The sequence below is a fragment of the Halichoerus grypus genome, chromosome 4 (assembly GCF_964656455.1).
Source record: "Halichoerus grypus chromosome 4, mHalGry1.hap1.1, whole genome shotgun sequence".
NCBI lineage: Eukaryota > Metazoa > Chordata > Mammalia > Carnivora > Phocidae > Halichoerus > Halichoerus grypus.
In genome coordinates, this window is record NC_135715.1 from 190,476,890 (window position 1) to 190,596,607 (window position 119,718).

The 119,718-nt window shown below is 47.9% G+C and overlaps 1 protein-coding gene across 28 annotated transcripts; it reads left to right on the forward strand.

Moving 5' to 3' along the window:
* The first annotated feature begins 21,019 nt into the window (after positions 1–21,019).
* Positions 21,020–103,883, forward strand: LRRFIP1 (LRR binding FLII interacting protein 1). Of its 28 annotated transcripts, XM_078071528.1 has the most exons (25): positions 21,983–22,383; positions 38,631–38,717; positions 45,763–45,780; positions 49,016–49,063; positions 50,342–50,386; positions 50,929–50,979; positions 53,552–53,590; positions 57,539–57,598; positions 59,830–59,892; positions 62,439–62,516; positions 65,441–65,509; positions 70,046–70,123; positions 77,672–77,707; positions 78,109–78,231; positions 79,687–79,758; positions 81,529–81,699; positions 83,596–83,688; positions 84,666–84,758; positions 85,849–85,941; positions 87,406–87,547; positions 97,679–97,728; positions 99,274–99,391; positions 100,089–100,168; positions 101,253–101,357; positions 103,032–103,883. In XM_078071528.1, the coding sequence occupies exons 1-25, from the start codon at positions 22,318–22,320 to the stop codon at positions 103,140–103,142; spliced, it is 1,989 nt and encodes a 662-aa protein (XP_077927654.1). In that variant the 5' UTR covers positions 21,983–22,317; the 3' UTR covers positions 103,143–103,883. The 28 variants fall into 28 exon arrangements, with proteins under 28 accessions (XP_077927636.1, XP_077927655.1, XP_077927654.1 ...); XM_078071529.1 differs by lacking the exons at positions 99,274–99,391; positions 100,089–100,168 and having other exon boundaries at positions 21,978–22,383; XM_078071530.1 differs by lacking the exons at positions 79,687–79,758; positions 84,666–84,758; positions 85,849–85,941 and having other exon boundaries at positions 21,991–22,383.
* The last annotated feature ends 15,835 nt before the right edge of the window (positions 103,884–119,718 follow it).

A 119,718-nucleotide genomic window follows, 5' to 3' on the forward strand; every position in this document is an offset into this window, starting at 1 on the left:
TCCAACTTTTGATTTCAGCTTAGGTCGTAATCTCAGGGTTGTGGGATCGAGCCCCTCAGTGGGCTCTAAGCTGAACATGGAGCCTGCTTGGGATTCTCTCTCTCTCTCTCTCCCTCCCTCTGCACTCACCCCTGCTCGCACACTCTCTCAAAAAAATAAAATAAAATCTTTAAAAATCTTAGCCTCCCCTCTCTCCTCATTTCCATCTCCCTCCCACGGCATCTTGCATGCCAAACATACTGAGCTATGGAACAACAGTGTCTCCCATCACTCTCCTTCCAGACTCAGTTCCTCCTTCCTCCAGAAAGCCCTCTCTGGTTTCACAGGGGTGGCATAGGAGCATATTATCCTCACAGCATTTGTCCTGAGGTTTGGCTAAAACAAGGTTTTTTGTTGAATAAATGAAGCAATTACTGAAAAAGATAAATATTGTTGATGAAAAGAAATGTTTGATTTATTATATTAACTGTAATACATGTTTATTGTAGGAAATAATAAGGAAAATTCAGACAATAGAAAATAAATATTATGCCCTGTACTGTGACCAAGCATAAAACCTGTTAACGTTTTGTTTTATTCTCCTCTGATCTTTTACCTATGGACGTTTTTGAACATAGTCTCAATTGCATATTTGGAAATACTGCATTTTTATTCTCTTTTTTTTTTTAAAGATTTTTTATTTATTTATTTGACAGAGAGAGACACAGTGAGAGAGGGGAACACAAGCAGGGGGAGCGGGAGAGGGAGAAGCCGGCTTCCCGTGGAGCAGGGAGCCCAATGCGGGGCTCGATCCCAGGACCCTGGGATCATGACCTGAGCCGAAGGCAGACGCTTAACGACTGAGCCACCCAGGCACCCCTATTCTCTTTTTTAAGGAAAGAAAGAAGCTCAACTTTTGTATCCAATGCTCTGAAAAACACTGTAATGGTCACAGAATGTGGCACAAAGGACATCGCATCAGATCCTTGTTTTCCTGTTGCTGGACACAAAGAGGTTGTGTTTTGTGTTTGTTTGCTTACAGTTGTGAATAACATTGCCGCAAATGTCTTTATGAGTAAATACTTTCTTGTACTTCAACTTACTTCCTCAAATCAGAATATTACATGAGCAAATACAGATGTGAGAAGCGTAAACCTGTGTGAGGATCCTGAGACTTGTTCCCAAAATGCTTTCCTGAAAGGCTGTATCCGTTTACACTCGCCCCGCTGTGGTCTGGAAGTGGCTTCTCCTCCCCAGGGTCAAGAGCTGTGATTATTCTTAGCCTTTGTGAGTTTGGCAGCTATAAACCGGTAGCTCTTTGATGCTTTGGTTTTGGAAGCTCTTTTGCTAATTGTCAAAGCATGTCTTAGAGTGTTAGGTTTTTTTGCTTTTGTTTTGGTGATTTGCAGATTATTTATTTACCTTTCCGTAGCCCTGGCAAATGTTTTTCTCCATTGAGACTGCCCAGGCAGATGCTTGACAGCCCTGAGGGTGATTCTCAGCTGGGCTTCCTCCTGTAAGATGTTCAAGTCCTCAGGGCAAGCTGAGCAGATGAAAGAGAGCCGAAGGGTGGGGCTAGGTAGGATCCAGACGAGGGCTCCACCTTGGGTAGACGCTTACACACGCCTCTCTTTCAAAATCACAGTGTCTTGCTGGCTGTCCCAGCACACTGTTCCCTAGGAAACAGCTGTTGAGCAGAGGCCCACCAGGACTCCTTCATTCCCACCCCCATGTCAGGCGCCTTCACCTGGCCCCGTGTCCCCCATCGCTGCCTCCAGAGTCAGCCTGAGTCGGTTTCGGGCAGGAGACCAGGGGCGTCGGGATGAGAGAGAGCACCAAGCCCTTCATCACAACCCAGCTGGGAGGGGCAGGTTTTCTGTGCTTTTGGACATCTGACAAAGGGTGGTGGATGGCTACAATTCTAAAAGGGAAAAAGTAATGCATACTCTAAGGATGATTTGTCAACTGTTTTTTTTTCACAGAGAGGAAAAAGTCTGAACTGTCCCAAATAAAGCTATTTGCTGTTGCTATAAGCACAGCTGGGGGCCAAAAGCAGTATTGTTCAAATGGCGGTCACTCTGTTCTAGGACGTGTGCGCCCTGACACGTTGGTGTGTCGGCTTGGCCGTGAGGCCTTAAGTCACTTGTCAAGACTGGAATAATGATCTCCTGTAGGAGCAGCCACCAGGCCGGAGCGGGTTTGGAGGCCCCTCCCAGCTGTGGTCTTAAGAGAGGGAGTAAACATTTGTCCGACGGTAGCCAGGGACGGGGTGGGAAAGAGTCAGGACCATGGATAGTCGTGCACAGCTTGAGTACGTTACTCAACCCCAAGCCTCAGTTTCCACCATGATGCCGCGGGAACAATTACGCTGACCTTTCAGGGCCGCCGGGACTTCAGTGAGCTCGAACAGCACCTTCGTGAGCCAGGCTCAGGTGCCCGGGAGGCTTGTGCAGCAGTGATCACATGGACTCTCCCCTCTCCTCTCTCTCTCTCTCCCCCCCTTTCTCTCTCTCTCAAATACATAAATAAGTATGTATTTGCCAGAGAGAGAGCGAGAGAGAGAGAGCACAAGCAGAGGGAGAGGGAGAAGTAGGCTTCCCGCAGAGCGGGGAGCCCGATGCGGATCTCGATCCCAGGACCCTGGGATCATGACCCGAGCTGCAGGCAGACGCTTAACTGACTGAGCCACCCAGGCGCCCTAAATAAAATCTTAAAAAAAAAAAAAAAGGAAAGAAAAAGAAACCCAGAATGGCACAGAAGAGGTTCTCGCTGGCTTACAGGTGCGGTTGGTTGGACACTTAAGTCGGACAATTTCCAATCAGAAGTGAACCATTACAATGACAAAATGTGTGTAGTCTTTTATATTCTAGCAACGACTAAAGAGAAATGTAGTAGGAAGAGCTGGGAGCGCACAGGGAGCGAGGGCTTCTCTGGGGTGGAGGGGCTTCTCTGAGCGGTGCACCAGCTGCACGCTCCCCCTGCTCCCAGTTCCCGCGGCCCCCGGGGGAGAAGCCGGCCAGGGGCTGGGGCCCACCACCAGCGCCTTGGTCTAGTCCTTACCGTACCGGCTTTGTGTGCCTGCGCGCGCGTGCCTGTGCCTGTGTGCGCGCGCCTGTGCCTGTGCGCGTGCCTGTGCCTGTGTGCGCGCGTGCCTGTGCCTGTGCGCGCGTGCCTGTGCCTGTGCGCGTGCCTGTGCCTGTGTGCGCGTGCCTGTGTGCGCGTGTCTGTGCCTGTGCGCGTGCCTGTGTGCGCGTGCCTGTGCCTGTGCGCGCGTGCCTGTGCCTGTGTGCGCGCGCGTGTCACTGGTTTTCTTTTGAAATATCTTCAACCACCTAAGTAAATTATATTTCAGTGATGTAACTGACCAGTCTGACAACTATTTCTTACCGCTTTTTCACTGTTCAGCAGGTGGGAAAGAAAACTCTTTCCCTCGCTTTGATATCTGCATCTTTTACTAAGTGATAGAAGCGAAATGGTAGTAAGTCCTCACCGTTTCTAGATTCTGTGGATGCACACAGCCGGCCGTCTCAGCCTCGGGACCCTCAGTCGCTGAGGGACCCGCTTTACAGAGGAAGGGCCAACACCGTCGATTTCTTGTTAGAAACTTGTTAGTGACTTTTTAAATATAGTAGACCACAAAATAGAGCTTCTTAAAACAAAAATGGAACATGCAGTTTTTGTGCAAGAGAGTTAGACTTCTGTGTTTAATGAAAACTGAATATTTGAAAAATAAAATATTGGGTAAAATAAAAGATTAAAAATTCTTAGGTATCTGATGTCATATTAGTTGTTCAAAATGGAAAGCAGAGAACTTTCTGCACCCCTGAAATACTAATTTTATCTTGACCTTAAAGAAAAAATTGACTGGAGCACCTGGCAGGTGTGGGACACTTGATCTCGGCGTTTTGAGTTCAAGTCCCACATTGGGGGTAGAGTTTACTTGAAAAAAAATATTGACTTAAGTTTAATTGTTCTAAATTTGGTTTATTATTCTGATTATTCTTTTTTTTAAAAAAGATTTTATTTATTTATTTGACAGAAAGAGAGCGAACACAAGCAGGGGGAGTGGGAAAGGGAGAAGCAGGCTTCCCACCAAGCAGAGAGCCTGATGCGGGGCTCGATCCCAGGACTCTGGGATCATGACCTGAGCCGAAGGCAGATGCTTAATGACTGAGCCACCCAGGTGCCCCTATTCTGATTATTCTAAGAGAGTAACTATCATATATTGAAATAAAATCTTATAAATATCTAAAAATGGGTGATATGTAATTTTAAAATATTTCCCTTAGCTTGAAGGTCTAAACAAAGCCCTTCTGTATTTTCAATGTGATTCGTCTTGTCTTTTCAAGTATTGCTACACGTAACCCGCAAAGTACTGACTTTCATTCTCTTTAATAGGTAGTTCCTGTGTTTTCTTAGAGCTTGATGGAATTCTGTTACAATATGGGCAATAGAAGGGTTCAAACTTTTTAGATTAAAAATTGGGACGCCAGGGGCGCCTGGGTGGCTCAGTTGGTTAAGCGACTGCCTTCGGCTCAGGTCATGATCCTGGAGTCCTGGGATCGAGTCCCGCATCAGGCTCCCTGCTCAGCAGGGAGTCTGCTTCTCCCTCTGATCCTCCCCCATCTCATGCTCTCTCTCTCTGTCTCATTCTCTCTCTCAAATAAATAAATAAAATCTTAAAAAAAAAAAAATTGGGGCGCCTGGGTGGCTCAGTCGTTAAGCGTCTGCCTTCGGCTCAGGTCATGATCCCAGGGTCCTGGGATCGAGCCCCGCATCGGGCTCCCGGCTCTGTGGGAAGCCTGCTTCTCCTTCTCCCACTCCCCCTGCTTGTGTTCCCTCTCTCGCTGTGTCTCTCTCTGTCAAATAAATAAATAAAATCTTTAAAAATAAATAAATAAAATAAAATAAAAATAGACTTATCAATGCATGTATGTTCATTGTACAAGACGTAAAAAAGTGAGCTTGTTTTTATATTAAATAAAACTCTGCTATGGATTAGGTTGCTAACTAAATTCTTCAGCCGAGGGTTGGGCCCTCCTTTATTAAAAATACTTAAATTTGGGGCGCCTGGGTGGCTCAGTCGTTAAGCGTCTGCCTTCAGCTCAGGTCATGATCCCAGGGTCCTGGGATCGAGCCCCACATCGGGCTCCCTGCTCCACAGGAGGCCTGCTTCTCCTTCTCCCACTCCCCCTGCTTGTGTTCCCTCTCTCACGCTCTCTCTCTCTCTGTCAAATAAATAAATAAAATCTTTAAGAAAAAAAAAATACTTAAATTTTTGTAAGTTGCTTTAGTAAAAAAAAAGAGAGAAATTTGGGGGTTCTCTCTCTAAGGCTGGAGTCACCACCAGGAGGCAGAGCGGATTCACCTGTCACTGGTCAGTGAGCTGAGAGGGACCGTGTGGGCGTGGCCCATGGCAGGGTGCCACATCAAGGAGAGCTGGACGGACATCTAGGAGGCCTTTGGGCTTCACCCCATTCTCCAAGGGAAGGCCGTCAGAGGTTTCACAAGAGGGCTTACTTTCTCCCCCAGCCATGCTACTCACTTCTCACTTCCTCAGAAGGCCCCAAGCAGTGTGTCCCCATCAGCATTCCCCAAGCCCGGCACCCTGTGGGCACATTTCTGTTTAATGTCATGGCACTTATCACAATTATAATTAATTACTTGTGATTTTTTTTTTTAAAGATTTTATTTATTTGACAGAGAGAAAGAAAGCCAGAGAGGGAACACAAGCAGGGGGAGTGGGAGAGGGAGAAGCAGGCTTCCCGCGGAGCAGGTAGCCCGATGCGGGGCTCGATCCCAGGACCCTGGGATCATGACCTGAGCCGAAGGCAGACACCTAACGACTGAGCCACCCAGGCGCCCCCTACTTGCGATTATTTAACACCCGTCTTCCCCCTGGGAGGTGTGATGGCCTGTTGTCATTGTTAATCCAGAGTTGGCTTGGTACGTGACAAGTGATAGGCCCTTGATCCGTGTTTGTTGACTGAATGAATGAGTGAATGAGGGGATGGAAGGGATGGCACTGGCAGCAATGTTTGGGGGGCTGTTGGGGGTAACTGAAATCACTGTGAGGAGACCCGCTGAGGCCTGACTGGCATGAGGCGGTGGCTGAAGCAGAAGCTGGCTGGCTGGGGAACTCAAGGGGGAAGCGGGGGCACATGGTCCTTGAGAAGAGGGCGTGTGTGGGCGTTGAGGATGTCAAAGCTCTGTGAGCGCACCCTGCACGTGTGGTCTTCTTGAGTCCCTACAACAACCCTGTAAGGTGGGTGCCATTATTGTGACACCTTTACTGACGGGGGAACTGAGGCACAAAGATGTTAGATAAAGCTTGCTTAGGGAGCGCTGGTTGGTCGTGCCCCCACGGGAGAGGAAATGCAGGAGAAAGAGTCTCAGGGACAACAGGAGCTCTGCTTTGGACGTGTCGAGTTTGAGATGCCTTTGGGACAGGCAAGGAGCAGGTGGACTGAAGCTTTGGAGAAGTCAGGAGTAGAAATACTGACCTGCTGCTCAGGACACCGAGGTCATGATCAACTTGGTGGGGCCAGGGGAGCCCCACCAAGAGGCAAGAGGCATTACAGGAAACACTCTGAAGACCACCCAGGAATCTGAAAATACCCACCTCCACCATGAGTGCGGGACAAGGATGTAAGTGCAGTGTGTGTTCTTTTTACTTTCTGTGGCATTCAGAAATAGGTAATTAGTCAATAAAATGCAAAGATCACTATTCACTACTTGCAGGAGTGGTTGATAGTATCAGTGAAATGAGAGGTATGCACAAAGGCATGAATTTGCATTATTATTATTTTCTCTTTCAAAGCATAAAAGAGATGTGGTATCAATGATCAAGCATGTGATTTTTAAAAAATATTTATTTATCCATTTCAGAGAGAGAGCACAAGTGGGAGGGGCAGAGAGAGATGGAGAGAAAATCTCAAGCAGACTCCGCACTGAGCCCAGTAGCTCAGGACCTGAGCTGAAACCAAGAGTCAGACACTCAACAGACTGAGCCACCCCAGGGGCCCCAAGTGTGTGATTTTTAAAAGCAAAATTAAACAAGACAAAGAACTGTATTTGACCTCTTAAAAGACCCAGAAAGATTCTTAACCTTGGATCCACGAATCCCCCAAGGGCCTTCGGTTAGATTTCAAGAGATCCCTGAAATTGCATAGGGAAAACGAACAGCATTACCTCCAATTTGAATATAGGCCAAACACTTCAGTCGTATTCGAAGTGTGTGTGACTTGGCCACCAGTTGAGATCCCGGGTGTTGCTTGACACTTCTCAGTGGTTGCAGGCAGCTGGGGAGAGTGCACACACCACCGTGTCAACACTATGGCAGATACGAAGTCTTGTTATTGAATGCACTAGTACAGAAGCCCGCCTCTGTGCTAGCTGTTAAGCTCCAGCCCCCCCTTCTTCCCCCTGCTGGGAGGCTGGGGCTGGGGCTCAGCCAGCAGGGCACGCAGCAGAAAGAACCACTCCTCCTGCCTGCTTCCTGTTTCTCTGCGCGTCTCTGGGCAACGGCCGCAGGGTTCCGTTCTGCTTCCAGTGTTTGTCCCACTCTCAGAAACTCCCGTCGTCGTCAGGGAACCCTGTCAGATTCTAAAACACCCTGCTCAGAGCTCTGGGTACCCCCGGCCTTTGGAGCACGGTAACCCAGCCCCGGCTGTCCCCAGGGTCATTGCCTCCGTGAGACCTGAGCCCCTTTACCTTCTCGGGCATCCAGCACCTGCTCAATGGGTCTCCTGTATGCAACCCTTCTGTTACCAGGACTGGTGTAGACTTCCTGATTGGACTCTGATTGATACACTGTAGCACGATTTAAAAATACATTTTAATAATATATTTCAGAATAATCCATTTACTTTGTAACCCAATATACTTTGCTTTAAGCATTTAAAAATATTATTCTGAGATTGGCCACAGGTCCCCACCGGCATGCCAGAGGCGTGCGTGATAGAAAAGCAGGGATGAAGTAGAAGTGGTCGCCCACCTCATTCATTACAGTTTCTTTCATTAGGTTTAAAAGCCTCTAGGGGGCGCCTGGGTGGCTCAGTCGTTAGGCGTCTGCCTTCGGCTCAGGTCATGATCCCAGGGTCCTGGGATCGAGTCCCACATCGGGCTCCCTGCTCTGCGGGAAGCCTGCTTCTCCCTCTCCTACTCCCCCTGCTTGTGTTCCTGCTCTCGCTATGTCTCTCTCTGTCAAATAAATAAATAAAATCTTTAAAAATAAATAAATAAATAAAAGCCTCTAGGAACACAAAACATAAAGGTTTTTCTTTCCATTCTTCCTTCCTTTCTTTTCCAATGAAGTTATGGAAGACAATGAACTTTGTGTTATTTTTCCCCCTTTAAAAACAGTACATGCTCATCAAAAAAACAAAACATTTACCATGCAGCCGTTCTAGGTGAGTGGCATCTTGGGTATATTCACATTGTTTTGCAACCATCACCCCTGTTCATCCACAGAACGTTTTCACCTTCCCAAACTGAAACTCTGTCCCAATTAAACAATTCCCTGTCTCCTTCCATGAGCTCCTGGAACCCACCTTTCTTCTTTCTGTTTTTGTGAATCTGATTAACATAATTTTTACTATTGCGTGTTGCTTTCCCACGGTAAAATGGCTAAAATGTAAAATGTGATACTTAAAGCAAACAGTATTTGCCTCATGCCTGCCCCCCTCCCTTTTCTTAGTTAAATTAGCAGCTGTCCGCATAGAATGCCATCCTGCCAGTCCTAATTGTTCTTATTTTGCTGATGGTATCTGAAAATTCATGTAGGGTCATGATGACTTAAATCTTTCGACTTCCGTGAACTGCAGCTTTAGAGAGGTCATGGCAGGGAGATGGCTTTAAAACATGTGCACTGGTCACATACTTGGAAGATTTCTTCCACACGGATTTCCAGATCTTCCGTGTGGCCAATTTCACGTGGAGTGCAGACTCTTGGAACTCACACCATATAACTTCAGTTTTCTGGGGAGAAGTCCACACTGACGTTCCTCTTCCTTCTTTTGTGATACTGCGTAAACAGAGTAAATTGGAGTTTTTTTACCACTATTTTTTAAATTGTGCTAAATATACATAACAAAGTTTAGCATCTTTACTGTTTTAAAGTGCATTCAGACTGTTGTGCAGCCATCACCACCATCCCTCTCCAGAACTTTCTCATCTTCCCCAAACTAAAACTCTGTCCCCATGACACACGGACTCCCTGCCCTCCTCCCCCAGCGCCTAGTGCCCACCCTTCTGCTTCCTGTCTCTGTGAATTTCACAATTCTGGGGATCTCGTATAAGCGGAATCAGACAATATTTGTCCTTCTGTGTCTGGCTTCCTTCACTTTGCATAATGTCTTCAAGTCTCATCCACATGGTAGCAGGTGTCAAAATCTTGCTCCTTTTTAAGGCCCAGGAATATTTCCATCATGTGGATGGGCCACACTGTGTTTATTTACTCATCTGCTGATGGACACTCGGGGTTACTTCCACTTATGAAGGAATAAATTGGTTTTTGTATTTAATATGAATCAATTAGAAATTTTTATGTGGATTGACATAAAGAGAACATGGGTGCTAAGGCCCCCTTTTATCATTATATTATCTGATATTATTAAGCAAATTTGGAACATTTATCACAGGGTCCCTGGAAATGCTCCCCTGTGGCCACCAGGAGGCAGGCCTTAGGGTTGGACCCCCCCTCCCCTGCCTTTTCTCCCAGACTGCTGTTCTTCACTGCCTACTCGCCTTTGCCTTCTTCCAGAGATAAACATAGTTTTATTATGTTTTAGTCTAAATGTAGGGCATACAAGTTAGGTAATCATAGAATATTAGGGCTGAAATCTCTGAATATTTCTATCTTTTTAATATTCTTGGTTGCAGGGGGCGCCTGGGTGGCTCAGTCGGTTGGGCGACTGCCCTCGGCTCAGGTCATGGTCCTGGGGTCCTGGGATCGAGCCCCACATCGGGCTCCCTGCTCCACGGGAGGCCTGCTTCTCCCTCTCCCACTCCCCCCTGCTTGTGTTCCCTCTCTCACTGTCTCTCTCTCTGTGTCAAAAAATGGATGGAATCTTAAAAAAAAAAGAAAAAGATTTGATATTCTTAGTTGCAGATAATTTCTTCTTTTTCAAAAACCCATACCTACTGTAGGAGCGCCTCTTCACCCGAAAAGAGAAGTTCATGAGCTTCTCTTGCCTAATACCATTCTTTGGAGACACAATCATACCTCCTTATCTGGCCTGTGAAGTTCAAGTCCAGCATCTAGATTAGAATTGCAACTAGGAAGTGACCATGCACCTCAAAGAAAGTAACGGCGGCCAAGTTCAGGCCTCTTGTTCTAGGAAGGTAACATGGTCACTCCTGCAAGAGCCCCCTGACGTGGAATTCCAGTTAGTACTGGGGTTCTAAGGGTTGAACCAGCACCAGGGGGTACCTGCATGCTGTGCATTCTGAGCAGGAGACGGGGCAGGCAGAGCTGTGTTGGGCGGGGCGGGAAGGCTCATAGGGAGGGGCGGTTGGTCTGGGACAAAAGTTAACTCCCACACCCTTTGGTAAATGGTGACTGGATATGTAAGATTTAGATTGCATGCTCCTGAAATTATTTTGTAACATTGTGCATTATAGAGACCAAGAATCTGCCCTGCATTTACAGTTGGCTTTTTATTTAGTTAAATACTGATTACGAACAATTACCCATTTGCTGCTTATAAGGCCATACGAAGTAGCTAACATCATTACTCCTATCTTACAGATGAGAACACTGAGGCCTAGAACACTGGCCAGAGGCCAGCAGCGAGTTTATTTATTTATTATTTTTTTTTAAGATTTATTTTATTTATTTGACAAAGAGAAAGCGTGCACAAGCACGGGGAGCAGCAGAGGGAGAGGGAGAAGTAGGCTCCTGGCTGAGCAAGGAGCCCGACGCGGGGCTCGATCCCAGGACCCCGGGATCATGACCTGACCCGAAGGCAGACGCTTCACCGACTGAGCCCCCCAGGCGTCCCCAGCAGCAAGTTTAGACAGACTCGAAGCTTTCCGCCCAGGCAGGGCTGGCCCTACAGACCTGAGCCCGGTGTGTTCCTCCACCAGGGCCTCGTCCTGCAAAAAGCAATTGTATTCAAACACCAACAATAATAATTAACTTTCCACCCACTTCAGTGCTAGTCCTTCTGCAAGTTGCTTTGCCTGTGTATCTTTTATTGATCAAAATTAGATTCTAGCCTTTAGCCAAGAGCGTCTTATTCTGAGACTTGTCATTTGCTTCCTTTCGGGTCCCTCGGCAGGTGACTGACAACAGATCCTGTGCTTACCTTATTGGTAACTTTAATGCTATTTAAATTCTAACAAGCTCTGGGGGCGCCTGGGTGGCTCAGTCGTTAAGCATCTGCCTTCGGCTCAGGTCATGATCCCAGGGTCCTGGGATCGAGCCCCGCATTGGGCTCCCTGCTCAGCGGGGAGTCTGCTTCTCCCTCTCCCTCTCCCCCTGCTTGTGTTCCCTCTCTCGCTGTGTCTTTCTCTGTCAAATAAATAAATAAAAAATAAAAATCTTTTAAATAAATAGATAAATAAATAAATAAATAAATAAATAAATTCTAACAAGCTCTGAGTCCTGCCCTGTGTGATTACAGCACAAGCGCTAACTTCCGAAGCTGCTTCGTCCTTACTGTTTTGCTGGGTGTGGAGGACCCATGTTAAGATGAGACCAGTAGACCAGGCCCGCTGGAATGTTACTCTGACAGCCCTTCTGATGTGCAGACAGGACAAAGAAATCCGCAGTGTAACTCTGGAGAGGAGGTAGAATGTGTAACCATCTGCAGATTGTGTGTATGCCTAATGCAAAAAATCAGTCTAAAGCTGGGAGCTCAGTTTGCAATCGTTTGTAATGACATAAAAAAAAAAAAAAACAAAAACCCATAGGGGCGCCTGGGTGGCTCAGTCAGTTAAGCATCTGCCTTCGGCTCAGGTCATGATCCCAGGGTCCTGGGATCGAGCCCCACATCGGGCTCCCTGCTCCGCGGGGAGTCTGCTTCTCCCTCTCTTGCTCCCCCTACTTGTGCTCTCTCTCTCTCTCTCTCTGGCAAATAAATAAATTAAAAAAGTCTTTAAAAAAAAAAAAACATAGCACTGCCATATCCCACAATAATGATTTTTTTTTTTACTTAAGGCAAAAAGGTAAGATCCCATTCAAAGTAGTATTTAGGACTAAAGAAATATGTAGGACCTATATGAAGAAAACTATTACAATATACTGAAGGACACATCAGATTTTAAAATGGAGAGAGACATGCCTTGTTTCTGAATGAGAAAACCCAATGTTGTAAAGATGTGAGTCCATCCCCAAATAATTTATAAATATAATGTAATTCAAATAAAATTCCAGTTTAGGGGACAGGACTGGTTCTATGTTTGACAAGTGGGCTCTAACGTTAATCTAGAAGAGTAAATAGTGAGACCATCAAGAAAATTTTGGAAAAGAATAATGAGGGCGATTTTCAACTTGTTTTGTAGCCTACAGGTTCTTTGTTCAAACAAAATCCTACCTCCCTATTCAAATACTTACAGTGGGTCCTTTACTGCTTCCTGAATAAAGTTCAAGTTCCTTAACCTATTACAAAAAAAGAACATTCTAACAATATCTAAAGTACCCTGAAAAGCAATAAAATTCCCATGATGCCATCGCTTGCATAGAACAGCTGTGTTGTTTATTGTGTTTCCTTCCAGTCTTTGTCTATATGCATCCATTTTTACCTAGTCATATTCAGAATGTACTTGTCTAAGGGCGAGAGCACCGGAAGCCTGGCTTCGGGAAGAGCAGTAGGCGGTGCAAAAATTCTGGGCTTGAGGGGGGGGCAGCTGCCGACAGAGGACAGAGCTCCCAGAGTGCTCCAGAAGTGCTGATTAAGGCTTTAAACCTAATCCAAACTAATTAAATGACCAAGACTACCTACGGCTTCTCTAAACCTGTATGTGAACTGTAATTCCAGAGTCCCTTATCTTGCAGGAAAAATAGTCTATGTGCTTTGGAAGAACAGACAGAATGTGCTGCAAGCTCTTCGAGCCAGTCTGGGGTCCCACTGTGACCTGCCGTCCTATATCGTGGCTGCGTCCCTCCCCTTTTACATAGGACACTGGAAGGGGTCACGGGAGTCCCTGAAACTACAAACGAATAAGCAGCAGAGCAGGGATTCCAGCCAGATTTCCCACCCCCACCCCCAATCTCCACTTTGGAGGTTTGAGGGCTTTCTGCAGGAATCACTGGGTCTCCAGGTCAGCTGTACAGGCTGCTGGGGATCCCCTCAACCCCGACTCCTTGGCGCTTACCCACCCAGATGGGCCAAGAAGCCAAACTCCATTCTTTGACCTTCTTGCTTGCAAGGCTCTTACTTCCACCATTACCCCCTTGGCCTTGGCCTTGGCCTTGGCGTGACTGCACCACATCTGAAATCTCAGCTTCCAACTTCGCACCCTGTGGCCCCCACCTCCTGTCTCGCAGTGCCCGGTGCTGACTTTCTTCCTGCTACAACTGACCTTGCTTTTGAGTTCTCACTTAAAGAAAAAAGAGAACCAGAGATATTAGGCGGTGGCTTGAAATAGTTCTTCTGGACCATGATTTCTGTGCATGGGTAGCTATGAATCTATTGGAGCATGACTTACTTGTATAAGTTGATAAGTCAGTGTTCTTGTACAGCGTGGACGCCTTTGATGAAGGTACAAGCCCCTCTAGACCAGGGCTTCTCCCCTGGGGGCATTTTGCCTCCCAGGGGACATTTCGCAATATCTGGAGACGTTCTGGGTTGTCACAAGTAGGGTGGAGAGGCCAAGGACGCTGCTAAACATCCGTGACAGATGCCACAGCAAAGAATGGTTTGGCCCACAATGTCCATATTGTTGAGGTTAAGAAACCCTGCTCTCTATTTATGTTAGAGTTCCCTCATAAAGTCTGATCCCACATTTGATACCGGATGCCTCCACGGAAGTGGGGATAAGAGGAGGGTGCTTCAATATAATCTGAGTAGCTAAAACCAAACCTCCTGGTCGGAAGAAGCATTTCGAGAGCCTCCAGTGGGCTCAGAGAACCACGCCCTCCCCTTGTTCAAAGGCGGGTCGAAGCCGCCCCACAAGATGTTGGGTATAAAGGTGCCTGTAATTGACCTCTTTGCTGGTACTGGGAGTGACGTGGTCAGGAGTGGCTATTTGATCTCCAGTTATTCCAGAATTTCCACTCTTGTGCCAAACATGCCTCTCCAGACTGCTGCTCTTTGCTCTTCCTCAAACTTCCCTTGAATTTCATCTAAAATACCCATTTTTCAAAGGTAAGACTTCTTGATTCTATGTTAAAGTCTTCTGTAAAGATACACAGTTCATACAAACTGATGATAAAGTAGTTGCTCATGATCTGGTACTTTTCCGGCGTCTACTAGCTGATGACTTATCTTGGCCCTGTATTTCAGGGCATCGGGTGCAGAGGGGAAATACCCTTACAGTAGGGTGTGGGCATGTGTTTCTAGTGCCATGCTGAAGTGTGTTAACTAGTCTTTATTTTCCTTAGAGAGATGATTTTAGGGATGCTGTTTCAGGAATTTCTGTACTTTGGGGTGGAAGGGGGCTCACTTCTGATGTTCTCATGTGTCCTTAAGTCAGGTCGTCTTTAAGTCAAACGGCTTATTAGTGGGAGTGCCTGATTTTTAAACCTTTGAATTCATGTCACCTGCCCTTAAATTTCCGTGTTGGCTGTGGGTACCACTTAAATTCACATCATAAAGTCCTATGTTCCCCACACTTCCTATCTGTGAATGACATTTGTCAATCACATCTGTAGCCTGATTGATTTCTGGAGGGTAAAAATTTGCTCCATGGCTCTGATTATAAGGAATGTTCTATCTTTTCTAGAATGTTAAACTCATAGGCAAGAGGACTAAGGCCCAAGCCAAATAAATGAGTGAGAACCTCAAAAAAATATTGCTTCCATTTATCTAATCACCATATTCTGTTCCTAAGTATATACTGAAGCATTTGGTTTATTTCTTATTGGTGGGGTGTTCAGTTAGCTAGGGAACACAGTTCTCTGGACTAAAGCTTATTTTTCCTTGTCACTATTTATTCTGAGCAAAAGCATTTTAAAATGACTATTCAGAGAACATATATAGATATATCTTTTTCTTTGCTTTGGAGTTAACTTAGGGGGATTTTTCACAATTTATTCCTACATGGCTGAGAAATACATAATGGATTTTAGTTGTTTTATTTTCAATATTTTTAGAGAATAATCGGTTGATGTTTGTGGTGTGTTGTGTTCATGAAAAACACAACTGGTTTTCGTAAGAAAATTCACATTCCGATGAATGTGGCTGTTTCCTTGGTCAGGATATATGGGAGATGTTTCTGTGATCTCTCAGGTCCTCGGTCTGGCCTCGGATCACCAGTTCTGAGGGATGGCATGGAAAAATGGATACATTTTTCCCCCAGGGTTGCTATGGACTTATGCCTGGATACTCTTAGAGATGAACTTGTTTCCAGAGTACAATAAATTAGAAATTATGTTAAGTGTGGATCAGATTTTACCCTGTGACAGCATTGTTGGGCTTTCTGGCGCTCCGTGGCAGGGCTCTGTGCTGGGGAACTGGAAACAGCATCACCCCGGTGGGGCCCCAGGCAGCTCCGTGGCGGGCCCAATTAGTTTCTCTTCTCCTGCCCTTCCTCCTCCCTCAGCTCTATGGTCCAAGGTCCTTGTTATCTGGCCTCTCCTGGCCACGTGATTTATTTCTCTCCATTCAGCTCAGAATCAGGGCCAAATCCCCAAGTCCATACATGCCCCACCCACACCCCTTGGGCACCAGAGTCTCAGACCCATCCCCACCCCTACCCCAATTTCCCCCACTCTCCTTTGGCTGCTAACTTTCAGCCTCCAAAGTCTCTCCCATCCTTACAAAGAGAGAGACAAATGAACACATCCCCTACCCGGACCCTCCCCCATCCCTTCTTCCTCCCATGCTGCGATCTGCCATTCCTTACACGTGCCCAAACCACTGAAAATGGTTGATTGTAGAATTTTAACAACAGCCTGCAGTAGCCCATGTTTTCCTAGTTGTAAATTAAAGGCTTCCTCAACCCTGTTCTCTCCCCCCCATCCGCCTTATGTAACACGGATATTCACACCAGCCTTCTGGGGAAGCGCGTGAACAGTGGCTTTTGGGAGACGCCTTTTTCTCTGTTTCTCTGCCCACCCCTTGTCTGTCTTGGCTTATTGCTGACACACCTCGGAGCCCCATGATTCCTCCCCTTGCCTCTTTCCTCTTCTGGGCATGCTCCCATGTTCCTCAGCACCTTAACCCCGTTCGCACATCCAACGGGGCAGCCGGGCCTGCTGGACACCTCCCCAGGGCTTCCTGCCACCACTTCCGGTGAAGTCCAACCAAAACTCAAACTCGCCACCTTCCTTAGAAAATCCAAACAGTTTGAAAGAAGTCTGGTGAATTGCTGAGTAGTAGGTAGTTATTAAAACAAACAAACAAAAAATTCCTGGGGCGCCTGGGTGGCTCAGTCGGTTAAGCGTCTGCCTTTGGCTCAGGTCATGATCTCAGGGTCCTGGGATCAAGTCCTGCATCGGGCTCCCTGCTCAGTGGGGAGCCTGCTTCTCCCTCTCTCTCTGCCCCTCCCTGCCCTCGTGCTCTCTTGCTCCCTCTCTCACTCCCTCTACCTCAAATAAATAAATCTTAAAAAAAAAAAAGTAGATCAGTGAGAGTTAATGATAACCTGCCAAAGTCCTCCATTTTATCAGGAGAATCATTCACGCACCCATCCATCATTTGTGAAGTGCTTCCCGTGTTCCAAGGTGAGAACACCCTCCCATCCTAGAAGGGCCCACTCCTAGTGGAGGGGAGGGTGAGTGCCAAGTCATAGATAGCTGAGAGAATGAAGGATGTGGTTGTATGACACCCAACACAGGTGAGTGCCCCATAAGCAGGAGCTATATGTGTGTGTGTGTATGTATGTATGTATTAAAGAGAGAGAGAGAAAGCGTGCGAGTAGGTAGGGGGAGTGGCAGGGGGAGAGGGAGAGCAGGAATTCCAAGCAGGTTCCATGCCCAGCACGGAGCCTGATTCAGGGCTCCATCTCACGACCCTGAGATCATGACCTGAGCTGAAACCAAGAATCAGAGGCTTAGGTGCCTGAGCCACCCAGGCGCCCGAGCAGGAAACTAGCTCAGTCTTCTTTTCAGCTACTCTTGCTCCAGATGCTTCTGTCCACTGGAGACAGCCCGGATTCTGGCCCACCAGCTATGTTCACTGCTGCATGGGGTGCAGCTTTCTCTGCAGATGCCAGGCAGTGTCTGCCCTCCATTAGATGCCCCCTACCAATGCCCGAAGTCTTTCTGGGGAGAGCTGGCTAGCACATTGATCTGGGTGTGTACACGGCTTTTTCAGCACCCCTGGAGTGGAAGAGGGGGTTACTGGTACGGGCAAGCCTGGGGGGACCACTGAGGACATTCACTTGGTCTGTCTGTTGACTGTCCGTTCCCAGTGAGGACCTCTGGGTGGTGGCTGGGAGGAGGGCAACTCTATTGTGCTATGCACGGGATGCTAAGGGCTCAGACTTTTGGTGGGGACTTGGGTTAGTGAGCCCAGCCTCATTCTTACAACGCGGGTCTGCGGACAAGTTACATGACCTTTGTGGGCCTTGGTGTGTGTATAAAGTGCTTTGTAAATGGAAAGGTGCTGCGCAGGCCTGGGTAATCTCTTCATGAACCAGCTTTTTAATATGACGTGTCCTGTGATATTAGTCAAAAGGATCCATATAAAGTAAAATAAATAAATAAATAAAGTAAAATAAGCTCATTGTTGTAAAAGTATTTAGAGTTGTTTATTTTGTTGTAATCAATATGAATAGTGATTCATGTTCACGAAAAACAGCAATTACGGGTGTGACTTAGAAAAATGGTTTCGGGTCAGTCATCTGATTAAGGGGAGGTTGAGAGCCCCTCCCCCACCTCCACCGTCTGTCCCCTGCTCTGTGCTAGGATCCCAGGAAGGGCTTGTCTCTGTGGTTCTAGCACTTAGAACCAAACCACAGGAGGAGGCGAAGCTCGTGAATCGAGCAACAGGCCAACACCGTGGAGATGAGTAAACCAAGTTTGGGTGTGGCCACGTTGGTTAAATGTTCTGGCATTTGCTGGTTAGCTATGATTCTGATGTTCCCAGAACGAAGTGAGACAGCTCTATTTACCTTTGGTTCTTTTCTTAGGGGCTCCTTAAGAAATTAAGTCCCTGCATATAATCCTATGGTACGTCGGAGAACTGCTTCTTTAGATGTTGGACATTTAACTTTTGTCGGGAGGGCACAGAGGATCCCACGCTTGGCGGCTTCTAGGAATGCCCAGGACAAGGCAGAGCTTTTACAACACCTACAACACCTCCCCATACAGAGCTCCCTGGCCTGAGCAGTGACTGCATGTCTGCAGGTCCTTAACCGCCTGGCACCTGGGAAGGGGCTGGAACCTCCTAGTCAACCTGTTTCAAGGGGCACCCTGACCAACAGAGGGTGGAACTGGGAAATTGGACCAGTGTCCTTAACCTCACAGCTCCTCATACAAGGACCTGGGGGAGAACTGGTCCCGGCTAGGCGGAGGGCCGCCCTGTTCCTGAGCACCCCACCCATGCCACTCAGCCCTCTCGAAGACACCCTGGGAACCCAAGGCTTCCTAAGTGCTCCTTCTCACCTGACACTCTCAGGCGGTTTCAATTCTGTTACTGTGCCAAGCTGCCTTTCAAGCCGTGAGCACGGGGAAATGTGTCTTGGAGTGTGTCCCATTCTACAGAACGTCACTTTTCACAGCCGCACCCGTCTTTGACGTCTTCGTGCACTTTCCAAAAACAAGTTTGTAGGTTCCAGTCACTCATTAATCATCCTCACAAGTGGCCTTGCTATGAGTTAAAAAAAAAAAAAAAAAGGCCTGTTTGGGAAGGGGGCTTCAATGAGGGGCCCTTTCCATTAGAGACCTACTTATAATCAAAATTAACAGAAGGCAACTAGATAGACCCTTTACATGTTACTCTTGGGCCCCGGGATCTATATAATAACACCAAGAAGCAGGATTCGGGGCTCGCTCTACTTACAGTATAGACTTTGCCACTTGCCCGTGGCTGGAATGGTTCTGAGGCTTGGCCATCTCACGGGGTCAGCTGGACTGAGACACACTCAGTCAGTGGTGTCCCATCTGGAAGGGTGTTAGAAGAGCAGGTTTCTCTAATGTGCTACCACTCTGTGCAATAAGAAATCTCCTGGGCACTATTATTCTTTTATTGCCAGTATCGTTAGTTTGTTCCTAGGACTAAAAGTAGTTGCTTCTTACTCCCTGACAGTGTCCTGCCACCCACAGCTTCTGCAGCCAGCCCTTCCCGAAGTTTCCCTGGTCATCCCATTTCTCGGCTGTTTGAACCTGTTGTTGCCCCACTTCCTTCCTGCTGTAGAGAAGGACAGGAAGGCCTGGGCGCCTTGGATGGGGACTCTGGTGACCAAGGGAAGAGAGTGGCTGACCAACAGTGTTGGTCTGCAGGGCTGCTGGGGGGGGGGGGGGGTTGGTTCTGCACGTGGGTGCCCTTGGTCCTCCCCTACACCGGGGGCGCTACACCGGGGGCATTATCCTTACCATTGGCATGTTTCAGATGAAGCTTGAGACACAGGGCTAAGCAACTTGCTCTAGGTCCCACAATAAGTGGCAGAGCCAGGAATTCAACCAAGTGCTTTTTTGTTTTTTAAGATTTTATTTATTGGGATGCCTGGGTGGCTCAGCTGGCCGAGCATCTGTCTTCAGCTCAGGTCATGATCCCAGTCTGGGATGGGGTTCCACATCGGGCTCCCTGCTCAGCGAGGAGCCTGCTTCTCCCTCTTCCTCTGCCTGCTCCCCCTGCTTTTGCTTTGTCAAATAAATAAAATCTTAAAAAATATATATTATTTATTTCTTTGAGGCAGGGGGGCGGGGCAGACCAATAGGGACAAGCGGACTCTGGGCTGAGAGTAGAACCTGCTGCTGGCCTAGATCCCAGGACCCTGAGATCAGGACCTGAGCTGAAATCAAGAGTCAGATGCTTAAGCTACTGAGCCACCCCAGGTGCCCCTGAACCAGATGCTTTAATTCCAGAGTCCATTTAACCCCTTCCCTGCATGGTTTCATGGAGCTGATACCTAGAGACTGGATGGCTGCCTGGGGGTTGGGGAGAATGCAGATGCCTTCCAGCAAATGACACCTGTTCCCTGTGCCCGGCTATGGGAGATGAGGTCACAGGGTTTAGGATGGCTAGTAGCTCTAGGATTCGCCTATCTAGATTGGAATATTCAAACTGAAGTCTCAAAGAAGGCTATTTTATTGTCTGTTATTCTCATCTGTGAAGTTACTACTAAAATTATAATTGCTTTCCATGATAAATTCTGTAAGTTCTGTACTTGTTTGTGCAGAACAGTGTAAAATTATTTTCTTCAGTGAATTTAACTCTCAAGAATTAAGAATTGTAACACACTAACATATTTAAAAAGAGGTATAGCAAGAAAACAGGTATTAAAATGTAGGCATTTCAATCTCTTGGAAAGTTATTTTGGCAAACCTAATGATGCTACCCGTCAAAGCTTGGAAAGCGTGGCGCTGTGTTCACCTTAATCAGAGTTGAAGCCTGGTGAATTCCTCCCACAGCGGTCACTCCAGACATCTACTCAGCCTCTCTTTTCTGTGGCCCCTACCCTCTCAACTAGGTCAGGTCCTCCTCGGGTACCTCCTCTGCCCGCCCACCCTCCGAGTTAACCCCTTCCTTTACGAGCCCCCTCCTGGGAAGCCTGGTGCTCAGGGGCGCCGGGTCCACAGTGGGAAGGTCCGTGCGCACAGGTCTTGCGCTAACATGCTGGCGAGAATTGGATTAGGGTGGCAGAGTAGGAAATTGGGGTATTGTCACATCGAAATGTTAATCTGTGGTCTCGCAAGACTTTCTGGAGCCGCCTTTGCAGAGAATTAGGCCAAGCGATTCTGTTCAAAGTTCGGGTTTGGAGGCGGGGAGGTGCTCTTTCTGAGAAGCAGCTCCTGGGTAGGAGGGCAGCGTCGAAGTAGGAGAGGAGGACGGCGCGCAGTCAGGTTCCAGGCACCGCGGGCACGGGGCCTGGCCAGGACAGGTTAGCGTTTCCATGAAAATCTGCCCCAGCCTGGCGAGGTCAGGAAACGTGGCGTTGCTCTGCCCCCTGGACTTTGAAACAAGGAGCCTCCTCCTGCGGCTGGAGGAGGCGCGTGCTGGGAAGGCCGGTGCCGTCCCTCCTCTCGGCTCGGCCCCTGCCTCGCACCATCCTCCCGGCCGCGCTGCAGCCCCCCGGAGCCGCGTCGAACCGCTGGCACCCCCGCTCTTTGCTGCGCGGGCTTGCTGAGCGGGAGGCGGGCGCGGGCGGCGCGGTTTTGGGGAACTGGAAGCCGGCCCTTCTCGGGGTGACGCGTTAACGGGGTACCCTCGCCGGCAGGTGCTGCTGTGCTCGGGCGGAGGTTGCGGCAACGTAGAAGCTCAGTTTGGCCCGAGTTCTGGGGATGTCGCGGGGCGGAAGCCGCGGGGAGCAGGGCGCCCACAGCTCCGGGGCGGGGGCGGGGTCAGGGCGGCAGTCCGCCCCGCCCCCGCGCAGGCCCCGCCCCGGAGGACCCCGCCCCGCGCTGGCTCCTCCCCTGAAGACCCCTCCCCCGCGCAGACCCGCACAGGCCCTCCGCTAGCAGACCCCTGCCCCGCGTGGTCTCTTCCGGCAAGCCCCGTCTTCCCACGGCCCTTCAATTTGCCCTTCCCCGACTTTGGGCGCGCAGCCGGGGCGGGGCTGTGGGCGGGGCCTGCTGGTTTTTTTTTTTTTCTCCCCCGCCCACCTCCGCCTTTCCGGTGTCTGCGGGAGGGGGTTGGGCGGTGATTGATAACCGCGCAGCTGGGGCGCGGGGCGGGTAGGACGGGGCGCACGGGCTGCACGGGATTGGGGGAGAGCGCGGGGTGGGGGAGGACCCGCGGGGGCGGGGCGGCTGGGCGGGGGACCCTCGAGGGCGGAACGCTCCCGACGCGGCCCTGGCTCCTCGGCCCCCGGGCGCCCCCGCCCCGGCCCGGCCAGCCCCGGCCACCTGCGCCCCGCCCCGGCCGCGCCCGAGCCCGGGAAAGGCGGAGACGCGCCTCTGCTCTGGGAAGGGCGAGTTCCCGTCGCGACGCGCGCTCTGTCTCCGGGACCAGTAATCCCGCCACTCCGGGGATGCGGCTGCGCTGAGAGCCTGCCCGCCGCGGATCCGAGGAGTTCACCGAGTCTCTTTCCCGGTTGTTCGAGAAGGCGGACTTAGAGCTGGGCAGCATGACCAACCCTGCGGCCACGCAGAACAAGGAAATAGACTGTCTGAGCCCAGAAGCTCAGAGACTGGTAAGAGGAAAGCACGTTTTCGAAACTTTCGCTCTGCTTCTGGTTGCCGTTCTAAGGCCCGGGGCAGCGGGCACCTTCCGCCGCAGTCCTCTGCCTGGGGAAGTGCGGGGTGGGCTCCGCGTGGCCGGCACTCCAGAGATGAACGTCCCCACGCGACGATGCGCGGGCGGGAGCGGGCTCTGCTGTCGCGGGCGTTCGCGGCCCCGTGTGCACTGTCCTCCTTGAGCGCTGGAAAACACATTTTCCTGGAGGAAGCCGCCCCTCGCCGGGACCAAAAGAAACTCGGTCGCTCCCCTGTTCCCGTAGTGGCGGCCTTGGACGGGCTCAACCCAGCTGGCGATGGCCGTGGGTCCAGCCCAGCTCTCAGACCTGCGCGTGGTCGAGAGTTTCAGTCGCAGCTGCTGGTCTGGTGTTTTACAAAATACAGCACCTGAGAACTGGTGCCCGAAGCCGGTGCCCTCACCCTGAGGCTGGCACCACCAGTGGCCGGGGTAGTTTGGGGTACTTATCTTGCTCTGGACCTTAGGACCAGTGGGGCTGAGCCCGATTGCTCCAAATACCTCCAGGGTCCCCGGTCACCAAATCCACCTTGGTTAGTCTCCTGGGGTCTCCAGGTCTGGGCAGGATCCTCCATGCATGGGATTTTGCAATTATCCAGCTCAATACCCACCCAAGACTGGGATCATGTATGTAGGGATAGTTGGGCCTTCAAATTACCCATTTTCTGGCAGCTTGTGGTTGACTGCGAATGGAAATATAAAGGCAAAAGGGTGCACTTTGGAAAAGAACCATGAGGTCAGTACTGCAGAGAGACCCTACCTAGATTTTCACTTTACCTGGCTTTTGTGGAAGCCTTGATAGAAGTGTGAGCAGGACACAATCACTCCTTCATCAGGCAGAAATTAATCATCTACTAGGTGTTTGTGGAGGATCCAAGATAAATAAGACCGCCCTGACCTTGGGCAGCTTCCTGATAAAGGCCAGGGAGAGGCATAGAAATAGACTTTGATGAATCCACACTTGAAGGTTGCTTTCCTTGCTGAGTAGTGTCAGGTGGATGTTTTTAAAGTTTGGGTTAGTGTGCTTCTTCTATGGCCTCATTTAAAGTCCCTGCCATGAGCCAGACCTTTGGAGCTGGTTCCTACCCCTTCACCTGGCTGGTGTCTGGGGGCCTGGGAGCCTACGGAGAGATCCTTGTGTCACCATCAGGGAAGGGCCCTCGGAAGAAGGAAGGACGAGAAGCTTGCTGGGAGATGCTGGGGTTCTGCAGAGCCGCCTAGACAAACCATAGATGGCAAGAGCAGGGCACTGTTAGCCCTGGGCAAGAGTTGAGCTCAGAGGGACAAAGCGCTGGGCAGGGAGCCGTTGATGGGGAAAAGAGTAAACATGGAGAATCAGGATGTGGGGACAGGAGGGACAGGCCATCGGAGGAATGAGAAGTAACACGGGCTGTCTGTGGCGCTGGCTGCCAGGTCCCATTAACCCTTACCCGTGGATTGGATCTGGTTGAGATGCACACTTCATAGAGGTGCTGTGGGAATAAGTCACAGGAGAGTGTGGAGTGGGCTTTGATTGAGGTGCTTCACTGTACCCCCAATTCGAGGATCCAGTAAGCTCTGACAACTGAAAATTGTTTTTGTTTTGTTGGTTTTTTTTTTAAGTCTGTGGCAGAACTCATTTGGCCGGGAGGCCTGCCCTGGCTGATGGGAGGCTATTTTCTGTCTTTATCCCCCTCATTGTGAATATTCATACATTTCTCTGCAGCCTGGGAATGTCCTTGGTTGAGGGCTGTTACTCTGGTGATTACAGACTATAGGGCCTATGGAACATATTACCCTTCTAAAATCCAAAAACATTGAATTCTGAAACCTATTTGGCCCCAGGGGTTTCCAGTAAGAAGTTGTGAACCTATTATAGGAGTTTTGTTTTGTATTGTTTTGTTTTTTAGTAAATAGTAGCAAAAAGTATTTTAGAGTGGGGCATGGGAAATAGAAGTAAAACTCAGTCCTTCTTTTATGAGGTTAATGGTCTGGTTAAAAGGAAGTGCTGAGGGGCACCTGAGTGGCTCAGTTAAGCGTCTGCCTTCAGCTCAGGTCATGATATCGGGGTCCTGGGATCGAGCCCCACATCGGGCTTCTTGCTCAGAGGGGAGCCTGCTTCTCCTTCTCCCTCTGCCTGCCACTCCCCATGCTTGTGTTCTCTTTGTCAAATAAATAAATAAAATCTTAAAAAAAATAAAATTATAAAAAAAATAAAAAAATAAATAAAAGGAAGTTCTGAATGGCCAGTTGGGGGGTGCCTTACACAACAGTGAGCTCTGGCCCTGGAGCTCTGTGAGTGTAGAAACCATACATTTCTTTAACTTTTGTAACTTCCTCATGCTTATGACGGGTTGTGTCACCTCTGGTCTCTTTCCACATACTGATTAGCACTAAGCCCTCACAACCACTGGTCCTGTCCTGAGGACAGCCTGTCTGGGCCGAACATGGACAGTCTCCCAAGCCCCATGTCATCATTATAGGTACCTGTGCCAAGGTCCCCAGGTCTTGGTGAGCAGGAGCATTGACCTGTGTTGGGGGGTGCAGTTAGTGCAAAGGTGGTAAACCCGGCCGTCGCTCAGTCTGAGATTTTGAGCCCTGGAAATCTGCCTTGTTTTAGATGGGTCACTTTCCCAAGCAGTTAAGACACAAAAATAGTGAAGTGTAAGGTCTTTTCTTATAGGATTAAGAGTGTTCCCCTAGGGCAGAGATGGAGACTAAATTTCCCTTTTGCTTTAAGAGTTAACTTTCTCTCCAGCCTGAGCTAATACAACATAGCGGAAGCCTCCTTAGCAAATTAAAAAAAACAAAAAACAAAAACCAGCCCTGCAGTCTAAACTGCCACTTAGAGTGAGCACAGGAAATCAAGTTATTTATAGTTGCAGAACTGTTCTCAAGTGAAGTTGATTGGAGTCTTACCTGATTAGAGGTCCTTATCTAAGTTTCTACAGAATTGTGAGGGCAAATGTTGGTGCAACAAGTTTGCTCCTCAAAAGGCAATGTTCAGGAGGAATTTGTTATCCCTGAAAAATCAGGCTATGTGACTCAGCAGAGGCATTGTTTATGACTAGTTGCTCAGTGTTTCCAAGTATCTGTTCATATTTAAAAGTATTAATCTTGGAACCTCAGAGGCCATAAGGTTCAAATCACTAACCTGTTATCGAAGTGAGCCTATTACACCCCCACTACAGGTTGGAACGGGGTAGGGAGCAGAGGAGTTTTTATTACCTACTGCTTTTACTTTGGGCCACCGAATTTTTTTTTTTTTAAATAAACTAATTTTCATGGAATGGATTTACTAAATTTTCATTATTTACTTTCTAGATAAAATTACATTGGCTTCTTTTTCCATGTTGTTAAACAACCATTTTTTACTACACCCATGATGTAATAATTCAGAATTGCCATGCATTTGATTTGATTGATTGAGACCACTACTAAAATCCCCTTCCCCTGGCCAAATTCCAGAATAAATAAACAACAAAACCAACAACAACAGAAATGTGTATTCTGAGACTCATCCATTCATTTGGGCGAGGGCCAGAGTTCAAGTGGTTTTCTCCTTAATACAGTAACTTGACAATTCTAAAGCCATGTAAGTGGTTTTGCCTTGAGTCGAAAAGCACAACTATTTTGTAGTAGAGAAGTAATTCATCTTAAATTACTGTAATGAGGACTTTTAATTATAACCAAAATGTTTCATTCGTATATTTGTGTAACCAAGCTTCTCGAGGCAACCTCATTTCTGATCCTCATGTCTTTTTTATTTTGTGGCAAATGGGTGTGTAATCTTCCAAGGGGAAGAGAAATAGAGTGGCCTTTTGGTGTGGGCTGGGAACCTCCCCTTCCTCCTCTGAAATTCCCCTGTGCCCATTCTCCTGGTGGGTGCCTCAGCTTGCTTGTCTTCTCCCGGTGCCTTTATTTTTATTTATTTATTTTTTTGAAGATTTTCTTTGTCAGAGAGAGAGAGAGAGCATAAGCAGGGGGAGAGGCAGGCTCCCCGCAGAGCAAGGAGCCTGATGTGGGGCTCGATTCCAGGACCCCGGGATCATGACCTGAGCTGAAGACAGACATTTAAGCGACTGAGCCAGCCAGGCGCCCCTCTCCTGGTGCCTTTAAACTCAGTCTGAGCTGAATTCGCCCTGCTGGATCCCTAGCTGCTATAGGGGATGCTGTGTAAGTATTAACAGCAGGCAACATCCCCAGACCCCTGCAGTGTCAGCCCTGCTGAATGTTTTCCGTAGACGGCTTCCCTAACCCTTGCCAGAACCTTGTTTGGTTATCTCCATGTACAGATAAAGGGGAAACTGAGGCTCAGAACGGTCAGGGGACTTTCCCAAGTGCCCCCAGCTAGCAGGCGTTAGAACCAGCTCAGGCCCAGGCCCGCTGACTCCGAGCTGGTGCTGATCCCTGTCACCACTGTATACGGTCCTTCACGGAGGGTCTGGCCAGCAGCTACTGCTGTGAGCTTCTCTCTGCGGCCCCTGGGGTTTCACATCCCCAGTGCGGGGCGGAAGCATTTCTTGTTAGAGGCAGCCTCTTAGGACACATGGCCTTGCCCCCGAATGTACAGTGAGACATCTTCATTTTATCAGACATTTCCTTTCTCTCTGGTAGTTTTTAGACAGAAGAACTTTACTTTTTTTTTTTTTTTTTTTTTGAAGATTTTTTACTGGGCCGCCTGGGTGGCTCAGTTGGTTAAGCGTCTGCCTTCCACTCAGGTCATAATGGGATCGAGCTCTGCATCGGGCTCCCTGCTCAGTGGGGAGTCTGCTTCTCCCTCTCCCTCTGCTCCTCCCCCCACTTGTGCTCTCTCTCTCTCTCTCTCTCTCTCACTCTCTCACTCTCTCAAATAAATAAGCCTTTTTAAAAAAGAAGATTTTTTATTTATTCATTTGAGGGAGAGCAAGCGAGCAAGCGAGAGCCCAAGCAGGGGGGAGGGGCAGAGGGAGAAGCAGACTCCCAGCACAGCAGGGAGCCCTATAGGGGCTCCATCCCAGGACCCCACCCTGGGAAGACAGACGTTTAACTGACTAAGCCACGCAGGCACCCCAGACAAAAGAACTTTCAGTGGACTTTATTTTTCTAAATAAGGAAAAGAAGAGTAAAAATGAAAGAGCCACAGAAATTTCTGTTTTTCTATTTTCACACTGCCCTAACTTTGTAACTGTTATGTGTGTCAGCATCCCCCAGGAGCCTCCTTACTGGGTGTTGTGTGGCTCCACCCCACCCCACCCAGATGGAGAAGCTCACTGAGAATTGAAATGATGGCCTCTGGGGGCGCCTGGGTGGCTCCGTCAGTTAAGTGTCTGCCTTCAGCTCCGGTCATGGTCCCAGGGTCCTGGGATCAAGCCCCGCATCCAGCTCCCTGCTCCGGGGAGCCTGCTTCTCCCTCTCCCACTCCCCCACTCATGCTCTCTCTCACTATCTCTGTCTTTCTCATAGATAAATAAAATCTTTAAAAAAAAAAAAAGAAAGAAAGAAAAAGAAGTGATGCAGCCTCTGTTTCCCTCCTGGCTGGTTCCAGAACTATCGCTCGAATAGAGGGAAGGTTATAAATAGTTGTGCGCTGCCCGATGGAGGAAAGCCCTGGTGCTACCAGAGAGTCCAGCCTTATTCTGAGAAGGAACAATGTCAGTGTTTTGTGACACCTTAAAATGTGGAGTTTGCAGGGAAGACCATCTGTAGAGCAGGTTGAGGTGAAAGGAGTGGAGCCCAGATGCGTTGGCTGGAGGGCACCTGTCACCTGGAGGGCCAGGCTGCTCTCACCTGTCAATCACGCATGGTTATTTGTGGCTGTCTTGCTTTCCTTTGTCTTTCCAGCACATTGAGGCTATTGAAGGAAATATGAACCTTCTCTCAGCTCAGAAAAAAATCTCTCTCCTCTTGTGTTAACAGCAAGCGAGAAATGTATCCCCATGGCGGATACTGTGCAACTGTTTATTCATCCGCATCAGTATGAGTAGTTGCTAAACTGAAGATTGTGTTGGGAAGTTTCACTGGGTAAATGTTACTTTGTAAAGTTTGGGTGAATGTTACTAGTCATTGCTTTCTATAAAGTAACATGAATAATATTGTTCCTGAATCATACCAGTTTGTTATTTTGGTATGTGGGGTGCTTTTAAGAAGTTCATTATTCAGAAGGCAAAGTCAGGAGATCTCTAGTAGCAAAATGGGGAAAGAGAACTGACAGTCTCACTGTAGAAACAGTTCACCCCTGGTGCACAGACATAGCATTTTAGAAGTAAAGGAAGCTCCCAGAGATCACATAGCCTGGTTCCCCCATTCCCTGTGATGAGGGCTAACGTCCAAAAGTGATGCAGTTTCCAAAAAACAGACTGTTAACAATAGAGAACACACTGATGGTCACCAGAGGGGAGGGGGCTGGAGGGGGGGAGTAAGTGATGGGGATGAAGGAGCTCACTTACCATGATGAGCACTGAGTAATGTATGGAGCTGTTGAATCTCTATATTGTATACCTGAAACTAATATAATATGGTACGTTAATTACCGTGGAAATAAGATTAAATGAAATAGGCTGTAAATAAATAAATACTGTATGATTAATACCACCACCACCAACAACAAAAAAGGTGATGTAGTTTGTCAGAGCCCATGTGACTGGTAAACAGTAGAGCAGAACCAGAGGCTGGGTGTTGAGGCCCCTCTCTGGGTGGTCTCCGCATGCAGAGACCCCGAGCCCTCTGGCCCAGCCTGCAGAGAGGCAGTGCTGGATGCTCTGGGCTTTTCTACCAGGTGCCCTGGTCTGGGCTCCTGGAGGCCCGTGGCCCAGGCTTTGCAAGGTAGAGGCCTCTCTGAAGGCTGGTGTTTTATCATAAAATTCTTTGGTAATTTTACAGTCTACTCCAGAACTCAGTAGAGTTGGTTTTGATGGAAACATGGTGTTTTAGATAACTAGTTAAACCTTAGTCTTTTAAAACAAAAAATATTTATTTATTTATTTATTTATTTATTTATTTGAGAGAGAGAGATTGAGAGTGAGCAGAGGGAGGGGCAGAGGGAAAGAATCCCAAGCAGACTCCACCCTCCCCCAACACAGAGCCAGACGCGGGGCTCGATCCCACAACCCTGAGATCATGACCTGAGCCGAAATCAAGAGTTGGACGCTCAGCCGACTGAGCCACCTAGGCGCCCCTAAACTTTAGTCTTTAACTTTCTGTTTTCCAAACCTTCAAGTAAAATGGACAGAGCGTGTCGTGTTTAGTTTGTGCTCATACAGCAGCCCCCAGCCCCGTGCCCTTAACCTGCGGCTGGGCTGTTTGGACCGCGGCCGAGCCGTGGAGAGGCTCAGCTCCCCCGTTCCACTCTGCACTTTTAAAGCTATGGTTCTCAACCCAGTCGGACCCAGTGCCCCCTTTTTATAACAAGTTTTTAACATCCTCGTTGCTAACCTGGAATGGAATTCATACGTGGTAAAATCTGCTGGTACACACAACGTCAAGTCAATGTAATATTTCAGCTGTTGCATTGCAAAGAAATAAAATAAAGGTAAATCTCAGTAACAGAAAGTGGATTTCGATAGAGAAACGCTCCAGCCCCGGTGTGCCAGAAGACCAGGGGAGCAGTCGTGGGTGTGCAAACGTGTGTCCCGAGCCGTAGCCGCAAACACGGATAGATGCAGGTGTGTGGTGCTGAGACTCAGACGCCACGCGTTCTGTTGCTGTTGGTGACTTGACATTCCTAAGTGGTCACTAACTCTTGAGAAAGTTCTGAACGGAGCCAAGTCATCTTCCCTCAATTTTAATGCTGATTGCATTCCTGGAACATCCAGTGTATGTTAAAACTGTGCAAATCGTATTTTGATTTTATGCGTAAGTCGGAATCAGTTTGTAGATCTGAAAATTATAAGGCGGTTTCTTCTCTCCGTCTGAATAGTCAGTGGGAAAGTTCTTCAATGTGCAGGCCTGTCTGAATACAGGATGCTTGGCCTGCTGTGTCCTGCCCCTTAAATGCTATCCATGCCTGCTTCCAGTCATCATGACAGCCTCACAATGCCCCCCACATTTCCAAAAAGCCCTCTAACGAGTTGGCCCTGCCCCCATCAACAAATGCAATCCCAAAGCATCTTCCCCTCCATGGTGATTATACTTACAGGCATGGCCATAAAGCGTACGGCCCCTCACTGCGGGAACGGACAGTAATCGTGTAAGCAAGGGTTTGGGGAAGATGAGCATGTCTTTTGAGACTGGCATGAAGTGCACATGGCGGCCGAGGGCCACGGGGTGGGGGGTGCAGGGTACAGAGGCGGCACCAGTCGCTGTGTGTGAGCTGCCTAGCGAGCACGCTCCCTTCCCTGTTCATGGCCCTGCGGGAGAACACGTCCCTCGTTCCACTCGGTTGCTTTGAAGAGCAACCCATCTTGAGAATCTACCGCACACAAGGGATTAGGGATTTACCCAGAAAACAAGCTGGCTGTTGCCACTTCCTGTAGCGAAGGCTACTCTGGGAAGGGACTCTGTCAGCCTCGTCGTTACTCTGCACAGCCGTCCACTGCAGGTGGGAAATGGGCAGCGCGTTATGAGGCGCTTTCACATGGGCCCGTGTATGCGGGCTTCAGCGATTCCGAGGCTTCCAGCCTGCCCTGGCAGGAGCCGTGAGCCTTTGTCGTCCCGGGGCAGAATCTCACATGGACAGAAGGCTCTGCTTGTTTCCAAACAAAATTGGTTCTTTGTCATAGCTTCAGGCTTCAGCCGCATGAGATTCCTATTACCTTCCCAGGAGCAAACCTTTCCCTGAGAGCTGATGAGCTCTGGTTAGAGTATGCGGCCTGGAGAGAAGTCCGGTTTCTCAGTTCTGCTTGATTCTAAAACCCGAAGGCCAAAATGAATGTGTACAATCAATACCAAAGCTTCCTCCTAATTCTAGAATGCTCTACAGCCAACAGATCGCATGTGACTCATTCCCATGTAACGTCTGAGCAAACAGAACAAAGAGGTGGCAGTCACTGGGGTCCCGGAGGTGTGGCCACGGCCCAGCCCTCTCTCCATGGACCCCAGTGGTGTTCTTAATGGGTGGGGACAGTCTCCTCCCGAACACCTGTTCTAGAACGGCAGCGCGCATGGTCACAGAGCGTTGCCCACCGTGGACGGCACGTCAGCAGTGTGCGTGAGCCTGCACAGGGCTCTGTATCGTAGTCGTGAGAGCTGGCTTCCGGAGCCCTCGTCGTGGTGCCTTTCCAGCCCCCAAGAGATGCAGACAGTCGGGGAGAGAAGCCTCTTAGCCCCCTGGAGGAAGGGACAAAAGCGCATCTCAGTCCCGTTTCTCAAGAATCACCCCCGAGTCGCAGCTCGTAAACCCAGACAGGATCCAGCTCCCACGTAGAGTTCTGGGACCCCTGGGAGCAGCTGCAGAGTTGCAGAGAGAGTGAGAACATTTTCTGTGGCCGCAGGATGCGCGGTCTCGGGATATAGAATTCCACACTCTGCTGGACTCCCAGGAAAGCGTCGAAGCTGAGGACACGTACGCATGGAGCCAGGCTGCCGTGAAGCAGCACGAGGCTCTCCAGGAAGTGACCGAGTCTTCCTCCCACAGCAGCAGATCCTGCTCCAGGACTCCCGTTCCGCCAGTGTTTATCACCTTGCTGCTCTTTGAACATCATCCCATAGGGTCCTCCAGGTAGTTAAACGGGTAGGAGCTATAAGAAGGATATAGACACCCTTAGAGCTCTTTGAGCCCCCAGAATGTCCTCAGGATTGGGGGACAAGGTATCGGGGCTGGTGTGTGGCTGCCCCAGGCTGGGCAGCGACCCGTCCCGCGGGCAGAATCTCCACCAGCCGGCGGGAGTGCAGGTAAGGTTGGCCGGGGCGGCAGGGCATGCAGAGGGCCTTCCTCCTCCTTGTAGTTCTCCTCAGCCTCAGTCCCCCGCCGAGCGGGGCAGTCCCTGAGCTCCAGCCAGCACCCTGGGACGACTGTCACACTGTGGACCGTCCGGGGCTCCGAGCAGGAGTCCTGGCCCGTTCTGGTTGTCCTCCCACTGCCGACTCCTGTGTCCTGCTCGTGTGGAACCCGCTCTGGAACCGGAGTTCATCGAGGCTGTGGGCAGAATGTAGTGACCCCACTAAAGGACTCCCGCTTGCCCCCCAGTTGGTTCATCTCATTCCCCGGCCCGGTCAGGCCTGTGCTGCGGGGACGGGGCTTGTGGGGGAGACATATGTCCCCCCCCCCCCGCCCCCGGCCACCTGTGCACCTCTGCGGCCAACCCCAGGCTGGGGGCCTCGGTGCCTCCGGAGACCCCGCTGGGAGAGCCGGGCTGTGTGAGCCGCTTGTGAGGAGGCCCCGGGGGTCAGGCCTGTGCTGCTGTGTGTGTCTGCAGCAGCTCCCGAAGCACACACGATGCCCCCGCGTCGGAGAGCTGTCCTGTCTGTCTGTCCTCGGTACAATAAATTATAACAAAGGCACTGGGGAGTCAAGGGGTCTGCTTTCTAGAATTATTCTAGGGCACCTGTGGTGATGATGAGTGGAGGCTTCTCTTCCCGACTGTTTCCATTGTCAGCGGGCACCTTGCTTTAAAGCCCAGCGTCTCTGAAGCTCCATTTGTGGGGTTCCAGGCCAGGGCAGGGGGTCCCTGGGGGAAGGGCGTGGCTGGCCCATCAGGGGAGAGGACACTGCATTCTGGCCAGGAGCCTGGCTGGATCAGCTCCTCCCTGGACCCTGGAGGGGCCTGCTGGGGGGTGGGGGCGGCAGGGGGAGTGGCAGGGGGAGCAGCAGGGGGGCTGGGGCAGCGGCAGCCCTGCAGGAGTTTCCAGCAACACCCCCGGCCACCTTCTAGCAGCCCTGAGCATGGTTTTGGTTTTGGGGCTCCTTCCTTTCCTTCCTTTCTCTCTCTTTGTCTCTCTGCCTGCCTCCCCCTTTCTCCCTTCCTTTTAAAATTTTGCTATTTATTATGAAAAATGTCAAACATATCCAAACATAGATGGGATAACAGAAGACAGAGGTCCCCACACTTGAGCAAGTGTTGCCCCCCCACACTAGGAGCATGTTGAAGCCCAGATGGCTGGGCCCCACCCCAGAGGTTCTGATGGGGGGGGGCTGGGGGCGATTCTGCATCTCTAACTCATCCCCAGGTGTGCAGATCCTCTGGGGGGGGGCACACTGTGACAGAAGGGCCCAGCAGTTGTCAGCTTACAGCCCTTTAGACCCCCCACCCCACTCCCCCTAGTTCTCAGAAGGCAAATCTGACGGAGATGATACTATTTCAGTCTTAAATATTTTAGTGTGTTCTCAACAAAAACGCGGTGGGGAGGAGGCTTGGGGCCCAGAGCTGTGCCTTCTCTGGAGCTGGTGAGGGCAGACGCTGAAGGCTTGGCGCCCCTCTCCTGTTGGCTCTTGTAGGAAGGGAAGAGGGCCGCCCAGGACCTGGGAGGAAGGGCCCAGCCAGCTTGCCCTGCTGCCGCCCCAGCAGGTGCCCTGAGGTCGCAGAACGAGCTTGGTCGCAGGTCGCTCAGGGGAGCAGCCAAGGAGCTCCATGGGGGCTGAAGAATGCTGGAGCAGACCACTCGCTGGCAGGGGTGCACCATCTTCTTTTCCAAGCTTGCTTTTCTGAACCCTTGTGCCATTTGTACTTTCTGTCCTAAATTCCACAAACCCATCCCTTTCCTTTTCTCCGTCCCTTCCATCCTTCCAGCTTCGATGGACCGTTGTCATCTCCCTTGAGTTTGGGAGTTTGGGGGTATCGAGGTAGCAGCACACCCCGACTCTGAGACCCACGCAGGCCCTGGAGGCGTGCTGGGGTCAGCAGGCTGGATGCTCGGCACGTCCAGGTTTGGGGCAGCACCGTGCGCGTCACAAGCGTCCGGATGTGGTGCGTGGGGATTCTTCACCAGGGTTCTCTGGCTGCTGAGCACACGGGCTCTCCTCAGGACCTTGGGCTCCCGGCACCCCTCCAGTGCCCTCTGGCTGCCCCACTTTGCTTCATCTCACCTGTTCACGTTCACGGGCTCGCTTCCTGGATTCCATACAGCCTCCCTCAGCCTCTTCTCGTTCCCCACATTTCAGCCAGAACGGTAGTTCTCAGAGGTCGACCCCACTGTGTCCCTTTGTAAAACCCTCCAGTGGCTTCACATTCCTTCAGGATAAGCTTCCAGATACAGGGGCTGAGAGCTAGGGTCTGCACCCCAGGCCCTCAGGCTTCTCCACCTTGTCCCACATCCCCCCCCATCACTATACTCCGCAGCCCTGGCTCTCTCCTCCGGAGACTGGGGACCCACACCGTGGTCTGCAGGTCCTTCCCTGGCCATGTCTGAAGGTGTGGCAAGGTTGGGTGGGCCTGGGCTGGTGATAACCAAGAGTTGCAGTCCCCACCAGCTAAGTACAGAAGTGAAAGTAAGCTTTTGGAAACTCTCCTACAAACTGACATGGCTGTGACCTCAAGAATGTGAGTTTGTATTTCACGAAAGTGGCGGGTGGTGATGGGTTTGTCCGGTACACAGAAGCATTGGCCTGAGGCACAGGGAGGCCAAGAGCCTTTACCTGGCCTGGGGCGATGGGAGGGCAGGGCTGGGCCTTCCACGAAATGCTGCAGGGGAATGAATTCGTGTTTGCTTCTCACTGTGGTGGACCAGAGCTGTTTTGTAGTTTTTGTTCATTTAATGACTTGATCATACAGATTTTTTTCTGGTGACTTTGCAAGGATCATTTGGGTGATCACTGTCTCTTAGGCTCTGGGTCAGGCTCCTTGGTGTTCTTGACAATGTCATTGTTTTAGGGTGAATTGTGTTGTCAAAACTCTCCAGCTTTTCATTCAGGCATCTCAGCCCAGGGCCAGGCTTATGATGCTGGTCTAGTCTTGGGCTCACAGAGTTGGGTGTGCAGAGGTTTTGGACCGGTTTAAATGTTGGTCCCTATGTCTGTTGGTTTTTAATTTGCCAGATTCCCAGAAGTGAGCATGATTGTTACCACTTCCTGTATCACGGGCATCTTGCTTCCTGCCTATGAGTCCCATGTGAATCCTGAAAGAGGAAGGTGTTTCGTAAGGCAGCGATTGCAAGGATTTGAAATTGTACTAAATTAGAAATTTCTCCCCTTTCTGAATTCTAATCTGAGGTCGGTTGACTACAGTCGATGTGTCTTTGAGGCTGGCTGATGGTCCTCGTAAGGAATTTACTCTGTGACTTGGTTCATTCACAGGGTTCCTTTTTATCATCCCGAGCCCGGGTCCCTCAAATTGGGAGCTGGTGGGGTTTAGTCCGTTGGCGCTGTTGTCCTCTCAGCCAGGACAGACTTCCTGGGTTGGACATGAGGACCGCAGGAATGGGCGGGCCATGACGGGAGCCTTTTCCTGAGTGCGGGGAGGCCCACAGGGTAGCTGGGATGTAGTCTGTGTGGTCTGATGGGATGTTATTTTGGAGGCCTGCCCATCTGGTGGGGAGGTTGAGCCCAGGGTCACGGACTGCATGTTCACGTAGGTGGTCTCTTGAGGGCTCTTTGGCCCAATCCCAAGCAGAGCTAGACGAAAGTAGGGTGGGACGGGATGGGTGTATACGTGCTCAGATTCTCCGCAGCTCAGAGACACTAGCCCTGTGAGAGCCGACCCCGCCTCCTTATCTTGTTATCTCTTGCTGTGTAACAAATATCCCAAATATCCAGAAACCTAAAACAGCACACATTTATCATATTAGGCTCTGTGGTCACAGTTCTGGGCACAGCTTACTGGCTCCTCTGCTCAGGGTTGCACAGGCTGTGGTCCTTTCTGGAGCCTGAGGTCCTCTAGAGCTCACAGGGTCATGGGCAGAATTCAGCTCCTTATTGTTGCAAAACCAAGGTCCCGTTTTCCCACTGGCTGTCTACCGGGGTCGCTCGCGGCTCTTACGGCCCACCGGCTGGTCCCTGTCATGTGGCGCCTCACGTGGCCCTCTCACACAGGCCACCCTGCTCTCTCCAGGCCAGCAGGAGAGTCTGTCTGACTTCCAGACCCTCTTTTAAAGGCCTCGCCTGATTAGGTGAGGCCCACCCAGGATAATCTATCTTTTGATTAAGTCAGCTAACGAGGGACCTTAATTATTTTTGCGTTTCTCTTTGCCATGCGACGTAACCCAGTCACAGGAGGGGCATCTCTCCTACTCACAGTGCTGCCCCACTCAAGGGGAGAGGATTATGTGGAGCAAGTGCATCAGGGCAGGAGTCTTGGGGACCGCCTGAGAATAGGGCCTGCCCCACTCCTCTCTGCCTGTGTCCCCTGGCAGCCCTCCCTTCTTCTCTTCCCTTTCCTGTTTCTCACATTCCCGCTCCGCCCCGGCCTTCGCCCTCCTCCATGCCCCCCCCCCCCCCCCCGCCCCCGCCCGTCCCAAGCTGGAGGCTATGGTGGCCCGGTCTGTACTGGCTTAGACACAGCCCCAGAGCCAGCAGGCAGGGAGCCCAGGCCTCCCCGCAGGAAGGCAGGGAGGCAGGCTGCACTCAGGGTGAACCTAGTCCTCTTGCTGGCCCGGCCGTGGGGCCGTAGCATCTCATCATGGCCAGATGTCAAACAAACCTTCCCTTCCTCTCCCCGTGAGCTTTGCTGGATCTTTTTATAGACCCCGAGTGGTCCTTCACACAGTGTAACATGGTTTAGAAAATTGAAAATGGCACCGAGGTATCACTGTTCTGAGGCAGTTGTGATATTTGACCCCCCCCCACCCCGCCCCTGACTTGAGGGACCTGGGCTTGGGTTGATAAAGGAACCACACAAATGAACCAAGTTACAGAAGAAATTCCTTATAAGGCCACACACCAGCCAACCTCTGACAGATCAGCTACGGTCAGTTTTCACCCTAGATTCGAATTTGGACAGAAGATAAATTTGTAAGTCAGTACAAGTATGGCGTGGGGGACATGGACGTCCTTGACCCCAGGCCCCGCCGCCCCGATGTGAGCCTGGTCCTGTGGGAGAAGCTGGACGATGGCACTTGGGCCACCTCCTGCTTGCTGGACCGCTGGCCACACCTCTCACGGCCCTGCTTTAACACCTGAAACCGTATCTACAGAACTGTCGGTGGAAGAATTACAAGTGTATTCATTCCCCCCAAAAAAAACAGTGGAAAGAAGGTGGCATTTGCTTGACTCCGGAAAACCCGAATCCGGGAACACCTACCTGCACCAGGTCCTCACTGAGCCGTGTGCTGTGTCGGCTGAAATAGCGCATAGACGGGATCTGCGAAGCGGGAAGCAGTGTTTGAGTGGCAGGTTGAAGGGCATGGGTCAGCCCTGGTCCAACAGTTTAAGTGGTCTTCGGTACAGTTTGGCTAAATAGCTTTCCAAGTTGATAAAGCGTTGCATGGAGATGGTTTGTTTTGTTTTGTTTTAATGTAATGCTTCTAAGAGCTAGGACTCACTGACCGTCCTGCTCTGGTCTTACTTGTCTCGAGGAAAGACGAGCTTCCTAGCACTGCAGGTGTTTGAGGGGGGAGCTGAGGGCAGCAGGGCGTCCTGAGCGGTGACTAGACAGGAGTTCTGGAAAACAGCGTCGGAGTCTCAGCCCTGTGCCCTGGGACGGGCCTTGGCTTCCTGCTCTGTAAAAGGGAGGGGTTGAGCCAGTGGCCTGTGGTCCTGCCCAGCTCTAATGCTTTGCCCCGTGCAGTAGTCTGTTTTAGCTCTGGAGGAAGGCACACTGCCCAGCCTTGCCACTTAGAGGCTGTGTGACCTTGGTCAAGTTACATACCCTCTCTGTGCCATAGTTCCTGCCTCTATAAACTGGGGATGGTAATAATATCTACCTATTAGGTAGATAGGGCTGTTGCAAGGGGTATATGGCACAATATATATAAAGTCCTTAGAACTGTGCCCACTTAGGGGCGCCTGCGTGGCTCAGTTGGTGAAGCGTCTGCCTTCTGCTCAGGTCATGGTCTCAGGGTCCGGGGATCACCCCATTCGGGCTCCCTGATCAGTGGGGAGTCTGCTTCTCCCTCTCCCTCTGCCCCTTCGCCCCGCTTGTACTCTGTCTTGCTCTCTCTCTCAAATAAATAAATAAAATCTTAAAAAAAAAAACAAACCTGTGCCTGCTTGGCATTTAGTAAGGGCTCCATAAACAGTAGCGGTCCTTATTACTGTCACCACTGCTGCTGTCATTCGTGATGACCTTTAACTCACATGAGTCTGTGATGTGTTAGTGTATATTTATTAAACCCCGAACAAAGTCTCTTACTAACAGCCTCACTGTTCACACGAAACAAGCCACTGGTCTGTCTTCTCATGAAATCTCCCATCTGTTTCAGGCGGAGGCGAGGCTCGCTGCGAAGCGGGCAGCCCGCGCCGAGGCTCGAGAGATCCGAATGAAGGAGCTGGAGCGGCAGCAGAAGGAGGTAACGCTTGAAGTTCTGCGTTGGTTCCTTTCACAGGCATTTTTATTTTAGGTAGAGCGTGCAAGTGCAGAGACACCTGTTGCTGTTGACGCACCTGTCCGCTTGACGTTGCTCATGATCGGAATGCACGGTGCCTGTGACTTTTGTTCAAGGTCAGGCCGGGGAGTGCACATAGCACGGATACCAGGCGTGCCTGTCCCAGTCCTCGACCTGCCAGATCCCGAGACAGCCTCCCGCACGGCCGCTTGCCTGCATACATCCAGCCCAGCCTTCTGGCTGAAAGGAGCCAAGAGGTGTTGGTTCTGAACCTCGAGGTCCAACTGTCCAGCTAGAATATTGAGCCTCTGAGTTAAAATGTGAAAGGACAGAATATTACTTTTTTAAACTCACCAAACTATTTTGTTTAAAAATATTTCCCCTGTGGCTTTTACCTGTTTTAATAAGTTTCATGATGCCTGAAACCTACGTGTGATGCAGAAAACAGAATATACACCATGGGTGGAATAGTTAGGGAAGAAACTGCCCCTCCCCCACCCCCGGGGAAAGTGGACAGGCATGGGCTTACACACCTGTTAACGCTGTTTGCGACTTATTTTCATAATCTTGAGCTCGAGCCGAGGTCATATGGACAGCACGAGGACTCTTGAACTTGTGGTTAGAGCAGTGAGCTTTTCTGTGACCTTGAAGTCGGGGTGGTAGAGGAAGCAAGTCCCCGTCTACCAGACCCGTGTTCTCTGTGGGCCACACCCTGCTGGAACATCCACACCAGACCCCACTTGAGGGCTTTTCTTGTTCAGAACATTTGGATTTATTGAGCTGGAGAGAGGCAGCCAGGTGCTTTTCCTAGGGCTGATTTCACATAGCCAGAATTTCAAAGCTGAGCCAGTGTTTTAAAGCATGTGAGATTTCTGATAAAAACCTACGTTTCCAGTTTCTCTTCAAATCCTTGCAGATCCCAGCACACGCCCTCACATTCCCCGTAGTGGGAGGCCCGGCCATCAGCCTGACGTGCTCATTGCCACTCCCTGCGTGTGGAGGGGCACCACGCCACATGGTGGGCAGGTTCACGCAGGGAATGGGCATGACCAGATTCAAATCTGGGGGAGAAACGTCTTCGATGGGGTTTGAAGAATGGATTGAAGATTGCTAGAAGCTCCAGGCCAGGATGTTAGTTAGGAGAGTCAAACCACAGGCCCGGTAGTGGGAGGGCAGGGGGCCCCCGAGGGAGCCCCCCAGTGATGGGGACACGGGGGGCGTGGTTTCCAAGAGAAGGGCCACACCATGCTCCAGCGGTGCCTGGGAAGCGACTCAAGCAGATGAGCACGCTGCTGCCCAGCAACAATGCTTTAGGTATTACTCATCCTGTGTTTACAACGTGGGTAAAGCCTGAACAAATATTTGAAGGTAATTCACCACGTCCTCCCCCCTTGTTAGAAATACAAACGCAGTCGGAACTAAGCCTAGTTTCTAAGATATTCTGCCTGTAGAATTACTTCTGCTTTGATTTCTTGTACTTTTTCTCTTAATTTATGCAAAGCACGGGTTTGGCATTTTCCCAGTGCCTTCCCCCCCAAGAATCACAGTTGTCATTTTAAAACTGGAAATAGGCACTCTGGAATTTTCACGTGGGTGATTTGGACTCGCCCGTTGCACTGATGACTACCGTGAAGCACCCCTTCCTGTCACCTCACTCAAGGGTGAGGTCTGGCCCCAGTCGGGATGGGGGCCTGATGGATACCCGTCCACCAACTTAGGGGACGCGTCTCACCAGGAGCGATGGTCGAAGATCATTCAGAGACGCATTTTCAGAACATCTCTGGAGAGAAGTATCTGAACGGGAGGTCCATTCAAAAAGTATGGATCTGGTTGCTTGTAGACTTTGTCACGTACCTGTCTGAGACCCTGTCACCATGCTGGAGGAGACCCCCGACACCAGGCAGCTTCTGCAAACTCAGACGCTGGTATTAATAGTAACCAGAGGCCACCCAACGGAAAAGTTCTTTTAGCCTGAACTGGTTTTTAAAAATAGATATTTTTCCTTTTTCAGATGCTTTTTTCAAACTGCCTGGTGTCCGTTTCCCGTTAGAATATTTCTGTTCGTTCAGCAGATACTTGCACACCCACTGTGTGCAGGACGCTGCTGCCCCCCGCCCCACTTTAGAAAGGAGCACGGCAGTGGGGCGGTAAGGTGTCCACGGCCTGGGCCACGAACTCTGCCTCGCAGGCTGCACCACCATCGGGGGCCCACGGCCGCCGCCCTCTCAGGGCTCATTCGGTTTTAATCCGCTCTCCTGGTTCTGCAACAGGCCCCTGGTTGCTTGGTATATTAAGGTCGTAAAAGCCTTGTAGGGAGAACTTCCCAACACGTGTTCCTGCTCTACCAGCTTCTCCCCAGTTGACCGAATCCCAGCAGCACTGGTGTCTCTGGTGGCCTGTCGCTGCGTCTGAGCCTGCAGCTGGAGCCGATGGGCCAGCCCCGGCGAGAGAGGGGACAGTGAGGCCAGGGGGCACTGCCTTGGGCGCTCAGGATGGTGTTAGTAATCTTAATTTTATCATCGTCCTCCAGTGTAAGAGAAACTTACATTCACCAAGAGTACGATGTGAAATTTCTACAAAACCAAGACAGGAATGAATTATGCGGTATGTATATACACATCTGTTTTCCAAATTATGCGTTTAGATTAACTATGGCCTGTCCTTAATGACAGGTGGAGCTGATTTAAATACATGCTTGATAACATAAGTGGCTTATCATTCACAAAGTCCTTTAGCGAAAGTTCTTGATTTAGAAAACGAAAGTGAAGAATTGAGCCACGAAAATGTTTGGGTGGCCTCCTTTAGAAGCAAAGGCCCCCCTGCTCCCTTCGGCTCCCACTGCCCCTCACAGCAGCCTCAGGAGGCCAGGAAGCCCCCACTGGGCACACAGGGCAGGGGAGCCCCTGGCCCCCGCCCCAGGGCATTTGAACCCGGGCCCGTGCGCTGGCAGAGCCCCGCTCCTGGGCAGCACAGCCCGTCCCCGGTGTTTGGTGCTGGCCGAGGAGCTCAGCTTTGCAGAGAAAAGCTGATTAAAACCAGGGATCTGATCAAAAACGCCACAGTTGGCCTCCTCGGTCCTACATATATTAGAATTGTGACATTCTCCATTTTAACCGCGTGTTTCACATCTGTTGTCAAGACGTTGAAGTGGTTCCTGGGAATCAGATGTTGTATCTTGAGTTGAATTCCAAGGAACGTCTCACACGAAAGCAGGTGGTCATTGGGGTCCCGTCAGTGTTCAGCTACACCACAGAGGGCCTTGCAGACGCGGGAGTGGGTTTCCACAATGGGTTTGAGTTCTGAGGGGCCAGCAGGAAAGCTTGGCTTTGCCTGTGAGAAGGTGCCTCCAGTGAACACCAGCTTCTTAATTTTTCTTCCCAATGTGATCTCACCCTGCTCCCTTTGTGATCTCACCCTGCTCCCTGTGTGATCCCACAGACCATTCACTTGTGCTCACCTTGCTCCCTGTGTGATCCCACCCTCCTCCCTGTGTGATCCCACCCTGCTCCCTGTGTGATCTCACCCTCCTCCCTGTGTGATCTCACCCTCCTCCCTGTGTGATCCCACAGACCATTCACCTGTGCTCACCTTGCTCCCTGTGTGATCTCACCCTGCTCCCTGTGTGATCCCACAGACCATTCACCTGTGCTCACCTTGCTCCCTGTGTGATCTCACCCTGCTCCCTGTGTGATCCCACAGACCATTCACCTGTGCTCACCTTGCTCCCTGTGTGATCTCACCCTGCTCCCTGTGTGATCCCACAGACCATTCACCTGTGCTCACCTTGCTCCCTGTGTGATCCCACCCTCCTCTCTCTGTGATCCCACAGACCATTCACCTGTGCTCACCCTCCTCCCTGGGTGATCTCACCCTCCTCCCTGTGTGATCTCACCCTGCTTCCTGTGTGATCTCACCCTTCTCCCTCTGTGATCCCACCCTGCTCCCTGTGTGATCTCACCCTCCTCCCTGTGTGATCCCACAGACCATTCACCTGTGCTCACCTTGCTCCCTGTGTGATCTCACCCTGCTCCCTGTGTGATCCCACAGACCATTCACCTGTGCTCACCTTGCTCCCTGTGTGATCCCACCCTCCTCCCTGTGTGATCCCACAGACCATTCACCTGTGCTCACCCTCCTCCCTGGGTGATCTCACCCTCCTCCTTGTGTGATCCCACAATTTACCTGTGCTCATCCTGCTCCCTGTGTAATCTCACCCTCCTCCCTGGGTGATCTCACCCTCCTCCCTGAGTGATCCCACAGACTGGCAGTGAGTTAGCGAAGGCGCCTCTACAGTTCTTTCTCTGCTGACCTCAGACTCTTATTTGGGGTCAGTCACATATCTGATGACCAGCTCCCGTGGCGTGATTTATTAGTGTGCACAGTGACAATCTGTATGTGTCAGGGAGTCAGCAGAGAAACCAACCCTGGTCCACACAGCCTGTTGGGACGCTGAGTGAAGGAGTGGCATGTGGGATAAGGCAGAACACAAGGACAGCCAGGTCAAGGAAGGGGTGAAGCGTGGAGGGAGCCCCCCCCCACACCCTGCCCCAGTCTGTCCTGCAGTTTATACTGATCTGGTTGGCTCAGCAGCAGCACTGAACCATCCAAATGATTTTACTAGCAGAAATTTAGGGTCTTGGAAATATGAAAGTATAAGCTATTTAAAGTTTATCTGCTGCTTCAAAAAAAAAGGGGGGGGATTTGAAAGATTTAAATTAAAATAGATGTATATTTTATTGCTAGTCGAAGAGAGCTGAGGTGGGGCAGAGGGGAACCGCAGGGTCATCCTAGAGCCCCTGGTCCGGGGCAGCACCACACCTGGGTGCTGTCACTTACAGTCTGTGGGGGACTCTGCCCGAGTTTTACTTACAGGTGAGGAAAGTGGTCAGTTATCCCCACAGCTGAGAAGATGGGCGAGCCAAGATTCACATGTAGGCCTGACAGCTGCAAAGTGTGGTCCTCCTAGTATGCCCTCTACCTCTAACTACAAATATGTAATTAACAAGGAAAACCCAGGGCAGAGTCTATGGGATCCTGGTTGTCTGGGAGCTGGCTGGCACCCACAGCAGAGGGGAAAAGAGAAGATGCACATAATCCCGGTCATTTTACAAGTAGAAGCATACCCCAGGAAACCAGTTTTTTCATTGGTGTGGACTTGGAAGCACAGTATCATAAACACAGAATAGGCAGCTTTGTTAGCAAGAACACAGAAGCTGTAGCTGTTCATCTAGCTCTTTCTTGATGTGAGCCAAGTCCGGAGGGGGGCACTGTACCTGTGTGCGGGCACGTGCACACGTGAGCGTTTGTGTGTACCTCTAGAGGGGGAAGCGAGACAAGCTAGCAGGGTCTAAGGATTTAGGAAGGTGTGCAGACACTTCTCTCAGCCCGCCCTTTGCATATCACATCTCTGGGCCTGGCTTTTATTAGAACTAGCTAACGCAATTTGAGGTTATACAATCTGATAGCCCCGGCCATTGGCATTTTAAGTTGTTGATTAAGTGGAAATGAATATGCTTTGGAAGGCCAGTGTTTAACTAGTAGGGTTGATATTTTGGTATGAAAAAATTGAGAAACACCATCTCTGTTTTCATCTGGTGGCAAGCCATCCACCTCTACACAGGTGTTTCTGAGCAGGGGCGAGGCTTTCCTGGAGAGGGAGCTCAGATCCGGGGGCGGTGGACAGAGCCTTGAATCCTTGGCAGAGGAGGGGTGGCTGTCCTTGGGGACCAGGAAGCAGGAAGCCGGTGACGAAGGTTGGGGGTTTTGGAGGTGGGTTGTGGTTGGGGCCACACTAGTGCCTGGAATACCCCACGTCGGGCATGGAGAGTACACAGAGAAGTGGGGTGAACAAGCAGATACCATGCTGGGGTGTGATCTGACCTCGAGGCCCACAGACCCTGAGGACGCGGGGCCTGTGAGCTGGCTGTGGATTTACCCGGACCACCCAGGCCCGCCCAGCCCTCCCATGGCGGCCCCTAGCTCTCTCCATCATGGTTCTTCTCTGTGCAGATTGAGACCCAACTATGACCTATGTTTGCTGTGCTGTGGGGCTGTTTAAAAGGATTATGAGCTCCTTTTGAATGGATTCATTAGGGAAGAAGAATATGTAGATATTCTTTGGGACCTCCAAGTGAACCTTTTACTTCACATGAGGACCTCCACTAACAGAAACAAAATGGTAATAGATGACCAGCCAATATGATGAACAGGATGCATCTCTTTCATTGCTATTGACTTGATAAACATTTTCATGGAGAGTGCTATGTGTCATGTGGTCATAATGTTGAATATGCTCACCCATGTAAGACTAGAAATGCCAGGCGTTCACAGTGCCTTTAATAAAGCCTGACTCAGCAAATGTTTTGTTCTATGAATGAGTCTGAAATCTCAGTCTTACCTAGTGATTACTACACAATTAGGAGAAACATCTGAAGCAAATGAATATGTCAGTGTGCGATAATCCGCTTTTTAAAAAACATATTTCAATTCTATTCTAGTGATCGTTTTCTTTACCTGTCATTTTCCTGGCATTGTTTGTACCTGCATGAATCAGAACAAGAAAGCCTCTTCCTTCCCTATTTGTGAACTTGACCAGTTGACTTTCCAATTCTGTTTCTTTACTTTCTAGTTGAACTTTTATCACTGTGCAAAGAAATTTCGAATTGAAGATGAAGTGCTTTTAATGGGTTACATGGACCACTGCTGGTAATGGGTCACATGGACCCGTGCACTGGAATCATACCAGGATTCTTGCAGGGACCCCATGTGTGTGCGCCCAGGTTTCACCATTGTATCTAAAATAGAATGTAAAATGAGTTAGGAAATTAATAATTCTTTCAATGAGACTTCAAACATTTTTCGTGTTCTACTAGTATTCAATGTTGGGCTTTTTTCCAGTATGGCTTTTCTTCACATTTCCAGGGACTTAGAGAACCTATCTTTCTGATGTAACTACTTCTGTAATTAGATTTCATATTTCTTTTCCTGTTTCTTTTGCCCTTCTCTGTAGATCTATCAGGTTCAAAAGGTAGGCTCTTTGTTCTTTGTTTTCTAATTTGCATGCACTCGTTGTTTTTTTTTCCTTGCCAAGGGCCTGGTCACCTTTCAGAAATAATGCCTTTCATTGAAAATACGTAGAATTTTTTACTGCTTTGTTTACAAATTGGTTTGATCAAGAATGCTGAAGTCATCTTTACTTCCACCCCAGAAAAAAGCAACCATCAGACGCACCTCTGTCGACAGAATGTTTTCCTCATCTCTGCTTTTCTCAAGGAATTAGAAAATTGTTTCTTTGGGGAAAAACAAATTCTAAGATAAAATAAAATCACACTTCAGAATTGGGGAAACCTTTGAAGTCAGATATTTAGAGAGAAAGATTATTCTTCCATATGATTTTATTAGAAAAATTTTAAAATCTCAGTGCAGATTGTGACACATTGAGAGATTATTATATACTGATTTAAAAATCTGATTAAAAAAGAAAATGACACAACAGTAAAATCCAATAGCTTAAAATAAACATGCCCTCTATCCCTAAACATTCATGGTGGTAACATGCATGTCTATTTCCTAGGCACTTAGAAGCAGCTGAGATTTAGAGAGAAATACACTAGCAGGCCAGGCACACAAATTAAGGTCAGAAACAACTAGATCAGTGGTTCCTGATTCGGTGACAATGATGGAGGGAGTGGTTGGTTCCCTGAGAATTTATAGAGTATGTCTACAGTGAATCTTTCCCAAACCTGAATCTAGTTTGTTACTTCTGACATCTATCATAGTTGCTTTTTATAAATCTATTTATAGATAAAGAAGAACTGTATTTTTTTTTCTTTTAGAGCAGCTAAGAAAATCAAAATAAGATGACCATTTCAGAGGTTAGAATAAGCACGTCCTTTTAAATACGCGGTCAGTAAATTTAAAATTCCGGCCGTGGATTCCTTCACTGGCTACAATACTGGATTGCCTTTGCTTCCTGTCCCCCACCCCCAGTCCGCATAACTACTGTCTAGAAGAGTGTGGAGAAATCAGATAAATGGGTGCCAGAATCTATTTGTACTTTATTAGTTTTTGTAGGGTCTGGTATTGGAATGCATATTGAAGCTAGATCCAAACATACTTACAGAGTGGCGGGAAGAATTTAACAAGAGTCAAAGCTGGCCAGGCTGGGGAACCCTCCCTGTAACGAACTGTCCAAAACCTAGGAAAGAGACCCGCCTAGTAATTAACACTTTGGCTCATTCCTTTCTGGTTCCAGAGCACTATTATTTTTCTGTTTAGTAACTCACCAGGGATACAATGTTAGACCTTCGTCAGAATGTTAACTGGTATACAAAGTAACTCTAGAACAGAGCTCAGGAAATCCACAGTAGAAAAGCAGATACACATTTTTATAACAAAGATGTGCCAAGGGAAGGGAAGGCATTCCTTATCATTAAGATTTGAGAAAAGAAAGAGGAGGCAGTAAACGTCTCTCTCTCGGTCCACTTGGCTGTTCTGTGTGATGGTTTCTCTTCTACTGAACCAAAGCTATTTCTGAAAGTCAAGCACCTTTTGTGTTGTAAGTCTGGTTCTTGCTTCCTCTGCATGACTCACTGGCTAATCATAGTCGTTTACATTTGAAACATTGTATGCTTTCCGCACTTGGCTGTGCTAGCCTGCTCACTAACATCAGAACTTCCAGTTAGTTGCACTTTCCGCTGGGGGGGGGGGTGCTCTCCCTCCCTGAAATGACGGGGAACCGTAGCTATAGGCATAGCAGTGATGTGTAAGGTCACCATGAACTAGATGGAAGATTTTGAATGCTGGTTCTTATTTTTATCACAAAAAGAGCAAGAGATGGTGTGCAGTATTTGATATAAGTATAGAATTGGCAGAAAAGGGAAATATGAAAATAGAAGAACAGATCATACAGACTTCTGTTGGAATTGAAATATTTTTTGTGCCTTTATATAGGCCCCCTTAAAAAAAAAAAAAAGAACTGTCGTCTTTCTATCTTTGTAATCAAGCCATGAGCTGAAGAGGGCTGATGGTGTCACATTTTACAGGTGAGAAACCTGGAATTTGGCTATGAGAGCAGGGCCAACATTAGCTGAATGCAAAATGGCTTTAAGCTGTTGCATTTCACTTCACTCGAAGTTAGGAGAGTGACTTACAGAAAAAGACTAGGCGCATGTAGTTTTGATATATTACATTTCTGTATTGGTTGAAATTTGAAAGCATGGTTAAATTCTCCCTTGTTTTTTTCTCTTCCACTTTCCTACTTAGCGCCCTCTCTAAGAGAAAGGGGCAAGACTGTCGGGGAGCCATTATATTTAAAATCTGGCCACCCTTCAAAATAAACTGAAACTAAGCCAAACATAGCAGCATGTTTTGGCAATTAGAAAACAATTTCAAAACGTGTCTTGGACTTCTAGCATCTAATATTTTTTCTGATTATGAAGTTTTAATGTATAAAGAGGAAAACCACATCTATGTTAGATGATATGGAGGTTTGGTTGATTATTCCTTGCTTTTTCTATTGGAATTGTGGGAAAAGTGAGGAGAAATGCAAAACCCCATTATTGGAGACTAGACTTGGGCTCCCGCCTATCTTGGGAATGACTATATTTAGTAAGGGCAGTAGCCATTCTGAATCTGCTTTTCTAATTTTAACTTGGACCACCGGGGCTGAGACAAGCAAGGTAAAAACATGGAGGCAGTCGCTAAAGAAAATGTCAAATATAACCTGCTACCATAAATTTTTTTTTTCTGTTCCAAGCCCCTTAGCCACTCAGTCATCGTTTCCATCAGTGACATGCCATGAAGACATCCAAAGAACATAAATTATCATGGGCCTAAGTTTAGTGTAGATATCAGATAGCTGGAGCAAGGGCACCAGAGACCTAGGGGTCATCATGCACTCTGTCCCTGTCCCCTGGGCTTTCTCACTGCTGTAGCAGCTTGAGTACCTTGGCTCTGCAGTCTTGAACAGCCTCACACAGGGGTTGCACCGGCAATTTTCAGCTCCGCTCCGCAGCGCTCCGCTCCACCCTGGCCCCGTGGGCTTGCCTGGGAGGGGGTGGGATGAGGAGGTCTCTCTGCATGGGCTCCCCTCACTGGAGGCACTTCCCTGCAGAGCCCTGAATGTGGTATTTACTGCTGTGCCTCGGCATGCTCCCTTCCCCGTGTGGCTTGGGCAGCAGTTTGGAAGTGCATGTCAGAACAGTTTCTTACGTGGTTACTGTTTCACGTCTTGCCTAATTTTCTTTCCCTTCTGTCTATAGAAATATTATGGGCTGGATACAAAATGGGGTGACATCGAGCAGTGGATGGTAGGCCTTGAATACAATTTTAAGAAACTGAAATGGTTTATAATTTGATTCTTAGGAAGTTTAATTATATTGATAGATTCCTACTGTACCATAATTTAATACTGAGAGATTTTCTTCCAGGGACTTCTGCATCTGGCCTGATTGTTTATATCTGTATGAAGCTGGGTTAGAACTGGTCCTGGCTGGCGTTTTTGTCTGGTCTGGTCAGTAGCTGCTGACTCCTGGAGTCTCCAGGCTAGCAGCTTGTGGCCTCCAGTGCCACCCCGCCCTGTCTCCTCAGGCCAAGGGCTCTCCATTAGCACACTCAGGAGGAGATGGTACCCCAGGCATGAGGCTCTAGAAGGGGGAGCATTCCCCTTGCTGTCCACTGGCCCCAAGAGAACGTGGACCCACTCCTCTCCTTAATTCGTCCACATGAGTTCCTCCCACCTCCTCCTGTCCTTGACACTTACTGAATGGCCTCATGAACATCATCACATACTTTTAGCAACTGAGAACCTGGCCAGTGTGGAAATGTCATATTCGATGTCTCTTACGCATAAATAATCCAAGGAAATGTAAAACTACCTCCTAATATCTTAGACACCTGTGTAGAACGGGAAAGAGAATAGTTCCTGAAATATGAACAGTATACACTTCCTCTATTGAAAGAAATGATTAACTTCAGCCTTCAGTATGTGTAAACCATTGTTTTAAGCTTCTATGACGGATGTATTTTTATCAAATCTTAAGACCCAGTTAAAAGATGCCTCATTGTTTTCTATACCACTGAGAAAGAAAAAAACGCTGCTAATTTTAATGTGAATGACTTTGATGATAAGATATACCCCCACTTCAGAGATATCCAAATATAAAAAAGTGTGTGCATCTCAGAATGCACAAAATATAGTAGATTGGGTGATTTCCTTATTGGAGCTTTTATGGAAATGATTTATCTTCTGATTCCCAAAGGAAAGAGAATAAGGTTCTGAATGTAGGTGGAAAGGTAGGTTGGTTAAAATGGACCACGTTGTAGAGGTTAGGAACAAACAAAGGCCCATCTTTTCCCCCAACACACTTTCAAAGCCAAAATGAAATATGCCAACTGCTTGTGTGCTTACATGCTCCCCAAAGAAAACATTCTTCCTCAGTGGTTTAATTGAAGCCTTTTTAATGGCATCAAAGAAAATATTTATTTGACATTTATATCAGAAATACCGTATTGTGTCACAACCAGACTAAGGCTTCTGTTTTGTCTGTACCTGACCTTTAATACTGTTTCTTCCATTGCTTTGGTAGGAAGACAGTGAGCGCTATTCGCGTAGATCCAGAAGAAACACATCGGTTAGTACTGTGTTCGCTTTGATTGAAGTCTAATTTATAGTTGTAGTAGCTGAAGTACATGAATCAGATATGTCTTAGCGATGCTTATGAAAGAAACTACTATTGATACTATTATCTGAACAAAGATTGTGGACTCGACTTCTAGCATTTTGACCTAACTTTGTGAGGGGAGAATGGGAAATTTCTGAGTATTAATATATATTCATGACAGTTTTAATGCTCTTTTGCTATCCAGTACCCACAAATAATTTGCAGAGTGATATGCATTGAGGCTCTGTGTTTGTAGATTACCCCCAAAGTAAGTAACACCACTTCAGTGAAATTAACTTAAAGCGGTAACATCCTAAAAACAGCCCTCTGTAAACAGAGGTGCACACACAAGGCCCATTTGGGGAAGACGTAGGCTCACGTCCACTGAGGTTTCCAGAGGTGCCTGATCTGCCCCACTGCTGTGGTGTCAGATCGGCCGCATCTCTCTGAAAGCTGGACATGGGTTTCTTTATATTATGCTTCATGGTTGTTTTCATCCTTTCTTTTACTAGGCTTCTGATGAAGATGAGCGCATGTCAGTGGGTAGTCGTGGAAGTCTGAGGGTCAGTAACCAGAATGATTGGGTTTGCATGGTTTACGGTTGGCCATCTTTGTGCTGTATCCCTGCGTTCAGATTTCCTATTCATTACCCCAGAGTCTAACGGAGAAGCGGCTCATTTGAAATCTAATCAAAGGTGGGGCGTTTCCTTGTGTTGCAGAGAGATTATTGATAAGCACAGCGCCCTCTGTTGTGTCTCTCTCCCAGGAGTGGACATCATAATGTTTGTATATTTCTCCACATCACGGCACTGCCACGCCTTAAGTTGTCTTGGCGATGCTGCTGTGATGAAGGGGGCTATTGGCATACGTGCTCCCAGTCAGATTTGCATCTCAGGTAAAGTAACTGTTCTTCAGTGCTATTTTTGTGTAGCTCCTTGAAAGCTGCTGTAGGCTGCCTGGTGGGAAATTGGCACAGGCTAGATCCATGAGCCCCGGGACTGCTCACCCTCAGGAGTCTTACCTTTGGTCAGCTGTGATGAAATCTCTTCATCACTGACAGCTTGATGGTTGATAAAGACAAATACGTATTTTTCCTTAAATATTCCCAAAATCTCCATAATGAGACTTGAAAACATTGCATGCCTTGGGAAGTGAAGTAGAGAAACTGTGTTTTGCTTCGTTCTTTAAGTCAGTACATTACTCTGAGCTTGTCAGTTTTATTTATTACCGGGTCACAATTGCTGTCACTGCTGGTAGGAAGTAGGTCTCAGTGCAGCCATCCGTTTCGCTCAAGAACTGTATAGAGCAGAAGGCTTGTTTTTGATCACCATGACAATTAAATTAGACAAATCTAGACTTCCTGTATGCACCGTGAATGTGCATTTCATCTGGCTGTTCACAACAGTAAGTGTAAAGGTAACACATTGTCGTTCTGTCGAGCAATCGTTGTCATGGTCCTAGCAGTGCCCAAAGCAGATCATAGTGATTTTGCCAGAAAGTAACGGTTCAGATGTGAAGTCAGTTGAAGAGCTTCCTTGCTCTCTGAAACTTTCCCCTGAGCCATACAGTTATAACGTCCTCAAAGATCTCGTCTCTGACAAGAGTCAAGCTAGAGGAAGTAACATTTAACCAAAGCATTATAAATGCAAAACTCAGTTTGCAGAATCTGTGGCAGAGACACAGAAATGACAGATGTTGAGCAGGCGCAGGAGAAGGCTGAGTCCTTGAAACCAAGAGAAGAAGATACTGTTTTCAGGAGGAGGGGAGGGGTCAAGGGAGCATAGGACTAAGGGCCAACCACTGGCCTTAGCGTCATGGAGGACGTCGGTGACCTTGACAAGGAAACTTTTGGTGGAAATGGTGAGAACAAAATCTGATTAATGCAGGCTCAAGAGAGAACAGCAGAGAAATTGGACACAGAATCCAAATCTATCACAGTATCCATTTTCAGATCTGTGATCCTCCTGAAATTGTATTCAAGATTTTGTGTGTACTTGGATTTTTCTGGGAAAAGAATTTGTCCCTTTCCTAAGATACCTCAGAAAGATTCCTGACGCCAAAGAGTTTAAACTATTAAAATCATTGTTTATAGCATTCATAACATTTTCAATGATTTTACCCAGGCATGAGTTAAATTTCTTTGCTAGTCACCATTCTCTGCCAAGATTTCCAGCATATTTGTTTTAAGGTATAAAATTTTATAGAAGAAGCCCACAATCTGGACATTAAATAAGAGAGGAGCAGAAAGTGGAAAATCAACAGTGGACAGGATTCTTGTGTTTAGCCAGGTGGTTTCCTACACTATTCTTTCCCATGATACACTTGGTCTAAAGAAATAATGCTTTAAAAAAAGTCACAGACCTTGAGAACTTGGATCCTGGAGGTAAGAGTGAGACCTCATAACTTTGACAGGTTCAGGACAAGCACAGAACAGTGAGGAGGTGACAGCATCAGTCCCCAAGCCCTCAGGGGCCTGGGAGCTCTGGCCTCCTTTCGTTGGTGGGCCAGCTGCCCTGCAGAGAGGAACCTCCTTTCACCCGCTCCCTGTGCAGGGTCAGTGTGTTCTGCTTTGATATATGTTAATATTCTGAAATCTTTAGTTTGTAAAGTTCAAAGGTCATATCTTTTATTTCTTGACATTCTCAAAATACAGGCCTTCTCCATTCAACTGGCAGTGATAGTAAACCCTTAAAAATGGGGGGAAATTTTACTTTCCTCGTGTTTGCATGGGCATTCTTCTCAGTAAACCTAGATATTGAATATCATAAGATTTTAATTTTTCTTATTTAAAAATTGATAGTGATGTATGTGTTCACATTTTGCCTAACATAAATAGAATGTATCTTATAGAGGAGAAACTAAGATTGCTCAAACTGCTTCAGATTTCATGAATTATAGTAACATTTGCCATGCAAATTTTATTTAATGTTACTGGATTTTATGATGGCTGTCATTCTAATGTGATTCCTTTTGTAAATACACGTGAGGTCCTGGAAGTCATGTAAAAATGTAATTTTGTCACGATTTCAAGATTACCTGGGTTTTGCTTTATGTTTTCTGGTGTTTGGGTTCGCTTTGTAATTGATTTTGGCAACTGTTTTCTGTTCTTTTCCTCTTCCACCCTCGTGCTGACAGTCGCAGCCTGACTTGGAGTATGGGGGTCCTTACGCCTGGGTGAGATGGTCGGATAGATGTCGAGGCATGATCCTAATAGTGCTGTGTGATGGGGAATAACCTATGGTGTTTCCACTAATCTCATGGGTGTGTTTGTCCAAAAAGCCAAGTCGGTCTTTGTCTAGAAAGACACACATGCTGTCCACCAGACCCCCTGGGGGGGTGCCGCAGGCCGGAGGGCAGGTGTACCTACCAGAGTGAGCGTTCTTCTTGCAGAGCCCCTTGGGTGTGTCTCTGATCCTCAGGGTCAGGCTCCGTGCTTGAACACACTCACTCGCCGCACGGTTTTCGAGCACCAGCTGTCTGCCACACGCTGTGCTAACAGCTGTGGGTACCAAGACGGGACTAGAGTATCTTGCTTTCAAGGAACTCAAATCAAATCAAGAATTCCCAAAACTTCTACATTTCCTTTCAAAGATTAAAGTCAAAGTCATTTTCTCTAATGAAAAATCCATTATTTTTTAATCTGCATCCATTCAAATTAAATGTGCAATCTGGCTCTTTTGCCAAAAAGTGCTGTTTTACAAAGACCTCGGTTCTGGTACCAAAAACGAAATCTTTAGATTTCAATTTGGAACTTCCCTTCTTACATCTGTCTATCTGCACCTTTTGCGCAGAAAAACCTGTGCATCTGAAAACCTGTACATTTAAATGACACCAAAAAGGAGAGAAATCGAATCTCGCCAGAAATGAGCAATAAAGTGCCTCTGCACTGAAGTGATATAGCAGATTATGCACTGCTTCATGTCTTAGGACTTTTTCTGAAAGCATTTTGTGCTTCATTCATTCCACTGCCTTTGAAAATTATTTAGCAACTTTTTGTTAAAATGTAGTTTTTACCTTGAAGACGGTAATGAATAGTGCCATATTTCTGCACCGCACGCTCACCCCCCCGAGCCTCCTGGAAGGGCTGCAGTTCACCGCTTTAGACAGGAGCTGCTGGCCACGGAGAAGCCGGGCATTCCATCCCGGTCTTGGCCTCAGCCACTGGCGAGCAATAGATCCGCCGTGGAGAACGCGAGGCACAGAGGCACGTAACTAGATTCAGGAAGTGCTCTTCACAGAATCTCCCACAGCGCTTCACAGTGACTCCGTTCTAGCAGCTCTTCTGTTCTCTAAGTCTAAGTAAATGTCTGCACAGTGTATTTCCGGATTTTTAGCCTTCTTATTTTAAACTGACAGTAAACTGTACTTAAGGGCCAGCCCTGGTGGAATGAATGAGTACACATGTGTTAGCAATACTCAGAAATACATTCCGGATTTTGTTTTTCTTTTCCATTTTCATTCTGTTTTCGAACTAAGTTGAGTGCATCAAATGTTGCACTTCAGAGGTTTGATTTGGCCTTTCTTATTTTGCTTCCCGTCTTTCCTACCCGTAGATGTGATCTTTTGACAGTATAAAAATGATCTAACATCATTAATCGAACAAGATAGCGGTTGATGTTTGCTTGCATGGTCAGTGTGAAGGGCGCTGGTGCTTTGATAGCAACGGCAGGGTGGTTGGAAGCATTCTGACTAATCACAAGGTACCACTGGAATCACTGGCTTTGATAAGGCTTTCATTCTTGTATGTTACTTACACTCTTTTAGAAAATACTAGTTTGTGAATGTCTTCTGTATTTCATTCTCTCTGAGAGCAGCGCTCCGCAGTGTTACTGTGTGTAAGATTCACATCCCCCGGCCCCAGCTTTAGGTGTTCTGACTGCCCAGGTCAGGGGCACATGAGGTCACCATGATGCACGTGGTCTGCACAGTAAGGGGTGTTGAAAAAACAGTCTCCGCAGCAAAGAAAATTGACCATCCGTGAGACCTGACTTCAGATGAAGTTGATACACCACCTGTGGACTTTTTATTCTAATGTGTTGATTTTCAACTCTCCTTATCCTGTTATGCTATGTATAAAAACAGCTCCACCCACCCAAATCCAACACATAAAAAACTATCCAAGAGGAAAACGGTGGTGTCCTTTAAGAGGTCAAAGTCCTTTTCACTATAGGGATGTCAATGAGCTCCTATGGATTTGAGAATTCATGCTAGGAATATATTCCCAATGACAGAATTGCATTACAACAGAAAGTGTGGATGTCCACAGAGCCTGTGAAGGGAGTTTTTCCTGCATGGCCACGGAAGGCTGGAAGAGAAACGGTGACAGATGAGGGGTGCACTTGCTCTCCTGTCCTTCGCCCTGCTCTGCTCTGCGCTGCAGGTGGCATAGAAAGTGAGATGACCAGAAGGAACGGTTTATCTAGAGCAGCGTGTAGTCCATAAAGCAACCGTGGAAAGCCAGGGGGCTTATATATGTGGTATGTTTTACTTCCTCGCTGATTAGAAAAGTCAAAGTCATCTACAATTGATTGATGTTAGCTTTTATTATTATATTAATTTTTTTCCAGGAACAAGTTTCTAAACAGCCACCAAAAGAATAAGACTGTGGTCTGAAGTCTACAAGTCCCTGACACACATTTCCATCTCAGATAGTCTTGTCGGTCGGTCAAGAGGAAAGGGAAGTAGATTGAGTAAAATTCCTGCCTATCTCCAAGGATTTTTTACTATCAAATTTATTTCAGAGATGTCTTAACGTTACTCATCAGAGTTTTCAAATTTAAAGTTGAGGGATTTCTACACACTCTCCTGTTTGATTTAGAAACTTCAGATTGACTTGTTTTTGAGTTGTAACCAAATAGGTAGTTTGATCGTCAAGATTTCATGAATCTGGACTTATGATCTGTCTAGAAATTAATTTATTTATTCTTCATTAGTGTCGTAGCTGCAACACACATGCTAACCAGTCTCCCGTTGCCCGACCCTGTGAACAAGGACACGCTCCTGTTCCCCGTGGGGGCTGGGGACCTGCCAGCACACGGTTCAGGAGGGCACTGCTCCAGGCACTTGGGATACTCATTTTAATCAGAATTAGCCCTCAGCGGCCTTGTCAAGTACGTATTTCTGTGCACATTTCCACGGCTGAGGAAGTAGAGGTGCCAGCAGATTAAGCAAGCCTGTTTGATCATGTCACGTGACAGAGCACTGATTGGGAATTTGGACTCCCTTCCCTTACCCCCTGGCACCTCCTTCCAGTTGTACCAGTCGTGTGGACTGCTTTCCGTTTTCTATCTCGAGAGCGGGTTATGTCTCTGACACTTGGCAGCTCTTGTCTTCGATCAGCAGAAACGTCCTTATAGATGAATGAGACCAATTCTAGAAAGGCCGGGCTTTGGCTGCGGGCATGTGGGTGTAGAGGTAGGAAGAGCAGGGAGGTGGGCACACACTTACTCATTCTCTCTTCTGGAGGACACATTAGGAACTCATGAAATGCGCCTCAGATTTCATTTTGAAAAGTAACTCAGGAAGACTGGATGAATGAGGAGCTCCTATAGAGGATCCTACAGAGGATACACACCCACAATAAACATTTTTTCCATGATGAACCTTTGCAATTATAGATTGAACAGAAGCTATTTCCGAGCCTTCTGGATGCAACTTCATAATGGGCCATAATTTTCAAGGACCTACTGTGAACCAAGAACCGAAACCTGATTGACGCAGGCTGGGTAGTGACCCTGCTTCCTGGCGCTCAGGCTGCTGCAAAGCTAGGACTTCCGTGGCATCGTCACAAACCTGGAGACAGGAAAACTGCCGACAAAAGCAGCTGCGCCCATGCCCATGTGCTGCACCCCACAGAAGTCCTAGAGAGACCTGTAGTTACGGGTAACACTGCCTGGGCTGATCGGATGAGCCCGACTGTCTGATTTCTCCCGAGTCATCATAGAGCGGATCAGAGGCCTGGAGGCATCTAGGGGCATGCTGAGATTGGTGTTACCCTGGGCTCGCCGTTCCTCTGCTCCACTGAGAGAGCTCAGTTTACACCCAGCTAACTCTTCCTTGCTGACTGGTGCCCGCGTCTTCGTTTGCATACTGATGTCAGTTTTCTTTTCTTCATTGAAACAGACAAATGGTTATGATGGAGACTTACATGGATCACAGTCCCTGAATAGAAGATCTGGCAGGGTCAGTATAGTAAATTTACATGACACAAAATGCAAACAGGTTGCTGCAAAGCTTAAAAAAAAATCACTAAATTTAGCTTCTTTGCTTTTTTTCTTTGTTATAGTGGGTCCCTCCCCGCTCCCCAGCCCCAGCCCATAAATGAATGAAAACTAATTTTTCAACTGGTAAACATTCTTTGAATGTTAGCCTTCTAACATTCAAAGTGTTACTGTAAGAGATCGATATTAAAAAGAATCTCTTAAGTTTAAAAATGTGTTGAATTAAATACTTGCTCTTTCATTATTTTGCTGCCCTAGGTGTATGTGCATAATGTCTATATTAAGTATATTCAGCTTTCAAGTATACTTATATTCAACTTTCTCACCCTCTGTGCCCATCTCTCATTTGTCATTTTATTTTTTTTAAGATTTTATTTATTTGATAGCACAAGCAGGGGGAGTGGCATGCAGAAAGAGAGGTAGAAGCAGGCTTCCTGCTGAGCGGGACCTGAGCTGAAGGCAGACACTTAACCGACTGAGCCACCCAGGCGCCCCTCATTTGTCATTTTAAAAACATGTATTTTAGAGTCCATGTGTCCCTGAATACTGGCCCAGTGCAGGCTCAGGAGGCAGCGGAAGAGCAGGGTAGTGCCCTGTGGTGGGAGAAAGGAGAAAGGGACCAATGGCAAGAGAGTCCGAGAGAAGTGGGGAGGGCTTTGGATTTAGCAGGGAGGTCTTAGGGGACTTTACGAAGTGAAACTACATACATTCTAATTAAGTTTCATGACTTGCAGATCTGCTATACGTGAAATTAACTAAAATCTTCCTGTTCCTATATTTGCTTTATTTTTTTTCCTTATAGTAAATTTTACTAGTTGTGCAAATAGTATTTCTTTTCATTTATCTTAATCATATTAAGATATATATATACACTTGAATTATATTTTCAGGTTTCAGAGGGGTAACCCAGTCCCATCTAACTTTCTGAAACTGGCTGATGAGGTTTTTCACCTCTCGTCCTATTACGGATGGCATACACGTCCATTTTATCTAAACTTTTCTCGTTCCAAACTAAAAAAAATCCTCCCGGTTTAAAGGCTGCGTCTTCCTATTTATGTTTTTATACGGACGGCCTTTGGATTATGTTTTTCGGGAAGGCAGTAGTCCAGGGACATAAGCAAGCAGCACGCCATTCTGTGCTTGTGGGGCGTGGACAGTTGGGTTTCCTGCTCAGCCTTCCTGCGGACTGTTCCACACCGGCTTTATAGGACAGGAGCCGCAGTACTCTCTCCCGGCCCCGGACTGCTTGTCGGGGTATGTTGACTAATTGGCAACTTTTCACCAGAATCGATCATAAGGAACCCTCGTTTAGAGCTGGAAGTTACTATAGAAGTTCTGTAATCCACTTTCTACCCACTGGTACCATTCTTCTCTAGAATATCCCAGCCGGGTGGCTGCCGGCACGCCAGGGACAATAGAGATAGCACCAAGCTCTGTGTCATACGTACACCTGTGTATCTTCATCTTTGATTTTTACGTTCAAACAGCAAAAGTGTTCTCTGTGGTTTGGTTTAAGATCTAAGCAATGCCTCTAGACGTCAGATGCCAAAGAACTTGATTATAAAATTGTTCACCACAAAGTAAAATTACATATAAAATGGATTTAATAAACCATCAGGAAATATACCGATTGAAGAACCAAAGAGCCTCCCCTTGCAGACTCTGATCTTGATAAAGTAGATGCCAGGTCACTCTGAAGATGGCTGCAGGCCACTGCGTTCTGGGGGCGACTCTCTCAGGCTGCAGCCTCCCCCCCCCCCCCAGTTTTGGGAGAGCTGCAGCCCTCACATGCTGGGCTGAGGAAAGATTGAAAATCTTGCCACAGACGTAATCTTAGTTCCCTAAGAGAGTATGTAATAAGGAAAGTCCACATTGGGAGGTAATAGACGCCTCATCATGAGATTTAGTAAGTAATTACAAATAATACTAGAGATGAAAAATTGTGAGAACCAGTAAGAGTTAAACCATAGGACATCGCCGAGACACAGACACTGAAATGTAAACTGTAGCCTAGAACTTCTAGTTGGTAAGCATTTCTGCCGTAGCAGTGTCTTGATTCTTACACTACGTTGGTATTCCTGGAGTACTAATACTGGTTTGGTCATTTTATATTTGCCTTTTGACCGGGACAGGTGGTGCTTTGGGGACAGTAAGAAAGTGCTCACCACTTACCATGTCTTCTTTGGTTCTCAGAATTCCAGCTACAGCGGTGAGGGCAGATTCTCTACTTTGTCATCATCCAGAGAGGAGACGTTGGTTGGTTCTCATTTAAATCTTTCACACCCTCTCTTCAGAAACCACAGGTTTTGGAGCATGCCATCTTGTGTGTGAACTCAGCTCTCTTTTCATTTTTAACACCTATTTTATGAATTTTCATTTGGATGGATGTTAAAGTCCATTTTTGAGCAGTAACTAACATGATACATTTAATTCAGGCTTACCCCCCCCCCCCGCCGCCCATCGTGCACTTGAATCATATTTGCATTCAGTTGGACACAAGGAAAGAAAGGATTCATGTGGATATTTTGTAGTCAGAAGTAATCAAAAGGAGAAAAAAATAAGAAAAACCTTGTAATTCTTTCCTTGAGGGTTCCTGAAAACAGTTACTTTGTAGGGTACATGCAAACTTTGTGGCAATTTCTCAGGGATGGGCTAGGAATGGAAATCAAACCAAATCCAAATCCAAATGTCTACACAACAGGGTTCCTTCCCATACTTCAAGGACATGCATCAATCTCAACAGGCACAAATATTTATAAATTATTTAAGAGCCCTTTATCATAGGTAAGGCTTATTTGTTTTAGATAAGTTTCATAATCACTTAGCAAACACTAGGGAACTAGTTCAGGTAGGAGGATCACAAAGATAAACAGGGAGATAGGTAGGTACTCTGGAAGCATTTACTTCTAGAAGACAGACCCACCTAGCAGATACACTAGTGCAGCGGTAATAGGAGGATAGGGAGAAGTAAGTGTCATAACAAAGGATGTGAACTGAATCATGAAGAATACAGAAGAAGAAAATAAATAGAAACTAAGCAGGTAAAGCCACGGAAGTGTAACTGCTGGTGCCCCATCCTCCCTTGTCATGCCTCACCCCCTCCCCCTTTTCACCCCTGCTGCAGGGGGCTCCAGGCGTGGCTGGCAGCTCCATCCCCCCCATCAGCTTGCTTGCCCACTTTCCAAACTCCCACTGCTGCCTCCCAGCCTCATATATGAGTAAATACCCCATCCCTTCTTCCCCCAGTAGGTGAATTTTGACTGAATATCATCAGATCTGCTGTAAGCACCAACGTATTGGTGGGTTTCACCATCTTGAATTTTTTGTGTGATGTGTGTATTTCGGTGGGAGATTTGCTATTGCAAAGAGTACTTTCTCATTCGGAAAACTTTACTTCGTCCTCACTTTCCGAGCTGAGATACTTGCTCTAAAGTAGAAGATGGTGAGCGGTACCTAATATGCAGATGTGAATTACTCACCAAAGTTAAGCATGTCTCTGACTCACTTAAATTCCTTTAAGAGATATAACCCACATTCAGAGCGTTAAAGTCAAAATTAGAGTGGATCCGTTCCAAACATTAAACATCAGAACTTTCGTGAGGCCCCATGTCCCCACCCTTGCTCTTCCTGAGATCTTATCTTACTCACCGACCCGCAGAATCTTCTGGTAATTGTCACGCTCTGTGGGTGTCATATCTATTCCTGCACAACACACGGGCTTGTTTGATTTTGTTTAAATATAAAAACAGAAAGATATTAATGTTGTACGGAGTACTGAAGACTCTTCTACATATTTCTCCAGTCTTTTTGGATTTGTCAGACCCATACCCTGGGCATGGCGGCCGCAGCTGTGGGCGCTTTCTCCCCCACCCGGGTCGTGGTGCTTTCCATGTGCCCCAGAGGGGTGGACAAAATGGTTTCTACACAGAATGTTCTCCCAACCACTGGAACAAGTTTCAGTATTTGTGGGAAACATTAGAAAGTTTCTCCCTGTTCGCCCCCCGCCCCCCAGAGTTCCACCTGCTGGCCCCTCAGGTCACATGGGTGTAGCTTATGCCAGACAGAGGAATGACAGGCACAAGTCTGGGACCTTGAAGGGATGGCGGGATATCTTCAGGGGACGTCAGGTTCCTGGAAGGGAACCACTTCACCTCCAAGGACTGCCCCATGCTCGTACACGTGGTAGAACATTGCCGGGCAGTCTGAAGTTGCTGGCTTCCTCCTCGAGGAGCCTTTAATTTGGATAGAATATTTTATTTGGGGAAACCATGGATACAGTAGTATTCCCCAGAAATGTTGAGAGACTGTTGGTCTCAGAATTATACCACTGAATCTATCCTGTCCTCTGTGAATCCTGAACACGCACACACATCACGTCAGTACGTAAGGAAGCCACACCAGAGATCATGTCTAGTGAAATATTTTATTACATAAAGGTTGATATCTCTGCTGATTCTTAGTTTTGAATTTTTTCCCACCAAACTTTAAAACTTAGAGCTTCAGTTACAAAGACCTTGAAAACCCTGATGGTCTCACTATCAATTAAAATTAATGAAATCTAATTTTGCCTGTATGTCGACTCAGAACTCCTAATTTGGTCCCACGTCACAGATTTGTCGATTAACTAGGCTGTCTTTATTTCCTTCTGACTGTCCTGCTTTCTCCCTGCTCCATTAAGTGCATGCCCTTTACCGATTTTGTCGTAAAACAGATTTGTGTGAATTTACGATACCGTTGGACCTTTGAGGTGAAATGAAGCTGTGAGCCCTTCTCCCTCTCCTGCCCATTTTCTCTGATTACAGGGACTGTCCTGCTCCGACCTCGGGCTTCCTGGTGCTGGCCTTGCTCCCAAACCCCTGTCTGCCCAGAGTGGAAACCGGGTCTGTTCTCCTCCTTGTCATCCCCTTCCTCCCTCTCTTTCCTTCTGCGTCTATCCCTTCACTTTCCAATCAAAGGTACGAGGACACTTCAACCTCCTCTGTCTGAAGTCCAGACACCAGAGTTCAGCAGGCGTTTTATTCATCTGGACTGACTTGCTAAGACTTTTCTCAACGCTTTAAAACATTATCAGAATAATCTGGGACCTTATATAGAAAAAAGGGAATTGAGGAAAAAGGAGGCTCTATTAAACGTATATTTCCAAAAGCTCAGGTTCAAAGAATTGGTCTCTTGGGTCTCTCCTCCTTTTCCAGCAATTGTTCACCATTTGGGGTTTCATTTGTTTCTTTAAAAATATTTTTCTCTTGTAAATGTGTCCAGGAAGCAATTTGGAAGGCTTTTGTGCTTAATCTGACTCCTCCATCTTTGAGAAGTGGGAGAACGGGGATATTCTCTTTGGCTCAGTCTCCCCACTGTTTCCTGTTTTTCCAAGGCCGGTGTGCGGGTCAGGCCCTGAGGGGCCAGGCCTTTTCAGCTGTAGGAATATGAGTCCCGTTCTCACACGAGGATCTCGGTGTCAGAGTCCAGGACAGATCACACTGTGGAGGTTGAACTGTCATCTCCCTGAGCTGCTGAGCGATTCATCCCTGGTCATGCACATCCCTGACTGGCTTGGTGGCCCTGGACTGCGGGCTTACGTGGCCTCTGCCTATAAATGAGTCATGATCCTATTCTGGACCCAGGGCCCGGCTGCCCCGGGAGCTGCCCTTCGCTCTGGCACCTGCCCACCTGGGCACGACTCTGCCTGGTCCATGGTGTGGGTGTGGGTCCTCTGATCCAGGGGGCTGCCAGACCTCGCTGGCCGGCACCGTCTGGCAGCTCCTTTTGGGTCCTCACGACCGTGACTGGGATCACTTGATGGAAATAAAAGCACCGTTTCCGCTGCGCTCCTCCTGTGTGGGAATTTATGCATTAACACCCTTGAGTGCGTTATTAACCTGGGATTTTGAGGTGTGGGTTTGGTGGCTGCCCGTGGTGTTTTCACCCTGTCACCATTGTCTCACTCCCTGACCCTTTCCTCCAGGAATGCCTGAAAAGAAGTGACTAGAAAATAGTCCTAGTTCAGAGATCCTGGGGACCGTGGCTGTTTTAAAGTTGGATTTGCATCTATTGATGTACTGAAACATGGGCCCTACACTGACTTCTTTTTTCTTCTAACCTTTGTGCAATAATTTGGCTGTCATCACTTGAAAGCATCTTGATTTTCTTGTCACTATTATTTGTTGCTGTTTTCTCAAGGCTTTTAAAACCTGCCATTTGCTCTCGTCCTCCAGCCCTCCTATCTGCACAGCGCTGCCCGGCCTGCTGGGAGTTACCGGGTGCGTGTGCTGCCCGCCCCCCTGCCCCCACGCCCCTCCCCCGTCTGCTGACCTGCCCCCACCCCATTCCCCATCCTCACACCCCATCTCCCCAACCCCCACCCCATCCCATCCTCCCCCATCCCCATCCCCCTGCCCCCATCACAGTCCCCCTGTCAACCCGCCACAGTCCCCTGACCTGCCCCATCCCCACCCCCTCCCATCCGCCATCATCCCCTATCCCCCTGCTCCTGTCACCCCCACCACAGTCCCCTGACCTGCCCCCACCCCTCCCCCAGTCCCCATCCCTCTGCCTCCATCCCCATCCCATCCTCCCACCCCATCCCCCCATCGCCCACCCCCCTCCTAATTCCCCCCCCCCCGCCCCGTCCTCATCCCCCATTCCCCCTGCCCTCATCCCTCATCTCCCATCCCCATCACTCCTGCCACAGTCCCCTGACCTGGGCCCCCCACCCCCCACCCCCCCTGCACATGCGCACTCCACTCCATTACACACCTGCTCTGGGAGCGTGGATGCACATGTCTGCAGCCCAGCTACTTGCGAATTACCCCTTTAGGTGGAGCTCACACATGCCATGGTATCCGTCAGTCCCCTTTGGCCAGATCTGGGTTTTCTCTCTCCCTGAAGCTGACAATAGCTGTCATACCACTTCGGGCTCCAGGAAGACATGTGCTCGCATAGGGTTGTTAGCTAGGAATGGAGCAGCGACATCTTTTACTTAATCTGCTGGCAGAAAGAAAGATGGCTTTTTATTGCGTTGGTAACCTTAACAGATGTTAATGTATTGTGCTGTATTACTTGGGAAATTTCCAGTTTTAAATACAAGGTACTTACGCCTTGCGGGAAACTTATACTAAACAAAGTAGTTATACTGTATTGCTAAAAAGTTTCTGAATTTCCATCAGATTTCACACTTAAGAAATAGTATATAACTGGCTGAACAGACCAGCTGTGTCCTCCAGGGGAAATAGGGAAAATTGAAGTTCCTTTAAGCTGGGAAAAGTTTGAGATGGCCATTCGCGGTGTTGTAAACTCCCATTCACCCTTGGGGCTTAATTATATGGGATTTTCAAGTTAATCAAATATTGTTTTGTAGTTAGCAATTTTTTAAAAATTATAAAATATTGAACTATATGAACATGCTGTTTTATTCCAGAGTCACTTTCTATTAGTGTCATTTTCTAAATACCAAGTATGAGGATGCCATGACAAAATTCAGGATATTTGAAATATCTGCTCCCTTGAAGTCTGGATTAACAAGTTCCTACTTAGCAAGGGATGTTTTTCAGAATAACACGTTTTAAGGACCTAGAGGAGAGCACATTGCGTGCCGGTTGGCAGCAGCTGGTTTCTCTCTCAGATTCTTGCATGCGCCTGTTCTGCTCAGCTCTGCCTGTGAAGGCGGCTGAGGGCCTCCCCTGCATGTCTGATTTGTGCAGGACGGTTCTTCTCACGGGTCAGCCTGCCTTCGCTTACCTTTTCCTGTGTCGTGGGTACTGAGGAGGGGGAAGGGTGCCCTGACCTGCCCGTCTGTTTTTCGTCACAGGTGTCTGTGTTCGATGAGAGCAGCCTGCTCGGCGGGGCTCGGCGGGGCAGTGCGTGCAGTTTCTATGCTGTAAGGCATTTTCTCTGGTTCCCGAATTTCCTCCCGTGTGCTGCATGCCCCTGAGTGGCTTGTTGGGCACAGGTCCAGCCGCTGGAGAGGACTCGCCGGGGTTCTAGGGAGGAAACACTGTCTCATCTCTACTTTCTGTTGTAGTGAGGGTCACGGATGCCTTTGGCTGGTGGGCTAATGTTTTCACACATCAATATACATTGAGTTCAAGGGAGAAGACAGACCTTAGTCGAGGTTCCTGGTCCCTTTCCCTGCAACACGCTAACAGTACTCACACGGGGTGAGGTGCGCTTAAAGTAAATAGGAAGAAGAGGGGCGTTCCACGGGCCACAAATTATTGTCACCTCTGGATAATCGAGGAACAGGAACAAATTTAAAGACTCAGGATCTTAACCGTACATAATTCCCTTTTATTTTGCCGTCTTTCCACCTCCTCTAAGGATTTGAAATGACAGACTCGGCTCTCACCATAAAGGTGTACTAGTCAGTTGTACAAGAAATGCTTGTTGAGTGAAAAAAATGAGTGAATGAAAGAGGGAAGTGAGATAGAAAAATGGAGTCAGTCCATGGAAATGAGGAGGCTAGTTGGCCCTGTCCTGAGGGGCAGATGAAACTGAATGTCCTCCTGGTGTGGATGCTTCTGCACGCAGGGGCTGCTCTCCGCGGGGGCTCCTCTCTGCGGGGGCTCCTCCTCCGCGGGGGTTGCTCTCCGCGGGGGCTGCTCCTCCGCGGGGGCTGCTCTCCGCAGGGGCAGCTCTCCACGGGGTCTCCTCCTCTGCAGGGGCTGCTCTCCGCGGGGGCTTCTCCTCCGCAGGGGCTGCTCTCCGCAGGTCCTGTGCAAGTCCCGTGCAGACGCACCACCCGGGACCCACAGGAAATGTCATGGCTTACAAGGAACTACTCGAGAGTGCTTTTTATAATGTTGCTTTTGATGTTAATTGGCTACTAAATTGGTTAAATAATCCCATTTCTGGCTTATTGTAGTTCATAAATATTCAGGAATTCTCACAAAGCTGCCACACCTACTGTTTTCTTTAGAATGTAAATTTTATAAATATTGGACATAGCATTAGTTTCTGTTGACGTCTAATTAAACATTTATTAATTTTATTTTGCATACCGTTTGAAACATGGTGGAACCAACTATATTAAATCTTTTTCTCGGTTCTTAAACATTTGTGTAGGCCGTTAAGAAGCTCACAAATCATGCCTGCTGGAGAAATAGCTCTAGCTTGCATGTGACAAATAAAATGCAACTAAAGGATTTTCTTTTATCAGAAAAAAGACCGCATAGTAATTTTTGAAGAGAATGAAACTTTCCCCAAGCACTGGGTACTTTCCGAAAACTGAAGTAGAGCTTCCGAGCAGGTGGGGTGTATGTTCTCCTTCAGTTCCCCTTCGCCTCTGCAGGTGGACTTTAAGAGCAGCCGAGGCCCCGATTCTTATCGAGCATCGCTGAGCACTCTTACTTCTGTGCTTTCTGCCTCCTGTAGGAACCACCTGGGAGTGGTGGCGTTCGGGAACTTAAGGAAGTCAAACATCTTCTTGTCCCAACAGCACAAATGTCTAAAATATGGCCACATGTCCCTGGCATCAAGCCATGCAGAAGAAGTCAAAGAGTAAAAATAAGTTTTTTTCTGCACTTAACACTGCGCTCCCATGCAGAAGGAGCTCAGTAGGCATTTGTTGAATTAAGTTGGACAAATGGAACCCTGGGGTAAAATCCCTCAGAAGAGATCTTTGGCAGCAAATTAGCAGGCTGGATGGGAGGGGCGTTCACTGAGCTCCGTCGTCGGCATCTCCCCGAGCCCCGACGTCGCCCTCCCAGTGGATGCCAGTGTCCCATGTTTGGGAATGTGGCTGGGGAGAGAGCTTCCTCAGGCTCTGGTCCAGCCTGCAGCTGTGACCGCTGGCTGATACGCACACCCATAGTGAGGAGGCTGACCCCCCTCGGGGGTCCCGTCCTGACATCCTTCAGCCCAAGACAGAGCTGGACAGGACCCTCTGCTTCGACCTGAGGCCAGGCTGACCCCACGCCTGCACGGGATGGTCCTGATCCCACTCTGGCAGGTTCATCCCCATCTCCAGAGCGTCCAGCTTCTGTTAGCCTCCCCTGGAAGGTAGCCTCATCTACAGTGTATGTTCACAATTAAATGACTTCATTACAGTTTAACGATTAGAGATTAAATGACTAGCTCTCTTTTAAGTATCGCTATTTTGCTTGAAAACGTTTCTATTTTATATCTTCCTCACCGTCCTTAAGCTGTGTGCATGGTGTCGGAAGGACTCGTGGCTGTGTGTGACATGCCGGGGAGCAGTCACCACCGGTGCCATCGGATCCAGGAGCGTGCAAATTGCTTGTGGCAGAAAAGGAAAACAGGGGAGAGTCCCCCCTGGGTTCTCTGCATAACCCCCAGCACCTCTATGTGGCCAGCGTCCTGACAATTCTGTGTCCCGGCTGACAGGCTGAGAAACTTTTCCGAGGTCCCATGGCCAGTAAGAGATGGAGCCTGGACAGTCTTTATAATTTACGGCAGCCCCACACCAGCCACGCTGGCTTCCAAACACAAGCTGTTCCAAAGTTGACACATGGACCAGGGTGATACAGACCCTAAACTTACTCCTTCCCGCATGATCCGGGCAGTTGATTTGAGAGCAGTTTTGACTAGGGAGTTAGGAACACCTGGGCTATGGTGAGCGCTGTGAATTGTGCAAGACTGTTGAATCACAGACCTGTACCTCTGAAACAGATAATACATTATATGTTAAAAAAAAAAAAAAAAAGACAGTAGAAAGGGAAAAATGAAGGGGGGGAATCGGAGGGGGTGACGAACCATGAGAGACTATGGACTCTGAGAAACAAACTGAGGGTTTCGGAGGGGAGAGGGTGGGGGGATGGGTTAGCCCGATGATGGGTATTAAGGAGGGCACGTACTGCATGGAGCACTGGGTGTTATACGTAAACAATGAATCATGGAACACTACATCAAAAACTAATGATGTAATGTATGCTGATTAACATAACATAATAAACACCTGGGCCAGCAGTTAGCCCTGTTAACAGCAACGTGTCCTGTCTCTGCACGGTTAACCAGAACGCGAATGACAGAGAACACAGTAGGATTTTTCCAGAGGACAGATGTCCTAGCTCTTGTGTCAGTGAACCCAAAGGCAAAATTCTTCTACTTTAAAGTAGTGACCTTAGGTATTTCCTTTTATGTTGCATAATAAAGCAAAAGCTGAGAGTGGTAATCATGGTAAATTTCTTGTGTATGCCTAGTGTGGCAATGAGTGTCTTACCCGCGTGTGCACAGGTGTCTTGTCTGTGCATCGGAAACAGTGTTGCGTATAAGTGTAACTATACAGTAAATCGTAATCGGATAAGGGAATGAGAAGAGTGATGAATAGGTAGGGTGGGTCTGGCTATTTATAGTCTGAAGTTGAAATTGTTCATTCAACAAGTATTTCTTGAGGTTACACTGTGTGCCAGGCCTCATCTGGTCCCTGCGGATTCAGCAGAGGATAGACACGGACCTGCCCTCAGGGGATTACGTTCTGGTGGAAAAATGTGCAAACTAAAAGGTGGTATTTAAGATGGGAGTCATGAGCACCTCTGCAGTTCTGTGCCTGCTAGAATTTGCGGTAGGGAGAATGCCTGCAGGGCCCAGTAGGGTGGTGCGGGCAGCAGAGAGAACAGTCAGCCCCTGCCTGGCAGGATGCGTGGTGTTCAGCAGTGTGTGTGGGGGGGGCGGGGGGCTGGATGGAGGGGCTGCTGTTACTCTGGGACGATCCCCCTGAGGCTACATCACAATCCAGTGGGTGCCTGTGGCCCTCAGTCGGGTTTGAATCCTGCCTCCCCTCCTCGCCCACCTCACTCAAGAGGAAAGGAAGATTAAAACAAAAACAAAAATCTATCTAGGACTGGAACAAAGGTAAGTAGAAGTCAAAGTTTAAGAGGGCATCACTTCCAGATCAGCGAGTTACGGTGTTTTCTTTTGCTAGAAGAACGCTCAGGCAGGTGGAGAGACAGATAAAAAAAAAAAACCTTATTCAGGCAACCCGACTGGTAACCTGGCACTTTAAACAAGCCATGCCTGACTTTGGAGGAGCCCTGATCTTACATTGTTTTCCCCTGGAAAGAGCGAAGCAAACTTTCCCACCGCTGAAAAGCCAAGCACCCTGCCGGGCGCTCCGGGCCTTGGAAACTGTCATTTCCCCGTGGCCGAGGGGGCTTTCTGTGCCGCCACCAGGCGTGACTGCACTCCCGGCTTGACCGGGATGCCTTGTGTTACTTTCTTCTCACTAACCAAGAATCCTGTGTTCTTCTGATAGTATGACTAATTTTTTTCTGTTCTTAGTGGGCATGTATTTGCAGCTGTGACCGACACAGCCTTCCTTTCCGAGGGGAGCCTGCTCTCCTCGCTCACCCCTGCCCTTTCTGCATGGCGCGCGGCTGACCTCCGCGCTCGCTGTAGCTCTGCTGACCCTGTCCCTTTGTTTCTGTCTGCGTCCCCGCGGCGGCGGCTGTACGGACAGCCCTCGGAGCACGGCGGCCACCTCAACTCCAGCTCCCGAGCCTCGTCCAGAGCCAGCTCGGCGCGGGCCAGCCCAGTGGTGAGTGCCCCTCCTGCCCAGCTACCTTCCGCTTTGTTCCTTCCTCCTCCTCCTGCTCTTATGCTCTTTACTCCGCTGTCCTGCAAAAGGAACCCTCTGTCTCCAAAGGGCCCAAACGCAGCGTAAAGTAGGAGGGCTTTTCTGTGATTTATTCCAGGTCTGAGCAGAAACGCAACTGGGAGAAATGCTTCCAAATTTAGAATACTACTATTCCGTGATAGCAGAATCGCATTGCTAAATGTCCAAAGGATCGTGTAAGAAGTTAGTGCTTGGGGCTCACTGGGAGGAGGGACACTTCGTACAGTGGGGGAATGTAGCCAGGTACATGATGTGTGGGGGTTTTATGACTTAAAAGTTGGAAGGATCGGCTTTTAACTTTGTTTGTAATGTCATCTGTTACTGGACCCAGATGGTTTTTAAAATCAAGGATCACCGGGAAGGGCCACGCTGCCACTGTCCCATTGGCTCTCCTACTGCTCGGGATCGGGGAGAGTACAGAGCTGCCCTCCTGTTTCTCACCAGCTAGTTCCCGGCCTTTCCGTGTCCTTGGTCCACGTTTGTCCCAGCGTCTTTGCAATTTCAGACGGTTTCTCTTCATCTGATGCTTTGTGCGAGGGTACCGTACGTTCTTTTAATGACAAGGGTGTGCAGGGCAGTTGCCGGGGGACACCTGGGAGTGGGCTGGCTGGCACAACGTCCAGTGGGCAGGAGCTGGGGCTATGTGGTGCGCATGCCCACCCCGCGTGGCTGAGGATTGCCACGTCAAAGGCCAGTGGCGCCCTCCTTGATAAACCCCAACTATGAGAAAGCCAAGCCGGCAAAATGGATGTCTTGCTCTAGTCCCCAATTACAGAGAAGCTCGAATGTGGTTCTCAACTTAGTGATACAGCACCAGGGTTAGAGGTGCGGATGCCTGAAATTTAGGGAGTGTTCCTCGGCATGAAAGAAGAGGCCATCAAGCTGAGGTCGCCTGCTGGTACAGATTCACCTGTTGGCTGCTGGTGATGTGCTAGTTTTTTTAATTAGATAGTCTTTCTCGAGCCTTGATGTTTCACGCAAATGCAGATCCTGGACCCGCTTCTGCGGATCCCTGGCAGCTGAGCCCGTATCTCTTGAATGGAGCGGCCACACTGCCCATGTTCTGTTGTCCCTGACTCCAAGGCCAAGGCCAGAGCCATCATCCCTGGGCCTGCACTGGCGTTTCCCTGATGGGGAGGAGTGTTCCTCGCCACCATTTACACATGGAGGATGAGGAAACAAAACATAGACCAAGGGGCCCAGTATTAGAACAGGAGAGCCTAGTTCTTCGTGGAAATGAAGACTGCCCGCTCTGTAAACACCAGCACCGGTCCCTGCCTCCTCCACGTTTCACGCACCCACCACCCGCCCTCACAGCCATGAGAGCCCCTGGAGCCCGGCCTGACCACTCCGGCTGTGCAGGAAGGTGTGGTGGCAGGGCCCCACGGGGCCCGGGGGCTCATTGCTCCACCGATGACCAGTCCAGCAGGAACAGGAAGATACTCATTGTTCAGCATCACGTAACGCCAGTTTTTAAATCGGACAAGTTGCTTTTTGCGGTGTCCTTCACGCTCTGGGGTAGCACGGCATGTTACACTCATCCATGGGGAGCCTTGGAGCTACTGGGAAGAAAACTTTTCCACGGTAAATTTAATGGAGATCGGTCTTCTTTAGGCGTGATACTCACGCTGTCACATTTTGGGAAGTAATAGAAGTATCTGCAGTTGACAGAAGGCGGCCGTGGCCTGCCCTGCGAAGGATCGCGAGCCCCCCTGGGTCCGGTTCCTGGTGTGGCTCCCAGGAAGCACGGAGCCATGAATGCCACGATTATTTCACTGCTTTGGGTCTCTTCAGACATCAGGACAAGGTCACAGAATAAGAGGACTTCATCTAGTCGCTTAGACTGAAGTGGCCAAGATCAGACACAAATCTCGGTGTCCTGTGCTTTCTACATTTGTGGAAGGTATACCCACATAAAGCGGTTCCATGGGTGACCGTAATCAGAGAGGCGGCGTGAAACGTGCCCGTGCCCCCGGGACCTGGTGAGCAAGGCGGGCCGGCCGGGAGAGGCCTGGTCCCAGCTGCGCCCAGGCCCCAGGCCCCCATCCTCGGGGCTTCCAGGTACCGTCAGGGGAAGAAGCAGCGCGTACCGGGGCTGCCGGGCCCCTCTGATCCTAGAGCTCTTCCTCCTTTAATTCTCTGTGTTTACAGCCCACGAAACACAACGGAGCTCCAAAGGGAAGGTGGGCGGAAGAGCTCTGAGTGAGTGACGCCATCAGGCATGTGGCCAAGCTGATTTTTCAGTTCACTACAAACACATAAGCCATCTTTTTCTCTTCTCTGAGACAACTGCTCATTTACAAAGGTCAGCCGACCGCCCTACCGTTGGCACATTTCATGAGCGAAGGTCAGCATCTCGCGGGCCGTGTGGGACGGGCCATCCTCCCGCCCCATCTGGGCATTGACGGCTCCCGTGGCTCCTGGGGAGTGATCCATGGCCTGCTGATTCATCAGGAATGTGGATCCAGGGGGGTGTGAGGGTGGACAGGGGACAGGAGCCTCCCTGGGAAGGCAGTAGGACTCGGGCAAGGGCCAGCCCTGGAAGGCTGGGTGTGGAGGAAAGCCCTGTGCACCCGGAGGGGGGAGGGCACTCTTAAAGAGCAAACATAACCAGAATGGAGGAAGTGGTTGCTCCTCCCACTTGAAGAAAATAAAGATGCCTCAGCATCCAAAGACCTCCCCCAGCCCTCGTTCCTCTCAGCAGATGCCTGCCCCACCTCAGGACCTCAGTCACATTGTTCCCATTCTGCAGATAAGCTGGAAGTTCTTCTCCAACAAGTCTGGGCTCTTCCCCTTGAGGAAGCTGTGGGGTTCTTTCCTTCAGCCAGTGTTCATTGAGAACCTAGAATGTTCTAGGCACAGGGCTGCAGTGGTGAGCAAGATATGGGATGCATAGACCGGAGGAGACAGGCAGGCAGCAAACGGGCACGCATATGATACGAACTCCTGGGGAGAGATGCAGGAAGCTCTGAGAGTTGGAATCGGGAGGTTTGGTGGTCTTGGCCTGAGCACACTCACACAGAGGGCCTCGCCTGGTGACACCCACACCCCTGTGTCGTCCGGGCCCCAGAATACTGCCAGGCATCCGCAGAGGCTGCCGTGTTCCTGACACATCCATCAGAGGTGTCCTGAGCGGAGCCCAGATTCATGTTCCTGTGTGTATTTAGAGAAAACATGAGTAACAAACGGGAACCTCCAGCCCGTTTAGCTAGAGAAACAAAAGACCGTAGTGACCCACGTTTTCTGTTGTATGAAGAGGCAGGGGCAGCAGGTGGAAACACAGGTCATGCGGTATGAATCCAGGAGTCCAAGCGTAAGTCATTCAGGAGAACGTCAATATTATTGGATGAAAACCTGAAATTTCCACGCCAATGGAAGACTTGACTACTATTCATATCTGGAGGAAGATTGCCCTTAAAATGGGTGTTTTCTGAGCAGTGTTCGCTATTGTCAGTTTGTTTGTTGAGAGGGACCGTGTGCGGACACAGCTCCTCTGGTCCCATTTTGCATCCGGGGCCTGGGGTTGCCCAGCGGGAGGTTGGGGACACCGTGAGGAATAGTTCCTTTGTGCCTGGCCCCTCTGCTAGGGTCCAGCCATGCTCACGTGTTGTGTCTCTGGGCAGGTGGGCAGGCCAGCTGGTGATAGGGAAGCCCAGGAACTGTAGGCCTCAGCAGACGCGATGTTGAAGTGAGGCTGAGTAGCATGCTCGTATAGACACGATGTCGGAAGTTTGGAATTAATAAAATACTTAATGCGCTACTTGGATCACCTGTTTTTGAGAGGAAGAGTTGCCGTAATCTAAAATTCAACAGAGATTGTTTAGAAGTGACTATTTCTAGTTGATTTTAAAAACTGTCTTTGTGGACACTCGGTTGTGATTGTAAAATGCTGGTACACACACGTGTCATAAATCTGCTACTGTGAAGTTTTCACGCCAACCTCAAAGGTTTAGAATTGCTGGTGCGGGGGAGTGACAAAGTGAAGGCCTGCGGGGTGTGGGGCCCCGTTGCCCTGGCGTGGACCAGGACGCCGGTGTTCGCGGAGGCCCCGCGGCTCGGCCCAGGCCCCGCGCAGGTATGGGCCTCGGTGGCCTGCAGGGGGTGCACCTGCCGGCATCCCCTAGGTCCTGCTCTGCCCCGTGTCTGCACCATGGCGTCCCCCACACCATGTCATGCAGCGACTAGGACAGTGTTTGGAATGTTTTTTGATTCTGTTTCTTTCTGTTATTATTTTCAGAGGTAAAGTGGCGTGCTTTCTGTCAAAATTAAACGCACCACCTGGGTTCCTTATCTGTCCCTTTGCTCAGGGGCAGGTGAGGAGTGGGGACAGCTCCCGGCCAGCTCGCCCCGCTTTATACAGGCTGCCATCTAGTGGCAGCTCAGGGGACTGCGGCAGCTCCTTGCTGCGGGGTCGCTGTCCGCGGGCGGTGCTCCTCGTCCTTGCGAGTTCAGAAACACCTGTGAGCACACGTATCCTTTGTCGTTCAGAAACGGACTAAGGGCACTTACCCTAATGCGTACACAAGAGATTGGAAACAGCGGTTAAGCAGAGATTGGCTATAACTCTCGAGAGTTTCATTTTTTTCCCTGCGTGGTCTCTACTTAAAAACACAGCCTAAATTTTCCCATTCTGAGTCCATTATGTATTTCTGAGCAAAGGCATTTTAAAACTATTTTTAAACTTTTTTTTTGAAAACTAAAGAGCTAGCTGTGGCTTTAGGTTTTTTTCTTCCTTATTTGATGTTTTGCAAATTACAGAAGTAATATTTACGTTGATGGTATCGAGGGAAGCAAGGCAGAACACAGCAGTGTTAAAGGACCGCCCCCCCCCCCCGAATCAATGTTTTTTGGTCTGGTCTGTATTCTTCCTCTTCTTTATCACAAGAAATACTGAAAAAACGTGGGGTCCTTCTTTTACGGGCACAGATATCTCTGTAGGTGGATTTCTGGACTTTCATTTGTATACAGAATATTTACCTACTGCTGCCCAGCATTTGGAAAGATTCTGTGTAACCCACAGAGGCAAGGAGCAGCCAGCTTCTCGGCGGTAACTGGGAGTCAGTGACTCTGGCTCTTCGTATTTGACCAGTAGTTACATTACCTTCCTTCTTTTCATCTCATGAATACGTGCTCTGCAAACTAACCGATTCTAGGGAGTGAGGGCCTCGGGCCCAGGAGACTTAATACATTGATTCCCCTGCAGACCAGTTGCTATATAGTCAGCTTTTCCTCAGTGATTTGAAGTTTTCAGGAATATGTTCATTCCCGAGTGGAGAGAAGAACCACACTTGAAGTGCTGGAATCATCACAGTAAGAACATTGGCCCAGGGCTCTCTGGGGCTCTGCCAGGGACGAGGAGATAGAACCATCTTGACCGAAGGCCACCTCCGCCCCCCAGAGCGTCTGCTCAGGCTGGTGTGGCATGCACGTCTAGAAGGAATAGTAATTCTAGGGGTGTGTTTTTACACACACCAAATACACATGCCAACAAACGGCAGGAGGCGTGACACACGGTTGGAGTGAGCTCTCCTTAGTGGGCTGTCACTGGTCCACATCAAGCAGTGGAAAAGGGCACATGCAGGCTGAGATGGCCTGGGAAACTCGCGGGAGACGCACGGGCTGGCCTGGGCTCTCAGAGGATGGCCAGCCGCGGCAAGCGGAGAGGAGAGTCCTCTGGGCGGGGCAGGACTGGCATCCAAAGCCCCCCCAGGGCTTATTTAACAAACTGGGAGTGAGGCCAGTCTGTTCTTGGATCCATCCCACCAGCCTGAGGGATATGGCCTCTTCGCTCTCCTTTCTTCTCTTAGGACAGTAAGGAGACCAGTAAGATGAAAATAGGGGGTTCTTGCTGAAGACCCAAGTATGGGCCTTGTCGGGGAGACCGGATGGGGTGGCTTTGGGAACTTGGACCTGTTGAGTAGGAGACCCTTGAGCTTGGCTGAGCTAGGAGCTGGTTTTGAAAAGTACCTTCTTTTGGATTAATCAAGTATTCTGTGGGAATTTCATTTGAGCCACTTGGTTGGCTGATCTGCTCTTACACTTTGCGGTCTCGTTTTACTATTTGCCTTAGGTGTCCTGCCCTCGAAGAGAAAGGTGAAGGTGTGATGGGTTTGGAGGAGAGAAGGTAGCTGTTAGTGGGGGACAGGATGGTGAGGCCTTGAGCATCCAGCCCACTGTGGGGCCAGGGTGGGTACAAGACAGGGAGTGTTGGTCTTCACAGAACTTTGCGGTGTCCCGACCAGTGCTTAGCCCCACATCCTCATGCTCTCCCTAGCCCACCTTCGTGGTGGGCTGTTTTTCGTGTCTGGGAGCCACTCTGCCATGTCCTCCCAGCCAGCTCTGTCGGGATTCCTTGACCTGAGTTCAGACTGTCTGTGGTTGAATGTGCGACGGTACCTGCCGAGCCCCGGCTGCCCACCGGGTCTACTGAGGCAGAGCTGTGGTCTGCAGTCGGCTCCCTGGAGGTCAGAGTTAAGAACATCTGAGCTACAGGAAAGAGGATCGGAGACGTGCTAGTTGTCAGCTTCCCCCAGAGGGTTTGGAGACAAGTGGGTGTGGGGTTTTCTCACCCTCTGTGACCTTCCCAATGGGCTTATGGAATGGAGCCCTAAATGTGCAGAAAAAAGAAAAAGTTGGCCTTTGTGGGATGCTCAGCAAAGAAAGACATGGCACCATTGTCAGCCTCAGCCTGTTGGCCCCCAGACCCCTTCAAGGTGCAGGGTCTCCCTTGGGGGCAAAGCTACGGCCCACAGGCTGCTCTGGGTCTCCCGAGAGTCCTGCCTGAAGAAGGGACAGAGCAGCCTCAGAGACACGTGAAAAGCCAGATTCTGGGGTCTCACTTTTCACCTGGCAGATTCTCCTGTGCCTTCACCCCCCTGCCAGCTCCCCACTTCTGGGCATCAATCCCAAGATGGTTAAACCAGAATCTTCACTTCGGCTCCATTATTCAGGAGAAGTAGGAGAAGTTGCAATGGGCTCCACTGCTTCCTCTTGCCTTAGAGACCCAGGCAGCAAGAGGCCTGGTCCTGCTCTCCGGCTGTAACCATAGTAACAGCGGGGGGAACAGGCTTGGAGCTTGTCATCGTCCCCCGCCCCCCCCCCCCCCCCCGTCAGGACCAACACGCAGGGCTGTGGGAAGCTGTGAAGGAAACCTGTGCCGATTCGGTTCATTCACAAATCCCTGATTAGGATCTTCCTGCGGTCGGTGTGTATGTCGTTCAGACATCGTGTTCCCATGGAAATTATGAACATTGAAAACCCACCCGGTGAAGTTCACGGTGGCACCGTGAGCTGCCTGCGAGCACCACCGTGCCCAGCACGGCCTGGCAGAAGCGGATCCGCGGGTCTCGTTGGCAAAGCGGTTTTTAAATTACAAAGGAAGCTAATGTCCTGTTACCATCTTACCCTCTAAACCCGTATTATCCATTTAATGCTCTTAACTATTTCGTATTTGTCCATTTTCCTCCACAGGTTGAAGAGAGACCAGAAAAAGATTTCACTGAGAAGGTAAGGAATCTCTGGAAGCCTTTATGTTGTGTTGTTGATAAACCGCGAGGGGCCCAACGTGTATGGACGAAACTGACAAGAGAATACGTTGGTTAATCTTGAATGAAGATGCTCACCCTTGAGGGAACAGGGCGTGCATGTGGCACCACGTCCTTCAGGGGGTCCCCCGGAGCCACTTCCAGCATGGGTGTTAAAGCCCGCGAAGAGCAGAGGCGTTCACCGTGGGCCTAGGCATGAGCATCAGGTTGACCCCGACTAATTCCCAGGCCTCCATGAGGCCCCTCAAAGTGAACCTCTCTTTATTGCTTTCCATAAGCCCCTGGAGATTTGACAACATACAGTAGACTTGCAGGGGGCTCTGGTTTTGCCTGAAATCACATTCGGTCCTTGTGGCTTTGCAGGGCTCGCGTAGCCTGCCCGGCCTGTCTGCAGCCGCCCTGGCCTCCCTGGGCGGGACCTCTCGGAGGGGAAGTGGGGACACCTCCATCTCTGTTGACACGGAGGCGTCCATTAGGGAAATCAAGGTAAGGCTGCCTACCTACCTTGTGACCTAGAGGAGCCTCTTAGGAAAATCAGTCTTCGAGCATAAGTTTGTAAAGTTCCGGATCTTTCTTCTGGGTCCAGTTCCCCCATGTCTACATGTTCTAGTCACACCAACACCAGCTCAGATAAGAGTCTCCCGCAGGAAGCTGCACCTGCCTGCCCACCCCGGCTGGGCAGACCTGTGCCCTCCGCGCTCCCCAGGCCCTCGGACACACCCTGCGGTGCTCAGCTCCTTCCCTGGCGTGCACAGACAGGTGGTCTCCATTTTTCTGGAATAGTCTCCATTTTTCTGGACACCAGATTACTCACTGCTCCCAACAACACCCCCCTGCCCTTTGAGTGTCCCCCCGCCCCTGCCTAGAATATGCCCCTCCTTTCTATCTGTAGTATGCACACTATGCCTTGATTAGATCATCGTTGTGTTTTAGTGATTTTTTTTCTCCTCCCACTGGAATGTAAGCATCATTCTGTGCTCCATGCTCACCACTCGATGGGGGCCACTCTGAGCATGTAAGAGACAAAGGCAGGACTGTCTGGAAAAGTAATTAGGAACCTCAAGGGACTGGCTGTCCTCTGGAGAGCAGAGCCAAGGCCCGAGGGGGAAACGTCAACGATGGGATTTGGCTTCGTTGAGGGAAGAATTTTCTATTAATTAAAACTGGTGAAAAGGGAACCCGCTGCAGGTGGTATCTGAAGCTCGATGACCGCCTGCCAGGGAGGTCAGAGAAGGGATGTAGGTTCCCTAAGAGTGCCTTCAGAGTCCTGTGCTTTGTAAGGACAGTTTTTGTGGGCCGCTCTTCCTAAAACGTCCACGCGCCCTCCCTGGGCCTCCAGCGGCCCTTTGCCCATTCCTTTGCTACATCCAAGTGCAGTTTGCTGCAATCCTGATTCGTCTCTGCTCGTAGTCTTGAGAGCACCATTCATTCGCTCAGCAAGCGTGTATTGAGAGTCTAGCTCAGACCAGACACCGGGCCCCAGGAGTGCGGAGCAGAGACGCGAAGCTCTGTAAATGCAGGGACGGAGCTCGGCTGAGTCCCACCTTTAGTATTTTCCTCTATCTAGCACTGGGTAGCAACCCAAAGAGCCTGAGTTTTAACTATCAAATATGAGTAAAAGAACCTGTTCCACTTTTGGAACCTCCTTCGTCTGTTTTATAAAATTGTGCAAAAATATAATGATATAGACCTGCATTTTGTAAAATTTTGTGACAATATCATATGAGATAGACCTCAGTTTTAAGCTTTGTGATTTTGAAATTCATTTTATTTTTCTTCAACACTTAAAAAAAAAGAGAAGAAAAGAAAATCACTGCCCAGACTCCCCAAATGAGGGAAACGACCCAGAAGTAGAAAAGATTTAGGGGATGGCTTCTCTTTCTTTGTGGTCGTGCTCACTTTTCTCCCCCCGATGTCATTTGCCTCTTTGCCAATTCCTAGGAACTGAATGAGTTAAAGGACCAGATTCAGGACGTAGAAGGCAAATACATGCAGGGGTTGAAAGAGATGAAGGTACCAGTTTACGGAAGTGTGGGCTGATGGTATTAACCCAGTTTAACTTCAGAAAACCTAAAGAAGACACATAGACTGCATGCTTGCTCTCAAGAGCCTCCAGACTACAGAATTCGAGGTGGCAGGAACGCGGGCATGGCTTTGTGCCCGAGTGGTCTCCCCAGTGCAGCTTTTGAACTGAGACCTGAGCCCTGTAACCCTCAGTAGAAACAGTTACTAACACACTTCCTGATGCATGTTTCTGACTCACCCTCCTCACCCGGCCCACACCCAGGTTTCTTCTCACTTCCCACAGAAGTGCACCGTATGCTTGCAGAAGGGTTTGGGGGTTTTTCTTCACTGTCCGTAGTCGCTCCATACAAATAATGCTTCACTTAATTTGCTTCTCAAAGCGTTGGATGTGTACCGGGAAGGCTGTCCTTATTGCCACGCTTCTGAAACACCCAGAGTACTTGCTTGCATGTTGTAAAGTTTCACTAATTGAAGCAGCGTCTGAACGTGCACCCTCTCGGATTTATTTGAGCAAATAGACACTACTGTAAGAATGCGTTATCACTGCCGTGTGCCAACCAGGAAATTTAGTTGCCGTATCCCTCGGTGGTGAGGTGGGTAGTTGAGGACCTTGTTCTCTGTGGATCTAGCAATAGATGGCAAGCCTGTTACTTCTTCTTCAGGTTCCCAGAAAGGACCCCCAGGATAGTCTGAGTTTTCTATCACAGGGGCACCAACCAGAGGCCATGTTGGTTTTAAAATGACGAATTAATCCCCGGCATGCTTGTCACCTCTCCTTGAAGAGAGGGGGAAGTTATGGTTGACTTTGAATGTGTGGTGAGAAGGGGGTCACCGAACCAGCCCAGGAGCCACGGGTCCCACCTAAAATTGCCACCCTGGGTCGCAAGTGCAGACGAGCGTAGTGCGGAACTCCGTGGGGCCGCCTCAGAGGCCCTGACCACACGGTGCCCACCTCTCTTTAGCTTCAGGTGGTTCCCACCCCTGGGGATTCACCCTCCCTGTTCTGGGGTCCCCTTCCCCTGATCTGTGCTTGGGGACGAACTTGCTGCTCCCCTCCGTTGCCTGGCCAGCGAGAGTGTGAGCCGCGGGAGGGCCGTGTTTCCTCTGCAGGCCTCTCTCCCCGGGGCTGTCCTCCCAAAGGAATGCCCTCTGTCCTTCCCGGACAGACCCAGGGAGACGTGCGTAGCTTGTTGAGTCGTCCTGTAGGTCGAAACTTAAAATTCCACCTAATCCTCTCCTGGTTCACAAGCCCAGACGGGCAGCTGGCAGTTAGTGGCAGGTGTCACGTTCTCTCAGCCGACACGCCTGGCTCTTGCCAGGGTTCTGGTCACATTTCCTGAGGGACTACTTCCAAAACCTGTTGAACGGCCCAAGCCGCCACGACGGGCGCCACCAGGTCCCGCGGTCAGGTCACGGGCTCCGGCCCAGAGCCTCCCTGTCACGTGTCTCCCTCGTGCTGATGGCCATGGAAGCCGTCTTCCTCCCAGACACAATTAAGAACTAACTTTCTAAGTTAATAACTAATATTCTGAGTGGTTAATAACCGACTTGACCCCATTGAAAGGGGGGAATTTCTGTGCATTTGAAATTATCGTGTGTTTCTTATCCTGATCCATTTGCCCTAAGAAATAAAGTCTAAAAATAGGGCTAGTTTTTGGGGGTTTTGTTTTTTATTTTTTATTTTCTTCAAAGACCACTGAGCTAATCTCTGTTTTTGTTCTCTTATACAATTTCAAAAACCTGACGCGGTTTCTGCAGGACTCACTAGCAGAAGTTGAAGAGAAGTATAAGAAGGCTATGGTTTCCAATGCTCAGCTGGACAATGAAAAGACGAACTTCCTGTACCAGGTCGATACCCTAAAGGACATGTTGCTGGAGCTCGAAGAGCAGCTGGCTGAGTCCAGGCGGCAGTACGATGAGAAAAACAAAGTAAGCGCCAGCGTGAGAGAGAACGGTGGGGGGGGGGAGAGAGAGAGAGAGAGTGTGTGTGTGTGTGTGTGTGTGTGTGTGTGGTATGTGGGGGGTGTGTGTGTGTGTGGCATATGGCGTGTCTGTGGGGGGTGTGTGTATGTGTGTGTATGTGTGTAGATAGCGGTTCTCCACTTGTCCAGGAAGCCCAAACATCTGTGAATAAGAATGCCATGCTCTTTGCAGAGGGCTTTGAAATATTAACATGCACAATTTCACTCTGTAAACTAGAGACAGTTTTACTGGGAGAACATTGTGTGTTTTGCATGTAAGATAAAGTTGTAACCAGGAAAAAACAAGCCTACAAAGAACCAACATGTTTGGATGGACATAATTGGGTGCTTTCAGGATTTTCCTGTTGGAGCACCCGGCTGGCTCAGCCAGTAGACTATGCAACTCTTGATCTCAGAGTCATACATTTGAGCCCCACGTTGGGTGTAGAGATGACTTAATAATAAGATCTTTTTAAAAAAATAATAATTTCCTGTTGATACGTTTCTGGATTTTTATTTTGTTATCTTCTAACAGCATCGAGAAAGAGCCAGTTGCAAATATATTCATTTATTTTATTCCATTTAAGAATTACATACCTTCATTAAGCTAAATTAAGTTAATTATGATAGCAGCAAGAAGTCCGAGCCTATGTTGCAATCAATGACAAAAGACTAATTAGATGTTCTTTGTGGGATATAAAGCAGGGAATACTTGTTTTTCAGTTTTAGGAATTAGTTGGTCTATCAAACCCTAGGATATTGTCCAATTTTTCAGAGTTGCTGAGGTAAACAGAAAATCTAATTTGGGTCACTTTTTTTTTTTTTTAACTGGCTTTATCCCCTAAGTCCCAAGGGTTAAAACCAAGGTGCCATTAGCAACTCAAAGGTCTCCTTCTTTGACTATATAGAATTTAGGAGCTAAAGAAGAATTTTATTTATGAAGTTCCTGAGAGCTAAACTCTGAAACAAAGGAGAAGCTTCCCGTGAGACCTGATGATGACATAGATTATACGGTTATAGGAGCAGATGCTCACTGTGGACCCCACTGTGGGGAGGGCACTCTGATGCATCCTAAACACTCCTAGGATGTCCTCAATCAGGCATCAGGAAGTAGACCAAGAACCCCCAAATCTAATTCCAGAGAATTTGGATGATCCTGGAATGTTGTTCCAAGCTGGGGAACAGGGACCAAGCAGAGCCCGATAGGCAGGCCCTTGTCACAGCTAGGAGGGGACCGGTCACCCTCGAACTTCAGAAAGTGGGTGAGCAGGTGAGGCCAGGGTGAGAAGCGAAGGTCACGTCCCTTCCAGATGAACCCCCTGACCGACCTGGCAGGTATATACCCTGCTGTCCTGAACTGTTGGGTACCAGACCATCCTCATGGATTGTGCAGTATTGTGCTTTTGTCCCTGGAGTGGGGGCGCCGGGGTACAGGGTTGGCCATCCACTTAATGAGATAAGCTTGCCAAAGTAGACCATATTTACCTCTCTTTTTATCCTAAAGCGTATTCCTTGTCCAATTTCAAAATCAGGGCTAGTTCCAACCTAAGTCCTTCACAGAGCTGCCTCCTCCAGGCCCCCTGCACAGACAGCCCCCTGGAGAGGGCCCCCCTCCCTGCCCCGCCGGGCCCTGCCATCCTGGAAAGATTCAGGGAGCACCTGTCTGATGCATCAGGTCCACAGGGATGTTTACAGGAAATCAGAAAGTCCAGAGAAGTGGGCTTGTGCTGCTAAAAAGGCCTTGAAAATTGTGATGACATGGTAATAGGTAGTTTGTTCCAAGGTCAACGTAAGTCATGGGGACGTGAACTTGAAAGAAAGTGTGGTTCCATCACCATGTCCATGCTCTTTCCCTCCCTTGTAGGAGTTTGAGAGGGAAAAGCACGCCCACAGCATCCTGCAGTTCCAGTTTGCCGAAGTGAAGGAGGCCTTGAAGCAGCGGGAAGAATTGCTGGAGGTGAGTAGCGCTCCCTCGTTTGCTCTTCCTTCTGTGTCTTAGGAGTATTTGGGGGGTTCATTACGAGAGTTAACCGTTTCCTCGAAAATTGAGAGTTTAGGCTAATTCTCCGTGCCTCACTTAAGGAAAATGGTTCCTTTCATTGGTGAAGATTCTCATTCTTTGGGGGCTTTGTGTTTGGTTTGGGAGGCGTGGCCGACAGAATGATGGCCCCCTGAGATGTGCATGTCCCCATCCCTGGGACCTGTGGATGTGGTACCTTATGCACCAGAAGGGACGGTGCAGGTATGGTGCAGTTAAGGGCCTTGTGATGGGGAGTGACCCTAAATTAACTGGGGGCCCACTGTCATCACGGGGTCCTTATGCTGGGAGGCAAGAGAGGTAGCGGGAGGAGATACGGTGGAGGGGTGGGGCAGCAAGGCTGGTGCCACATGAGGAAGGGGCCAAGAGCCAAAGAATGCGGTGGCCTCTGGAAGCCAAAAAAAAAAGGCGGGGAGGGCATGGGTTCTCCCCTAGAGCTTCCAGAAGAGAATCCAGACCTGCCCACTCCTTGATTCTAGTGCATCAGACTCATTGACTCATTTTGGACTTCTGAGTTCCGGAGGTATAAGGGAATAAATTCGCGTTGTTTTTAAGCTGCTGAATTAATGGCACCTTGTGACCTTAGCAATAGGAAACTGATACAGGGTTGGTTCTAACTTTTTAACTTGATCAGAACTTAAACTAGTGCCTGTAAGTAAGAATGTGCCCCAGGCAGGGCCTCTCCTGCTTCTCTGGCCGCTGGAGGCTAAGGCCAAGGAAAAGGTTCCGGCATTCAGAGGCGAATCCGGGCTAATGCAGGAAATGGGGCTGGTACCCTCCTCCACACGTGTCTGTGGGCTCACGGGCAGTCACCGCTCTCGGATTATCGAGCCCTGCACTTTGTCTTCCTGCTTAACCCTTTATCTGCTTTCTTTCTATCTGTTCCTATTCCTCAGGAAATCCGACAGCTACAGCAGAAGCAGGCGAGTTATATCAGGGAGATTTCTGATCTTCAGGAAACAATAGAGTGGAAAGACAAGAAGATAGGGGTAGGACTCCCGAGTCTGTGAAACTGTTCAAAGGGGCAGCCCGCTAGCAGATGCAGAAACGCTTGTGTGAGCATGCATGCGCCCCCACGGGACACAGAACTGATAATATGGAGAATACACTAGTTTACTCAAGCTCACAGTAACTCTGAACTTGAAGTGCACTTCCGACATGGGGTGGGCACCTTGCTGACGCTAACTGGGCTCTGAGCCTGCACCGAGCGGGCCAGCAGCAGCCTGAGATACAAGGAGTGAGGGAGGCACCCTAGGGCAGGTGGGACGTGGGGAGGCTCGGGCCTCTCGGATTCTCTGTCCGGTGTGGCCTGGGCCTTTCTTGAAGGCATTTGAGGAAGCTGCAAGGTGGCGGGTGCTGTGCCCATGAGTTCCCTCCTTGACCTGTCCCCGTGGAGGCCCCAGGCCCCTCTCCTTTAACAAGAAAAGCAACCACAGCCCACCTGCCTTTAGGAGTGACGAGTAGGAAGACAAGAGCCCACTTAGAGTAACCACCATGCTTCCCAATGACAAACGGCTTCCAGAACGCAGCAGCCCATCCTGCACGGCTCTGAGGCAGATCTCCAGATGTTGGAGCACAGCGTCGGGGCATGTGCCACGGGAGGCTGTGCTGGTTTTCCCTTCTGTATCCTCATCCACACTCATTTAGGACTTGGCGAGCGTGCGCACGTGTTTGCCTTAGGACCACTTTATGTTCCTCTGCGACAGCGAACGCCAAGAATCAATGTAGAAGAATAGTCTAAGTCGTCACTTGGGGTTTCTTACGCATTTCTTCTTATTCCTCGTTTATCTCCCATTTGAATGGGTGCATGGCTTGTGTCCATTCTCTCACCGCGCTGGAAAGCTGTGCACATACAGCAGCCTCTGAGTGCCTTTAAGGAGGCAGGAGGCAATGTTCTTGGCTGCCATAAATTCACGAGAAGCTTAGTATTTGCTTAGTATTTGTCTGTATCTTGAAGCACATTCTGCACAGTGCTTTAACTCTGGCGGTGTTCTATGTAGTGGAATCCTCCTTGTTCTCGCTTCAGTCACCTGCTCACCTGTGCAAACTTCTCTCTCTCTTTGCTCTGCTCACACTCAGGCTTTAGAGAGGCAGAAAGAGTTCTTTGATTCCATAAGGAGTGACCGAGATGATCTTAGAGAAGAAGTAGTCATGCTGAAAGAGGAATTAAAGGTATGAAGCCAAAGCATAGTTAAAAAAAAAAAATCCATGTTCTCAAGAATGACTGTGTGTGTGTACTGGTGTTAATTAATTGTGTGTCATTGATGTGAGTTCTGTTAATCAATTCAAATCTTCGATTAACTGACACTGAAGAGACCCATGAAATGAATGAACGTAGGTTTAGTCGGGTCTGCCCGTTCCTTTAGATGTTCACAAGCGTATCTGATCTCAAAAGCAACTCTGATTTCCAAGAATTTTTTATATACTGCTTACATTTTTTTCTCATACCCATTGATACATTCTCCAGGACATTACTCCAAGTTAGACAACGTGTGTGTTTCTTTATATTAAAGGCTCAAATTTAAGGACTTCTCCAGCTGGTTGGTGGCGTGGGGGAGGCTCATACGAATTAGACTTTGAGACCCCATGGGTTGAGGAACGTTCCATGTCCTGTTTGCGCCACGTCAAGGGGTCTTCAGCTGCTGGCTGGACACCAAGTGAAGGAAAACGGGCTCGGGGGGGTAATCAACATTGTAGGAGACAGTGTTGAGAAGAGGGTATGGCCGTGGCAGATTCTGAGATCGTCAGTGGAAACATCAGGGTCAGCTGCTCATTATCAGGGGTCAAGGCCAGAGCAGTCAACCAGAGGGAGAGGTTCCTATCACCGCTCCTCCCAGGGCTGTGAGCCTGGCGCTGGGGCCTCCTCCAAGCTCAAGGAGAGAGCTGTGAGCACGGGGGTAGCAAGTGAGTCCGTGACCCATGTGAAGTGTGACTGTTTCTAGAGTGTTTCACAGTGTAGTGAGGATGAATTATATTTCCCTTGAAGATACCAAACATTCTAGCCACTTCTGTATTCCTTCTTTTTTTTTTTTTTAAAGATTTTTATTTATTTATTTGTCAGAGAGAGAGAGAGAGCATAAGCAGGAGGAGCAGCAGAGGGAGAGGGAGAAGCAGGCTCCTCACTGAGCAGGGAGCCCGATGTGGGACTCGATCCCAGGACCCTGGGATCATGACCTGAGCCGAAGGCAGACGCTTAACGACTGAGCCACCCAGGCGTCCCTGTATTCCTTCTTTAACATAAGTTGTGTTTATTCCTTTCAGAACACGCACGTATTTCTTTCTTTATCTCTGTCTCTCTTTTTAAAGAATGCAACCAGGGTTTTAAAAGTGAGGTCACTTTGCAGTGACTTGCATGCCGCAGTACTGTGTGGTGGCCTGCAGGCCTTACCTCCAGTTAAAAAGGATGCATGTCAGCAGTGTCTCATCACCAGCCCGTTGGGATGCGGACTGGAGCGTGGAGGAGAACATCCCAGATTTGTGTATGTTGAGAGGATACTTACCAGTGTGGTGTCTACCACTTCTCTGATTCTGTTTCCTCAACTTCAGGAAAAAAGAGCTTCCTTTTCATTATTATTAATAAAATAGAGTTTAACCTAGTATCAGTCATTATTACAACGAGTCTGTTTTTGTTCCCAGAAACATGGAATAGTCCTAAATTCAGAGCTAGCTACCAATGGAGAGACTTCAGACGCTCTAAATGACGTCGGACACCAAGGTCCTTCCAAGATGACGAAAGGAGAGTTAAACGCCCTCAGGACGGCAGGGGATGGGATGCTAGGTAAGTGCTCACCTTCCTTCGGGTCTTTTCATCCTCTAGTCCGCATCGATTCACCTTCCATGCGTTATCAGAGTTGACGTAATCATCACTGATCAATTAACACTCACACAGCATGCCATGCGTCCTGCCACTTCTGGGGAGCGCCCTTGCCACACGATATGGTCACTCACGTGTGTTGTTCGGTGTGCATCCCTGTCCAGTGCTCACCACCGATGGCTAAGGAATACATTTCTCTTGCTTCTCAAAGCCACCACGTGAAACTGTGAATGCAAGGTGAATCGTCTCAGAAATTAAGGGACAGTTCTGACAGTGCTAGTCGGTTCTCCTCCGCCACGGGCCGAGGACGGCTTCCTAACTCACTCCGTTACAGACTTCTCCAAAGATCAGAATAGCAGAGGCCGTAAAGTAAGATAGTTAACCCTGGTTCCAAGCCAGCACTGCGCATCCCACACACCGTGAAGTGTTTTGAGGGTGTGAGGTGCCGTGGACAGCAGATGGGGGCTTGTGACAGAGTATGTCTTGGGTGCCGTTCTCAGGCTACCGCTCAGTGGCCCCGGGCTGGGGCGGGGAGGGGCGAGGCGGACAGGCAGCCCCCGGTGGGGAGTGTGGGCAGGGTGAAGGGGTGCCTTCCCCTTTGTCAGAGGTGATGTTCCTTTGTACGTCAGTTTTTGCTTCTGAAAGAATATAAATTGGGGAATCCAGTAGATTGTAAGAATACTTGATACAATTTGCAAATATCTGAAAAGATTCACCGACTAATATTGGTCATAATATTTGGCTTTTGGATAAAATAAGCCTTCTGAATCCGGGGTGCAGCCTGGAGTTGCAGCCGGCAGGTAAGGCTCACTTGTCCCTTATCACCCACTGCATTCCTGCTTTCTACAATGAGGCTGGAATACGCTCAGAGCCCATGTCTCTAATTTCCATATAGAAGCTTTCATCTTATTTTTTTTTTTATTTATGGAAATGTAGAAACCTGTAGGCCCCAGCTTCTCAGGACTTGCTTCATAGGGAGATGTACCTCATTATCTCGATGATTCCTAAAGGGACACGGCGCTTTTGATTGCTTAAAAGTTACTGAGAGAAGATAAATTGATTGGTTTCCATCCTACCTATCTATAAGCTGTGTGAGCAGCTAGGAATTTGATCATGTTGCTCTTGTTCAAACATACGTTTTATAAATCTTTGTTAACCATTATGAAACCAACCCTTAAAGAACTAGAAATACCACTTCTGTAAGTGGTGTCCAAATGTTTTTTGATCACATATCCCTATCAGTAAAGAATTGTGGGAACTTTCCAATACGTGTATTTTTAATTTATATATACACATACTATTCATCAGTACAAAGTGTGTGTTATAAAACGTATTCACTGATGGACATCTTTAAAGGGTGAAGCAAAACTAACTAGAAGCCCTACTACTTCTCCCATTTTCTCTGGGGTAAGTGCACCCACCTGTGGAGACCACGGTGTAATAAAATTATCAGGCTTTGACTTTCAGCAACATGGCATCTGATATGCCGGGGGTTGGTTTGTTTGGAGAATCTAAAATATAAGCGTCCATTCCAAAGTCATAGCATGTTTTTAATTTGTACTTCTTCAATGGATGAATAACTTATTATTGATTCAGTGGTCATCTTGATCGTAAGCACTTGCCACCTGCTGGCCCTCCCACCAGACCCTGCGGGGTGGGGCGGAGGAGTTTAGGGCACCAGGCTGCTTTCTCAGGAGCACAGCGATTAGATGGTGGGGGGTGGATTTCTTTTCACCTCACGTGAGCTATTTCAAGTTAGTGTCTTCCTTGAGACTGACCTTGAGGCTGAGTTTCTTAAGGTGGAGTGAAGGTTTCTTTTAAAAATTACTTGAAGGTGGTTTTAGGCCTATGTGACGTGCAGTGCAGTTTGACAGACAAAGAAGTGTGAGTAGTCCAGCTGTGCATTTAGAAACGAACTTTAGGTCGTTCTTAAACCCATTATTTTGGATTGTTTGGCTGCCTGATCCAGAGCTCTATTTGTTAAAACTTAACTGCACCTTTGAAAACCAGTTCACACCGGATGGCACCAGCAGCCACTCTCGCCTTCGAGATGGTGGCGGTGGCCTCCGCGCATCGAACGCTGGCTGATGCAATGACTGATTTGCCACACAGACCTGGCCAAGGCTTCTGTTCCGTGTGATTCTTTGATGACTCTCTCTCCTTAGGAATGGGGTCGGGTGGGAGAGAGAACATGTGTTTACGCTGTAATGTATGTTAAGTGGTCACCACATCATGGGGTCCCTTCAATTTTCTCAATGGTCTTTTAGGAAGAGCCAGTGAAGTGGAGGTGAAAAGTGAAATTGTGGAGAATGTGGGGAAAAAAGAAATCTTGCAGAATACTGAGCAAGAACAGCACAAAGAGGACCCAGCACAGGAGTGTATGGACACAGAGGTGTTCCATCCTGGTGAAAATGCCAAGGACCAGAAAGCCTCTGAAGACAGTGCCCCCTCCCTAGGAGTATTAGCAGATGCCACGAATGAGGAGCAGGCTCAAAACCAGATTCTAGAGAACGCTTCCTTCCTTGAAAATACAGAGCAGGTTGAGTCCAATGAGGTCATAAACACACCAGATGATAGGACTGGGGCTTCCCTTGAGCAGTCCGAATGTTTGCGTGATGGTGAAATCCCAGGTCCTGGCACTGGGCAGGACAGTTACGATGCCTTGGATATAAAAAACCACAGTAAAGAATCTGCAGAAAACCAGGAAGACTTGAAAACCAACTTGGGAGAGGGTAGCACAAAGCCATGTCAAGAATCTGCCTCTCTGCAACCATCTGAAGTCGGAGGGCTGGGCAGCGCAGACACTGGGGAGCAAGGTGGGAGCCCCACAGAGGATGTGGTGGAGGCAGGGCTAACGGGACTCGGGGAGCAGGTGGGCACAGAAGCCTCCGGCCCTCCAACCTACAGCGATGACAACGTGAGTCATGATGAAAAGTGTGCCGTAGAAGCCCCCACAGAGCTGGACCCAAGCACAGGGCATGACCTAGACAAAGAGCTCTCCGAGCAGGAAGCTGCTGAGCCCCAGGAGCTCCCAGGTCAGAGCACAGCGGTAGGTGGGGAGAATGACGAAAAGGAGGATGAGGAAAGGGGGTTGAGGGATGAGAAGCCGACCCAGACAGAAGTGCAGAACATTCCTCGTTGTCCAGAGGCAGAAAGCAGTCTGCAGGGAGCAACAGGTCCCGCTGTGGCAGATGCCGAAAGCGAGCGCCTAGATGTGAAAGAGCCCGGGGAAGAAAAGAATGACCAACAGGGAGAGGCGCTGGATTCATCACAGAAGAAGACAAAGAACAAGAAGAAGAAAAACAAGAAGAAGAAAACACCGATGCCTGTAGAAACCCTTAAAGATGCTAAGAAAGAGTTAACATTTCAGAACTCCGATTTAAGTGAGGTGAAGGAAGACAAGCAGGTAGCTCTTCCTGACAAAAAACCAGGTGTAGAAGCACAAAATGAGGTAACTGAAAGTCCAGGAGAGAAGAGTGTAGCGGGAAGTGGTGAAAATGTTGACTGTCCAGAAAATCCTGGAATTGAGTTGGATGCAAAACTTAACCGAGAAGATAATGATGTAAACAGTAACGGGGGGGAGGAAACAGCTGATGGGGGCACATTAGGTTTGGGGGGTGACACCACGCCGTCATCAGGCATGAGTGCCAGTGATAAGGAGCTGGAGGAAGCCGTTCTAGAAGATGGCGCCGCTCACAGCGGTCCTCCAGAACCAGGGAGTGGAGCGGTGCCTGGCGGGGCCCTGCTGGAGAATGAAGGTCCCTTCAAGGACAGTGATGATGCCCCTCAAACAGGTGGTACAGAGCAGCATGAGATGGCAGGGGGGCCCAGTCAGAGAGTCAAAAGGGTCGTAGGAAACGATGACTTAGCACCTACAGGGGAGCTGGGAGCCTCCACTTCAGAAGGCAGGGACGAGCTGAGAGGCGGAAGCGAGAAGGGCAGAAGCAAGGAAGACTGTACCATGTCGTGAGTGGACAGGGGCCAAGGACTGCACACGAAGCCCGGCTGTCAGAGGCTCGTCTGCTCTCTCCACGGGTGAGGTTCCTAAAACGTTCCACATTGAAATAGATGCACCGTAGGACAATCAACCACCAAGCTATCTACCACGTTGAATTATAGACTGTTACTTGTAGACGTATTCTTCCTCATTAAGGTTATCACCCAGATTAGAAAGAAAGACACACCTGTAATCAGTAGGAGTCCTAACGGAGAACATTCCGGCCGTGTCAGACCACGGACACTGCGTGTTTCTGCTTACAATCCGAATAAAGCTCTTTAGCATTTGCCTTAGGCTGATATTCTTGACCAAATACACCAGCACCCAATTGAAATGACCAAATGGCATTCTGAGATTTGTAAGTATAGTTGATATTTAAATTCATGTGTCTTCATTCAAATATATGTCCTTTCATATTTGATTTTGATGTGTACGTTATAATCTATATGGTATTTTATTTTAAAAGGAGATAAATGGCCAAATAGTGTATAGGTCACTGAGTGATGAGATTTGCACCTAAGGACAGTAATTAATCATGTTAGGGATAAGAAATAAACATCTTAAAGCACTGGGAGATCTTAATTCCCTTTACCTCATATAAGTATTTTATCTCAAACCGATACTTTTGATCTCATTGTTGATGATACCTGAATTTATTTTGTAGATTTTGACTTCACTTTATGCTGATTATGTACCAAAGTCATTTTATACAAAGTTTTTTTTTTTTTTTTAATTTGTTTCTGGAAGAGACATACATTGAAATTGCACTTCCTAATGCAGTTTGTGTGCAGGGGGACCATTTCTAAAATTTATTTTTTTAACCTTTAAATTACTCCTCTTTCTATTTGTCTTATATTCGAAAGAAAAATACAAAAGGTACCATTCTTGTGCAAACTGCTAATTGAACTATAACAGGATATTTTAAATAGTTGGGTCACTTTTGGTATTTTGGTATAAATATTTTCATTTGTTTTATCTCAATATATTATTGGAAAAGTCTTGATTTGGTCTTCCTGAAGGAAATATATATTTTCTATACAAGGAAGCATTTTTAAAAATAGTTGTAAAGTTAAATAAAAAAAACAATTGTAAAATACTAAAATCACAAAGGACTGTACATTATGAATGCTGTTGACACTTTATGAGATTATATGAATTCATATCACTGTTACAAGGTATAATTGAGTGCAAAAAAGACCAAAACCTCAATAAAATTTGAGGCAAGCCTAAGTGTTATTATGTAATTGAAATAAAAACATTTTATAATTTCACAAGCCTGTGATTCCACTCTTTGGGCTACTTGACTTCGGCTACTGTTCTACATAATTATTATCTTCAAAGTAGCGCCTACTTCCAGGCTGCTAATTCCCCATCTGTGTTGTGTGAAGGACTCATTACTTTGTCAGTAATGAATGAACGTCTCTCCTGGTACCTAGACCGGGGCTAGTGTTGTGCCCTCCTGGGGAGAACTGGGAAGATCTTCCCTCACAGAATATCCTGTGGTCTGTGGTTCCGGTGAGGAGCCCCAGCGAAGAAGGCTCTCCATTCTGTTGCTCTGCTTACGTGTGCCAATTCTAAGAATGCTGTGAAGGATATGGTGAAATTGGCAAGTAAGCATTGACTCCTCCCATGTCAGCGTCCTGAAGCAGGGGACTGATACACCGTCCCCACTTGGGCCATGTGAGTGGAAAACTACAAGGCTTGCTAGAGAGGCTCCAGCCCGAGGGCTGCAAAGGCCTTGAAAGGAGGCAGCGGATGCCTCTAACTTTAGCAAAGCCGCACTCAGCCTGGAATGGGCGTCAGAAAGAGCTCTCATTCCTACTTTCAGAGGCCCCTGGGGAGATGATTCAGTAACCCAGCTCACTGGACGATGAGATCATCAAGCCATTTTAAGGTCTTTTCCTCTGTTACTCAACAGCACATTTAAGGACATTGTGGCATACTTCATGTCCCTCACGTCCGCTGTCCAGGCATCTCCATTATTCACACATCCATTTAAGTAATAGATGTTTTGATCACTTCATATCTGGAAGGCACTGTGCCAGTGGATGAGCGGAAAGGACCCCGCTTCTAGTGAAAGTGGACAGCTGAGAATCAGGAAGTGAGCAAAAAAAAAAAAAAAAAAAGATTCTGAACAGCCAAGTCATTTCTTGATAATCTAATGAAATAGAATAGGAAGTCTAGAAAGAATTTCTGTGTGAGCATCAGTTACCCTGTGCCCAGGGAGACGTGACATTGTAGCAGTAACTGAAGTGCACGGGAAGGCCCTCAAGTTACCAAGAAGTGGGCAGGACCTTAGGGATGTGCGGGTGAAGAAGGCACAGAGGTATATAAGGTAATTGGAAAGATTTGGTGTCAAATGATTCAGACTCAAGAGGATCGAAAGGCTACCCGTCAGCCACATCCCCAGAGGAACCAAGACCCCTGACGTTTCACTCCCATATGGAGCAGAGGAAAATGCTCATCACTGATACCTTAATCAAAAAGCAGGGATGTCTTCCAGCCCCAAACCAGAACATAGCCACTGTATATAAAGTGTAAATCTTCCTTCAAAAGTATAATTAAGTATAATCATGGGTGTACGTAGAAAATAGGGAAAGGCAACAGAATTTTGAATTAGAGGTTCTTATTTGATAATATACAAAGGTGGAGAAGCAGTAACATGTTTTTCAAGGATTTTTAGAAATGAGATGTATCGCACTGAGTACTTTCTATTAATGTTTAGTGTTTCCAGCAAACGGAAAACCTAATGACCTAAACATTTAAATCTCTACTGTCACTAGGACTCTGGAGTGCTAGTCCTGGGGGTCTATGCAGTTTGGGGTTCCTGTTTTCTACGGTAGACCCCTTTCCTAGGAGACCACCTTGAACAGCATGCCATGGAAACAAGGGAACACAGCAGTGAGATTCGTGCCAAATGTCCAGGCTCCGGAAGGAAAGGAAGGGGTGTTCGTGCCTACGTGACGTTAGAATACATGCTTAATCAGTGTGATGATCATATAGAGAAAACTTTGTCTTTCAGGAGAAAAAAACCCTCACTCTTTCCCTTTTTTTTTTTTTTTTAAAGATTTTATTTATTTATTCATAAGAGACAGAGACAGAGAGAGAGGCAGAAGGAGAAGCAGGCTCCCTGCTGAGCAGGGAGCCCGATGCGGGACTCGATCCCAGGACCCTGGGACCATGACTTGAGCCGAAGGCAGACACTTAACCATCTGAGCCACCCAGGCGCCCATCACTCTTTCCCTTTTACCCTACCCAATGCCCCTTATATTTTTTATACACTATTTACATATTATTTTACATATCATTTTACATATTATTTACATATATTTTACATATATTTACCTATTATTTACATATATACATATTTTACATATATATATTTTTCAAGATGTGAACGGCTTCGGCGGTGGCTGGCATGTACGGTAGCCATCTATACATCCCTCCTGGGCCCTGTAAATGGGAGAAAAACCCTGTCCCTCTTCTGCCTTTTGCAGGAAGGAGGTGCTCTCCGGGCGTGGGAGGCTGGCCCCGGGGATGATGAAAACAGCCCACATGGATTATAATCAGACAAAGTCAGTGCAAGGCGGGAGTGGATGCCTTGAGAGACCTCGGCTTCCCCCTCACTATCTTTTCAATATGGAGAGGAGGTGATTTTCCTCTGCCTTGGGAGAGGAAGCCTGAGGCCCACGACGGCTGAAATTAACCCACAAAATGAAAATTCTGCTCCTGAGGGTGTGTTATTACGAGCCAGCTACTCACCCGCACTGTGTCTCGTTTGCTCTCTGAAAATGGAGGTGGAACCTGCCCTCTAGGGCTGTGGGCCAGATCCAGGTAAAGCAGTGCAGAGAGGGAGTGCTTAGTGATTGGGGTCGTTGCTGGGGGTTGGCCTTGCTGTCCCTGGACAGGTGAGGTGACAAGGTGCAGGCCAGAAGGAAGACCAAGGAGAACAGGGGCTCAGAGAATTTCAAAGCTGCTGGCATTGGCTGCCCCCGGAGACTGTCCTCAGACCTCGTCACTATAAGTGCTTCCCATTTCACGTTTATTGGAATTTAACACAGAAAAACCAGACTTTTAAAAATTGAAATCCTTTCATAGCCAAGTCATTTTGACTTCTTCTCCTTATAAGAGAAAACTAAATTTGATACACTGTGACTTCATTTTCTTCCCTGCCTTGTTTCTGAGCACTGCAATTGTGGCCTTAAATGAATAGTTTATGTCTATTTATCATCGGGGATTATAGGCCAGCGATGAGCAGTGGAACTTTCTAAATGCAGGGCCGTGGTAGGTCTGCAGCGCTCTGGGGAAGGAATGCAGTCAGCGTCTCGACGATGAGCGGCTGTGCACTCCACAAATCAGACCTGGTGATTTTTAAAACTACAAAAGTAGTGCCCGTTTTCTTCCTATCCAATTAATTCGCGGCTTTCTTTTTTTCCATCCTCTTCAAACGAGGTAGTTTAAACTTCCTCTCCAATTCTACTGTAAAACTTTTCTCCCTTAAAATTTCACTTCTGTGTTTTTCATATTCTCACCATATGAGTGAAGGTCATGTTACCCTTATTTTGTATTGTTGGCCAGCTCCATTCTTATATCTTAACATTTATTTTGTACTTGCTATCCAGGATATAATAGAAACGCTATAATAATAAAATTGTACAACAGATAGATGAGATTCAAGATCACTTTCTGACATACCCATTGCTTCTTAGGATGCCTGCGGGTTTTGTATATAGAATGTAAGATAAAATAAAAAGTAATATTGAATAAAGAGCTGGGTTTATGACATTGATGTTTCAGTGTTGGATGGGCTTGTAGAAGAGAAAGAATAAACTATCGGAAGCAATTTGACTGTGTAAATTAAAATGGAACTCCAGAGGATCATAAATTTATCTTATGTTACGCTTGACATTTCTGGTTTAATTTATTTTGTGGTTGTGCCTTTCAAAATAACAACGTGGGGTGCTTAGAAGAACAATTAGAGAAAGCATGTAACTCAGATGAGAATGTAGATAGGTGATTGTTTAGATGGAAACAAGTGCATTTTATACAGATTATTTATGTCCTTTTTCGCGCGGTGAATCAGAGCTGCGCCACGTGAGAGCACGGTGCCCTCAGGAGGAAGAGTGTCGGGCCAGGAGTCCGGCTCCGACTCCAGGCTCTGGGTTTCGATCTGGAGCCACAGAGGAGTGCAGGGGTTAGAGGTGCGGGCCCTCGCCTGTGGAAGAGAGAGAAAGCAGGGCGCACCTGTAGGGCTGCGTGGGTGAAGGCGCAGCTGCTCAGGCGTGCCTGGCATAGGGTGACCCTGCAGGACCCATCAGCATTGCTGTCACCGCCACATCTTCCTGATTGGCCTTTAAACTGGTGTAGGGTTTTGCCCACACCCCTAAACTGCCCCCCCCCAAGCTTTGGTTTCCTCCTCTGCACTCTACAGTTTATATCACTCGACACCCCTTCAGAGAAATGTCCGGGGGATTTCGAAAGGCTTCTGTGTGTGCCACTCTTCCGTGTCCCGGGTGGCAGGGGTGACAGAAACCCACAGCATTACTGCATTTCTCCGGACAATACCCGCCCTGCACGAGCAGGGGAGCGGACGTGTTGTCCGCAGACCTCTGATTTGTAAACATATAGTCAAAGCTGTGGCACTGGGGAGTCTCTGAGAAAAAAAGAAAGATCCATTCTTCTGGGACGTGACCTTGGGAAGTCAAGGATAATGAAAATGCCGTTGATGCCAATCACGATGCTCCGTGTGTTTGTACCTTGCTAATGATGTTAAACTATGAAGCCTGTGAGATCTTGTGTTGCAGTGTGGTTTGGCCCTAGAGCCCTTGCATGCTAACCCAAAGTAGAAGACTAGCCTGTTTGCATGCAGCCGGATGCTGCCCCTGACGACATAAGCATGTTGTGGGAGGTTGACCCCACCCACCCTCCCTCGGCTGACGTCTCCCCCAGTCCTGTGTGTGGCCTCATTCGCTGTGGTACGTGTATAATACCTTCATCATTAGTTTCACTAACCTGAATGCTCACTCTTCGATTTAGCATGCTGCTGAACGGTGCACTACATGGATTCACCTCAACCTCTATCTTTCTGATTTCTTTAGATATTAGGTTGAAAAAGCTTGTTGATGAACGGGAATGCTTATTGGAACAGGTAACGATCATTTTATTACTTTATGAGTTCCCCAACGGCAGCACCTGAGCCCGAGAACCTTCCCATACTTAACTTCTTGCTTTATCGGGAAAACCCTAACGCATTATGCCTGAAAGCGATTTCCAAGCCAACCTGTGTCCTTCCTAGTTCTATCATCGTAAGTCACGTGAGGTTCAGAGAGGATGTCCCAAAGACTCGGGGCCATGGAACCGAATGTGGTTCGCTCTATGCCAGTTGCCGCCTAAAACAAATATTTACGTAGAAGGGGCTAGAATAACCATGGAGAGGCAGGAGCTTTACTGAGTTACTCCAGACACCAGGTCTCTGACTGCTGCTGGCTCAGGGAGGTCGGTCTTGGGATCCCTCAGTGATCAGCACCTCTTTCCAGAAGGTATTTCCTTGTTGCAGCTGATCAAAGTGGTTTTACTTGTGGTTCACCTTCGTCACGTTCTTCCACCTCCGTCACGTTCTTCCACCTCCAGAAACACTAACCAGCTGTCCTGTTTGGTCTTTTTATGTGCAGGGTAGTTACTCAGTCCTTCCACAGTCACGTTCTAAGGAAACTCAATTCCTCCCAGTCTCCTTCATAAGCCTAATCAAAGATATTTTGCCATACTGCTTACAGTTCCGCTGAAGGCTGCTCTCAAAATTGGGGAAAGCACTCAATGTGGTAGCTGCATTGAGGTTCCTGTGATCTTTTAAAAACACGTATCCGTCCTAATTCTGTACCTATTTCCTTAGAGCAGCGCGGCATACGGTGGGCAGTATGTGCCTGGGGCTCTGCTCTGCTTTGTGCTGGCTGTTGGGGGGCGGGGGCTCCCACAGGGTCCACAGAGGTCGGAGGTTAACAGGACAAGGGCTGGGAGACTGCCCATCAGACACCGGAACTTTCTACGGTTGTGGCTGCTGACGGCCAGGGAGAGCAGAGCCCTGCAGAGGGCAGCTCCCTGAGCATGGGCTCTGTGAGGGAGCACACAACTCGGCTAGGCCCTCGAGGACACTACTTCTGGGCCTGGAAGGCTCCAGAAGGCCCTGCCCAGCTTCTAAGTGAATAATCGAAGGTGACTAAGTGCACTAACTCTGAGATAAACGTTTAAAGCATGTTATGTACCATCTCCTCCTGAATTCAAGAGGAATTTCAAACTTAGAAATAACTTTTCACCCAGAGTTACAAAATAATTTCTGCCTGATACGGTGAACACGATTCCATTTGCACCCATTACGCTATTACTTCCTGAGAAGAGTGCCAACTGGCCGAAGGTTGTTCATCTCTTTATTTGGATTGGTTATTAAAGGTGAGAGACTCCCTGTGGTGGCTGGTGGATTGTAACCATTTACTGCATTTTTCTTGTGCTTAATTACATAACTCCTATCTCTTTGGCACCTTGGAGACCCACGAAATAACTCCACAGCAACATCCGATTGTATTTATGGGGTGTTGGTTTTTCCTCTACACACCGCTTCCTGTGTCATAGGCTCTACGCTCAACTTCCGGCCTCATTTAGAATAGAGAAATTCACATATTTTATTGGTGGGTGTTTTCAGATTAAGAAACTCAAAGGACAGCTGGAAGAGAGACAGAAGAATGGCAAGCTAGACAACCTGCACCCTGGAAGTGATGTCTTAGAAAATGGGACAGACATGCATGTAATGGATCTGCAAAGTAAATGTCCACCCTTGTGTACAAGTAAACGCTTTAAGTGTCCTGTGTGTATTATACTTGGGCTACAGGAGAAAAACCATCATGGCAAAGAACCCCCGGCGTTCCCCTTGGCCCCCAAAAGCCCTTGAGCACAAGAGTGCAAAGATGTTTCTGTGTGGGATTGAATGAGGATGGGCAGGTGGGCGGAGCGAGGATGTTTCTGTCTGAGCCTCAGGACTAGAACAGGTGCCCCAAAACGTGCACCAAGTTACCACCCTATGATGCACTGTGAGAAACGGCGTTTTCCATGCTGGATAACACTGCCTTGTGATCAGCTGATTGTATGGAAAAATTAGAAGGTATTTTCCATACAAGTAAACTAGAAAGAGGCTTAAAGGGAGATAAAATTACCCGCAGTCTCCCCCCTTCCCCTCCCCCGACCACCTCTTTGTGTTCTGTGCTCCGGAGGGGCTCTCCTGCCTGGCACTTACTTGCTCAGCCTGGGCACATGGAGAGAGAGAGTGCCTTCTCCTATCTCAGCTTCAGCCCTCCCAACCCACCCCTCCCCCCACCCCCCACCCCCCTGGTGGGGCCACAGGCCAGAACTTCCAGATTTGCATGCCAAGTACTCAGTAGGGGCTTGGATCCCAGGAATTATTGTTTTAACATTTTAAAAGCCCAAGAGCTTAACAAATTTTCCTTCTCTTTCAACCTTTAGGGGATGCCAACAGACAGATCAGCGACCTCAAATTTAAACTTGCAAAATCTGAGCAAGAGATAACCGCATTAGAACAAAATGTATGTGCGTGCACTTTTAAGCAATAACGGGCAGTGAAAGCGATGATTAACTGAGTTGTACTTGCTAGAACTCGCCCTGAAAGGCTGAGCACAAAGAGGAGCAGAGATTTACAGAACCAGAAAGGGCCCTCCGTGTATCTCCTCCAGAGAGAAAGTAGGGAAGGAAAGATCACTAGGAGGATCTGGGTTGTTACACTGGGTACTAACCCTTTATAAACAATGGCTGGTTGTGGAAAATCACTAATGTGGCTGGGGCGGGGGAGCTTAAAAATGTTGTTCTTTAAAAATTATTTATTTAGTTAAAAAGCATTTCATGTGGGGCCATCCCTCTTGCCTGGATTTTCTGCCTTTCTCTCCCAACCAGGTTTCTAGATTGGGGGTATTTATGCCTCTAGCATGTTGGGCCAATCTGGGGCAAGCTGTGTCCTCAGCCAAGGGAGAAATGAAGTCGGTACTCTTCCCCCTCAGTTATGGGTCCCTGTGGCTAGCGCGTTGGGGAGTTTTTGAGGAAACAGAAATGAGAATAGCACGCCTGGGACGGGATGAGTTTAGGAAGCATGCTTTTGGTCTCAGCGGACTGAGAGTCTCCGGTGGGTTGTGGCTCTTCCTGTCCCGCGCCGCAGGCCTGGCTGTGGAATGCCATCCCCAGGCCTCCTTCTTTTCCGCCGCACTAGTTTCTGGCCTTTCCTTCTCCCTTGCTTCATCCCCACCATGCCACCCCAGGAGAGACTGGACAGGAGCTGAGGTCCTGGCTGAATCTTTGCCCACAGCATCGTTCTGCCTCGACCTACCTTCTCCTGCAGAATGGCCCCACGTCAGGGAGGGATGGCAGCCCTGTGGAGCCATGAGTTTAGACTAGGGTCAGAGAGGGGATGAGGCCCTCACAGCTGTCAGCACCAGGCTGCTCAGAACTGCTCGCTTGGCTAGAACCTATACAATAGCCCACAGTGCTAGATCATAACGGTTCGCATGGTCTATCCTCCCATTTGATGAACCTCGCCCTTTGATCCCACATGTGATAAAGCAACTGGAGAAAGAAAACAGGCCTGTTAATTTACACATATGATGTTTCCCTTCCTTTTAGGTAATAAGGTTAGAGAGTCAAGTATCACGTTATAAATCGGCTGCTGAAAATGCCGAAAAAATAGAAGATGAACTTAAGGCCGAAAAACGGAAACTCCAAAGAGAGGTAAATTTTCTAGGCTGTTTGTAGGGAAAGAATGGGAAATGATGGTCTAGCTGGCAGCAGAGGGAGCGTCTGCCCCTGCCCCTACCCCGGACTGTTCGGGGCCTGGTGCCAAGCCACCCCCCAAGGGCGGGGCCAATGCCCCGGGGAACCTGGGACTGAATCCCAGGTCTCCCCCGGGATGGTGGCTGTGGGGCCGCCCAGAGTCTGTCCTTCTCACCAGGGCCTTTGTAGGTTGCCTCTTCTCTCCTGGTTCTCTCAAGTTCTTTTTTGTCTTTGATTTTCCGCTGCTTCACCCTGATGTGTCCTGTGCAGATTTGTTGCTGTTTGTTCTGCTCCAGATGTAGGGTGTTTCTTGGATCCATGAAGTCTATTTCTAAGTCAAGTTTAGAGAATTTTCACCCGTGACCTCCTTAGGTATTCCTCTCCCCTCGTCTCTCCACGTCCCCTCTGGGGCTCTAACCCGGGGCGGTCAGCCCCTCTCCCTGCAGCGCCTACTGCTCTGCTGGTTGATCTTCCTGTTCGTCCTTTGTCTTTTTAAAGTGTATTCATTCCTGATGGTTGCTTGTTCTATGGTCCTGTATGCTTCTGTGTTAACTGTATCCTTATTTCTTTTTTTTTTTCAAGATTTTATTTATTTATTTGAGAGAGAGACAGAGATCATGAGCAGGGGAGAGGGGTAGAGGGAGAAGCAGACTCCCCACTGAGCAGGGAGCCCGATGCGGGGCTCAATCCCAGGACCCTGGGATCATGACCTGAGCTGAAGGCAGCCGCCCAACCGACTGAGCCACCCAGGCGCCCCGAGGTGCCCTTCTTTCTTTAAAGATGTCATACACAGCTGTCCTGTTTTCCACGTCCATCCGAGGACTGACACATGTCAGTCTTGGAGGCTCTAATTCTGTTGCCAGCTCAGATGGCTTGTCCTTCATGCGTTTGGTGTCTCGTGAAGTGATGCGTGCCTTTGATTTGCAGGAGCACTCCAGGCCTGACTTGGGGAGATTCCCTGCAAAGAGGGCTTGCCTCTGCCTCTGCTAGTGACGGGGGGCAGGGAGGCGAACCCGTTGCAGGACCCCAGCCACCCTCCCTGAGGGCTTTGGGTCAGAAGCAGAGCCGCAGACTCTTCTGAGGGCGCATGTCTCCGCAACCACGGGGCTGTCGTGCCCCCACCTTAAGGCACCTGCGCCCCGCCCTGCTGCCTGTTGGGCCAGATGGCTCCCTGCCGGTGTGGCCTCCCCTGTGACTCCCGGGCCATGGGGGCCTGGCTCCGGGGTGGCCATCTTGGCCTCAGCCAGTCCCACTTTGGTTTCTGGTTGTAGAAACCTTGCTCCCGGTTGCCCACGCCTCGGGGACCAGCTCCTCCAACTGGCCGGGGCTCAGCTCTTCTCTGTTTGCCTCACTTGTGTTTTGTGAGACCATCAGGACCCCCAAGCCTGTGCCATGTCTGGGGTCGAGTTGTTTCGGAGGAGGAGGGTTGCCTAGTCACTCCTGAGGCCGGAATCCCGTGCCTCGTATCCCTTAAGGCATAGTTAAGAAATATGTGTGCCCGCACAGGGATGCGTGCACTTCTGGGAGCTCGGTGGGCCCAGGCTCTGTGTTTTGCAGTAGGAGGGAATCTTGGCAATCCTCTAACGTGGGGAGGAAGCACGTTCCTCAACGCTGCCTTTCGTCTGTTTCCAGCTGCGCTGTGCACTGGACAAGACGGAAGAGCTTGAGGTGAGCAACGGCCACTTAGTGAAGCGTCTGGAGAAAATGAAAGCAAATAGGAGCGCGCTCTTGTCCCAGCAGTGAGCCCAGCTCTGCACGGGAACCCGGCCGGCGGATGGAGAGCATGGCGTCGTGGGCTGGCCTCTGTTACTGTCCGGGAGTGCTGCCAGGTCCCCTGCTTCTAAGCGCGCCCGGTGAGCCCTTGGCCCAGCCGTGGCCCCGGCAGCCACCAGATGCCTCTCTGACTGCGGACCCCCCCACACCCCGACCCGGGCTGGGGCCGCCACCCCGAACCCGCGGGTATTTAACGAGCACACCGGGCCCACGGGAGCTGCGTGGCCCACGGCGCGGCAGCCTCGCGACGCCACTGAACATGGCAATCTAGGTAAAGATTAAAATGGGACTTGAGTTTTCTTTTCACGTGTCTTGCTGAAAACTGAGGGGACGTGTTACAGTGTCGGGACTTCCTTTGGGGGCAGAATCTACAATTGGAGCGACTTTGGTAGCATCTCTTAGTCTGCGCTTTTCATACACAAAACACTGTGGAACCACAAGCCATTACCAAGCAAAACTCTTTCACTAGAAACAAGGGGATGGTCTGGAGGTAAAAGTGACCTTAAGAAGACTCTTTACAGGCAACAAATGAAGCTTTTCTAAGGGATTTTTGCATCAGTTCAACCCTAAGAACAGGGTAATTAGCCAATAGCCCCCCTGAAAATGACAGCTTTTCCATTCGCACTATGTAACCCTTCTACTTGGACTTGAAGTTGTGAACTCCTTTTAAAGAATGTACTATTAGAACAATTAAAAAACGAAATGCTGAAAGATTTTAGCAACGTGGTTTTTCTTTCTTTCCCCACTCTTAAAGATCTTTATTCCATATTCATTGTTCTGTACGTTTTGAGTCATCTCTATTTTTTTAAGTATATCAAGTCAGTTTATCCTCTTTCCCTGGTTAAAACATATATATATATATATATTCGCAATGAACAAGAATAGTGAGTGCACTTATCAGAGTCTTAGACTATAAAGCAAACCGAGGAAGTTACACACTAAAGTCAACTACATGATCTTCAGGGGCAAAATAGAGAAAATTTGACTACTTACTGATCTCTAGTTACTCCTTGTGGATGTTGTACTTCATGCTGGCTTGGTTAAACAGGCCAGCTTTTCAGGATATTAGCCAGACAGTATCACCCGAAAGCATACCTTACGTTGACACTTGGAGAACACTGGTGTAAGGGACATGATATACCATTGAGACAGCGCTCCCGACATGGTGCTCGAAGTCATGAGGGTCTGTCCCCCAGCACCGTCTGGGTCCAGGATACACAAGGCGACATTTCATTGGGCACAAGAGGAGTTCGTGTCTCCTGGTGCCAAGAACAGTATATGATTCAGATCTCCTTCCTGAGCATGCCATAGATAAGATCATCCAATCCCCATCCACATGTTGGTGCCCACAGACATGTTGTAGCTGCTGCGTATTCAAGACCAGTGTTTTTTAATACAGAAACCTACTCTTACATTGATCCCATGGAAGTACCAACTCTCCACGGCAACATGGTTTTTGTATTTACCTAAGATTTGTCAAAACACATTGGTTTCAAAAGACTTCTAAGTTTGAAGTTCTACTTCAGGAGCATTAAGCGTTCCAAGTTCTTTCAAGAATGCAAGGGTCCAGTCCAACAACAGAAACTACCAGTAATTTGAGCAGGAGAAATTTAATACAGGGAGTGATCAACCCACAGGGAATTAACTACAGAGAAAAGGATGGAAGAGAACTCTAAAGAATGCCTTAGAGCTGAGGGAGAATACCCAAGAGAGGACAAATTGGGACTGAGACCTCACTAGAAGGCCTGGGGCCACCACCCACGAGGGGACAGACAAGTCACAGGGTGGCAGGGGCTGACACCGGCAGGCAGGAAACCAGGGGCCAGGACTGGGGAGCAAACTTCGCTGGAGGGTGGGCACCCCCGGGTGGCATACAGTCACCCCACAGCTCCGCGTGAACGAGAAGGAAGGAACCAGGAAGGGGAGCCCCTGCTTCTTGCAGAGTCCCTCTCAGCACCATCTTCTGACCATAGTGGGCCAGCCGGCAAAGAAGAGATGTTTCCTGCCTTGTCTTATCCTTAAGATTTCTTCCACAACATCTTAATATAAACACGTCTAACCAGCACAACCTCCCTATCTAGAGATCACAGAGAATACTAAAAGCAAACACAGAGCGCTCAGACATGCCTGACAGTTAGATACATATTTTCACTCGATTTTCACAAAAGCCCTGTGAGGTTACAAGACGAGGAGGCCAGAGCCCAAGGAGTTAACAGGCTGCAAGTCTCGCCACCACTGGTTAGAGGAGGGGCTACTGGGCTCACCTGCCCCAAATGGCCTGCCCCAAATCTTTGGCTCCAAAGAAGTCAAACCTTTAGTCTCTACCTTTCCCACCAATCTTTACAGAAATAACAAATCCATGTTACACACACTTGCAAATCCAGAGGAAGATAGAACATGATTTTTAAATCATAGAATATGACTTTTCCTCAGATACGGCTATAGGGAATTTGTTGCTGGCTTTTCTCATCCCTGAATTTCTCAACCACACACCACTGACTCCCTGGGCGGGATCATACGTGGTTGCTGGACAGCTGTCCTGTGCATCAGAGGATGTTGAGCAGCATCCCTGGCTTCTGCCCACCAGATGCAGATAGGCCCAACCCCCAGCCATGACAAACAGGTATTTCAGACATTGCCAGATGTAAGCGCCCCCCCGCCCCCACTGAAAACCACTGCGTTCCCCTGAATTAGAAAACTGGAGAAGAAAAGAGGTGGTTGAAAACCTGGACCAAGATGCCTATTGGATGTTTTCTACAAACTGTTCTCATTTTTAGAAACAAAGTGGCATTTAGGACATTTAGGACATGGAGAAACCCATTAAAAAGATATTATAAATGGACAATATCAGTAGATAATGTAAATTAAACGCAGTTCAGAACTGCAGTGAGGTGCTATTTTCCATTGTTCATTTTTGACATCCCATTCTGATCGTCTGAAATGTAAACTAAAGAATCAAAACTTTCTGTTGATATTTTTGAAATTTTAGGTTATTATTTAGCAAATACGGATTTCTGCTTTGCACAGCACCGAGCTCATGGGGAGCACCAGACGAATGCGCACCTTAAGAAGGTGGTCCTAAGGAAGAGAATGGCCACACACGCAGATAATCACAGAAGAGGGCAGCATGGGATGGGGGTGGGGAAGCACCAGGTGGAGACAGCCAGGTTCCAATTTTCAAACTGGGGCATAAGCATCTGGTGTGTTTCTACAAATGGCCAGGCCAGATGTGGCACATGTGTGCACCTGCCTTTCTGGGTGTTTGCACGTGAGCTGCTGTCTATGGACCTGCCTGGTTCCCTGCACCTGCAGCCTCATCCCCACCTTTGTATGGAGATACTTGAGGATCTAGAGGACCCCAGCTCAGTGGTCGGGGACCCTGCCCTGTGCCCAAGAGCCTCCCAGGACTAGGTTTCCATCCAGCTCCCAATCTCTCAAGAACCAGGCAGTTGTCCCAAGTCCCAGCCCCACATTTGTCTCCACACTGCCTTTCCTGGCTGGTGTGATCTCTTTGTATGGCCGGTTCCCAACACCCACTTCTTGCTCTTTCCCCTCTCTATCAGAATAGCCCCCATCACCACTTGCCAGATGGCTCCTACTCTGTCCCCAGGAGCACTGAATGCTAAGTAGGCTCTGCTAGTCCTGAATGGAGTGGCACTGACCGTGGCTGGGTGTCTCCCTTTGCAATTGCCCATACCGTGGGCGGCATGTAATAAGAACACCACAGACCTGGGGAAAGAGTCCTGAACTAGAAACATCTGAAGCCTTAGATTAATGCTCCTGTGATATAATGATTTATAAGAAATATAGACATGGCCATTCAGATGACCAAAATGTATTTCTTATATATGTTTGGTCTTCATCCACCTTACCTGAAAGTGCTTCAGAGTCATAGGGTGAAACAGGTCTCTTATTATTAATAAAGGTGACTTTGGGGCCCCATCCAAGGGCAGGAGGATTGACAGGAGGACCAATTATGTGACTAGAGGGTTGGAAATGCCCGTGCCACCCGTGACCTCTAGGGAGAGAAGAGGGGCTGAAGGTTGAATCAGCCAATGGCCAATGACCTAGTCAATCATGACTATGTAACGAAGCCTCCATGAAAACGCAAGAGGAGACTTTTGGGTCCTTTTTCCTTTTTGGAGATCTTCCACATTTGGAGAGCAAGAACACTTCCATGTGCCACCAACCTAGGCCCCAAGCTCCACAAGGACAGAAGTTCCTTTGTTCAGGACCTCACCTTATAGATCTCTTCATCTGGCTATTGACTTTTATCCTTTATCACATCCTTTAATAAGCTGGTAAATGTAAATCAGTGTTTCCCTGAGTTCTATGAGCCACTCTAGCAAATTAACTGGACCTAAGGAGGAGGCCATTGGAACCTCCAGTCTATAGCACAAGTGACAGCCTGAAATTGCAACTGGCATCTGATGGGCTGCGGGTGGGGTGGGGGTGGGGGGATAGTCTTGTAGGACGAAACACTTAACCTGTGGAATATGATGCTATCTCCACGTAGATCATGTCAGAATTGAGTTCACACCTGCTGGTGTCCAAAAATTGCTTGGTATTTTGTGTGGGGACACTCCCCCCCACGTTGGCATTGGGTCCAAGAATGTTAAAAGAACTCCCTAAGTCTCAAGGGGTACGTAATCTGTATTTAGGTGTGGGTGGCCAAGATAAGGGAGGAGGGTTCTTTAGGTTTGTGTTTACCCCTCACAGCTAGCTTTCTGGGCCCATCACCACCATCATGGGCATGCATGGAGTCCCCTGAGCTCTGCCTTTTGAAGACGGCACCCCTGTCTGACTCTCTTCCACATTGAACAAACTGTTGCCCCCTCCCCAATTCAGGTGTGCTGAGATTTTCTGCTGCCTGAGCTTTTCTCTTAAAAGTTACCCCAGGGCAGAGCCATCTTTGCTTCTTGGCTCAGGCCTGTGTGGATTTTCTCAACCTGCCTCAGCCAGCCTGGGATTTTGTAGCTACTGAGACCAGTAGTCCTCACCTACTGTGATTTTACTAAGTGGGGTTTAAGATCATGTGGTTTAATATTTCCATAACAAAACATTTTAATTTGCTTTTTTTTTTTTTAAGAGAAAGAGCACATGAGTCATGGAGGGGGAGGGGCAGAGGCAGAGAGAGAATCCCAAGCAGGCTCCACGCCCAGCGCAGAGCCCAACATAGGGCTCGATCTCACGACCCTGAGATCACGACCTAAGCTGTAATCAAGAGTTGGACGCTTAACCGACTGAGCCACCTGGGCGCCCCTAATTTACTATCTTAAAAATCTAGTTCTAATTTGGTAAAGGAACATAAAAGGAACAAAACAATCATTGTTCTCTCCTCCCATGAACCATTTGGGCAGTCTGTGGGGTAATATAAAAAAGATGCCTGGCTTCTGTGTACCTAATATAAAACAAAAGGCCAGACCCAGAAAAAGAATTTCCCAAGATTTAGCACGGTTAAGATTTCGCAAAGTAAAACAGGAGAATGCAACCATAAATGGATTAACGTGAAAACAAAATACGTGGGAAAAATGTGATTCCAGCCTGCTAAAGCTGCTAACTCCCGTTTCAGAAAAGGTAACTGCAGCAGCACAAATGACTCAAAAAGCCGAATCAAGGCAAGAAATAATCACCAGAACAAGCTTTTAATACCTAGGAATCTGTATATCAACATTGACCCGTTAGATTTAGATAATATCATGGGGAATCTCATTCAAAATAGTGGAAAAAAAATGTCCCCCAAAACAGCAGTAATAAACCCTAAAAAACCCAAGAACCTATATTCGAGGAAATCTATACATTCTGCTAGGAGATACACAACATGAAAAACTATAGAGATGTATAGTAAGAATAAACATTATAAATATGTAACTTTCTCCCAAATTTATAGATTTAATACATTTCTTATGAAAATCACTTTGAATTGTTTGGGGATGAATCTCACAGTTATTCTAATAGTCATCTGGAAGTTAAAAAAAACATACCACTAGCCTAGATCATTTTGATAAAAGACCATGGGGCAGTGAGTAGCCTCTGCCAGGAGCTATGGATATTACAAAGGTGCAAGGACAGACAGGTCCCTGCGAGGGGACAGCCACAGCCTAGCTCAGGGCGCGGGCTGCATTCCCTGGGGACTCCCAGGATGTGGCTCCCATGCTGGTGCGGCTGCTCTCCAGCATCTCGGTCTGTTCCACACATTCTAGCCCGCAACGAGCTCTCTCTGCTATCAGCTAGACTGTATGTTCTTTAAGAGGAACTGCTTTAAGCTTTGTACCCCTGGACCTGCCTGATGCGCAGCAGGACCTCCACAGGTGTTTGTGGAATAAAGTGTTAACAGCTCCTGCCAGGACAGGAGGATAAGCAGAAGGGTACTGAAGTCTGCACGAGAGAAGGTCTCAGTCGTGTCTCTCTTAATGCAGCTTACCCCAAAATACCCAAAGGGAGGCTCTGTGAGATTACAGAGGATTTCCATTTTCCTCTTTACATTTTTCTGCATGTTCTACATTAAACACATATAACTTTCACATTAAAAAATTTAAAAGTTGGGGCGCCTGGGTGGCTCAGTTGGTTAAGCGACTGCCTTCGGCTCAGGTCATGATCCTGGAGTCCCTGGATCGAGTCCCGCATCGGGCTCCCTGCTCGGCAGGGAGTCTGCTTCTCCCTCTGACCCTCCCCCCTCTCATGTGCTCTCTCTCTCTCTCATTCTGTCTCAAATAAATAAATAAAATCTTTAAAAAAAAAAATTTAAAAGTTGTAAGGAACAAACTAAATGTAAAAAATCAAATCATAAAAGGCAAGTAAAAGCTGTTGTGTAAATACCATTATTCTGAACGTGGAGTGGTGCAAAAAATCACCGCTATAAACCACAAAGAGATTGACGGATTTCATAAAAATGTAAAACTTCGCATCAGAACGGTTTAAGCCCCGAATCAATTATGTGAGTCCAGTCACAGTAGAGGTGCCAGGCAGAGAAGGCGGTGGTGCAGGCTACACACTCAGACTCCCAGAACTTGGACAAAGAGAAGCAAGGATCCCACGGACCCAGGGCTGGTGGGGAATGTGGAGATGGTGTCAGAAAACTAAGCTTTTAATGCCACCTTAAACGATTTTAAACAAAGAAACTTAGGGGTGCCTGGCTGGCTCCGTTGGTAGAACATACCACTCTTGATCTCAGGGTAGTAAATTCAAGCCCATGTTGGGTGTAGATTACTTAAAAATAAAATCTTTAAAAAAAAAAAGTCTTTAAAAAAATCGAGAAATTTAAAACATACCGGTTTAAGCAAAAATCAAAACTAATGCCAAAAAAATTCACGATGGATGAAAAAAAATACGCCCATTTTAAAGACAGGATATGGTGTCTTGCGGAGCCATACTAGAGCCTGAGGCAAAAGGAAAAATTAGGAATACCGATATGGATACTTTGTTCATCTTGGATTTTTCATTACTTTTGATTTCCTTAAAGGAAATTAAAATATTATTTGTCTTGATTACTGGGTTTCGGTGCTTCCTTCAACGTCGCCGTCTCACCCAGCCCCCGCCCGAGTGGGGTACTCTAGCGGACTGCCCGGGGGCGGGCGTCGTGCCAGGCATGAGAAGGGACACCTGTCGGTGAGGGCTGTCCCGCCACTGCGGGCGGCGGGCTCCGCGGGCGCTGGGCCCACACCAGGGGGCAGCCGGGCCTGTGCCGGCAACTCTCCGGTCCGGTGGCTTGACACCACCTCGCCATCCAGACCAGGGCCTCGGGCTGCCCGGCCGGAAAGGGTTCCACCCGCCGGGAGGCCATCTCCCGCGCCCGCCTCTGCACGATGCCAGCCCGCCACCTCGTTCCTGCCTGCGCGCCCGCGCGCTGGGCCAATCACGGCGCCGCCCGTGCCGGCGCCGACCAATAGGAGCGCCCGCCGAGCGGTGGGCGGGCCGCCGGCGTCCGTTACCCGACGCGCCCCGCGGCTGCACGCGGAGCGCACTGGGCTCTGCGGCGGCCGCTGAGGTTCGGAGACTCTCGCGCGGTGGCGGCGGCGGCGGCGGCGTCAGCGGCGGTGTGGCTCTGAGGTGCGACAGGCGTAGACTCGGGACCGCGGGGAGCAGGCCGGGCGCCTGGGGGGAGCGAAGCCCAGTCGTGGCGGGTCCCGGTGGCGAGGCCCCTTAACGGCTGGGGGCCGGGCGGGGGTCGGCCGCCGCGGCGCCGGGTTTCCGCGTTCCCGGGTGGCCTGGGCGTTCCGGAATCCCCCAATTTGGTACCTTTACATTCGATCCCGAGCGTGGCCCCCAGCCTCGCTGCGCAGGCGCCGAGGCGGACTTGGTGCCCCCAAAGCGAGCCTAGAGTTAAGTAGCGGGACAGTCCTGCAGATGCGGTTACTTCCTGGGGGGAGGTGGAAATCCCCCCGCGTGCCCGTCGTTGTGACAGGCGCTCGCGGGTCCCCAGCAGTGGGCGGGCACGGCTGGATACAGAGACAGACAGCAGACCCGGACTCCCCAGGTGTGGGATGTTGGCCAGCCCGGCAAGGGTTCCCCTCAGCGCGGGGGTCTAGGGTGGGACCCGCAGGTGGAACGGGAGTTCCAAGGGGTTGGCGGGAAGGGGGATGCGGCGGCCAAGGAGAACGCACGTGGCCCACCCGTCGAGGAAGTGTGGTGGCAGGGTAGGCACGCAAGGCGCCCGGGTTAATGCGGAGCCCAGGCCCGTCCTGGTGGGTGTTTTAATTTGCATCCGAAGAACAATGACAGTCTGTTGCTGAGCTTTAAGCAGGAGGTTGAACTGATTAGATTTGCATTCTGGAAAGATTATTCTGGCCAGATAGGAGGTTACTGCTGCGATCTATGTGGGAATCAGTGGTCCCTCGACAAAGATGTCAGATGTTAAAATTGCCAGGACCTGGTAGGATGAAGGAGGTGTCGAGAGAGTCCTGTGGTCTCTGGCTCGGTTCTGGGGTTGGAAACAGGAGGGAATCGTTTCGTAAATGAGAACTGAGAGAACAGAATAAAAACGGGTATAGACCTAGGAGTGGAATTGCTGGATCACATGGTCATTCTGTATTTAACTTAATGAGGAACTGCCAGATTGTTTTCCAGACTGGAAATTGTTTTACGTTCTCACCAGCAATGTAGGAGGGTTCCAGTTTCTTCATTCCCTTGCCAACACATATTTTCTGTGTGTGCTTTTTTTTTTAATAACCATCCTAGTGGATAAAGTAGTATCTCATTATGGGTTTGATTTGCATTTCCCTAATGAATACTGATATATTGAGAATTTTTTCATGTGTTTATTGGCCATTTGTATATCTTTGGAGAAATGTTTATTCTTTTGCTTATTTTAAAAATTGGGTTGTTTGTCTGTGTGTTGCTGAGTTGTAAGAGTTCTTTATATATCCTGGATAGTTGACCCTTATCACATGTGTGATTTGCAAGTGTTTTTTTAATACAAAAATTTTTCCTTTTGTCAAAGTCTTTGTTGTTAGATATCTGTACATATTTAAGAGTGAAGCTTGCAACACATTGGATGCAGATTTGAATGCAGAGTCAGACATGAATGAGAATCCATCTTGTTACAATAGATATTAATTTTTTTTTTTTAAGATTTTATTTATTTGCGAGAGAGACAATGAGAGACAGAGAGCATGAGAGGGAGGAGGGTCAGAGGGAGAAGCAGACTCCCTGCCGAGCAGGGAGCCCGATGTGGGACTCGTTCCCGGGACTTCAGGATCATGACCTGAGCCGAAGGCAGTCGCTTAACCAACTGAGCCACCCAGGCGCCCCTTGTTACAATAGATATTAAAGAGATTTACAAAATGTTAATGCTCTTCTCACTAGCTTTTTTGAAAATACCCAGTTTTACATTTAAAGTGTTACTTAAGTAGTGGGTTTGCTAGTGTTTATGAATAAATATTTAAAATTTTTCTATTTTAATTTTAATATGATAAGTATTAATAGATACTGTCCACATAAACACTCCTTGGGGTTCTCAATACTTTTTAACAATGTGAAGACTTCCTGAGTCCAAAAAATAAGAAGCCACTGATATATTCTAATGTCAGTTATTTTGGTAAGTTAGCTTTCTTTTCATCTTACCCTTTGTTTTAAATACATGGAATTCCTAGAGTAGGATCTTTACTGACTTAAATAAAATCCCTTAAGCCAGGAGTTACTAGAAATTTTTAGATGTAGTATAAAAGTCCATAAATCCTTTAATTATACGTGTGTGTAAGTGTATGTTCTCGGGGAAGTGAGTGTGTGACTTCTATCAAATCTTTGGAAACTCCATATCCACAAAGATTAACAGCCACTAGCCAGACTTAGGGCAGTAAAAATAATAAAAGACTACTAGGCTCTTGGTATTAGGCCAAATTTTTTCCATTATTAGCTAAAAAGAATTTCTGAAACGTTAAATTGGAGGTTGAATACTTCCAGTCCAGATTATTCCTAAGCCTCACAACTGTATATCAATTTCAGTTTGTACATGTTACAGTCACTTAAAACTTTTATGTATGAAATGAACTCATCATCTCCATTTCTTCCCATCCAAAAGCAAAATAATATAAAAGTATTCCTTCTCCTTGGTTCCTAGTTCAGTGAGTATACCATCAATGATACTGAGTTCACTTTTATACATATTAAGTCTAGTTATCTTGTCTCCTCTTTTTACCCATCTTTTACCTGGGGGCCATCCCATATTTGTTCTTTTAACTTGAGAAGCTCTGTTCCCTTTGAGATGCTTTCTTAGTGGTTGACCCCTATGTGACCTTTATGATTTAGCTTATATGTCACTTCCTTTATAAGCTTTTCCTTACCTTTATCAATGTAACCATGCTATATTATTGTCTACTTAATTATCTGTGAAATCCAAAGTAGATATAGGTTATGTTTCTCTTACTCAGCTAGAATATTAGTTTTTAATTGCTTTTTAAATACAACTCTCAGTTTTAAAAACTCAAAATATATTTGTGTGTGACATTATATCCTTTATGTCAAGTGAATACTAAATAGATTTAGTAATCAATATGATAGCAGACCTCTCCTTGCTTGTCTTGCAGATTTTAGTTTAAAAGACAATTCCTCAGGAAAGCCTTCCCCTAACCCTTAGTCTAGGATAGGTCTTTTTTTTTTTTTTTTTAAGATTTATTTATTTGAGAGAGAGAGAGCAGGGGGAGGGGCAGAGGGAGAGAGAGAAAGAGAGAATCTCAAGTAGACTCCCCACTGAGCATGGACCCTGACTCGGGGCTCAATCTCACGATCCATGAGATCATGACCTGACATAATGGCTCTTGCGTCGGGCTCCCTGCTAGTGGGGAGTCTGCTTCTCCCTCTCCCTTTGCCCATCTCCCCTGCTTGTTCTCTCTTGCTCTAGAACAAGTGGGGGAGAGGAGCAGAGGAAGAGGGAGAGAATTTCAAGCAGACTCTACACTGATCGGAGAGCCTGATGCAGGGCTCCATCTCATGACCCTGAGATCATGACCTGAGCCAAAATCAAGAGTTGGACGCTTAACCAATTGAACCACCCATGTGCCCTGGAATCTGTATTTTTAAGGAGTGTCCCAAGTGATTCCCATATCAGGCAAGTTTGAGAAAAGGGACCCTATAATGAGTTATGTGCTTCCTCTCTATTCTCCCATCCCACTTCTGGAAATTCTTTGTTATATGTCTGTCATGTTTCATAAGGACAGAGACTGATCACCTCTATATTCTCAACACTTAGCATATATTAAAGAATGATTCTTTAGAGAAGGGTGGGTATACATTCCTGAAACTGGAATGTAATTTCTTGGTAATAGGGTAGGTATATGTTTAACATCATTAGAAACTTCCAAACAGTTCTTCAAAATGGTTTTAACAATTTGCATTCCCTCTAGCAATGTTGTTATGAATTCCAGTTTGTCCCCATCCTCACCAATATTTGCTGTTATCAGTCTCTCTTTTTTTTTTTTTTTGGCCATTCTGATGAATGTGAAGTGGAATGTTGGTGATTTAAATTTGCATTTCCCTGATAACTAATGATGCTGAGAGCACTTTCTCATATGCTTAAGAGCAATTCATATGCCTTGTGTTACGTATGTGTGAAGTAATATCCAAGTATTTCATCCCTTTTTTATTAGACTAGACTATCTTTTAAAAAAAATTATATTTGTGTGCATTCTTTACATAATTGGGGTAAGAGTCCTCTGTTGGATATATAAATTGTGACTATTTTCTCCCAGTCTTTGTCTTGTCTTTTCACTTTTTTAGTGGTGTCTTTTGATGAGCAGAAGTTTTAAAATTTTGTGGAAGTTCAAATTAACAACTTTTTAATTAACACCTTTTGTATTCTAAGAAATCTTTGCCTCCCCCAAAGTCATGCGTATATTCTCCTATATTTTCTTGAGAAAGTTTATAGGTTGATTTTTTACATTCAGAAATGTGATGCATCTCACTTCTGTTATCATATAAGATGTAAAGTACAGAGTCCAGGCATTTTTTTCTCCCTTTCAGAAATCTAGCTGTGTCGGCACCATATTGAATATGCTTTAGATCTTCCTTTCCACGTTGAATTGAATTAGTACCTTTCTCAAAAATCAAGTGGCTTTCTTTCTAGACTCTATAATTTGTTCCTTATTCTGTTAGTCTAAATATTACACTGCAAATACAGTAGCCTTATAAATAAGTCTTGAAATATATGTCATTTAACTTTCTTCTAAATTGTTTTGGCTATTCTAGGTTCATCACATTTCCATGTAAGTTTCTAATGAAATTGTCAACTTCTACCAAAAAAAATCATTCTGCAATTTTGATTGAAATTGTGGTCAATTTGTAGCTGAATTTGTAGAGAACAGATCTTAACAATATTGAGTCTTTTGATCCATGAACATGGTATATCTCTCCTTTTATTTAGTTCTGCCTTAATTTCTCTTAGCAGTGTTTTGTAGTTTTCAACATAAAATTCTTATACATCTCTCATTTCATTTAAACACGAAGTTTTTAATGTTTTTTGATGCTTTTGTAAATGATACTCTTCTAAAATTTTCATTTTCCAAATGTTTGTTACTAGAGGATGGAAATGCACTTAACCTTGTATTTTTCACCTTTGCTAAATTACTTATTAGTTGTAGTAGTTTCTTTCTGTATCTCTTTGTTTTTTCTCTGTACATTATATGATCTGTGAATAAAGACAGTTTTACTTTTTTTTCCCTCCAATCTATAGGCCTTTATTTATTGTACTGCCTAGGACCTCTAGTACATGAAATAAATGGTAAGAGAACAAATGTCTTGTTTTTGACAGAAATTATTCAATTTTTACCATCAAATATGTTAGCCATACAATTTTTTTTCTTTTGGGTTTTTTGTAGATACCCATTATTAGATTGAGGAAATTCCTTACTGTTTTTTTGTTTTTGTTTTTGTTTTTAAGATTTTATTTATTTATTTGACAGAGAGAGAGAGAGCACAAGCAAGGGGAGTGGGAGAGGGAGAAGCAGGCTCCACACTGAGCAAGGAGCCCAATGTGGGACTCAATTCCAGGACGCTGGGATCATGACCTGAGCCGAAGCCAGATGCTTAACCGCCTGAACCACCCAGGCGCCCTCCTTACTGTTTTTTGTTTGCTAAGAGCTTTTACAATGAATAGGTTCTGAGTTTTAATAAATGTTATCAGATTCTTTTTCTGCATCTCTTAAGATGATCCTGTGATTTTTCTCCTTTATTCTCTTACTGTGGTCAATAACTGCTTTTATAGGTTGCTGGATTTGCTTTGCAAAAAATTATTTTAGGATATATGAATCTATGTGCATGAGAGCTGTCATTTTATTTTTTTCTTGCAATATCCTCAGATTTTGGTATCAAGATTATGCTGGATCTATAAAACGTATTGGGAAGTCGTCCCTCTTCCTCACCTTTCTAAAAACTTTGGTTAAAAGTGAATTCTGACTTTATTTCTACCTTAGTTGATGGATAGAATTCATCAGTGAAACCATCTGCATTTGGAATTTTCTTTGAGGGAAAATTTTTAATTACAGGTTTAATTTTCTTAAGAGATATGGGACTATCCAGATTATTTATTTCTTCTTGTATCCATTTTGGAAGGTTGTGCCTTAGTTGTAGAATTTATCAGATAATTTATAGGACCCAGCCTCCCCTTCATTCAAAGGGTTCTAGGTCTACAAACTGGCACAGGTCTTGGAATTGATTGAGGGATCAGAACTCTATTTTTATGATTCAGGTTAGAGTTTTGTTCACTTGACCTAGAACTTTCCTGCTTACACAGATCAAATAAGAATTTAGTAGGCTTGATAGGAATTGATATAGGATAGATCTTTGATGGCCTTTTCAACTTTTTTCTATGATTGGTTCTCTGTTTAGCTTTTTCTGTAAGTTTTTTAAAAACTATTTTCCTAGAAAATTGGCTGTTTTGGTTAAATTTTCATTTATCCATCAGAAGTATATATAGCAATCTCAGTTTTTATAAGTTCTTTTTAGAAACCTCTTATTAAAATGCTTATTTTCTCATTGCTAACTTGTGTTTCAGTCCTCTCAGATTTGTCTGATATTTATTTTTTCAAAGAATAGCTTTTAGTTTTAGTTATCACTTTTACTCTTTTCAAATTGGTCACTTCTGCTTTTGTCTTAACTAATTCTTTTTTGATATAAGTACTTTAGCTCTTTTCTTGATTCTTGAGTTGACATCTTATTAGCTTATTTAGTTAGACTTAATAACAAGCATCTAAAGCTGTGTCTTCTTGTGGTTATAACTTTGGCCAGGTCCTATATATTTTGGAACTCTGTGCTCTCATTGTCAATTTGTTTTCAGTTGTTGAAGTTTGTACCGTTTATTAAGTAGCTAAGTCAGGATTCAAAGCCAGACAGGCTGTCTCCATGAAGTAAGCTCTCTGCTTTATACAGTTGACCCTTGAACAACATGGGTTTGAACTGCGTGGCTCTACTTATATGCAGATTTTTTCAATATGGTGCTGTACTATAAATGTATATTCCTTACAAAATTTCTTTGTTTTTAATTTTTTTTAATTTTTAATTTTTTGGAAAGATTTTATTTATTCATTTGAGAGAGAGAGTGAGAGCACGAGCGGTGGGGAGGGGCAGAAGGAGAGGGAGCAGCAGACTCCCTGCCAAGCAGGGAGCCTGACACGAAGCCCAATCCCAGGACCCTGAGACCACTACCCGAGCCAAAGGCAGATGCCCAATCGACTGAGCCACCCAGGTGCCCCTCCCTTTAATTTTAGAGAGAGCGAGCAAGGGGAAAGAGGGGTAGAGGGGGAGAGAGAGAGAGAGAATCGTAAGCAGGCTCCATTCCCAGCGTGAAGCCCAACGCGGTGCTCAATCTCATGACCTTGAGATCATGGCCTGAGCCAAAATCAAGAGTTGTGCAGCCCCCCCTTATGAAATTCTTAACGTTTTTTTCTCTAGCTTATTTTATTGTGAGAATACTATATATAATACATATAATACAAAATATGTGTTCATCACTGTTTAGGTTATTGGTAAGGCTTCCAATCAATAGCAGGCTATTGTTAAGTTTTGAGGAAGTCAGAGTTACACATCGGGGCTTGGCGCCTCTAACCCCTGTGTTGTTCAAAGGTCAGCTGTAATGTCTTGTCACTGTAGCCCAGGGCAAACGAACTTAGATGATTTGTTCAGGGTCATTAATTGAAATAGTTCATTGAGAATTAGAACAAAATCAGTTTTTGTTTTTTTTTTTTCCAAACTCGTCAGGAACCTTTGTATACCTGGTCGCCAGAATTCCATTGACGATACCTTAGCTTTTTAGACGTATAGACAGTGAAGATAACTAGGAACCAGAAGGCCCAAAATGGTTATGTGTGTTGGCTGGACATTTCTTCTGCTGGTCTCCTCTGGGGTCACTCATGTACCCATTGGGGTGCCTTGACTTTCCTATAAGTGACTAGCTTGGACTTCCGCATGTGGCAGCTGGATTCAAAGAGTCCTTGTCAGTGACTTTTTAAAAACAGCTTTATTGAGGTATATTTTACTCCTTTCAAATGTACAGTTCAGTCTTAGTAACTTTACCGAGTGGTGCAACCATCATACCATAAATCAGCTTTAGAACATTTTAATCCCTCCAATAAGATCCCTTATCCCCATTTACAGTTAACCCCTCTTCCCATCCCCTACCTGAGGCAACCATTATTCTACTTTCTGTCTCTATAAATTGGCTTTTTCTATACATTGCTTTTTTTTTTTTAATTTTATTTATTTATTTGACAGAGACACAGTGAGAGAGGGAACACAAGCAGGGGGAGTGGGAGAGGGAGAAGCAGGCTTCCCGCTGAGCAGGGAGCCCGATGTGGGGCTCGATCCCAGGACCCTGGGATCATGACCTGAGCCGAAGGCAGATACTTAACAACTGAGCCACCCAGGCGCCCCTATACATTGCATTTAAATGGAATCATCAATATGTGATCTCTTGTCCAAGTTCTTTCATTCAGCATAATGTTTTTGAGATTACTCCATGAGATTATACGCCTCAGTTTGTTCCTTTTGTTGCTGAAAGATACTCCATTGTACGGATATGGATATAGTGTTCCATTGGGCTTTAATAGGTCTATAATTT

Bases quoted from the DNA above. Each gene is read 5' to 3' on its own strand.
- LRRFIP1 (XM_078071507.1), top strand. From the start codon at position 22,318: ATGACCAACCCTGCGGCCACGCAGAACAAGGAAATAGACTGTCTGAGC. The intron at 49,064-50,341 runs GTAGGCCTTGAA...TTGCTTTGGTAG, and splicing joins GTGACATCGAGCAGTGGATG to GAAGACAGTGAGCGCTATTC. The intron at 62,517-65,440 runs GTCTGTTCTCCT...TTTTCGTCACAG, and splicing joins CTGCCCAGAGTGGAAACCGG to GTGTCTGTGTTCGATGAGAG.